Here is a 144179-nt window from a genome sequence, read left to right as displayed (position 1 = left end):
TGCAGCCCTGAAAGGCTAAGTGTGTTGAGGTTAGTACCTGATGGCCAGCTGAAGGCCAGCTGCTATAGCTGCTTCCAGCCCTTCTCAGCAACAAGGTCTTTGTAGTAACTCTACAGATCTTTGTAGTAACTTCCAGAATACTTCCCCTGCAGCTCAAGCAGTCAGTGGGGCATATGACGAGCAAGGAGTGCCCTTTTTTCTGTGCTGCATCAGTGTAGCTTTTACTTGTAGTAGAACTTAAATGCCTTCTTTTCTCTATATTTCTGCCTCAAAGGTAGTGGGTACCAAGAGGTTAAAACACAGTTGTTTGCTACAAAAAGAAGCTCACAAAAAGGAGAACAGGAAGGAAAAAGAAGATACATCTACGACATCCTTTGCTAACAGCTTAGGAGCTCCATGACAAACAAAATAAGGTCATCTGGCTAGCATTTCCTTGAGAAAATAATGGTGTTATTGTTCATTTTTTAGAAACATTACTGCTATGTAAAAAGTGTTAGATTAACACCTTCTGCAAAAATGCTAATGAAGAATGGTCCCATGGAGTGATAACAGAAACTAAAAATATTTGGAGGATGGATGAAGAAGGAAAAACGCTGTCCTTTTCATGCAACATCAACTTCATTAGCAGCACAAGAAAAAGTTGAAGCTGAAGGGTTTTGACATTCCAAATGGTTTCTGGTCTGCACTGGGACAGACTAATAATTGTCCAAAATCACCAGGGACAGGACTGCCACCCCAAAAGGAGCCAAATCCCACCAACTGGGTGTTGATTCTGCCCAGGGCTTTGACCTGTGTTCATAGACAAAATATCCAGTTTTACTAATCTGCATGATGTGGAGGTGAAGCCTCTGTCTTCCTAGTTAGCAGCTCTGAACAAGATGACATCCTTCTCTGGACCCTCCAAGGGCAGAGAACCCACCCACCCCCCACCCCCCACCCCCATTAGAAGAGAATAATAAATAAACATTTCTAGATTCTGAAGATACTTGTGCCAATCTCCATGTAGCTTTTGGCAATGTACTACGTATTTAATCAACTTTAATTTCTTTTTGGGCTTTGAAAGAGTGTTTTGCAAATGTGTACTGTAAGGAAGCAACAGCACCATTGAACTGAAATAATGGAATAGGTTTTAGTAGCAAATTACTCATAATAAAGGTGAGTCTTATGTGTTTGCTGATTCACTCAAAGAATCATTAATTAAAAGGAAAAGTACGAAGGCTGTTAGTGACATTTCATCTGTTACCTCGGTTTTACTGAAGATAGATAGCTAGAATGAGAGATGTCTTGCTGTAAAAGACTTGATCTTCTTCAGTCAAGTAAACCTTCTGTTTTCACACTGTACCTAGAGGTGTTTCACGTGAAACTCATACAAATTTTTCAGGTGTGCTGTTGGGCTCTAAATGAGGTGTCACTTTCCCATTAAACATTAAAAATAATAATAATTAAAAACGTCCTGGGGAGATATTTGTGAATGGTTAAGCAAAGACATCTGCTCAATATGCACCATCAAACAAAAAGGATTACGGGCTGCTGGGGTGTGTCATTCTGAAAAGGGCTAAAAAAAAATAAATCAAAAACACATAAAAATGGCTGTTGGGTTCTATTTGAATTAATAAAACCACATCTCGAAAGTAGCTAGCTGAAAGAGGACAATGAAAAATGAGTGACATCTTTTGCTTTCAGTGGTTCAATACAAGAATTTCCCAGCACAAAGTACGGTTTGATTCTGCTGCTGTGGATGGTGTTGGTTGCATTGTGACTTGCCTAAGTGAGTCAATTTTGCACTTTCCAGCAGTCTCATCTCTGTCATGACCATTAAATGACAATAAGCATTTCACAAAGTAGCAGCCTCATCTTCTAGCTCAAGTTAATTGCTGGTTGAGGAGAGGCAGTGTGCCAGCTCCCAAACAGCCTAATAACCACTTTTTTTTTCCCAAGCTACCTTCAATCTGAAACTAGCTGCACTTCAGAAAATGAGCAAAGGACAACCGAAATGGCTGCTGCTCCTTGACAAACCACCTCACTCTATTTCCTTCCTTGTCCTCCCTTCTCCTGCACAGCAATTCGTGCTCTATGGAAATGGAAAATGTTCCTTCATTACAAAGAGGGAGAAGGAGCCAAAGGCAATTGGCTTTTTTTGTAACACTTCCCGCTGGCAGGATCCCTGCCAGTGTTTCTGAGCAATCACCTCCACCTCTGGGAATTCGGAAGTTTGGTGTTTGTTTGCTATTTGCCAGAAACACTGCTGGTGACTCTGGGCGTTCATTACCTGGTAATGCAATCACTCGACTTTCCTGACAATTTTTTGTTTGTTTGTTTTGAGCATCTCCATTGCTATTAAGCAGTAAATGTGATAAGCAGAGCAGAGAATACATCAGTCTTACCCTCATCAAGGCTAAACACTATGAAAAAAGCCTCCGTTATCACACAAATCCACTTAAATAATTCTGCAGGAACCACCACTGAAATTACTCATGTTCTTCACTGCAGTGGCTTTTTTCTGCTTCATGCTATGGTTGACCCACTGTCGTTTGCAAATAGACATTTAAACATCATTCAACTTCACAAGCAATGCAACACACATCAAACCTTCTTCTACAAGTCTTAGTGGAATTCTGTTTTGTTTTTTAAGACACACTGCTAATGTGAGCTATGCCAGAATTAATGGGGTAATGGCATTCTTCTCCCCATTCTCCGGATGTCTGCATCCCCATGGTCTTCTGCAAGTCCTAACTCTCTCTTTTTTTAAATCAGTAGCTGACAGAATCACAGATAACACAATGTGCATCTTGCTTTTCAGAAAGCCCCTCACCTATCTCTTATGCGCACCAGAATCCAAAAAAGTAACTGTGTACTAACTTGGATATTTGAGATCTATGTACAGAACATAATCACAGCTACTTGGGACCCACCTGTGGCCATCTGTTTTCTTTTCTGTCTTAATTGCTATGTAAAGAGGACAAACACATTTGCTGAACCTCGCAGTTTTCTCTAATTTATGTTGCAGGCTGCTAGAAGTGTAGGTCTGTTTTCTTAGGAAAAAAAAGCCACATACCCTAGCACTACATTAAACATTAATTGCAACATGAGGAAATTATTTACCTGTTTCTTTTTTGTTCAGTGGCGAGAGATTAAAGGCTGAAAGGTGATACTCAGTAATGTACATAGCTAACAAAAGAAATGCTAAAGTCAATGGTAGTACAATGGTAGTAGATCAATTCCTGAACCTTTTAATCTGTTTCAAAGGCTCTGCAGTAACTTCAGCTAACACAGAAAGCTGAAAATGTTATTAATAATGTGAAGTCTTTAAAAAGACACAGTCAAATTCATTAAGCCCACTGACCACTTGCCTAGTGAATTCTGCAGGCAGCATGTTTATTACTTATGGGAGTCCAGTGTTCATTTATTGTTTCTCATGGCAAACAGACTTGAGGAGGAAAAGCTTCAGGACCAGTTCTCAATGCAGCCTTTATGACGTGCTTTTTGTAACAGAGTGCTATGCGTGTTCTGAACAAAGTCGCTTTTATTTCCACATCAAGTGCTGTGACAATTTGAATGGTGCCACAGGCATCAAAATAAAGAGTGCTCTTCTGCATCCTTGTCCCACAAAATGGAAAATGCTAATGCAGGGACTCCCTGAGCCATCCTTTAGCAGGTCTCTAGGACATTGGTCAGCCCAGGCTCCCAGTGAGTCCAGGCTGGCATTGGACTAGCCCATCTGTGTAAGACATGCACTACTTGGGTATGTCTGCATTAGCATCGCCGTTCAGCTTAGGACCATGCTTTTGAAAACAGTTCTCGATACTCCCCATTTGCTCTTCTTGGGTTCACACTGCCTGACCTGGAGCTCTTCTGCAGGAACTGAACTGAAAGACGTGCTTCAGCTACTAATGGGCCCAGAGTCCCTGGGAGCATGCTGCAGCTAGTCTGAACTAAAAACTCCTGAAATGCAGAGTGCAGATATTGAGTCCTCCACACCATTTTCCTCCTAATGTTGACATAGCCTCCATTTACTATTTGTCCTCTGATCTGTTTTGTACCTGAAGTGCTGCAATATGTGCAAAGCAAGCTGAATAATACGTACATTTTATCTATTCTATCTATTTGGATGCATATCTACGCAGAAAGTTACTGTGAAGTGGGATGGTAAACACTACTATATACTAACTCCTTCTGCAGACCACTCCTAGCGGTAGTTTACTCTTTTGTGAAAGTGGAATATTGTCCTGCAATGAGAATTTGAAAGCTGCTTTACAGTACGTTAAGTTTCCCATGCTCATAAGCTTCCACAAGGCTGCAATGCTGGGATTATTAAACATTAATCTGAATCAACTTTCAAAATGGTTTTGTTAAACTGTTTCAAATTTCTGTGTATTGACATTCAGATTTAAAGAGGATGTACTTCTCCTATTGCATTTTCCAAAATAAACTACAATTTAATGAGAAAACTTGAGTTCTGATTAAGAGTCAACATAGGAACTTAGCTTGGTTTAATGATCCATTTAAAAAAATCTGAAACCAGTTAATTTGGATTATTTTTTGAGTACCACAGTGTAGATAAACCCCATAGAGATCATCCTGATATTATTATTCTCTTATTGTCCTGGATTCTCAGCCAAATTTCTTAAGAGACTTCAGACTGCAAAGCCTGTAATACAGCAAATATAATACTTCAGGTGAATGTTGAATTTACACAACAAATCTTGTTAAAGAAGCATTAACCCTTGAGGTTGAAATTTTGCCAGAAGCAGGGTAGGATCAACACTGTTGGATTTTTCCTCATCTGTTTGGCTGCCTGAGCATGTCTTTATTCAGTAAGCATCATTTCATCTCAGAGTCTCAGGTGCCTATGTCTGCTTTGAGAGATGAAACGTGTTTTCAAAATTCCTTGCAGTTTAGGCACTGTATTTCTTCCCATTTTTAGAATGTTTTCTGTCTTGGTATTTTGAGTGGGCAAATCCTGACACTAGCAAAATATCTTTTCAGCCTGAGCCTGGCTGATGAGATTTGTTGTGCCAACATGGAGGCTGACATATGCTGATTTTTACATTCAAACCTTTTGTAGACAAGAAATTTCTGAACGTGTGGCAGAGCCTACAATCAGAACAGCATTGCTGCCTGGATGGGAGGAATGCTGTTATCCACCTGAGATTGGCAGTTTGGTCAGATCCGTACATGGGGACAGTCACAGCATAAATTTTCACCCCCACTGGAAAAAAGTAGTTGAAATATAACTGTACGTTTCATTCTCCAGAGGCTCCTGGTTTGATAGATACTGTTAATAAGTAAGCCTAGGTCTCATTTTCAAATCAAAGAGCCAAGGAGCTAACAGTTACTTGCTTGGTTGGAAGAGCTACACTCCCCTCCGCCCCACCTGCCCTCTGGAGATAAACACAATGAGGAGAAAATAAACACTTTCATACATAATGAGTTTAATGAGATTTCCATTTCAGTGTAGATTTGCATATACTGCCTTAAATCTGAGTTTAGCTTTAATTGGGAAATAGCTTGTGTCCTGTTTGTTACAACTGTGGTCTTGGAACTGGATACAAAAGATTATAGAGACCCAAATTCATCATTGTGACTCTCAGCAAATCTGCAATAACATAACCTGATGTCTAATAAAAGAGGAAATACCAGAGCTGTAACTCACAGCAATATTATTTCCACACAAAAAGGATATAGAGTGATTATGAGCCAATCACCGCGGTAGCTCTATGATGTCTTGTCATTTTCTTAATTTCCTTTGTTTACTTAACTCTTGTGATTTTACAACCCTGAAATACTTTGAAAAATTGTCTTTAATATAAAAAGTACATCCTGCCTGCAGCTGGTTATATAATTCCTATATATAGGTTGCAGAAAGCTCTCCATCCTCCTTCTTTAACAGAACAACATAAATACACAGAAAAAAATATTATATTCATATATGTCTGGCCACTGTTATAACAAATTGTTAATATTTTGCACATGCACATGAGCACTTCACTCACAAATAGCTTGAGGGAAAAACTACTCTGTTTTCTTCACTGCTGTCACTGATACAGTTACATTGTCCCTCCCCACTGCATTGCTATCTGTAGTATAATTTCTCAGCTCCAAGAACTTTGTTCACATCAGGTACCTGGAAAGGAATCGGTTGCAGTCATGCAAACAAAGTTTGAATTAATTATTTCCTGTTTCAAAAATCACTCTTACCTGAAGCAAGCGATGCTTCATTTTCCTTTCTCATTTTTTTCCCATTCTTTTCCCTCTTTATAGCTACAGAAATAATTATCTCCATGACAGGTACCAAAATTTTGCTGTCTGTCTTTCTGTCCCTTCAAAAGCACACTCAGCAATACTTTGTGACAATCTATCAAAATTACTGCAATAATGGTTTTTGACAGTCTTTGCAGGCACTTTCACTTACCATCTCTGGGATTTCTCTCTGCTATTAGAGTTGAGGAGTGGGAGTCAGGCTTCCTGGGGCTTCCTTTTATCTCTGTCACTTATTTTGAGGAGTGAGTTTCTATACCCGTCGACACAGTCTACAACACGCCCCAGGCAGTCAAAATTCACAGTCACCCATCACCTTTCTCTCTCTTTTGGGATTCATCTTTTTACATGAGAATAACACATCAGCTTCAGCTTCTGCTTGATGCTGGTGTTTCTAGGCATGTCCCCTGCAAAGACTTCCAATTTACCCTTTGAGACAGAAGGAGACAATTCAGTTTCCAGATAACACAACCTGGCTGACTGGGCCACCAGGATGAAACTGCAAAACTATTCTGCAGCTTTAGTATGGGTTCTTACTGCCTAAAGCCATGTCCCATTTCTTTGGTCACCAGTGAAGTAATTTAATCATGGTGTCTCAGTTTCTCCATCTGTAAAACAGGAGTACTAATACCTACATAAACCTTAATCCCTGATACTATTTATCACAAAAGAGTCCCAGGAAGGTGAAAATATTTATAGAGTGTTTTTCAACACCCATCTGAAACATTTTATTGACCCCACAAAATCCTTTCTGGATTAGATAATACAAATCCTAAATCAATTCATCATGGCAGTAATAACAACCAAGGTGATAAAATAATCTAGAGAAATCAACAAGCAAGTAGTGTTAGGGATGATCCTACAGTAAATCTAGAGTATGGCAGCCTTTTCCTCTTCATAGCTCTTGAATAACAGTCTATTTTTTTCTCAGTTTTCAGATAACAAACCTTTAAGGATTGCACTACAAACTGCTTTTTCTGCTTTAGGAAAGTAGGTCTCAGTGAGTACTGCAAGCATGTCAGGTGTAAATGGTTTTAAGTTTATAAGTTTAGTTTATTTTCTAAATGGTTATTTAAGACATTTTAAACTAATTAAACAAGTTAAACTGATGTATGACCTGGCTTTGGTGTTTGCCCTGTCACTGTCATTTTAGCTTTTGTGGAACAGAAGCAACGGTAACACTAGAATGGATCAGGAAGAAATAGGCAAACACATCTGTAAAGCATTTAACCATACTTTCTTTGACATAACTGGGACTTGGGGTGATAATTTCATTTGAAGAAAAAGCAACTAGACCAACTAGAAACTGGAAATTTTAAACTGGAAGAATGGTGAGGCTGTACCCATACATTCATGTAAAAAATAGCTCTTCAGAGAAAACCATAGAAATGTCTTTTTAGTTGCAATAGGAAGGCTTGATTGTAAACAAAACCTGATACATTTACCTCAGGCAAGCACTGGAACAGGAGTAAGAATGAACTGTAGCTCTCCCACTCTTCTACAGGCATTGGCATGAAGCAAAGCTGCCATTCTGCATTTTGATTTGTGGCCCAGTATTGCTGCTATGGTCTTCAGAAGGATTGAAAAGGAGTCTACAGCCTCCCTGCTGCAGTTGTGGGTGTTGTGTGAGGAGGCATGGAAAGACACGCATGAGATGACCCGTAAGGAACACAAGCACATAGCAACACAAAGGCAACATCACTGTGTGAAGAAGACTGGAGGTGGAGACTTGGCTTTCAACATCAGTTCTGCCATGAATGTACAGCTATGATCCTGTCCAAACCAGTGAAGTGCTCAATGCCACCTTTTCTCCATCTGTTTGTAAAACTGTATGCGTATTTTTGAGGGTAAGTGGCATGGACCCTATAAATGGCATACTGCTCTTTATCCTGCCCTCTTCACCATCACAGTTACAGAGTCTAGTAGAGAATTTTGTTCAGATGTCTAGGAACTCAGTGGAATTTGGAGAATAAAGACATTGTTAAATACTTTGGACATATTCAGATGTGAAATTACACTTGTGCTGTCTTGTACAGTCATGCTCACTTTTCACTTCTGGGACACCCAACTAACTGCACGCAGAATGGCTTGACCCACTGCAAGCCAAAAGCTAACTTCTGAAGTTCACCTGCACGTGAACAGAATTGGACTCCTAATGTCCAAAGACTTCTCAAATTACTGGTTAGGAATTAGAGGAAGAAATAATAAAGGTATGCTTCAGCATTTTTTTAACTCAGAACATTTTGACAAAACACAAGCTGTATATGGTGAAGCTAAATGGATAAACAGAAGAACACTGGAAAGTAAATGGGTAGAAATCTCATGCCAGCGGAAATATGTCCTGGGCTGTGTGTGCTGCCAGGCAGCAAACAAAATAAAAAAGATCTTGCTGTGAGAGAAAGGCAAGTGGTTTTGGATAGTTCTTTAGTATGGGTGAAAACAAGGTCAGATCCTGAGATGCCTGTCTCACTGCCACAGACTTCAATGGGAGAGCTGAGGCGATGATTCATGGAGAGAATGCAAGAAGGAGTGCCAAGAAGGAGCTGAGAAGGACACACAGAAGGGTGAAGGGGTGGTCCTGTTTGTTCTTTTTTTCCAAAAAGCAAGAAGAGAATATGAAATGAACTTAGAAGGCAATGTATTTAAACTGATGATCTCTTCTTCAATATTACCTTGAAAATCAGATACTTAAGAACAATGAAGTACTCCCTTGAGACCTGATGGACTTTTGTATTAAATGTAAGCAATAACTTGTAGAAGGATGAAATGTCTATGTACATACAAAGAGAACCTCCCTAATGCCTACAGATTGTTCAAACGCAACTAAACGGGGACAGAGAACATCATGCAGCATGAGATGTGCAACCCACTGGCTTCTTTTGCCAAGCTTCTGTAAGTGGGCATCCTCAGGGCTGCTTACAGCAGATAAGGGTTTGCTGTTTTCTCTGAGACGTGCAGAGCTGGCTTCTTGCAGAGGCAAGGGGCTGCCAGAGACTGGCAGTTTTTAATCAAGTTTGATGGTTCCTATATTCTTGCGTCAGATTCACTAACTGAGAAAAGACACTAATAATACAAATACAGTGTTTGCTTTGGTCTTAAGAGGCAAAAACCCTAACAGAAGCCAGTATTAGCCAGAAGGTTCCCCAAGGAGATGGGGCAGAAGAAATACTAAAAGAAATTGGAATGAATGCTACCTTACACAGTAAATAAATCAAAAAGACTGACAAAAATCAGGAGCCAGATACTAAGCACAGAGACATTTTGAAGAAACTGGGTAAGGAGATAGGAGGTACCTCAGGAAACGTATTTCAATCCCTCTCGCAAATAAGTTGCCTAGAACCACTTGATGCAGGGAAGTCCAGGACGGTGTTCTCGTTATTAAAAACACAAAAATTGCAGGCATTATGTTTCCTGTTTGCACGGTGGAGTGGTACACGTGGGCAGACCCTGAACACACACTGGCATCGGAAGGCTCTACGTCTTCCTGAATCCCTGCATGCGGACCACAGGCTTCAGGCAGGGAAACGACTGCCCCTGTCCGTCTGTGCACGCTGCTCCTGGCTCTGCTGGTCCGACAAGTCCCGCACGCCCCACCGGCACCTGGAAGAGGGTCTGTGCACACCCCCCGGCCTGCGCTTTGCGGGGGTCCCGAGGGAAGAAGACAGCTCTCCCGAGGCGTGGAAAGCACTTCGCTGGCGGTGAAGGGCTGCGGGCAGCCCCTCCGCTAGGCAGCCCCGGCACCGTGCGGCGGCTGGCACGGGAGCTTGCCCCGGGAGAGGCGCGCCCCCGGCGGCAGGCGGCGCTCGGAGGGGCGCCGAGTCCACCCCCGGCCAGCGGGGCCCGCCATGGGGCCGAGAGCAGCCGGCGGCGAGGAGGCAGCGCCTGAGGTGAGAGGGGAGCGCGGCGTGCGGGGACCCGCGGCCGTCAGGGACCTCCCCGCGGGCCCTGAGGCGGCGCCGGGCTCGGGGGGGCTCGGCCCGGGGCTTATCGGCGCCCCGCTCGCTCCTGCCGGCCGCCGGCCCCTCCTTCCGCGGCTGAAGGTAACGGGGGGCGTCGGGGGGGGCTCGGCGACGCACGGAGGTGGTGTGCTCTGGCAGGAGACTGCCCCCGAGCCCCAAATCCCGTACTTTTTGCATAGGCAGAGCCCCCGCTGGGTTCCGAGGTCTTAAGATCTGTTAAATACTCGGTCGGGTTGCCACAGCCGCTGGCTAGCGTGTAGAGCCATTATGAATTTCAGTCTGGATCTTAAGCAATTTTTGCTCTGAATATGCATGTCAGTCGTAGTCATGATTTGTTAAACGTCTTAGAAAATGCGAGTGTTGACAAATTCTCGGTAAGAACTGGCTGTACATTGAGAATAATTATGATTATTACTGATTCAGAACCACACTGTACAGTTTTAATGTGCCGTCCCGAAAGCAGGGGTTAAGATTTGTCCCAGTGAAGAAGATTTTTGTCTGTGAGACCCTTGATAACCTTGATCGCTTCTAATGGCATTTTTCCATAAGAGATGAGCTCTCTTTTCCTGGAAGTGTTGGTGCCAGAGTTACTTTTGCACAAAGGAACTTTTTGTCACTTTTTTTCCTGGGGAAGATTGGTCGGGTCCTTAAAAAACGGGAAGCCTTCACGTGAGGGCATATTTTTGGCACAGCCTCCAGCACCAAAGCCGTTTCGGAAGGAGTGGTGTCTTCCAAGTCTGCTTTTCCACCCCTGCTATTTCTGTGGTTCTGAAATGACTTGGGGATGGCATTCAGAGGAGGAATTCAACTTTGTTCAGAGGATTTCAGACCTCTTCTGCTTGCTCCTCTTAAGGCTTCCCTAAAACAAGCAAGTAGAGCATTTAGAAAGAAACCTACGGTTGAATATTCAGCACTTCCCTTCCCTTGAGGGAAAGCTGACAGACATCCCCACTTGTTTTGGATCCCGGAAAGGTTTCTAGCCAAGCAAAAAAGATCAGATTTGATACTGCTAAAGGACAAAATGGGGCAGGGGAAGGGACAGTAGTCATTTTTTATACCTCATTCCCTATGTGGAAGAAGAGGGTTAAAAACGAGCAAATTGTCTCAGATTTTTTCCAGGTCACCATTATTTTGGTTGTTTAATCAGTGTGTCGGTTTCTGTGAAATCTCAAGACTTCTGCCTTTTAGATAATATTAGCAATATTGCCAGATATTTTCATGCAGCGTGTATCTGAGACGAGACTGCACTTGTTAGGAGATTAACAGCACTTGCCCTTGCACCTCTGTTCCTGTGCCTATTAGCAGCAGTGCATTAACTGTCAGTAAATGTCTGTCATCTCTTAGGGCTTAATTATGAAATGGTTTTTAAATGGCATGCAAGGGAAACTTTCAGCTCAGCTTTTAAATGTGATACAGCCCTGTGTATGAGTAACTCTTGTGGTGCCCAGACCTGCTGTCCTTATTAACAGAGCCCTCCTCTGTTTCTGTGGCTTCAGTTCTGAAGCCCTAAAACATATGTTCTACTTTTTTATTTATTTTCTCCTTTAATAGCGCTGTGTTGGTAGAACAGAGAAGTGAACAGATGCATTTTTTTCTGGAACAAGATGCTTAGACAGGATCACAATGGTCATTGCCTGCTTTTTTGCCTTTCCCCTTTCTTTGCTGTTGTGTTTGATTCTCAGAGAAGTAACTTTAAATGCCTGACTATGATTTCAGGACAGTCTGAGATTGCTCCTAGGTAATCCATCCTGCATCAGGCACTGAACCCATTTCTGTCTAGAAACATACAAGCCAGTGCTGGCTTTTTTTTTATATGCTTTGAAAACCCTCTGTAAAAAAAGTCATACTTTTGTAGCACGGGACCTGTCTAATTAGAGAAGCTAGGGCCAGAAAAGCTGGTGGAAACTGGATATATGGTATCTAACCTACACTAACACCATGCACCAGCACTGTTGCTACAGGGTGTGTATCCAGACAGTGAGTAGAATAAGCAGAATAAGTATTGTCTTTTGAAGTCTGAGCACAGCTTTTGTCTTGTTAACTTGCTTGTAGGCAACTCTTTGGTTGCTTATTTTGAGCAACTGGAAGAAGGACGGAATTGGATGTGATCGCCATGTCCTCACATAGTTTGCAAGGCAGAAATATGGGCAGCAGCATCTTGAGATTGAACAGACAATAAAATAAATTTCCGATTTGAGTGTTATTAAGGGAAGAAACAGAAAACAGGAGATAGTGAAAACTCTAAACATTTTCTAAATGTCTATGTGATTGAGGAGGCATTTTCCTGTTTTAAAAATTACATAGGCACTCTAGGACCAGAATTTTTGAGTTTTTGATACGCGTAGGTCTCATTAGGGGATTCAGAAACTTTGTCAGATGTATGTTGGTGACGAGCGTCGAGATTGTTTCTTTTCAATTTTTTTTTGTAGTATTCCAAAAAAATGAAAAAGCCCTGTGTGCTCTGATCAGGTACCTCTTTAAATATACGGTGCGTATTGCATTGCATTGAGTAGTTCATTTGCTCAATTAAGGCATCAGTTCAGAGTTAATATGACTTACACATTTCCCTACTCAGATTAATGTCTTCATCACAGTGAATACTGCACCATTTATATTCAATGGACTTTAATGTTTTGTTTTTGTCAGTCAGGCATTGGTAAGTACTCATTAATTAAACTAGACAACTTTAAGTTACTTCGTCCTTCTTTCCTGGTGAGTTTGTATTCTTGTTCTGTACCACAGCTGAACCTATCTCCTATTTCAGGATGCAGTTTAGCTATGTGGGAAGTCAGACTTTTGCTTCTTTTCCTCTTGTATAATATTGTGGGAAGACTTTTTAGACTTTTTCCCTGGTTCTTTTTTTTTTTTTTTTCCCCAAAGGTACTGAAGTGAATTCAGGTTCTGTGCAATGTGGTTAAATGTTGAGTAGAACCAAGATTTAAAAAAATGTTTTTTGAAGATGCTGGCACTGGTCATATTGTCTGATGTGAGACAAGTGCTCTCTGTCTGTCTGTAGCTTTCCCCTGGCTTGCCAGCAGAATGTGTGGATGCTCCCCTTATTATTCAAGATGAGAGAGGGGCCACAGTCCCTCCACTTTCTCATTATTGTCCTTCTGCCCTTACCAAACCAAAAATCATCTATGATATCATACTAAAAGACAGTGTGCTTTTAGTACTGCTTCCAGTAACTTTATGTGCATGTATTCCATTGAAGAGCAATTTCTGGAGCATTGTTCTAATTAAATATTTACAATCTCTGTATTTTTTTTCACCCTGGAAAAAAAGATGAGGAGTATACAGTCTCTCAACTTCCTAACGTGAACTGACATCTCTGTTACACATTCAGGTTATACCAACAAATTTGCCATATCAGAACCATAATGATGATAAAATTTAAAATACTGAAGTGAAATAGATGTTGAGGTTTGTGGCATGTTTTCCTAGTGACAGAAAACTAAAGGAGGAGCTTAGACTACTATAACTGAATTGAGTCACTTTAACATGTTTCTACTCCTGAGTAGAAAAGGTGCCGAATGATCTCTTTCTCTTTGTCTTTCTTTTGTCTTAACCAAAATTAAAAATAATAAGGATCATTAATACTGGTAACTGTGATGCCAGCTATTGGGAAAAAATATCACTAAGCTGCTGTGCTTACAGGTTATCTACACAAATAATGGTTCTCCATGTTACTTGGTCAACTAGTACCTTTCATTTTCTGAGCAATCTTGGTAGAACTTATAAAGTTTGTTGAAAACAAGGGATCCAACTAAAATGTGTTAAATTGGAGCTCTGCACAGCTGGCAGGAGGTAAATCAATATTAGACAAATGGGAAAGAACACGAATATTTAAAAGGAAAAATATTGTATTGAAGATTTCAGGAATACTAAAGCAATAAGGACTAAACAAAAATAAAGCATTAAAAACGTATCCTTTCAGCATCGCTTCAGAAGGTAAAGAATTACACATGCCAGAGATTATTGAGATTATTATAGTCTTGTTTTTCAGAACTTCACAATTCTCGAAGAAACAAATACTGTTTAGGCTGAGATGCTACCCACAGGAAGCATTTTGAAAGATCAATGGTGTTGGCTTGTTTTGACAATTGAGTTAGAACCATTTGCCTGAGCCTTCTATTGATGATTCTATTAGTAGATTGAATAGATTGATATCAATAGGTCAGGGAATAATTGATCAGCTTTAGGGCTGCCTGGGTTCAGAGTTGTCGTGTGCCAGGATGTCCATGTGTAGTTCTACACTCCCTTTGCTGAACAGGAGCCCCACAAGAACAGCAGTGGGTGTGCTGGTGATACCTTTCTCTGTCTGAGCTGAGTTTCATATCCAGACATTGTCTCCCTTCCCACGTGGAAAGGGGGGCTGACAAATATGTTTGTTGGCTTTGCTTGGTCCACCCAGAATTTGAGCATGGTCCCCTGGAAACATGGGAGAGGAATGATAAATAAATTCAATTTTCTGAGAAGCCAGTCCATTGCCACACTGTGATTTTTTGTCTTTACGTTTCCAGTCAGACACTATTGTAATGAGCTGAAAATGCAGTTTCTAAGGTGTACTGTAAAGCAGGCATTGCGTGTTGGCTGCAAGGCAAATTCCTCACATCTTGTTGTTTTATGTATATTTACCCCACTGTCTGAATTATAAGACATCTGTAATTTTAAAATGTTTAGGAAGAGACTGGACAGATCAAGGAAGGAGGAGAAGAGTCAGATTTAGGATAAACCTCTTCCTCCTCTGTCTGTCCCTTGCCATCACTCAGTCAGATAATGAGCCCTGGTTTCTGTGCCTTACACTGCTGCTGGTTCAAGTAGGTTTGGGATTATTGGGCTGTTACTGGTCTGAGCTGGAAGAACTTCATTCAGATCTAAACTGAAAATTCGGTTACAGCTAAAGTGATGCTGACTTGGGTTAGCAATAATGTAACAACACCAAATTCAGCGTCAACAGCAACAGGAACGTGCCGGTTTAACCATAGAAAGGATGTAGATTAAAGATGTGCATTGTAAACACTGGAAAGGTCAAAAGAATAAGGGACAGACTGAGCTTGAGGAAGATGAGGGTCTTTGAACTTCTCAGAGTGAAGTGCAAGAACGTTAGGTCCTCCCTGCTGAGCAGATTGTGGTGGACAGCAGTAGAAACAGTTGCTTTCCTTCAAATTCAGTGCAGTTTTTTTGAAGTGATAAAGGCAGGAAGCTGGAGATTCTGCAAATCATGATATAAATTCATTCAACAGAAGTCTGAATGAAAGCCAAGTCTCTTTAGTTTAGAGCTTTTCAAATATTATTCCAAGGCTAAAGTCTGTATAGGTTAGGATGCTACTTTATTCTGACCTGCTCGAATTAAATTTTTACATGGCTGTCGAGAATGATTTCTCATTCTTTCTAGACTGCCTTTGATAATGGGATTGATTTAAGGAGGAAATACATTAAAAAGCAGTTATTTCCCAGCAGTTATTAAAAAGCATCCCCAGAAGTTCTAGTTTGTAATTCTGACATCAGAAATTATTCCTTATGGTGGTCACTGTGAAGTGTTTCTGGTTTATGAAGATTTTGATACATTATCAGGATTGATACCATATTTATTTACTTCTCACTTCCTTTTATCTTTTAGTTTTCTCTGTAGTGAATTTGCAGTTATATTTTGATGGCAGAAATTTGCTATGTGTCTCCACAGAAAAGCTACTACCATCACTGTTACTGGACCTTTTGCCATCTTTTCAGGCTGCACAACGTTGTTGATCAGCTGAACTGGTAAATTTGTTTACAAGAAATAGACCTGGTTCTAAGCTAGTTCTAAGCTTACCCCACTGTTCAGAATTATGACTGATCTTAGTGATCTTGCCTGCCACCAGTTGTCAGACCTAAGCAGTCAGTGAAGCCACAAGAAGCTTGTTTGGGATTTCTGTCGATGTGTACATATGCTTACTTTGAATTATATTCAAATCAGTTCATTTTAATGAATTAATTCATAATGAATTAATATGAATTTAATTCGTATTATAATTCATTTATACGATGTCTCTCAATGTCCACAAGTACACATTAAAAACCTTGACCTGGTTATATTTAAATACGGAGACAATTCCTGTGGCAGTAGTCACATTAACATATAAAGCCTTACTTCCAAGTTAAGTTTTATGCATCTCCTCCTACGTGCCATTCAGCTGAACTTGAATTTGTTGAATAAGGGAAAGTTGTGGTTCCACAGCAGTGCATTAGACATGCACCCTTCAGCCTACAAGAAAGCAAGAATAACTCCAGGCATACCAGTTTGAGTTCACGTATAAATGGTTTCCTCTAAGTTCTGTACGTAGGATAATTTTCTTGCTGTGTTCTTCTAATGTTTTTCAAGGTCATTTATTCAGGCTTGCCTTTCAGCTGTATTTTTTACCGTTATTAGATGTCTGTCGTGTCATCAAAAGTGTTTCAGGAAGGACTTTACTGAGTAGGACTGTAGATGGTGAATCTTCCCTTTTGTGTGTCTATTCTTTAATGTAAATGTCACTAAAATATTCTCAGTTTAGTATTAAATTTAGTATTTCACTAAATCTCTTACTCTGAGTTCAACCTCTCTTTGTGGTTTTATGAGGCTTCGTGCTGTGAAGGTTTCATCTGACTGCAGAAGGACTTGAATTTGTTCTGGAGACTGCTGCTAAGGGCTCTGCAATGGAAGCAGTTCCTGACTATATGGCAGGGGAATGTTCTTTTTGGCCGTGCTGATGTAAATCAAAGGAGCCTGTCCAGAATTACTTTGGTATAAATGAGAACACATCCAAGGTCTAGATGCTTGTTATAGTATTTCTTTGTACTTGTACTGTAGTCTACGGTTAAAACCTTCAGAATCATGAATTGATAACATATTGCCATTGGGCTAAACAAGGGTAAAACTTTTGATTTGATTTCTTTTCTAACATTAAAATAAAAATTTGTGAAAAGAGCTTATGTTCAGTGTCTGATCCTGCAAGACTTTTAGTCTTTATTGGTAATTATTCACACAAACATTGCTACTGAATACATAGGTATCCTGACGGACTCCTGAAGGAAGTGGTTTCAAGAGTGGGTCTTTACAGAACATTTAGAAACCTTATATTTATTAAATCTCATGCATTTTAATTACTAGTTCACAGTTCCTATGCTTTGTCATGTTAATAAGTGTGCTGAATCATTTTTAACAACGACTGCATTTCTCTGTAGTCTCTAATAGTCTATGTGGTAGACTGTGACAAATAACACCTGTTCAGATTCTGTAGATGTATGTGCGCATACTTCTCAGAAATGTGCTTTTTAGTTTCATACCAAACAAGCTGCTTATGCAACAACGTATTATTATTCTAAATGATGGTGGTTTTTTTTAAGATTGTCTAGAATAAATTTATTCTCCAAATGAAGGTATCTTCCTTCAGCTTAAGTGAGACGAGACCAGTGTATGCACCCAAGACTCATACATCAATGAACTGGGTTAACTGCGCTACTCATGAAAATATGTTATAAGGGGGTTACCTTGCTGTATGCATTTATCAGCCTGAAAATCCAAAGTCAGATAGGGATTTATCATATATAATGGTGGCAGCTTGATTCTTCTCTTAAGCCTCTGGAGTCAACATTTCCCTGGACTTTTCTTGCCTCCCCTTCTTAGTTGAGAAGATTTTTCAAGGATGACCTAAAAATCAAAGAGTGTTGCTGACATGATTTTATTTCCCCCCCCGCCCCTTTTGCTTCCTTGGCATCCTTTGTTCTGATTATTCATACTTGAATATCCTAGTAATAGGATAGTGTCTATTTGTTCTTCTTTTACTCTGGAAGTATGGCTAACTTGGCTAATTACAACTATAAAGTAAGGTTGCTGCTCATTGTAAAAGGCTAACATAAGCACAAGAAGTGAGATGAAGCGTAGGCTCAATGGTAGCACATGCAGCGGTGAGCTCTGCAGATTAATGCCTGTTTACACTCTGATTTCATCTCTCTGGAAGCAAGAAAGAAGCCAATTACTACCATCCTGGCCATGATGGGGTTAGCAGTAGCTTCGACAAGATAGATTTCATCTTTCTTTCCAGTACTCTTCCATCATCATCACTTAAGAGATCTCTGCAGGATCCTGGCGTCACATGCTGCAGTCATTGCCTTGAACTTTGTCACAAGAGCTATATGAGGCCCATAATGACCTATTTAAAGGATTTTGATAGTACCTTCCTTCTCAATAACCTAGTTATTGCCTGTGTACTTTCCATAGCTTGACCAACCTCAATTGCAGGCAGAACTGTTGAGACAGAGTGCAGATCTCAAAGGAGTTCACAGGAATAGTTTGCAGTCCTGATAGAGAGCAATATTTTCTTAATTATCTTTTTCCATGAATCTTAAGAATCCACAGGAGTTTGTCACTTTATGCCACTCTTGGCATTCTTAAAAGTGGAGCATTGTTGAAAAAAAAAAAAAAAGTAATTGTACTACAGAATAATCCTACACTACAATTTTTAAGTTATTCTATGCATCACTGGAGATTTCAGTGCAAAATAATGAAACAAGGGAAACAGCTGCAGTTATATTAAATAGTATAGAAAGGTATAAAAGAAATCAGACCATTTATTTTCAGAATGTAAATGAAAATGCACTGTCTGGGTTTGCCCTCATAAGAGCAAGATAGCCATTACTGTGCATTATGAGGTTCCTTGAACATTCCAGTGAATATGTTATTTTTGCCACTGATTTCTACCTCTTATTTATATTAATGAAGGCTAGTAGGAGAGGTCTGACTTTGATCCATTTGTTGCTGGTATTTCAGATGGCCATGAAATGTATTAAAATGGACATAATGTAAGCAAAACAATAAGAAGTTAGTGTAAAACTGCACAGACTGGTATTCTGACGCCAAGTGGTACCAGGTCAAAGTAGGATAACAGTATTCAGGCTGTTTATCCACACACCTGGCAGTATATTTAGTCCCCTGCTGTCCTGAACACAAAGAACAAGTTTTGTCCCCATTCACTTAACCATTCAGAGAGTTAACCGATGTCTCAAAGAGCCATCTAAAGTGGCTTTGCAGCCACCAGTTGCATATTCTCTGAAATAAGACATAGGTGCTTACAAGCTAGGGTCTGCAATGCCTAATTTGTAGGCTTCTAAGTCAACTCCTAAACCCAGGACTGTGCCCTGGGTGTTAGCGCCTGTATTAGTGGTGGTATGTAGCTTGCTTCTCATCTAGTGAGAGTGGATGAAAAATAACAAATTAACATGATAAAGAAATGGGTTTCCCAAGTCAAGGTGGTGAGAGGAGTGCTTTCTGTAACCTGGCATGGAGGGCTTGGCAGGAGAGAAGACTTAGGTGAGGTTACGAGAGGGAGTCTTGGCTGGAGCTTCCATTTCAAAAAGGTTTTTTGAGGGTAATAGGTGGTAAGGTTTATTTTACTGTGGAAGGGTGGGAAGCTAGTGTTAGGGTGCATGGGTGGCTAGAGAAGAACGGGAACAAAGCTATAAGGGCTTTCAGTAGTATTGCACGAGACAGTTCTGACTCCATGTGGGTGTTGGTGTTGTAGAGCACTTCAAAGAGTCTGTCTTTACGCAGAAGGTACTGCTCAGCTTTAATGATAGGTAGTGAAGCTGTTGCTTTGTTATAACAAGTGTTAAAGGCAGAGACTTGGGCTGGGCATAGCAGAGGTTTAGCTCTTCTCCCATTGCCTTTCTCTCCTGCTCCCCCGATGCAGTGCAGGGAATCAGAACAACACTATGGGTTTCCTCCACCTCCTCAACCCTGTGTGCTACTCACAAGGAGTCAGAGACAAAAAGACAGTCCTAGCAAAAGACTTCCCCTTCTCCGTATCATCTGCTTTGTGTCCTTGGCTTAATTTGCCATGGACGCTCACATGAGCCCATGTCCCTGTTGCATCACCTAACGCAACATCTGTGGAAAAGATCTATATGCTTCTTTTAAAGGCGCCTAAAGCACTGAAAATGTATTTCAGCACCTTGGGGCAGGGTGAGAAGACACATCCGTCTGCAAGTAGATACCAGTTGTAAAGTACAAAATTTTTAGGAAGTCTTAGTGGACTTGAAGTACAGAGAGCTGATTTCCTCCAGAGAGGATGTGAGTGAAGGAGAGTTAAACAACATCATATGGCATTTTGGCTCCGAAAAGGCACTGTGCAAAATGACACCTCCATATTTAGCAGATTCATTTCCTCCGTGGGAGCAGGACCATGTGCCCTAACTTTCATTTTGTAGAAGACCTAATTCTTTCCTTGACAACTGAATGGTTTTAGTCTGGAAATGGAAATGGTTTTAGTCTGGAAATGGAAAATCTCAAGGTTCTGCTGACTGAAGTTTTTTCCAAAGTGGAAAGACACTATCAGCTTCAAGGCAAATAACATACGTTAGAGGAGAATTTTAGAAGGCAGTATACCAAGATTTTAGGCCAAATCCTTAGAAAACATTTCAAAAGCATTTCAGGAGTAACTGCATACAGAAGAAAGAATTATGAAGAAAAAGTCCATTTACTTTCATAGAATTATAGAATGGTTTGGATTGGAAGGAACTTTTGAAGACATCTAGTTCCAAGCCCCTTGCCATGGATGGGGACGCCTTCCATTAGATCAGGCTGCTCAAAGCCCCATCCAGCCTGGCCTTGAACACTTACAGGGATGAGGCATCCACAACTTTGTTAGTTCATGTTCAGTTTTTCATTCACCAATACCCTCAAGTCCTCCTCAGGGCTGCTCTCAGTCCAGCCTGTATTCGTGCTTGGGATCACCCTGACCCAAGTGCAGGACCTTACACTTGGCCTTGCTGAACTTCACAGGCTAACCTCTCAAACTTGTCAGGGTCCCTCTGAATGTCATCCCTTCCCTCCAGCATATCAACTGCATCACACAGCTTTGTGTCATCCACAAATTTGCTGAGGGTGCATTCAATGCCACTGTCCACATAACCAAAAAAGATGTTAGTGTTGGTCCCAGTACCAGCCCTTGGGGAACATCATTTGTCACTGGTCTCTACCTGGTCATTGAGCTGCTGACTGCAACTCTTTGAGTGCAACCATGCAGCCAATTCCTTATCCACTGAGAGGTCTACGCATCAAATTCGTATCTTTCATCTGCTTCTGAGCTGGACAAAATCAAAGGAAGATCTTTGCGTAACCACAGACACATCTTGGAAACATCTGCAGGCTGATGCTTCAGATAACCTACTTCTTCCTGCTCTGAAATATCTGCAGGGCAGGGAGGGGAAGTACAGGTAGGAGGAAACTGGGACTTAGTAGAAAGAGAAGTTATGTTTGGTGTGACAAGTTGCAGATTTTACTGTCACTTGAAGCTACCTTGAGCTTGGTCTCATGCTCTGTGAGCCACCTTGAAGAAGCCATGGAGTGCTGCCATGAGGTGTTGAGGAAATGATAGATAGTTGCTGATGAAAACTAGAGTGATGTGGTTTGAGTAGACAGAAGGCCAGATAAAAGAAAAATAGCTCAGTGTAACTAACTGAGATGTTGTTTCGTATATACCTGGCTCTTTTGTGTTCAAATCAGCATGAGAAATATTCATTTCCAGATCAAAAATTAGAGCAGGAGATGTGTAGAGTGTTTCCTTAAATTTTGACTTTTCATCATGTTGGTAATCTGGTATACAACTTGGTGGCCTCACCCTCCTAAAGAAAGATATTAAAATAATCTATATCCAACTACGTTAGGGAAAGTAGTCAGATGGTGTGATTTCAGCCAGAGTACTTGGAATCTTATAAAAGCGAGGACTAGAAGGAAAAACTTAGAATTGCTTGTTTATCCATTGACTAAGCAATGAAGGAATAAAATAATATTTTTTCTAGGACAGGCATATGTTTTGTTTTGTTTTTTTGGTTCATATAGTGTGCCTCGGGTATACTTGTAGCCATTGCAGAGTAAATGAAGTAAAACTAGTCAGGGCCAAGCAGAGCTGTGTGCTCAAAATTTGTCATACTCTCTTGTCAAGATTATAAACTGTCCTTATGTCATCCCACACTGGTATTGAATTTCAGCAGACTAAATTCTGAAGATTTTTAGAACTCCAAGGTGTAATCAACTGAGATAAATCTGTGGAGGGAAAAGATGTTGATGGAAGATGAAAAGTGCTGACAGTTTATTAATTTAATAAACTGTAAGCTTAAAGGTTACATATGCCATCTAACAGGAAGAAAGAAGGCTAGTGAAAAGAAAGGAAATTTGATACTTTTCTTTGTCCTAGAAGGTAAAAGATTATATGAGAAAAGGGGGCATATGTAAGGTTAAATATAAGTATCTGCTAAAGATACTTACAGTAAGTTTCAAGCAATAAATTTTGCAGAACTGAACAAAAAGAAATGGGAGGACTTAGAGTAACATTCATTAGAGCATAAGATAACTTACAGGAAAAGGTTCCAAGAACAGAAGGAATACAAAGTCAGTAAAGTAAGTTTGAAATAGTCTCCATGCACTAATCATTCAGGTCTGCTTGTTCTATTTGTGGGAGCTTTTGCACATTCTAAATTTTACAGTACTCTCTAACCAGATTTATTTTCAGTGAATCGCATGTGATTCTTCTCATGCACAAACTGCAAATGATGAATGGGGTATTAAGCAATAATTTATAATATTAAAACTTAGATTTTGTTATTCAATATGCAATATCCTCTAGCATTAATAGCCAAATTTTTGTTGGGCTTCTGTTTTGTTTGTTTACATTCATTCAGATATGAAAAATCTGTATTTGCGCATACAGAGCTGCATTTGAGGAAGCATTTGAATAGCTGCTTAGCTAATTAGCTGATACATCTATGTGGGCATACTTTGTGCATACAAACAAAGAGACAGTGAAAAATGTAACCTTAAATATCACTTACTTTTGTCACTGTTTGGATAATTAAAAAGCTATTAGTCATTGCTTATTTAAAGTGTCAGGAAAATTTTGTTGCCCACGTATTCCCTCTGTGGTAATAGTAGCTCACAAATCCAGTTGTGTCAGAGCACACAGCAACAAGCAAAGAAGAACAGATGACATCAGAGCACAGAGCAGTAAACGAAAAGGCAGAATTAAATTAACTTCTAAAACAAGTACCAAATAAAAGTTTACCATTTGAAAAGCTGATTTAAGCCCTCTTTCAAAAATCAGTTTCAAGGCCTGTGTGGATCAGATCACAATAGCTTAGAAGGTAGGACTTCGGTAAATAAATGACAAATTTTCAAAACCCAGCTTCAGTAATCTGCATTCAGTCAGAGCAACCATAAAGAGCAACCTTTATGGCTTAGATTTGATGGTTACATAGAATTGTAATAATTGTGATGAATGAAGTTCAGTTGTGGAAAACAGTTGCAGGACTATTTTTTAGAACGCATGACCAAATTATATGTGATTTATATATACTAAATGGTATAAACATAATTATGAATGTCTCTTTGGAAGAGAAAATTGATCTGATAATGAGGAGACAGAACTGATGCATGATGAGTTGATACTGTGAGATGTTTATTTGGGGTGAAAGGGTCTGTAAAGAGAGCATAAGTATGTTGCTGTAGTGGAAAATGACTTGGAGAGAGGGTGAAGAAACTGCTGCACCCACAATAAGTTTGCAGATGACACCAAGCTGGGGGGGAAGTGTCGATCTACCAGAGGGTAGGAAGGCCCTGCAGAGGGACCTGGACAGGTTGGATCGATGGGCAGAGGCCAATGGGATGAGGTTCACCATGGCTGAGTGCAAGGTCCTGCACTTTGGTCACAACAACCCCATGTAACACTACAGGCTTGGGGCAGAGTGGCTCAAAATCTGTGCAGAGGAAAAGGATCTCGGGGTGCTGATCGATGCTCACCTGAACATGAGCCAGCAGTGTGCCCAGGTGGCCAAGAAGACCAACAGCATCCTGGCTTGTTATCAGGAATAGTGTGGCCAGCAGGACCAGGGAGGTGATTGTCCCCCTGTACTCCGCTCTGGTGAGGCCGCACCTCAAGTACTGTGTTCAGTTTTGGGCCCCTCACCACATGAAGGACATCAAGGCCCTGGAGCATGTCCAGAGAAGGGCTACAAAACTGGTGAAGGGCCTGGAACACAAGTCCTGTGAGGAGTGGCTGAGGGAACTGGGGTTGTTTAGTCTGGAGGAGTCTCAGGGGAGACCTTATTGCTCCCTACAACTACCCAAAAGAAAGGTGTGGGGAGCTGGGGGTCGGCCTTTTCTCACAGATAACTAGCAATAAGACTAGAGGGAATGGCCTCAAGTTGTGCCAGGGTGAATCAGGGTGCCAGGGTGAATCAGGGTGACCATTAATGAGAATAAGATGGTTGCAGTGCATGGGAACACTATGCTTTCCCACTCTTGACACTAGGCATTGCCACTGTCATTTAGAACATCTGGAGCAGCTAATAAAGTCAACAAAATGTATGATTGATTTTTTTCTCTATTTGAAAAGACATAGGCAGATACCTAAAATAATGCACCTCGAGTACTGTGTTCAGCTTTGGGCCCCTCACTACAAGAAGGACATTAAGGCCCTGGAAAGTGTCCAGAGAAGGACTACAAAGCTGGTGAAGGGCCTGGAACACAAGTCCTATGAGGAGTGGCTGAGGGAACTGGGGTTGTTTAGTCTGGGGAAGAGGAGGCTCAGGGGAGACCTTATTGCTCTCTACAACTACCTGAAAGGAGGTTGTGGGGAGCTGGGGGTCGGCCTCTTCTCGCAGATAACTAGTGATAGGACTAGAGGGAATGGCCTCAAGTTGTGCCAGGCAAGGTTTAGTTTGGAAAGGAGGAGACATTTCTTCTCAGAAAGAGCAATCAGGCATTGGAACGGGTTGCCCAGGGAGGCAGTGGAGTCACCGTCCCTGGCGTGCTCAAGGAAAGGTTGGACGTGGTGCTTAGGGATATGATTTAGTGGGTGACATTGGTGGTAGGGGGATGGTTGGACCAGATTAAGTTTTTTTCCAACCTTAATGATTCTATGATTCTATGATTTTCTAGATTCAGAATTTAAAAAAAAAAAAAAAAAAAAGTAGCGCCATGCCTTTTTATTAGGAAAGTAGCAGAAGTGCGGCTATTAGAAGAACAGACGAAGATGTTTTATTACAAATTAGGAAAAAAGAAGCCCAAGATTTCATTGGGAGGAGGGAGCATTAAACACTGGCAAGGGTGTAAGAGTCAATGTCTAAAAGGGAGGTGCTTGGCAACAATTATGGCACATCCAGGAAAATTTGGCATGAAGACGTCTACAGCATCTATAGGTTTCCTCTCCACTATCCACCTGGGTTGGCTTGGCTGGGGGCAGTGGAGCTTTCACTGTTCCAGTCTTTCCAGGAATTAAAGCCATTTGGGAGTGTGACATTGTGGGGTGGAAAAGAGGATACGTGTTGCCCCTTCCCTTACCTTGTCCTCATCTTATTGCTACTATTTTGCACTCTGTTTCCAGGAAGGCTCCTATGTAGTGATTTCTCATTCTTTGCTTTCCTCTTTTTCATCTCATTCAGTGGAACCTCACTGGATCCAGTAGGTCTGCTGGAGCTGGAGAAGCACTGTTTTTAGTGTGTGCAAATTAACTACAAATCTGAAAATCTTAACAGGTTTTCAAGAGTGAGGACATTCTACGCTGTATGCTGTTCTGTATATCCAGAATTTAAATGAGCCTTCTTAATTAAGATACAAATAAGCAGTCCATGTTGTGAGACTACACGTACAATTAAGGGATCTTTATTAGCTGTGTATTTCTAACATTTGATGACAGTGTGACAACAAGCACAATATATAAGCATTCTGAAATAGCTACCAATTAATGCTTATTTGATATTTGTACATACATTATGAAAAGTAGGTTTTTATTTTTTTATTTTTTTAGCTGTTGTGGACTGGTGAATTCAATGACCCTGACTTTCCTATCGCTGTAACAAAATGCAAGTTGCCTTAAATCAGTGGGAATACAGAGAATACATAAAACAGAGGCAAAAGGTAAAAGCCTGAGATCCTTACACAGGTGTTACAGAAAAGGATATCTAGTTGATTAGTTATATTATTTTTAATGACCAAGCTTTGTTTCCATATAAGTAAAATGAATAGAGAGATTTCTAGGGTTTGAAGGAAACTTGCATTTTTTTTGTTGTGATTCCTGGGGAATGCAGTTCAGGAAGGGTATCTCCTATTTTTAGATGACAACATTTATCCAGCACCAGAAGAGGTGACACCAGCTGACAGTCTTTGACCCTTGCACTGGATTCTCTTTTGCAATATGACTCTTCTTTATGTATATGTGCCTTAGAATGCATGTGTGAGCACTGTCTGAAAGGAAAAACGCAGCCCTTTTGTTACATGAGGACTGTCAAAGTATGTTCTTTCCAAATCCAGGAATAATGTATTCTGTTTCCAGCTTAAATACACATATATTGTCATAAACACACATATATGTATTTCCACCTCCTTCCTGTGACAAGTACCTGTGTATGAGTAGACACTCGATCAAGCTATGCACATTGGAAATTTGAATGCATAGGCTGAGTACAAGCAAAAACAATATCTGCAGAAATTACATTTAACAGAAGAAATAGAAGGGGATATACCCCCTAACAGAAAATTTTGGAACATGTTCTGCTTCAATAAAACAAGAAGGATTTAGTAATAAATATACCAGCCTATTGTGAATCTTATGGAAAACTTCTTCAAGCACAGCACTCAATTTTAATTACAGAATATTTTAGGTTTACGTGCACTACAAAACTGTAGAGATCCATTGATTTTTAATAGTATTTTTGCTGTTTCAGTCAGTATCTTCTCTGAGAGATCACTTGATACTCAGTGCTGACTTCTGAGGTTAGAGTGCCATACTTACAAGAGTTATAAATGTGGAGGATCTTTTGTTACGGAAGTGGAAGTGAAAAGGGAAGGGGAAGGGGAAGGGGAAGGGGAAGGGGAAGGGGAAGGGAAGGGAAGGGAAGGGGAAGGGGAGGGGAGGGGAGGGGAGGGGAGGGGAGGGGAGGGGAGGGGAGGGGAGGGGAGGGGAGGGGAGGGAAGGGAAGGGAAGGGAAGGGAAGGGAAGGGAAGGGAAGGGAAGGGAAGGGAAGGGAAGGGAAGGGAAGGGAAGGGAAGGGAAGGGAAGGGAAGGGAAGGGAAGGGAAGGGAAGGGAAGGGAAGGGAAGGGAAGGGAAGGGAAGGGAAGGGAAGGGAAGGGAAGGGAAGGGAAGGGAAGGGAAGGGAAGGGAAGGGAAGGGAAGGGAAGGGAAGGGAAGGGAAGGGAAGGGAAGGGAAGGGAAGGGAAGGGAAGGGAAGGGAAGGGAAGGGAAGGGAAGGGAAGGGAAGGGAAGGGAAGGGAAGGGAAGGGAAGGGAAGGGAAGGGAAGGGAAGGGAAGGGAAGGGAAGGGAAGGGAAGGGAAAAGAACTATTGGCTGAGGATGCATGGGTTGTCTGGTCTGGAGGAAAGAAGGCCAAGAGGCAACCTCGTAGCTCTCTACAACTTCCTGAGAAGTGGAGAGGTAGGCGCTAGTGCTGCCGCACACATCACATCTACATCACATCTGCCATTCTCAGACATTTCCGGGTGTCTCAGATTGCCCTCTGGGTGGGCACCAGATTCAAGCTTCCTTATTTCCACTGTCCCTTGTTCCTTCCCTGCCCTGTGCTCCTGAGGGCTGAGCTTGGAAACACACAAGTGTTTCATGTCTCAAATCTCATGTCTGTCGTTGCCCTGTCTGTTCAGGGGTATATATCTGTATGTGTGTGTGTGTAATATATAGATGTATGGGGAAAATATATAAGGGGAATGCACCCACACATATTTAAGCTTGTCCTTAGTACCAGTTATGCATTTACTTGGAAACAGTTTTCTTAGGTGATATTGCAGACTAAAGGCCTGGTTCTGAGAGAGGCAGAGAGCTTACTACTATTATATTTTGCTTGGCACTTACTAACTTCCATGTGCAGGGACTCAGTATATGCTTGGATTAGGCTCTAAAATAATGAAGTAGCTGCTTTATACCATATTTGTCTCTATTCAAAGCCTTTTATCCTTCACTTCTCCTCCTTCACAGCATTTCAGGAAATTACATATTTCTTTTTGACTTAATAGTTGTTGTAAGCATAAAACCACCGAGTGATTTTAGTTCGTTATCACAGTTTCTCCAGAACAGTACGATTTACATTTCTTTGTCGACCACAAGAGGTTTAGCTAAGTGATTTCTCTTTCCCATTCTCTTTCTGTAAACCCGTTTGTGTTAGCTCATGTCTTATATTTATTTTACATTTTGCTTAGTTTCTAGATCATGAAGCTATTCTTTACAGCCCCAAAAGATCCATGTAATGACTACAAACGCAGATACTTATATGATGAACCGGACTCATTGTGTGGCACTGATAGGATCTTTTCTACTGATTAGCTCTATCAGGCAAGCATTGCTAGTGATCTCCTCTGTTCCATCCCCTTAAAAGCCTGAGGATTTACCTCCCTAGAAGCCTGTTTCCATAGCCTTTCAATTCCTGTTGATTCAATTGAGGCTAGGGCTTATGGAGTATGATCGTGCACTTCAGCACAGTGTTTATGAGACCAAATGGGGCTGCAAATTCCTGTCAAGATGTAGAATTATTCAGCAGCCTAATATTTATTTCATGTAGTTGTACGGGATTGACTTTGGAGAGCTAATTCTCTTGTAGGGAAGGGGACTGAATAAACTGGAGAGCAGCTACTTGTTCAGAGCTTAAGCTAAACAATTCTGTGTCAGTGTAAGCTACTGAGACTGCTAAATGCATTAAATAAAAGTGTAAAACAAATTACGCAAAAAGAATTATGCACTACAAATCAGATTACATGCTTTCCATTCAAACATCCTCATTAAGTAGCTGTTATCTGCTTATTTACTTATCTTTACTTACATTTGTAGATGCTGATATCCATGTTTACTCTTCACTTGGTGAGAAAGCAAAGGGGATATGAATTTATATTTTATGAAATGTTATATTTATTGAAAATTTTCAGGAGGACAGAGGAAAAAAGGTTTTTTTGTGCACATTTCCTCAATGCCTTCTGTATGAGCAGTAGAAGTGGCTAGCAGGAAAACAATAATAAAATAATGAAGTTTTGTTTGGGAGTAATGCCATAGGATAAGTAAAATAGAGGTAGGTAAATCTGGGGTGTTCTGTTTTATTGCATGATGCAAATATCACAGAACTGTTGAGCATATAAGCACTGTGCCATAGAAACACTTTTACTCAGTACTTTTGCTATGAAGTGAAAGTGCCTTTATAGAGACCAGGCTCTAAATTCCTTAGTGGACAAGGCAGATATTTGCCACTCACAATACAAATTGGAAACTGAGATGGCTTATACCTTCCTTTTTTTGTTATCTGTGAAACTCTGCTTTCCCATTTAGCCAAGCATCAAGCTTCTCTTCCCAAACAAAGCTGGTAATGCAGTGCTCCACCAACAAAAAAAAACCTGTGACCTGATGAGTTAGACCAGCTTATTCGACTGCAGAACACCTTCCAGGGAGCCTTCTTTGGCAGTCAGGAGCATTGGTCTGAGAAAAAGAGGTGCAAAGTTATGCCTACGTGTGGCAGTCTCCAGGTCTTCTGAGAGCATTCTGGAGCTTCTGGCAACAAAGAAAGTTAAAGCAGCCTTCCACTGCTGAAAATGGAATAGTCATACATATCCTCTTAGCTGAAAAAATAAAATGGCTAGCTACTATGCTGGCCTATCAGGTAAAGGTGGAATGAAGAAGGAGCAAGCAACCTGGAGTTGCAAATTGGGAAGAAGGAACTTAGAGAAGCAAATTCCACAACTCTACAGGCCCAGATCACCAACATCTTCATCACCTTTTTCTTTTCCATTGGTAATGAGGTTCCCACAGGTCTGTTGCCCTTTGTACATACAGTTGTGAGCAAAGTCATCAAGGCAGGCACTAGGGTGATCCTGCAATACACGGTATTTATGTCCAGACTTGAAGTGTCAGATATCCAACGTAATCCAGGTGCAGGGTAAATTAGTTTATGTGGTTGTAGTGCTTTTGCTGACGTGAAACCCATTGTGGGTCTGCACAGTACCACTTAATAACCCTACCCCTATGGAGTTTTGTTATATGTAAGTTGCACTGGGAAGTTAGAACCAAGTGAGAATGGTCATCTACTGGGAACTCTAAAGAAGCCCTGGATTCTGTAGAGAAGTCTTACACACCCTCTGAACAAAGCCCTTGGGTTAATTACCTCCTAAATTTCCATTTTAAAATGATGAGATAGTGCAGCTCATGGAGCCTTCCTCACAGAAGAAGGTTGGGTGGTAATGGACTGCAGTAGCTTTAAATTCCTGGTCATCTTTCTGATGGTAATGAGATTTACGATATAGGGGAAGAACAACCTGGAGAAGAAACCCATGAGGATTGGAGTGTGCCAGAGGTACTGGGATTTCTTCCCCTACACCACCCTTCTGAGTCCCCACCTGGAGTACTGCATCCAGCTCTGGGTCCCCCGGCACAAGAAAGACATGGACCTGTTAGAGCAGGTCTGCAGGAGGGCCACAAAAATAATCAGAGGGCTGGAGCACCTCTCCTGTGAAGAAGGGCTGAGAGAGCTGGGGATGTTCAGCCTGGAGAAGAGAAGGCTCCAGGGAGACCTTTTAGCAGCCTTTCAGTACCTAAAAGGGGCTCGTAAGGAAGATGGGAAGAGACTTTTTACAAGGGCGTGTAGTGATGGGAGAAGAGGTAATAGTTTTAAACTGAGAGAGGGTAGATTTAGATTAGATGTTACAAGGAAATTTTTAACTCAGAGGGTGGTGAGGCACTGTCACAGGCTGCCCAGAGAAGCTGTGGATGCCCCATCCCTGGAGGTGTTCAAGGCCAGCTTGGATGGGGCTTTGGGCAACCTGGTCTGGTGGGAGGTGTCCCTGCCCATGGTGGGGGGAGGTGAGCTAGAAAATCTCTAAAGGTTCTTTCCAACCCAAACCATTCTATGACTCTATGATCTGGCAGAGGGATTTATTGTTTGTAGAACTTGGAGAATAATGTGTGCTTTGTGAGTAACATGATGTTCTTTTGCAGCATGAAAATAACTGCTCAGAATCAACCCTCTGTCAGTAGCACTGATGCTGTAAAATGAACTCCATAGCTTTATTTTATCCTGATATTTCTGTGTATCTGCTGGCATTTCGGGTAGAACAATGGTGAACGGTTTGGCAGAAGCAGAAGGTGTTCTGAACACAGGAGTGCTTTCTCATGGAGGGCATCAATTGTACATTTGCTAGCACAATAAAATACCTGCTAAAACAAGTAGTAAATAAATTACTAACCTGAGCATCACCCGAAGGCCTGGATTGTTTTCTTAACGTACTGTTTTCTTACCTACTTTCATTGCCCCAAGAGCTCTCCTTACTCAGTGTTTTTTATAAACCTGTTGGGTCAAAAACCTCTAAAGAGGAGGCACGGTTAGAGCTGAGCTTCTTGTGTTTCTGTCACTGAAGCAGTTCTTTCTAATGTTATGCCAGAATCTGTATTTGCAACCTCTGGTCCACCATTGTTCTCCAGCAAGTCAGTGCAATGTTTTCATCTTTTACACACAATTGTTGAGTCTGTCACCCTACCTCTTGCACCTGTTCCAGGGTTTTTGGAAAGGGCTGTGATTTCTGAAGGGTTCAATGTGATTGTTGAAGATATTGCACGTAATTGGGACAGTCATATTTTACTTGATTTTAAAGCCATCATCTTCACAGTGAAATTCCCTCATTGCCACTGTGTCACTTAGACAAGACCATCAGGAATACAGATATATAGAGAGCAAGGTCTTAAAATTCTATCACCATTGCTCTGCGAGCTGCCTGAAGTAAGAGGAATGAACAAACATGTTTAGTGAATTTAAGGGTTTCTCTGCAGAATGCAACAATGGCAAGTCAGGGCAAGGAGAAGTGGGATGCTGATGAGATGAATTACAGAGATTCCTTGGACTATTTTGGGTCATTTTCATCCTCAGAAATTTTCATCTTCATTTTCAGTAGGTCAAGAGTGTGAGATCTGTTACACCAAACTGCCAAAGTTTCTGCTGTCACCTGATTGAGGAAAAATATCCAAGCCATCTACTGCCATTCCAGCAGCCAAAATCAGCAACGTTTCCACCCAGAAGCTCTGACTTCGTCCTGTCAGCTTTTTTTAAGTAGGTTAATGTTTTTAGTACAAGCACCTGCCTAGGAGGAATTCAGAACAGAAGATGTCATGAAATTGAATGGTGTTTCAAAATGGTCTTTTATGTTTAAAATAATATAAGCACATGAGGGATACTTTCCTAGTTATGTTATTCATTTTCATATTTAATTCAGCAAAAAAAATAATTTTTTAATTTACTTCAAGCTGCTGCAAAATTTCCAGTTCACCACACCTGAAAGCTGCAAAATGTATGTGTCACTCGGTAAAGACTACACAGAATAGAAAGGCTCTGGGATCTTCATCTCCAGACAATGAAGCTTATTAGTTGTGAAAATGGAACATGTATACTGGGCAAGATCTGGAGAGCCTTTTCATTTAAGAACGTGTCTGGCAGACAGGATTCCCTAATTCTGCCCACAGAACAGAGGACAGAGAATGCTCACTGCGTTATGCAGCAGTTAATTGCATTTTTTCCCAGTGTTCAGTATGTGGCACTATGCCTCATTGGAGCTCTACAGTAGAGTTAAAAAACCCTCTCTGTTTAAAGGTCACCTCACAGAACAGTTCTAAAACTGCAGCCTTATTTGTATTGTGCTAAGGTATTTGTCCCTGTGCATATGCACAGAAATGGGAGAAATGGGAGTGAAGTTCAGCCTGGGAAGAAGAGGGGGTGAGGGGAAGGTGTTTTTAATTTTAGTTCTCACTATCCTACTTTGTTATTAATTGGATGTATATTAATCTTCCTTGAGTCAAGTGTGTTTTTCCTGTGACAGTAATTGGTGAGTGATCTCCCTATCCTTATCTCAGTCCATTAGCTTTTCCATTTTAGTTTCTCCCTGCCTCCTTCTGAGGAGGGGGAGTGAGAGGGCATCTCATGGCCAGTCAAGGTTAGCCCACCACAGGTAGATTATCACGGGTTCAGCTGGGAACAGTTACGTGTCATCCCTGTTTTTCCTATGTGGTCTCTGAGCTGATTTGATACCATGATCAAATGGCTGAATTTTAAGATTTCACTGATGTCTTAAAATTTGGAGTATGCTTTCATCAGAAAAGGGAAGTGATGGAGCCTAAGTAGTAAAAAACTGGCAGAACCTACAAAGTTTAGGCAGAAAAGTTTTTCCCTACAGAATTATCTTTTCTTAAAATAAAAACAGATCTTCGTGTCCAAATTGTGTTTTATTTGTTTAGGTCTATTAAACCTTTGTTTGGTTACAAGAAGACAGTATGCTTGTAAAATGTGCTTTCATAATCAGTTCTTGTTTCCAGAACGTCTTAACAAGGTACCAGATATGAACAAAGCCTAGCAATGGCTAAAGTGAACAGACTTCAGATCAAGAGCTATACTTTGGAGTCCGAGGTGGTTAGATTGCACATGGAGTACTGTTTGATCCTGTTAACTACAAATGTGGATCAGTCTCAAGATTTTAAAATTAAAATGTGTTCTGTCTGCACTTGCTTGGTCAGTGACCGAGCCATGCTAACAGGGTACCTTTGATCCTGAGTCCTGGCAGCCACTAGATGATGAAGTTTCTATCCTTCTATGAATCATACATGAGTTTGTTCTAGGAGATTTTAAAATTAATCCTTTTTCTATCCTGTTTAATCAACCATTGTAAGAGACTCAGATATGGTCGTGTACGAATACTGAACTTTGCTACTTATGGTGGTGTTAGTTGCCAATCTGAAATATTTCTTTCCATGCCTTTAGATTGCTGTATTTCAGCATAATTAATCATCAGAATCCAGTTTTTTTAAATATCTACTTCAGTCACGATTATGCATCCACAGCTGGCCTAAGGTATAATGTGAATGGTACTATCAAATGCAAGTGACAGACTGTGTAGTGTGTTAAAACAGCATTGTTTATTCCTCTCACCCAGGAAATTAAACAGATTATCTCATTTCTGTTGCCAAAATTCTGGCAGCATGAAAAAACAAATGAGTTACGGTGTCTTTGCAAGTCATGGAATTATGATTCAGGTGTTCCAGTGGATCTGCATCACTGCAGGAGGGAAAGCAGTTTATAGCTCCTTCTCTAATGCAGATACCAGTATCTTTTATTTCTGATCTATCCTACTGGTTTTTGCGATTCCATTCTTAGCAGTTTCCCACCCAGATGACTAATATACTTGATTTAATACAAAATGTAGCATTTATACTCCTGACTGGAAATACAGAGTTCAGACTGTATGATGCCACTCTCGGCCCAGTTTCACATTCAGATGTTCATGATGATTTGCTGGGGCACTTTTCCTAGTAAAAGGGTGAGTGTACCTCTTCTTATGTATCTTTTTGGGCCATTTACAGGTTTGTATGAATGGTTATTAGATATATGTGTTCAAATAGATTTTTTTTTATCAAGTGCCTGTAGGTTTTAAATGAACATCTAGGCTTTTTTATCTTCTGTATGAAATCCTTTACAGAGAAGATAAAGTGTTTGTATAAAGATGCGTCTTGCTCCTTTCGTTAGATTTAATTAGTTAACACTGGATCTTATGCATTTTCTTTTTTTTTTTCTTGCTGCTAACATTCTTTCTCTCGTGTTTCGTAACTTATTTGTGTATTGACCTGAAGAATATTCCAATTTTCTCTATTTAAAGAGAAGTTTCCCTTTGAATTCAACATTTTAGTTTATCATTAATGTCATTGCATAGAATACATTTTAATTTTAGACTTTTGAGACTGTATACTTCATCCATGTTTGTAGTTAACGGGAACTGTAGGGAAAAACCTTTCTGCCTAATCCTTGTAGGATCTGCCCAAATCTTTTAGGTTCTTCCATTTTTTTACTGCTTAGGATCCATCAGTTCCCTTTACTTAAATACACTTCGAAAGTGCACTCCAAATTTTAAGATGTTTGTCACATCTTCAGGCTTGCTAGCCTGAACAAAATTCTGTAATTCTGGGGAGAATGTAAAAGCAAGCATTAGTTCCTCTCATTTGTCTGTTTTCTAGCATGGCTGTCTTCATCTGCTGTGCAGTTGAAATGTGCAAATAGTTCACAGAATAAAATAAATTCTGTTTAAGGACAGTGAAAGCTTGTGGAAGTGCAGAAAAAGGTTATTTTATGCTATGGAGATATAGATAAGGATCCCATACCTTAAGGTAGCTTGTTGGACCAACTCTCTGATTTCTTAAGAATTTCACAGTGATAATGCTTTCACTGTACAGCTCTGGCAAGTGCAGATAACTCATAATCTGCCTAATGGAGCTATTTGTATAGCTATGGACAGATGTCAGAATAATTAGTGTTGAGTCAAGTTATTTGACTTGTTCATTTTACAAATTGAATTATTTCAGCTAATTGTGCAGCATGGCATAGATGTGGTGAGGGAAGACAAGAAAACTTCCTTTTTTCCTCTACTAAATTAATGAAATTGTTAAAAGAAAATGTACATTCAGGATGTGCCAACAATGTCCAGCTTCACATGCTGAATTTTGCAACTACCATTGCAGTGTGACTCTTCCTGTTTTTGTTTTGTTGTTGTTGTTGTTGCTGGGTTAACTGATGCAGCATCTCCCTGTAGCCCCAGACTACTCTGGAGAAGGCTATTTCAGCTTTTCTGATCCACTGTGAGGAGCCTGTCTTTCTCCGTTAGATGGGGACATCTCAGCTAGGTGCGTAAGGCTGTGCTCCTGCCTCCTGTAACTGATGAAGAAATGAAAAAAAAAAATAAAGGATTGTTCTCAATTTCAACTTCTTAGATTACTGCCTTTTCTAAGTGTGCTTAATAGGTTATTTATAATAAAGTTTATTGATAGTAAATACAAAAATACATAAAATTCAACTCTTTGGAGTTATACAGAAAATATTCTGTGTGAAATTAACCCATCTCCCCTTTGTCCTTTGTGGTATACCCTTTACTAGTTTATAGTAGTTTGTGCTAATTTACATTCTTTTTTTTTTTTTCCCTTTGAGTGTTTTGAGAGTAAAGCCAGCACCATACATAGCAAACAAGTTGTATTTACGTCTTCATGATTTTTGAAATCTAGATTAATTCCAGAACTGCTTATCAATGATGTCTCTACTCCAGAGAGTTTGCAGAAGGGTGCTTTAGGTGCTTCTGGATTAACCAACGTTACTGTCCCACTTTCATTCCTTATGGAACAACACTCTGTGATGTGAAAGTAGGAAAGCAACAGGCAAAATTCAGGCCCCTGTTGTGCTTGGAAGGGTGCAAATATGCAGAAAGATTGTTCTTGCTTAGAAAACTTGAAACAAAAACTTGAAGAAAAGCGTGAGACAAATGCTGTCCATGTCTTTTATAAAGATACTTTAACATAGATTGGAGAGTTGAGGTACAAAGTCTTGGATCTGTATTGCTGTGGTTGATCTCTTTCCAATTTTGTGTCCAAGCTGTAGTCCCTTGTTGACCTCACTGTATATGTCTTGGTTTATAGTTTGGTCTACTTGTATGCATGTAGAATAGTTCCTTTAGCAAGGCAATTTGAATGTAGATATTCAAACACTGCTACCAGAAGTAGTCTAATGCAACCCTTAGAGTTATGAATGCTCTGCCTGCATGGACGAGTATCAGACTGCAAAAATATTTGATGTGGACAAACTCAGAAACTAGTCCCCCAGATCAGGAGAAGTCTGCTTTTTTTGCTAAGATGTGTGTTTTATTGTTTCCGTATCCTCCTAGTCTCAGTTTCTTTTTTTTCTTTTTTTTTTTTTCCATTTGTCTATTGCATCCCACCTGTTCTATATTGTTTAAGCCCCTGGGGCAGGTGCTGTCATCTCATTATCTCTGTCATCTCTTCAGGTTTCCACAGTGTCTGGCAGGGAATCCAGGTTCTACCAAAATGTAGTAAGTGTAAGGGTAACATGGATTTCCTGAACGTTTTCATCCAAAGCGTTAGCTGTAATACCACCACATGTAAGGTCAATTGCATGTGTAAGCTTTACCATTAAAATAGTTGTGTACATAGTAAATTATAAATAATGTCACAGTAAGCTGTGGGCACTGCTTTGGCAGTAGGCAGCAATGTCAAGTTCCAACATGTCTCTGACTGAAAATGGCTGAGTGCTGCAGAATGAATTCACTGACTCAACTCTCTTTGGACTTGAGAGAAAGCATCTTGTGTTCACCCTATTTTATGCTTCATGTCTGCGACTTCAAATTATGACAAAGTAACCTGTGCTCTGTCAAAGTGTGTTTCATTTCACAAGGAAAATTTTAAAACTTTAATTGCTAAAAAGCCTCGTGGCTTCCTTTTGCTGCCATAGTATGAGTATAATAAACCTTCAGAACTTTGTAACTTAAAGCACAAGTTCAAAAGAGCATATTCACAAAATCACAGAGTAGTTGAGGTGGGAAGGGACTTGTGTAGTTCATTGAGTTTAACCCCTACTGCTCAAAGAGGTGTCAGCTAGAGACAGTCTCTCAGCATTGTGTCCAGTTGTGATCTGAATATCTCCAGGAATGGAGAGCCCACAGCCTCTCTCAGCAGCCTGTGTGACCACCCTCACAGTACCAGTTTCTTCTTACATTTAAGAAGAATACCGGAAATGCAAGAATTTCCTATATATTTGTGCCCATTGCCTCTTGTCCTTTCACTGGGGACCACTGAAGAGATCCTGGTTCCATTTTTAGTGCCTGCCATCTCATACACATCGATCAGATCACCCTGAGCCTTCTCTTCTCCAGGCTGAACAGCCACAGCTCTCTTAGTCTTTCCTCATACATTGGATGTTCCAAGCCTTTGATCATCTTTATGGCCTTTTGGTGGACTTTGTCCAGTACATCCACGTCTCATTTGTACTGGGGAGCCCAGAATTGAACGTGGCACCCCAGATGTGTTGCACCAATATCCCACCTCCCTCAACCTGCTGACAGCAATCTTCCTAATGGGCAGTCCTCCAGGACCCCCATTTCCTTTCACGGTTCCTAGCTGATTGGCACCCAGCTTGTACAGATGCACGGGGTTATCCTTTCTTATTCTTTCCCAGGGGAAGGACTTTGCATTTCACATTTGTTGAACTTCTAGAGGTTCCTCTTGGTGCATTTCTCCAGCACGTCCAGGTCCCTCTGAATGTCAGCACAACCATTTGATGTATCAACAGCTCCTCCTGATTTCATATCATCTGCAAACTTGCTGAGTGTGTACTCTGTCCCATCATCCAGTCATTAATGAAAATGTTAAAAAGTATTGGACATCACTATTGACTGCCCTCCAGTTGCACTTTGTGCTATTGATCAGAACCCTTTGGGCTCAGCAGTTTGGACAGTTTTCCGTCCGCCTGACTGCCCATTTAATCTAGTGTGTATTTCCTCAGTGTGTCTGAAGATTCTGCAGGCATCCCTGTCATTGCTAAAGTCAAGATAAAACATCATCCCTGTCATTGCTAAAGTCAAGATAAAAAGAATCCACTGCTCTCCTAGTCCACCAAGCTTGTCAACATCACAGAAGGTTGTCACGTTGGTCAGGCACATTACCCTCTTCATAAATCCCTTCTGATGACTCCTAGTCACCTTCTCGTGATTTCTTCATGTGATTAGAAATGTTTTCCAGGATTATTTATTCCATCGCATTCCTGGGGATCAAGATGAGGCTGACTGGCCTGTAGTTCCCCAGATCCATCTTGCCCTTCTTGAAGACAGGAATAACATCAGCTTTCTTCCAGTCCTCAGGAGTCTCTCCTGACTGAAAGATTGTCAAGGGTGGCCTCAGAATGACATCAATCATCTCGCTTGGTACTTGTGCATGTACACTGTCAGGTCCCATGGACATCTGTATGTCCAGCCTGTTCAGGTGGTTCCTAGCCTGATCCTCCTTCATAAAGGGCAAATTTTCCTTGCTCCATACTTTACCTTTGGTCTATAGAGCTTGGGACTCCTGCAGGCAAGTCTTAGCAGTAAAAACCAAAGCAAAGAAGGCAATAGATACCTTGGGCTTTTCCACTGTTACTAGGTTCCCTGTGCTATTCAGCAGCAGGCCAGCATTTTCTCTCCTCTTCCTTCTGCAAGCTGATGCACGCCTGCTATAGCCCTTCTTGCTGTCCTTCATAACACTCATCAAATTCAATTCTAGGTGGCCTTCAGCTTTCCTAACCATTTTCCTGTATATTCCTCCTGGGTTCCCTGTTCCTCCTTCTGGCCCGCCAGCCCTGACCCCCAAGCTCTTGACAGACTCATTGCCATTCCCAGCCAGAGCCCTGTGCATTCCCCCTGCTCTCTCACATGCAGGACAGCTCTAGCTCCTTGCCATCCCAGTCTGTCATTCAAACTGAAACATTTATACAGCATTTCTTCCACAGCATTTTAAAACGATGAACAACAAATATAGAGCCAAATTCTGTGTCACTGTACAGGGAAGAGAATTACAGGCTCTGTTTTTATAGTCCTTCCCACACCTATGTGTCTGATCAAATGGTAGGAATGTCAAATGGATGATAACGTACCATCATTTCTGGAAGTATTGGCTTTTAAAGTTAATCTTAAATGGGATGCTTTTCAGTAGTCATGTGCATACGTTAAATAACCATGGCATGCAGAAAGTATTTTAAGACCCACATAATTCTGAAATACCCTTTAATATTCAGCAAAGGTCATGGTACATTCCATGCACATAAGATCAGAAACAAACTTTCTAACGCTATTTTACTTCTCAGTATAGATTTCTGATTGGGAGCCCACATTAATGTCTTTTGTTTTTCTGTTTTTCTGTAGGGCAGTTACAGTGACACAACAAGTTTTTTCATGCCATTCCACTGACATCTCAGTCTTGGTCTTGGGCAACCGCTTCACAGAGGTGCCAAGAAGAATGATAATACAACTTTATACACATGCTTATCTTTTAGCTGAGATTTCCAAAACAATTGCTGCCAGCTAATAATGTGTACTGTTATGAATTATGGAATCTAGAGTGTTTGTCTTACAAAGAATGAGGACAAAAAAAATTACTTTAGGAGCTGAACAGTCTAATGTCCAGAATCAGCCTATTAAACCAAAGGCAACAGCATCTGTAACTACTTCTAATATCAGTTTATATTTATCTACTGATGATCCCAAAAAATAAAAATAAAAATGAATAGATACTTCCTTAAGCTTTACATTTAATCAACATAATTTTATATTTACAACATAAAAAGCTAACCATCTGTAAGCCAGAGATTTTGTAATAAAAAATATACTTCCAGATTTTCACATTGAATTAGCTGCTTCTTGGAAGAAGGAAGAAGCAGATATAAGGTTAGATTCAAAATAGTTCTGTGAAATGTATCTGATTCCTTTATGCAGCAACTTGCTACATGAGGGAGAGGAGAAAAGCAAATCCTGGACTTGATGTCAAAACAATGTACATTACTTTTTAAATGTTGACTTGTGTAACAAGCAAGGCATGAAAACAGAAGCACAGTTCCCAGAGTAGCGGCAGTGAATATTTTATCTTACTGACAAAGAGCAACAAGAGAGTAAATTCTTAAGGCATACACTGTGCTTACAATGCACTCTCATTGTGACAGTAATGGTATTTGCAATCCCAGCTGCACTCAGGCCTGTGATATGAAAGCACCTGTTTCTCAGAGTGAATGTTGCTATCATCTACCCTTTACTGGCCCTTAGTCAGAGGAATGAAATTTGGTCTGTTGTTCGTGTTGGCGCATGTAAAGAAATGTCCGAAAAACCTTTTTTGCCCTAAATTAAACTGGAAACATTTTGGCATCATTGGCTCTTCTGAAATTTTCTCAGTGCCAAAAAGTATCTTTTGGTGACTGAGCACCTTTTTTATATGTAAACCAGCCTTTTTCTGACTTCTTACAAATATACAACTTAAATGCCTTTCTAAAATTTTATGTCTGTATCTGAAACATAGAAGCAGGAGTACCACTGCAATTGCCGTAATTCAGTTGGATGTGGTTGGTAGTATTTAGCAGGTGACTCATGGCCTTGAGTAGCAAACGTTCACCACTTCTTTTTTGGAGATTGTTTTGACTAAGTCTAATGAACTCAGAGATAGTGAGTTGATTATGGATAAAGGAATATGCGTCTCTGGGAAGGTGCTCTAATTTTTCTTGGCACCCTTTTCTTCAGTATCCTCTCCAGGCTGAGACATGAGACTCAAAGGGAATTAGAGAATGTTGCTTATAAATTATGGAGTTACAACCTCATGGTTACCATCTTGTTATCAGTAACATTAGACCATCCTTCACACTTCAACTTTTTCTCCTGTCCTTTGTCAGCTTACAAGATTTCTACATTCTCTTCTTAAAATCATTCATCATCACTGCATCCATTCTCTGTCCAAATCTTTCGTGTGGAGTCTCAACACTCACGCCAATTTCTTGTTTCCTACTTTACATTTAAGCAGTTGAGGAAATTTTAGGTGATTCACTAATGTAGTTACACGGTAGCAATTCAAGATATCCTAGTACTGTTTTGGAGAGACAGCCCTGGAGAACTTTGGTGGAGAGCTCTGGAAAAGGTGAGGAAACAACATAACAGGTGAAAAAATATGTTCAAGAGATCTGTGGATGATGGTGTGATAAAGGACATGTAAGCAGAAAGCGCAAACTGAATCCTGGAGTTACCCATAACGCTTGATTGGGTAAGGCAGAGTGCAGCAGCATATTAGCCTACTTAGCTGTCTGAGCAAAACCTCTTGCAGCAAGAATCTTTCACTTCACATTAAAAAGCTGCAAACTTCTCTTTTGTCTTGTAGCCTGACTAGAAAAGGAGGGTAAAATCCGGTTCCCAGCCCCTTGCTTTCTGCCACCCCTTTGAGATCAGTGGGAAAAATCTATCATCTGATTTCACTCTGGTTATTTGTTCAGGAACATTTGTCAGGAAGAGGGCAGAGCAATCACTACCTTATACCTACCTCTATTAAACTGGGATGAGCTGGATTCGGCATTATCCAGAAGTAAGAGCAGCAAGCAGGTCGCCTCCAGCTCTGCTTTGTTCTGAGGTTCAGCCTCCCATTTCAGAAATGCTGCCAGACTGCAGGACATTCTTTCCACCTCTGTTAGTCAAAACCACACCAGAATCTCCCAAGGTTCCTGGAGTGATTTCTCTTCCAGACTGCCACCTCTGACAGCCTCCACTCAGAGGCAGGATGTGCACCTCCCTGCAGGAGATTTCTTTAGATTGTATGGCAGTGACCTAGGCATGACAGCACAGCTTTGCTACTTTTATCTACTGGTAGATATGCCCAGTATAGCTTTTAATGCATTTTGATGGGACAACAGTAGCAAATGAATCTCAGTAGTACACACTTTGTGCTCAAGCACCCAAACTGGCTTGGGTGCTGGCTGCAGACTTGATTCTCAGCTCCAGCATATTCATTGCTATTAGTAGCTAAACTTGGTAAATTTAAAATAGGAGTTACCAGCATTACTGCAATCACATTTCTGATGGTACTGCAGGCATACATTTTATCCTCACACTTCAGGCATTTTTTTAATAGGTATTTTAAATAGATGGGTCAAAATAATCAAAAAACATTTGCAACTAATTTCCTTCCTTACGTTGCTAAAATGTAAATTCCCTTTAATCTAAAAGCCCCAATTCCCCTTCCCTAGACATCTGGGATAGAGCTTGAACCTGTAGAAGAGAAATTGCTGAAAATGTAACACTGTTTTTTTTCCATTCATTCAGTGACTAAACTACAGAAGTATGGACATGGCTTTCAACCTTACTGCAGTTTAAGTTCTTACTCTCCAGTGGGTATAGGGCGAATATGGTTCTAACATAATAGGGGGAAAAGTAATGTCATGGAGAAAAGTTTAATGAGATGAGATTGTTTTTCACCTAGCAAAGTACTCATTTTGTTGTCATTTAAAAATTCTGTTTCACAGACCAACTCTACTATCAAGGACCAGATGCTTTGAGTAGCCTCTACTTCCCTATGAACTCCACACATGTATTAAGAAATGGCATTACTCACTGGAAATGCAGATCCTGCGTTCAGCTCCTACTCCTTCAATAACTTGGAAAGCTTGTGTGAAGTGCAAACCAAGAAAGGACTTTTCTACAAAAAGGCCAAACTTCTGCACCCTGGGGAAGACTTGTGCTGCTTAGCCCGCCTGGATGACCGGACCAGGTTTGTGATCATCAATGTAGGTGGCATTAAATACAAAATCCCGTGGACCACCTTGGAGAACTGCCCCTTGACCAGGCTTGGGAAGCTAAAATCTTGCAACAATTATGATGAGATCATGAACATCTGTGATGACTATGATGTTAGCTGCAATGAATTTTTTTTTGACCGTAATCCTTGTGCCTTCAGGACAATCATGACTTTCCTGACAGCTGGGAAGCTGAGGCTGCTCAGGGAGATGTGTGCTCTTTCTTTTCAAGAGGAACTTGTGTACTGGGGTATAGAAGAGGACCACCTGGAGTGGTGCTGTAAAAAGAGATTGCGACAGAAAGAGGAGGAGGCAGCTGAGGCCAGGCTGTATGAGGGGGAGATGGTATTTAGTGAAACTACGCAATGTGCCTTCCAGGACAATAGCCGATTGAGTTTGTGCATGAGAAAGCTCAGGGATATGGTGGAGAACCCCCACTCAGGGATCCCAGGAAAGATCTTTGCTTGTATTTCAGTCTCTTTCGTTGCCATCACTGCAGTCAGCCTCTGTATCAGCACCATGCCAGATGTCAGAGAAGAAGAAGATCGGGTGAGTGCAGCTTTTCTCAGAGTAAAGTGTGTTTTGTGTTGTCTCCTTGGGGAAGGTGATAGGCAAAGTCACTCTGGCAACCATGCAGGTATTGTATTCGGTATTTATGATGTGGAGAGCTAGCCAGAGTAGAACACAGAAAGCATTATGCATTTAATATTGAGGGAAGACTGGGCCAAGCTTTGTCTTGCCAGCACATCTTTGCCAGTTTACACTAGTCGATAGTTTTATCTAACAGATTTGTTTTCTGTTATCGTGACAAGATGACAAACTAGCTGTTGTGGTTATCAAAATTAGCCTTGCTTGGGAGTTAATTCTTTGAAGAGCATTCAGAGTTAAAAGCTAACAGATCAGTTTTCCTTAGAAGAACTTTAACGTACCCCTTTTAATGAACTCTCAGTAACTCATTGTAAAAAACACATCTAAAAATATTTTAATGTTACAGGTGAGTTAAAGGGCAGGGAAGCTGAGGCAGAGATTTAACTGTAGAAACAGAGTAAATTTCCCAAGAATTTAGTGCTTTGTTTGTGCAGAAGTTCAGATTCCTAGAATTAGCTGTATGTAGGCCAAAGAGAGCTCATGCGAAGACTGATAAAGGAGGACTTTCACAATTGAACTCAATATATGCTGGAATGCAATCTAATGGGTTTGGGGTGGCAACTTTTGGCAGAGTTCGTGGCCTCTTTAGTTTTATTCAGATCATAGAACAAAATCATAGAATCATAGAATCATTAAGGTTGGAAAAGACCTCCAACTTCACCTGGTCCAACCATCACCATACCACCAATGTCACCCACTAAACCATGTCCCTAAGCACCACTTCCAACCACATTAAACACCCCCAGGGACGGGGACTCCACCACCTCCCTGGGCAACCCGTTCCAATGCCTGACTGCTCTTTCTGAGAAGAAATGTCTCCTCGTTTCCAACCTGACCCTTGCGGCACAACTTGAGGCCATTCCCTCTAGTCCTATCACTGGTTATTTGTGAGAAGAGGCCGACCCCCAGCTCCCCACACCTTCCTTTCAGGTCCAAGAAAGATCCTGATTGTCTGGGCTTCTTTTCCAGCCCAGTGATCATTAAGTGTGTTTGTGAACTTGACCTCCCAAGACAGTACTTCATCCAGCCAAAATCTGTCTATTAGTTGAATACTAAGCTCACGTTAAAGCAGATCTCATCTTGTGTGCCATCTCCTAGCTGCTGAATGGCTCGTCCCTCACTGGTCATTAACTGTCAGAAGACATTTAGTGTTTTGTAGTGTTGGAAGTAAAAGCATGCAGATGAAAAATGGGTCCAGCAATTCCACAGAGACTCGTGCTGCATTTGACTGAGTACTTTGTGTGCAGTTAAATCAACCTTTGCTTGTATGCTTAGGTTAGATATCAACTGAGTTGTTTGATTTGAATCATTAAATAGCAGCAGTTCATGCCAAGAAAAAAGAAAAAATATTTCATATGTTGCTTGATGGTTGATTCATTATGACACCTTTGTTTTCAAGGCTTTTTATCACACAAAATTTGAGGATAGTAGCTAAACTGGGTAATAGGTAAAGCTATACTGTCCTAATAATTAAAAAAAAAAATTTCCAAAATGTATGCCTTTTACTCTAATTAAACAACGGCGCTCCAGTATGCTAGAATTTTAAGCATGGGGGGAATATTTTACTGTTGAAAACTGAGATATGTTTTATATTTAGAGGTTCCTTGCTTTAAATGAGAGCTGAACAATTGCTTTCAGAGTAATCTGTTAGAGTTTAGGCTCCTTACATTTTTACCAATGATCAGAACATAAATAGGGACTATTTACTAATAAAATTTCTTGGGAGGAGAAGGGTAATGAAGGGGATAGAGCAAACATATGAGAGAAGCATGGAGTTCTTGGTAAGCTGTGGCCATTAAAAGGAGCACGTTTTCATACAGGCAAGTACAAAATTGTACAATGAAAATGAAGGCAAACTTACTTTTGCAAAAGTGGGGAGTCTCTAAAAAGGATTTAGAGGACAAGCAATGGAATACAAGTTCCTTTTGCAGTATAAAATCAGAAGGGTTAATACAATCCTTGAATTTGCAAGCTTAGGGAGTAGTGATTAGAAGCTGAAAGATAATTTTGTGCCTCTATGCAGCATAGGTGAGAGTGACATTAGAATACTGCAGTCAGTTCTCACATTCACATTTTTAAATGTTGTTTTAAAAAGTGGAAGAGGATGCAAAAAACTATCAATATTAGACACCTGGAGAAAATGCCATACAGTAAGAAACTTGAACATTTCCATTTATTTAGATTATCAAAAGGAACATCAAGGTGACAATTAATCAAACAAGAGTCTTTTATTGGGGGAGGGAAATATATAAACTAAAAGAACTAAATTAAGCAGAGAAAGGATGTGTGGTTAAAAGCTGACTCCTAATAAATTCATATGGGAAACTAGGTGCCAATGTTCAATACCATGGTGATTAATTACTGGGGCAGTATGAAGAGAATTATTGGATTTTGTGTTTTTTGATATTTTGAGTTCTAAGCTCAGTGCCCTGCTGGAAGGTAGCCTTTGGCTAAACACATGCTAATTCGTTCAGAAATAAATTACTGCTTTCAGTTCAAGTTGCAAAGGTGAATGCTTGTGATATAAAGGAGATCAGAGTAAATGATCTGATGTTTTCTTATGCCCTTAAATTCCAAAAGCACAGACCTTCTGCAATAAGCTTTGTTCTGTCCTTTCCACAGAGAAGGACTGTGGACAGACTGGAAGCTGATATTTTGTTTGAGATAAAGGTAATTCTGTAGCAGACAGCACAGGTGAGGTATCACTTCTTACATAGCTTATTTCATGTCATGTTCCTGGCCCACTACTGAGCCAGAGCAGGTCAGCGCTCTGAGGTGTAATTAGTCATGCCAGGAGTCATACACAGTGACTGATTTTGGTCCTGCACAAATGGATGTACATACTTGTGTAGATCTTTTCAGCCTCAGTAAAGCTGGGCAAGGAGTCAGGCATCTGCCCACGTGGAGTGGCTTGTAGGAGCAGAGACCTAAGTTACAGACTCCTTGTGTGTCGTCTGTACATGGCTTGGCAAGGCAAAGCAGCTCCTCAAATAATAGGTGTGGAGAGAAGAGAGCTCATTGAATTCAAAGGCATGTTAATCGTCCTGAGCTGTATCCTTTAGTACCTACTATAAAATTCGTACTCAGGGATAGCTCTTTGGTCTGATTTTACATTCTCCTAACAAGCAGAAATGTGTCTGCATCTCTTCTGGCTAAGGAACAAAAACAAACAGTAAATATTATTTCAAAGACGCGCAGTACTCAGTGTGTACATTTTCCAGGCTGTCTGGCTGGAGTTATTGTTGTTATGATTCTGTGTCAGAGCTGAAGCGGTAGGTACTCTGATTAACAAGCGGTGGTCTTTTCCCTGAGCTGGCATTTTCTAGAAGAGATTTATGTGCCACCTATCTGTCCTGTTATTGCTGCAGGGAAAGAGAGGACCTTATAATGAACTAAGTGTTCTGGAGAGCAGTTTTTCATACCCTGAGCCTTTAATATGATCCGAAGAGACCAGCTGTTACTACCAGTGATGTCTTGCAGAGGTGTAAGTAAATGTGGGATCTTAAAAGCCTTAATTACCAAGTGTATGAGGAAATCATAGAATCATAAAATCACTAAGGTTGGAAAAGACCTCCAAGATCATCTGGTCCAACCATCCCCCTACCACCAATGTCACCCACTAAATCATGTCCCTAAGCACCACGTCCAACCTTTCCTTGAACACGCCAGGGACGGTGACTCCACCACCTCCCTGGGCACCCCCTTCCAACACCTGACTGCTCTTTCTGAGAAGAAATGTCTCCTCCTTTCCAAACTAAACCTTGCCTGGCACAACTTGAGGCCATTCCCTCTAGTCCTATCACTAGTTATCTGCGAGAAGAGGCCGACCCCCAGCTCCCCACAACCCCCTTTCAGGTAGTTGTAGAGAGCCATAAGGTCTCCCCTGAGCCTCCTCTTCTCCAGGCTAAACAACCCCAGTTCCCTCAGCCACTCCTCATAGGACTTGTGTTCCAGGCCCTTCACCAGCTTTGTAGCCCTTCTCTGGACACTTTCCAGGGCCTTAATGTCCTTCTTGTAGTGAGGGGCCCAAAGCTGAACACAGTACTCGAGGTGCATTATTTTAGGTATCTGCCTATGTCTTTTCAAACAGAGAAAAAAATCAATCATACATTTTGTTGACTTTATTAGCTGCTCCAGATGTTCTAAATGACAGTGGCAATGCCTAGTGTCAAGAGTGGGAAAGCATAGTGTTCCCATGCACTGCAACCATCTTATTCTCATTAATGGTCACCCTGATTCATCTCAAGTTTTACTCTTTTTGGAAGTAGTATCAGATTTCAGGTGCTGTACAATTATTAATAAAGCTGGCAGAATCAGATCCTAAACTACTTTTTACTTACCAAACTATGACATGCCTTCTATGATTTTTTTATCATTTAGCTTTTGTTTACTGATTAAATCAAATAAAACCCACCAATCCAGTGATGCACATGCTAACTGCTTCTGAAATTTTCAGGAAAGTGAAGTGGCTTAACCAAGTTGGGAATACATTACAGTAAAAGCTTTAAGAACACAGTAAGAGCTGAACAATCAAAAGACTTTAAGAGATTCATCTGAAAGCCAGGTGGTCATCATACTAGACTCTTCATTTTTCTTCTTGGAGAAAAAAGAAATTTCAACCATTTCTATCTGAAGAAAGCTTCTTTATTTTGTTAGACAATCTTCCTCATCACAAAAAAAATACGGTGAACAAAGAGATTAATATCAGCCATTTTGTCCTGATTCACAAAAGCATTTGTAGGGCTGAGTCCCACTGAGCTCAATCATTTGTAGTGGTATTGTGTAAAAGAAGGAGAAGAAAATCAGATGGTACTTCCTTCTTCACTATGCTTTCTAATGCATTGGGAAAAGCTAGGCTAATTAAAGATGCTCTGATAGGAAGTTACAGTTCAGTAACCTTCAGCTGAAGAACGTTACAACAAAGAGAGAGACTCATAAATAATGAAGTTAATAATAGCTCATAAAGAAGCCTGAAACTATTTAACCTTCTAAGCTTAATTTGCACACTGTGCTTCGACTTTCATGAAGAGTAGATAAATTTTGAATGTGTGTTTTAAACAAAGTTGTGACTAAAGACTTCGGTTTGCAAAGGTACATGACAAACCTAATTTCAGACAAGGTTAAGAGAGTCTTGCATAACAAGTCATCAGGAGAAGCTGTTGATGTATGTATGGGCTGGATGATCAGGCAGTGAGGTGCATTGAAAACTGGTTGAATGGCCAGGCCTAGGCTGGTAATTGGTGGTGCAAAGTTTGGTTGGAGGCCAGTCTGGTCGGGTGTCCTGGTGGACACCAAGTTGAACATAAGCCAACAATGTGCCCATGCTGCATAGAAGGCTAATGGTATCCCGGACTGCATTAGACAAAGTATTGCCAGCAGGTTGAGGCAGGTCAACCTTCGCCTCTACTCAGTGTTGGCGATGTCACCCCTGGAGTACTGTGTCCAGTCCTGGGCTCCACAACAGAGTACAAGAGAGACATGGAGCTACTGGAGAGAGTCCAATGAAGGGCCATAAAAATGATGAAGGAAAGGTAGAGAGAGCTGGGACTGCTCAGTCTAGAGAAGAGAAGGTTCAGAGAGAGTCTTATTATTGATCCCTGAAGGGATGGTACAAAGAGGATGGAGGCAGGCTCTTTTCAGTGATGCCCAGTGACAGGACAAGAGGCAGCGGGCACAAAATGGAACGCAGAAGGCTTTGCCTGAACATAAGGTGACCTTACTGTGCAGGTGACTGAGCACTGGTACAGGTATTCCAGAGACCTAGTGGAGTCTCTCTCCTTAGAGATATTCAGAAGCCATCTGGACATGGTCCTGGGCAATGTGCTGTAGGTGGCCCTGCTTGAGCAAGGGAGTTGGACCAAATGACCTTGACCTAGAGGTCCTTTCCAACCTCGACCATTCAGTGATTCTTTGATTATTAATGTTGATTTCTTTAGGTTTGTAGTCTAAATAGGTCATTAAATGAGGAAGAAATATAAGTATTCAGGGCCTCGGGGTGTCAGAAATGCCAAACATTTTGTTGAATGAATGATAGATACTACCTCATCTCAAAAGTCTTCCAGTTTGAGGTACTTCTAGGTGGGGAAAACTGTCATTTTTACATTAAGTCATTTACTGATTTCAGTGAAAAAGTATTGTAGAGGATTTTAACTCAGCGGCATTTGTGTTGCATAGATAATTTGTTTTCATGAATGAAAGTCTTAATAAAATTGTAGCTTCTGTTTTTCTTTTCTTTATGGAATAAACTGTTATAGGAATTACCACACAGTCAACATAAAACATGTATTTTAAAAAAATCCCATCTGGAATTACAGATAATTATTTATAGCATATAGGCACCAAGGGTGAGGTTTTATAAAAAGAATCTTAAGAAATTGAACTAACTTATTTCCCTAGGGATCATCAGAGAATGCTTTATACCATTTCCACAGCTCTGCTGCTTAAATGCAAAAACAATGAGCTTTGGCAATATCAGCAGTTAAGGCATCTGAACTGTCAGTACATCATACTGATGTACTCGTCTCGCATATTGCTAGGTTGCATTTTGTGTTCACTCTGGGCAGTCCAGGCCACAGCTATCTGGGGGGTAGGGATGGAGGGGACCAAATAACTTGCTAAGATTTGTGACCTGCCTTTTCTACAGCATTGTTGTCAGTGAAGTTCCTGCAGACTCCTAAGATTCATGTTCAGTTTCACTTCCACGTAATACTCACAGCATTGCAGAGCTGTATTTTAACTATAATTGAAGTGTTCCTTTTTTTTTTTTCATCATAAACTTAAGGTACATTTTCTGTTCAGATGGTGCTTACACTAAAATATTAACATAAACACCAAATTATAGGCTTTGAGAGCATCCTTTACCCACAGCTTTAGTCATCAGAAATATGCAAAATGTTTGCATGCTCCATCTATTTCATGTAGTTTGATCTCCTGTTTTGTGTAGTCTGTGTAGGGTAGTAGTTTTGTGTAGTTCAGTTAGATTGTGAATGCTTTTGGACAGAAAGCCTGAATATGTTTGGGGACTTTATCATCACAAATAAAAATTGCATCTATAATGCTGTTCAGATACAAGTGCACATTCCTCATATGTCAGCCTGGGAGCTAGGTTTCTAAATAAGGATTATTTTTTTTATTATTTTCATCAATGAGACCATCTTAGTTCATGCAAGATGCAATCACTGTATGATATCGTTACTATCTCAGACTGAGAAATAGCTGCAAGGTTTCTTGTGGTGCAAGTCTGAGTCATCGTAGTGTAGTATCCCAGCTCCTATCTGACGGTCAGAGAAATTTGCTGTGCATGTTGCCTTTCAGGCAGCTGAAGGTTGACTGAAAGCGGTTGGAAATGACGAGGTTTAAAAAATAAAAGGGATGTTGCTTCTGTGGGTCACACACATACCTTTAAAGTCAAGGAATCAAGGACCTCTCCACAATGTTGAATTATGTGGGTTGTTGTTTTTTTTTTTGAGTTGTGTTCATCTTTTATCTAATTCCCATGAAATCTGCAAATAAAAGACTAACAGCAAAATGTTCTCTGCAAATACGAAGAAGTGGTGATAGTGGTGATAATGTCCTTTGACCACCACAGCACAGGGAACTGTGCTTCGCCTGTGATTCATCTGAATGGTACAGCCCTTAATGTAAAAGAAATATGTGTATTAATCTTTCTTTTGTGGATCTGAATCTAAATCTGTATTGGTTATCTGCAGAGTGTTTCTCTGCACTGTTAGCTGGGGGATGAAGTAAGAATTGGGTAAGATAAAATTCCTGTTGACTTGTTGATAACTTTATGATGTACTCATGAACTCTCTCTGTCTACAAGGTATCTTCTCATGAATAAATAGCAGGCTTAGGTTTTCTTTTAAATATTGTATAAATATACTGCAATATAACATTAGTGATAAATAATTAAACAGCTAAGACTCTTCCATAAAAACATTGGTAATTCTGTCACGTTACCTTATATATGTTCAGTGCAATGTGTCTCACCCAGCAAAATGTACTCATATTTAGTTTCTTTTAAATTTCTGTGGTTCCACTGCTATAAATATCAATACCTACCAGTGGGCTTGTTCGCCAGATCTCCAGGTAAATCATCCAGGGAGTCTTTGAAGCAATCTCATGATAATAGTTGTGTGGTCTCAAGTCATATTTGTAAAATTAATACAGCTACTAAGTATAGCCGGGATTGTAATATTGTCAGGGTACAGCATAGCTTCTTCACCCCAGAGTTTGTGCCATTGCCTTTTGCAAGACAGCTTGTGCTGTATGAGTATGTTTAATATCGTCTTAGTGTTTTGAAAGAGAGGAATCTTTCGTTGATTTGTAATAAAAATAAGGTCTGTGTATTCATCTCAGATCTCGAGGGCATGTTGCTGCCCATCCCAGAGGTTTTGAATAAAAGAAAGCAACCAGATTTTTGATTGGCTACATCTCATAGAAGTAGGCTGAGGTAATGAGCTGACTGGGCTGTGCACTAAAGCATTTAAATTTATACTTACATTTTCATTGCTTAGCATGTCATGACTGAAATGAAGTGTAGAAGTTCTTGAAATTGAGGACTTTTTATAGTGTTCATGGAGACATTTAAATTCAAGACAAATTAAGAGAGGAGTGGTATGCAAATGGGAAAAAAAAAGGTTAAAAATTTTGCAATAGCTTTTTAACAAAGGCTTAAGAAAGGGCTGAAAGAAAACTGTAGGGTTGATAGACTCTAAAAAGATAAGCATAATATTAGTTCCAAGTAAAACTATTAAAAAAACAATTCTAGTCTGTTCAGAAGATGACTCAAACAATATAATTTTATAAGATTATGAAGTTTTCTGGAAAAAAAATATCTTCTAGTGTAGGTACTTATACTTCTGTAAGATATTTAATTCAGTGCCTCATATCCTTCTTTAATTAAAATGCCATTTTTCAAAAACTTACCTCCAATATTAAATGTTTTACAAATTTCTATTAGATTTCAAAGTAGCAGAAAACTAACATGAGAAATCATCACCCAGTGACAGCGTATGTGGAAAGACTTGAAACTGTTTCTGGTTTTGGTTCAGAGCTGCTTAGGTGTTTTGTTGGTGGTTTGGGAGAAAATAAAAAACAAGTGCAAATTAAATTTACACATAGCACAGAAACAACACACTAGTCAGGTGCTAGAAGTACCTGTCACAGTAAACTGAACTGATTTGAATGTGGCCAGATAACTCTATGCTCGTCAGCAGAGACCACAACTTTATAAGTGAGTGTAAGTGAGTATGCCCAGGATGAAAGACTCTTTCAGAAAGTGAGAACGCAACAGAGGATTTGTAGATGCTGGTGAACAATCAGCTGTATGCAATTTCCCGTGTGAGAGTAATTAACAGACAAAGCACGAGGCTTGAGATAGTGTCCAGATCCGGTATCCATTAAGCAGGTAAATTAGCAAAAAAAGTGAAAAGAATTACTTAAAACTTGAAAAATCTGCTTTACAGTGAGATAGTGAAATATTTTTTAATGCGATAAACAGCAGAATAAGAAAATGCTTGTGGACAACAGTGAACAAGTGTCTAGAACCTGAAGGTAGACAAATCCATGCTCTAAATAGGATATATCACAGTGTTGGTAATTAAAATACCTAAAGATACTGGAGTACATCTTATGTAGTTTTTAAATACATTCTGTCAGCCTTTTAAACCTCTCTGGGATGGCAGGATCCTGAACCTCGTCTGTCACTGACTGTATTGGTAGGGTGTCCTACAGAGGCTGGAGCATCTTACAGTCAAGGTTTAGTCTCAGTGCTTAGCTCTGTTCAGACCTGAGCTTGCAGCTTCAAGCCATTCAATACATCCTGAACTGTGCTTGGAACAGAAATTCCAGCACCTTTTTGAAAAGTTCACACACACACACAGAGTTTCTGTGGGCAGAAGCTGTGGATATTTCATCCAAGACCCTAGCTTGCTGCCTGTGTACACAGCAGAACTTCTGCCTGATTCTAAGGTAAGTCACCCAGTTCTGCTCTGCTTCAGCGTCACAGATAAACACCGTTGCCTTGGGCAGAAAGAAGAAATATAGAAGAGTGCAGGGCTCCACAGTGGTCAGATTCATCATGCAAAAAATTCACCCACTTCACAAATTCAGGAATACAGCTTAGGGTGTTTTAGTGCAAGGGCAATGCAGCAGCAGATTGCCAGCTGCGACTGAGCCACTACAGAGCAGGGGAGCAAATCTGCCCAGAGGCAAGACAGGCAAATCCTTCGCTTGTTTTCAGCTAATAGGATAAAGTGACAGAGAGGGTTAAAAAAAGCAGGTTTGGAAAAATACGTAAGAGAAAAAGAATAAGCTTGACTCTGTCCTTCATTCCTCCAAATTGAAAAAACAGACACCCCCAACTTCTATAGCAGGTTGCAGGGTTGCAGGAACCAGTAAAACTAATGTGGGTCAGTAAAATAGAACCAGCAGTGAGTGGGAGGCAGGAGGAGGAGAAAAGCCTATAAAATGGATTGAAAGAAAGGGAAAACTAGGGAAAATAAGCTTTAAAATGCTTTAAAGAATCAGTTGTTCTTTTTAATCCAATTAGCAAGTTACAAAATGTGTGTGTGAGAGTGAGAATAAGAAAGATTCTCTTTTAGTGCTTGAAGCAATCTTGAAAAGAAGAAGAAAAGTATATGATGCTGGGCTTACAAGCTTGAGAAGTGGGCCCACGTGAACCTAATGAGGTTCAACAAGTCCAAAGGCAAGGTGCTGCGCCTGGGCCGGGGCAATCCCAGACATGAGCACAGGCTGGGAGAAGAACTCACTGAGAGCAGCCCTGAGAGAAGGACTTGGGGGTTCTGGTGGATGAGAAACTCGACACGAGCCATCAGTGCACGCTTGCAGCCCAGAAGGCCACCTGCATCCCGGGCTGCATCAACAGGGGTGCCCAGCAGGGCGAGGGAGGTGATTGTGCCCCTCTGCTCTGCCCTTGTGAGGCCCCACGTGAAGTGCTGGGTCCTCCAGCACAAGAAGGATGTGGGGCTGTTAGAGCAGGTCCAGGGGAGGGCCACAAAGATGCTCAGAGGGCTGGTGTACCTCCACCATGAAGAAAGGCTGAGAGAGCTGGGGATGTTCAGCCTGGAGAAGAGAAGGCTGAGGGGTGACCTCAGGGCAGCCTTTCAGTACTTAAAGGGGACTTGTAAAAAAGATGGAGAACAACTCTTTGCTCAAACAGATATTGACAGGATGAGGGGGAACGGTTTTAATCTAAAAGAGGGGGGATTTAGATTAGAGGTTAGGAGGAAATTCTTCACTCAGGAGGTGGTGAGGCACTGGAACAGGTTGCCCAGAGGTTGTGGATGCCTCATCCCTAGAGATGTTCAAGACCAGGTTTGAAGAGGTCCTGAGCAACTCCACCAACCAACTAGTGAGTGGTGTCCCTACCAATGGCAGGGGGTTGGAACTGGTTGATCTTTGAGGTCCCTTCCAACCCAAGCTGTTCTATGATTCTTAGGAAGCTCACAGCTGTAGAAATGGTATATCTGTATAAAGATATAAAAGAAGACCTGAAGGTCTGAAAAGACCTCTAAGATCATGTGGTCCAACCTTTTAAAAATCATCATTCTTTTCTGTGTTACTGTCGGTAATACTGGCAGTGGCACTGATAAACAAATCCTTTGCACTGAGTCCCCTGAGGTTAGGCTGGGCAAGCAATGCCTGGTCCAAGCATGGCAGGCTTTGTGGGAGCCACATTCACACATTGCCCCGGGTGGTTCCCACAGGGAGGATCTGCTGCAGAACAAAGCTGCTAGAAAGAAAGTGATATGGACAGTGGTCTGTGAATTCTTGCTTTGAATGCTGTGGGAGTTCTTGAATTTCAGATATAGTATCTTATTCTCATGGACCTATGTCTTCTTGTGTAGCTGTTAATCTTCAGACAATTTCCAAAGGTCACTGAGAGATTATAAAACTGCCAAAGCAGAGCCCAGATACAGCTAACTGCTGTTTTGACTCAGAATATCTGGTCACAAAAATGATGGCAAACACGTTCTTGAGGTCGTAGGGTTCTAAATGTCATTACTAGCCCGCTTATAGTCTTACATTGTCCTTTAGATTAATAACAATCACAGAATCACAGAACGGTTGTGGTTGGAAGGGACCTCTGAAGGTCGTCTGGTCCAACTCCTTTCTTCAAGCAGGGACACCTAGAGGTTGCTCATGACCATGTCCAGATGGCTTCTGAGGGAAGTGAGGGAAGTTTGGGTTATCCTGTTTGTGCTGAAGAGGACTAAAGAATGATAATTAAGGGTTATGCAATAAAGAATTAAAGAATGAAAAGGATTAAGTCCCATTCTGTGGACTGAGGTGGGGACTAAACATCCAGGCAGTAGATTAAGATTACAGTATTTTCAGCTAGTCCACATAAATCTGTGTGAGAACATTTGACCACACCATTAAACAGTGCTTCTCTTCATCTCCTTGTAATATTTACAGACAGCAACTGTGCCTCTTTTCCGCCTTCATTTGACGATGGCAAACAACTCAAATGCAATTAATTGTCTGTTTTTAAGATAGTTTTTCCATTCCACTAATCATCCAAGTAACCTTGGGTTATTACTTTCTCAACTCATTCCAGTTTGAACCATCCTTCTTGAACATGAATGGTTCTTGAAGAAATCAAATCCTTCACTTACATCTTGCAGTCTGTCAGTGAGCTCCACATACAAATGTTGTTTGTTTCTTCTGAAGTAGCAGTGTAGCCCCTCTCTCCTCGTGTGTAGTGTGATCAGACTGAGAGATAGCAGCAGCTGGCTGCTGGGGCACATACCATTCCCTCAAGTCAGTCACAGAGTCTGAGGAGTTTTTAAGGTCTTAGATGTCTTTACATCCCCCCAGCCTCTCCAGATGAGGTACTGTTCCATTACTGATAGGCATCTGAAGAACAGGGAGGTTGATCGTGTTCTGTTTCATGGATATTTGTGGTCTCTTTTATTCTTTACATGCTTCTTCCTTGCAGTTCTCAGTTTTTGGTTGCTCTCCATAAAGCACAGCCAGATAACACTCATTTCCCCCCAACAAATGCTGTTGCTTTTTGAGATGTGGGTTTTAAAACTAGGTGCAGCTGTGAGGAAAAACTGGTTGAGAAGCAGATGCTTATGAGAGGATGTTTTGTGCACCTGTAGTACTAGTTATCTGCTTTCCATTCTTCCCAGAAATTCCTGTGTTTTCCTCCAATATTCATATATATACACCCAATCTGTGCAGTCAGAGTGCAGCTGTTAAGAGGTTTACAAGATTTTCAGGGAAAAAGGTTAAACAGGTCTCAAGGTTCAACATTTTTAGCTTAGGAACATTTATAGCTGGCGGTTACCATAGTCTGTAGGCATCTCTTGTTCCTGTTGGTGTTCCATGGTTATTTGCAGCTTCACGAGCAGATTAAAAGTTACGGGCTGAAAGGTATTGAAAAGTGGTGATTTGTGGCTGTGTTGTGCTAGAGGTCAAAGGAATTCAGAGAGAGAGCAGGTATAGCTCTTGCCTATCTCCTCTGCTCTTAATAAAGTTCTATGGGGAAAAAAAAAAAAAGGAAAAGGAAAAGAGCTATCTTATATCAGTAATACCGCTGCAGACTGTTAGTGACAGTCCTCCCCAATAAAGGCAAGGCTCTTGTTATCTTTTGTAGCAGCTAGATGAAGCACAAACTGAGCTCTAGCTCCAGATCAAAGTGTCTACAGCAAGAACCAGAGGGTTCTTCTGTGGCCCCTTGGTGGCTTTACAAACAGATAACACTACTTTGAATTCACAGCCAGAGAGCTGTGAGGACAGACTGTGCAGTAGCTGAATCATCTTTGCTCAGGAGCACAAGAAATGCTCGGAGCAGGCTGGCTGCCAGTTCGGACTGACCTCAGTTTTAATGGCAGAGGCACTAAATTGCAGTAACGGAGTCTGTCGGTGGCCGCCAGGAGAGGGGAGCATGCCTGTGCCCGAGGCGGGGGGTTGCTCTGCCATTCCAGCACTCCGGCGGTGGGTCACATAGCAGGAGTCGTACACCCATCCTTGCTGTGAAAATTGACTGGGTACTTTTATCAGAAAATCGCTTTTCATCCCGAAATTGTTTCTCATCAGAAAATGCCAGTGGGAGCAAAATCTTTGTGTCTTCTTTGTGTGTATGCCTGGTAATGCTGCTGGCTTTGCTGGAACTTCTGTCAGGAAGGGATTATTCGTTTCAGGGTGATGCTCGGGACCTTGACCCAGTAAGGCAGGGCAGGCTGGGACAGGGCCAGGTGCAGGTTTCCACCCTCCTGTTTCAGAGCAGCAGCTGGGTCTCTCGCCAGCCAGGCGAGCACACCAATGATTAGGCCGCTGAATAATTGGAAGTGTGTCTGGGGGGAGAGGCGGTGTGGGAAAGGAGTGTCTGTCCTCTAAACCTCTCTGCAGACCTTCAGTGAAACAAGCAGTCCAGCCTCACACCCAAATCTGGCAGGAATGACATAAAGCACCGGGCTGGGGGCTGTCTCGCACTCTGCAGCTATGGACAGCCTTCGTATAAGGACCTTCGTCTGCAGGTCTCTGCGACGCTGATCTCCAGTGCTGAGACCTTCATTACAAAGAATTTTTTATTTAAAGAATAACTTGGTTTGTCATGCACAGAGCAGCATTCGAAAAACAAGACCCAAAATGCTCAAGTGACAAAAGGCAAGTAGAAGAGGATCCAAATAACATTTTAGAGATGTCATGATTTTAAAGCTTATGTAAGGGCTTTTTTATGCAGTTCCTCTCATGGTTTTGTTGTTATTGTTTTCTTACACTACAAACTGGACAGGAAGGGAAATCCTTCTCTATATGGGTAAAGGGGGTGGCATTGAAACTTCTTCCTCGAAAGTACTGTGGAGCTACTGGACATGCAAAAAGGTGTGCAAAACAGCACAAGAGCTGGGATAGTTAAGAGGTGATCTGGCTTTTGGCATCTTCTCATACCAGAGGGGGCAGATGGCATCAAAGCCTGTGAGAATCTAGAGAAAAGTCAAAATTTCTTCTCAGGAAATCAGAGGGAAAATCAGGGGAAATCAGACAAAACAATGATCAAGAAGTCACGTAACAAAGTCTACAATATTTCTGAGGCACAGTCCAGGGAAGTGCCAGTGGAAGGGACCCCACAGGCCAAACCACAACATTTCCGAGAGGCGGCTCAAACTTTTAGGCTATGTAGAGCGGTGAGTACAGTTGGGCTTGAACTCCAGTGACACCAGCTTTTCTTTATGTAATCTTCTCAGTAGTTCTTTTGGCAAAGAAAATCTGTCCCCAGAAGAAAGGTACTGCAGTTGGCTTTTTGACAGCAAATTTCTGTAAATCCTAGTGAAAGAGACTCACTTTAATTTGACTGCACAGAATTATTCACTAAGACATTCCGTCTTTTCTTTTTTTGTGTCCTGAGTTGACATTCGCATGTGTCCCCAAAATCCTGTGTAACTGCAAATGTATTTTTCCTATACCACTGCTTTCTGTAATCAAAAGCTTAAGACATTGTTTATTTAATGGTATGGCTATATACATATTTAAAAAATATATATGTTAGTCTTTTAGTATTAAAAAAGTGTAATGGGAGTATCCTTTGTGATTGCTGTTCATTCTATTTATTTATTTTTTTTGTTTAGACCCCTAAATGACAAGAAGAAATCAAACTGTTGTGAAAGCTAAAAAACTTTTTTTTTTTCCCGTGGCCCATCTTTATAAAACTGGGTATGAAAATGTAACCATAAAAATGTATCAGTTAGATTACCAGACAAAGAAATATGGTTAGTCAGAATGAGAGCTAGCTAAAAGGTACATTTTTTACTTTGAAAAAGTAAAAAGCAATATGTAGTTGTTAATGTACATGTTTATAGCCATGATATAACTTCATCTTTTTATGAGAACATACAGCATTGATACAGATCTGTTTTGGGCAGGACACTATCTGATTCTGTTAGGACTTGTTTTTCCTGTGTTCCAATGGCTGGTTCATTCTTGGTTGCCCTTTTTCCCATTTGTGTGTGTGTGTTTCTGTACTTTTCTATTTGTTTTCTTGAGTGGAAAAAAAAAACTCAAAAACCTAACCACAGTTACAGCATCTGGATGGACTCTTGAATACATAGTTAAAAAATTTAGAATGAGAATATTTGCTGTTTTTTTACAATGCTGTTATTGAGGGGAAAAATCTGCAAGCAAAAGCAGCTGCAGCCAAAAGAAGCAAAGTGCAAAGAGCGTGAAACATGCGTTTGTTTTTTCTGTTTGTGATTTCATCTGAAGATTGTAACAGGTCATGCCGAGATGTAAATGAAACAAGGTCCAGAGAAGAGAAGGACATTTAATTAATGCAAAAAGGCCTGTGGCAGGTTAATTGATACACAGGTCTGCTTTCTAAGACCTGCTCAGACCCTCTTATTCTCAGGACAGCTTTCAGACAGAGCCAGACTTGTTCAGATTGCAATAGGTTAATAACAGTACAGAGAAGGAGTCATACTTTGCTGAAGATAATTATGCATCAGCTAAAAAAGGGGATTGTTTCATCCCATTAAAGTGAGCTCTGTGTATCAGAGCATTATCACTCCACTCTACTAAAAGTAAACATCGCAGCATTCGCAATGTCAGCTGCAGAAAGTGGGAAGAGTGGAGAAAAGCCAGAGCCCCCCATCAGTTCTGGATGGAGTACATTTCGGCTCTTCATTACAGTGAGGGGTAAAGATGCTGGTTTAATTCTGCTGTATTGGATGGCCCAAACTTCAGATACATCCAAGCCTCTCATGCTCAGCTGAGTGCAGCCTGCCAGGCTGCTCCTGCACTTGCTTTTTTGATGTAGTTCTGCAGGAGACTGGAGGCATAAATAGCAAAGCTGTGGATTTGTGAATCTACCCAGGATAAACATGTCACAATGTAAGAGGGCAGATGGAGTCTTACGGAAGACATCTCCGCTGGTATTCCATTAATGAAGAACAATGTTCACTCCTCTTTGCTCCCATACCAAAATTCATATACAGAATTGCTTAGGAATGTTACCTTCTCTTCTGCACCACGTGGGGTGGAATACTAGACAGCAAGTCAACTATTAAATATCTTAACATCTTCATAGGTTTATTCCAAGGCTAAATTTTCCATAGGCTTCACTGACCTTCCTTAAACTTTTAATGGCATGGAAAACACATAAAAATAAAGACCACTTCTTGGCAGATAGGTCTGTTAAAGCAGGCTACATTTTAGTCTCCTTGCATGGTGGTCCAGGTAGTGAGCTACCATTCAGAGAAAGGAAATGTGCACATTGGTGGGTGTTGTTTTTTTTTTTTGTTTTTTTTTTTCCTTCTTGTCATTTCTGCTGCTTCACTTTAGCCATGATTATTCTTCTGTAGGTTTTCTTCAGAAAGTCTCAGTTTGATCCTTTTGTGTAAGTGCAAGGATAGTGTCAAGAGCTGCAAATCACCTGCAACCATTGCCCTTAGGAGTGAGAGCAAGCATATCCTGATAAGCTAGATTTGTGCAGTGGGATGAAAGCTTCTTTGTTTGTTACCTACTGGAAGAACCTCGCAACTTAACTATGACATGAGAGAAACCCCTAAAAACTACGTTTTGTCCCATGTGTTATATCTGTAACAAAAATACTTATGACCATATTAGTGTAGTGAGGCAGATATAAATTCTAGTCTTCATACCTATCAAAATTAGAGAGGAAGTTAAATACAGGCTGAGCTACTACATTAGTAAAACCAGATTCTCTCCTCCCTGTGATATGCTTAAGATCTTGGCAGGGCAGCAATTTCAATGGGACAAGTAATTAATTTTCTTCCCATACCAGAATGACCCCCTGGGAGACAATGGGAGGTGTATCATGCCAATAGGAAGCAGAATTTAAAAACACCTTGAAGTACAAAGCACTGCAGTCTTTTCGTGATGTTTCATACAAGGATCACAAAGGCAGGATCTAAGGATTCCTATCTTAAATGTGAAAAGGGAAAAACACCTCAGCACTTTGGATAATATCTTGGGGTAGCAGGGCTTTTGTGCTCAAAATGTGTATCCAGTTACTCCCCCACGTTTTGGGGAATGCTGTAGTTAGCGGGTGAAGAAAGATCCATTACTTCTTTGCTGTTATGTTTAACAACAAGAATAAAAGAATGTGTAAACACTTAGGGAAGTGATGAAAGTAGGATGTGTCACTGTGCAGTAAAAATTTCCTCAGCTCTGTCTTGCAGAAGACACCCGTGGTGAGCGTGTGGGCAGAAGTTGTTTATAGATGTGCCAGGTTCTCAGATTGACCATTGGTGAAACAGGCCTCACCCAATGACACAGCCTCGCAGCACTTTAATGAGATTTTATCGCTATAATTTAGCATAGGCAAGCAGAATGATGTTTTACGTTCATACCTAATAGCCGGTGTGTTCAGTGGGAATTACATATCCCTCCAGTGTGGATGTATTCCTACACGGTTACAAGAGTTTTCACAAACTCTTCCAAGTCAAACTGATTCACCAAATAAATATACACTTACCATAAATAAATATACACTTCCCTTCCGCTCAAAGCCACCAGTGCATTAACACTTTTATGTGAGCACTTACAGAGAAAACAGCGCTAGCCCTATAATTGTCCACATCAAAATCTATTTAAAGAAGCTGGTTATTATTCAGCTGGAGTTACCAGCAGTGAAGTAGAGGAGAATTGCCACAGTCTTTCTGCTGTTGAATTAACAATCAAAGAACAGTCATCATCACCATTATTGTTTGCTTCTGTTCACATGTTCCAGATGCTTGTTTACAGGCTTTGTAAGGAAAGAAGTAAGGTTCTGTTGATTTTCCACTCATTGAGCCTGGGGCACTTTTTTTCCCAGTGCTTTTCTACCTCAGAAAGCTTGTGGGGTCATCATGGTCATTAGTTGCTATAGGTTAGGTAATTTTAAATGGTCCTTGGAGTTCCTCCTCTTTTTCTTTTAGAAATACCTACATTTATCAGTACTTCCTATGAGCTTTTGGCTATAGGGTTAGTGGGTTAATAAATGCTCACTGGCATTTCAAAAACATTCTATATTCTGTGAATAATAGATTGTAGGTGACTCCAACCACACAACATAAAAAGCTGTGGGTGTTTATGAGCCATTTATAAGCAATTTATCATTTATGAGGAGGGGATGGTGCAATCTTCCATTTATTAAGGTCTGTGAATTGTGTACTAATCCTTTCTGCAGAATGTTAAAGGCTTACTCAGAAATGAGGTGTGAGCCGCTGGCTTTTCAGCAGGGGCTGTCCGACTGGCAGCTGATAACATCACACCAAATTTTTGGCAGCCCTGGGACACTCCAGAACATTGTTAACTTGTCCTGCAGCCAAGCACACAATTAGTTGCTCTGTTTTTCAGTCATTCATTCCAACTGCTCTTAGCACTAATGATTTTACTTTGGTAGCTAGCGATTTGTATCAATGTAACATGCTATTGGTACTTGCCTTCAAGAACTCCTACTTTGTGTTTCTTTGGTTTGCTCTCTGGCTAAATCTTTTTCTTCCCCATTTTTTTTTTGTTTTTTCCTGCTCCTCTTTTCCCCAGGGTGAATGTTCACAGAAGTGCTACAACATCTTTGTGCTGGAGACAGTGTGTGTGGCTTGGTTTTCGTTTGAGTTCCTCCTGCGATCCATCCAGGCAGAGAACAAGTGTGCTTTCCTGAAAACCCCGCTCAACATCATCGACATCCTGGCTATCCTGCCTTTCTATATCTCTCTCATTGTGGATATGGTCTCTACAAAAAACAGCAGCAAGCCTGGCGGAGGAGCAGGGAACAAGTACCTGGAACGAGTGGGCCTGGTGCTGCGCTTCCTGCGGGCTCTGCGCATCCTCTACGTGATGCGATTAGCGCGGCACTCGCTGGGGCTGCAGACCCTAGGGCTCACCGTGCGCCGGTGCACGAGGGAGTTTGGGCTCCTCCTGCTCTTCCTTTGTGTTGCCATGGCCCTCTTCTCGCCACTGGTATATCTGGCTGAGAGCGAACTGGGAGCCAAGCAAGAATTCACGAGCGTGCCCACCAGTTACTGGTGGGCTGTCATCTCCATGACCACTGTTGGCTATGGGGACATGGTGCCTCGTAGCATCCCTGGACAAGTGGTAGCCCTGAGCAGTATCTTGAGTGGTATTTTACTGATGGCCTTCCCGGTCACGTCCATCTTTCATACCTTTTCCCGTTCCTACAGTGAGCTGAAGGAGCAGCAGCAACGAGCAGCAAGCAGGCAGATGCGCCAGCTAGAAGACAGCACCAAGCTCACGGGTGGTGACAGTTCACAGGGGCTCGGTGTTGCATCCCCACTAGATGCTGCCAGGGAAGTGGGTCAGCCAGCGGTGGACCAGGAAGCCAAAAGAAGTTAAAATTCTCAACAGTTAAAGTGAGTTGGCAGCACAAGAAGCTGTAGACATGGTGGATGGGGTCAATTCTGCAATCAGAACCTCCTGAATTGCATAAATTAGGAGCAGACACACACAAGATTTTCCCCAAGGACCAACTTTTGATCTTAAGGGCCTACTGAAAAGCGTCCCTAGAAACTCTACCAAGTTCAGCTCTGCTCCACCACTGTTTGTAGGGCATTTCTTTTCTATTGAGTAACTGGTTTTGGCAACCTCAAGGAGCAGCTGTTGAATGCAGCCAGGCAGGAGGATATAACGAAGCACCAAGAGTCCACACCGGGGTGCCATTTGGTGGGGCAGTGACCGTGCCACCTCCTCCCGTCTCTGCGACACCGTGCGCGACACGCCGAGTGAGGGGTTTCCTCTGGTGTGCTCCGTGCACGGGGAGTTCGTTTTGGCAGCTCCACCGAGGAACACAAATCTCAGACAAGCAAAGGGATGAGGGGGAGAGAAGGGCAGAAATATCTCTTCAGCTTTCCCAGGGGCTTGGTTTTGTCTGTTTTACAAATCAGGCACCGCCAGCTGCCAGCTCCAACGTGTGCTCTAGCTCAGTATGCATTATTTAGTAAATATGCGTATTTACCACAGTAAGCTTTGTATCTTAGCCCCATGACAGAAATATACATAGAAAATCTTCCTGACTATTGTACTGAACGTTGAATTGTTGGTTTTCTTTCTTTTCTAACAGTTGAATATAACAAATACTTTTACAATTCACAACATTTCTCCACTTTCTTTTAATGCTTTCCATCTCCCATGTATCAAAACCATGTTTAACAGATGAATAAACCTCAAATACGTGCTGCCCAGGAAGGGGAAGGTGATGTTATACCAACAGTGACTCCCAGTTCCGCATACTCTTCCTCAGTGACTGCAGTCAGGACCAGTCCAAATTGAGTAAAGTCAATGAGACTCCTCCAGTGGCCTAAGCTGCAGCACAGCATCTGTGATCTACATTAGGAGTAGGCTTTTTTCCCCCTACTAAGAAAAAGACAATGCTGTCATCTAAAAATCATTATTGTTCTGCCTGTTCCTTCTGATTCTCAAAAAAAATGGTCAGTTGAAAGGGAAGATGAGTGTGGTGTCATCTGCATGTTGTTTACTGCTGCTAGTCTCATGAGCTTTCCAGTCCTCTGACGTGTGGTTTTCCAACTTGAGGAGCTGTGTAGCTGGTCTAAGTCAGTGCACTGTGTGCATTTTTAGGTATTCCTCCAAGTGGGATAGTGGGATACTTTAGGAGATAGCAGGGAAGGGGGCACAAATGCCTCTTGTACCTACAGCTCCATTGGTATTAGCAGAGCTGTAGGACCAACCGTGGTGTTGTCCTTCATATTCACCTCCTCCTAGGAAGAGAACGAAATATTAAAGGTGGGTTTGTTGGGGTGTTTTTTGTTTTTTTTGTTTTTTTTTTTGCCTCAGCTTATAGCACCAACCCTACACTAGCAGAGTTCTGTGTTAAGCCATTCCTTATAGGAATGGAGCAAGGGAAAATAAAAGGTTACACTCGATTTTAATAAAAATTGGAAGCTGTGTTGCAGAACAAGTGCCTCTGGTGATGCTTACGATTTGTGTGACATGGGGAAGGTGATGTTTCTCTGTGCTGGCATGAAGGCGTGTGTCATAGTGGTCCAGCCAGGACCCCATGCCCCCAGTTCCCTATGGCCCCTAGAGAAGAGCAGCACGTGTCCTCTCAGTACGGCTGCAGGCTGTGCCTGGTGGAGTCAGCAGACAAGACACATGCACATATGCACACTCATACCAGTGCATGCACAGGCTGTGCAGCAGCCACTGCTTGGCACAGCCATGAATGCATTTTGTAGGGAGGGGAGGGCTCGATGCCCTCTCAACGCCACCTGCTTTGGGAAGGGAGCTTCGTGTGCCAGTTTCTGGGGACAGGAGCGGGGCCGTGGAGGCACGTGGCTACGCCAGGCTCCCAGCGCCAGGTCTGCGGGGCACACTCTGGGCTTTGTGCTTGCGGCCACTGGAGCTGCAGCCCTGGCACTGCTCCCTTGCTGCTGCAGCAGAGGGTGCCTCGGGGAAGCACAGCTGTGCCAGACACCCCCGAGCACTGCTGCGAGATGTGAAGGGAGCACGCTGAGCCCAGGCACTCAGCAGGCTGTGTCTGGGTCTCCGGTCCCCTGGCTGCATTGAGTTACAAACAAACTCAGCACAGCCACGTGCACAGGGCTCTGCCACCAGTCACAGCCTGCCACCACACGGAGCTCGTTTTTGTGTGCCAGGCGGGAAGGGCTAAGGGGTGATGGATGCTACCTGTGCTGACTCAGACTCCTGGCAAACCAATACCAGCGTTAGGTTGCTGTGACTCATTGAGAGATTTTTTTTATTTTTTTTTTAAATCCTGACACAGGAATTTCTTGCATTAAGGCTTATTAAGGTTTGACATTGAGGTTCAGCATTGCGGCTGTGAAGCAAAGTGAAGAACGTGGGTGGGCAAGGCATGGCATGGTGATGGGGGGAGGAACAATGCATTTTATGATGTCTTCGCCTGCATTCAGGTGAAAGCCTTCCGTGACACTTCATGTCCCATGCACATCCCCTGCAGGTCAGAGCTAAATCTCTGGTGTGAATGCAGTGAGCAGCGGCCCTTCAAAGGGTGCAGAACACATCTCCTCAGGGGGGTAGGGCCCATGAACAGTCATCAGTATAAGCTTACTCCTAAAAGCTTACTCGTCTTAAAGCAGACATCCTTGCAGAATGAAGAGCTTCATGCTTGCAGTGCTAGAAATAAGCTTTAATTAATGCCTCTTGTGGTCCTACAGCATGAAAGAACTACACTGAGACAGCTAACTGCAGCTCAGCAGCTCTGTAGCAAAAGTTGACACCCATTATTGCTGCGGTCCATCAAGTTGCTATTGTCCTACAACAGCGAGTTCTTTGTATTTTCAAAAGGCACATAATTAATTCCAGCACACACCGAGTTTTAATAAAGTGACAAAACCCACTCATCATGTTTGTTAGTCGAGGTCTGACTTTTAATAAAGTTTCATTTTATCTATTGAGATGACAGATGAGGAGACAAATATAAACCAGGAGCCTTTTAAACAAATTATTTTTGGAAGCTGTATAAAGTTCTGATGCACACATTGCCAGACATAAAAGATACCCAGAGGACAGTGAGTTCCCCCCAGCATAGCTGTTATTATGAGTGATGCTTATTACTTCTGATCAGTAGCTGGAGAATTGTTGGTTTTGTGCGTGGTTGTTGTTTTCTTTGACATGGCACACGAATGATTTAGGGCCATTTATCACTAACTAGAAAAAATGCTGTACTACTGCCTGCATGCATGCCAGTGCCAGTAGATAGTTATATATACTTCTTGTGAAGCACAATCTAGCACTTCATGGTTGTAGCACATTCTGTTTGCATCAAAGAAAAAGAAATGTCCTCTCTGGCATGGGACTGAGACTCATTGCGTGTTTGAGAGCTCAAAATGTGGTAACAGGCTTGTAAAGGGACAGTGTTAGAGGGAGCGGCACAAAGTCAGACAATTCCTGCTGCTGGTATGGCACAGGTACAGCCATCTTCCACCTCAGAGCAACCTTAATTAAGAAAAATTACAATCATAAAACCATGACAGTCATAACACGCTCCTCAGTGGTCACCCAGACAAAGGTTGCTGTCTCACATCAACAGGGCCAGAACAGGCATAACCTGTGGCAGCCTCACAGCAGTTGCTTCACAGGGGGCAAAATATCCATAGCGCTCACAGCACCTCGCCCCTACTAACTACAGCCTTAAGAGAGTGTGAAGCACTGGAGCAGAAGAGGGAAGAGGCAGATGAAGGGAGTAAAGAAATCCTGTGTGGTTCTGCTGGCCCGTCTGAGGCTGAGCAAAACCCCTCAGTTTCAGCTTAGCACAGGTAGGACAGTACCCATGAGAGTCAAATCCAAGTAAACTGGGACACAGAAGGGGCAGGATGGGGGTCTGGAAGTCACAAGTTGTCCATCGGGGCACTTCCAAATACTGCTTTCTGCTTGGGACCTGGTTACTTTACAAGGCTTTCATATGGAGATGTGTCCACTGTTTCTGTGCGTGCCTCACATTTTGTTCTAGTCCGCTTCTTTTATTCGTTGCTGTTATCACAGGTATTCGGACAGTATGTTTATTTATTGGTATACTGTTGAATTCTTTCTGTTACCAACAGTGAAGAAGGTGAGCACTCCTTGACACAGTGGTTGACCATGAGATGTCACACCTGTTTTCCTCATCTTCTGTGCTGAGGCTGTGAGGAGCATGTCCCTCATGTCCCCCTGCTTGTCCCTCAGCTGTGTCCTGTCTTTGACCTCCTTGTGCAGTTTGCCTGACATGGTTTTGTTTGCTTGCTTTTCTTAAAGCTACATAGTAATCTCTTAGTAATTTGTTTTTACCGTGACCATCACAAGCATACAAGAGAGTAGGTTAAAAAGACGGCGAGTGTAAGTTCGCCCCAGAATGTATGAAAGAGCTGAGGACAGATATCCACAATTCCTGTCATCCTCTATCATGACCTCACGACAAACCACACCTTGTGCTTACCCACCCATCAGGAGGAAAAATACTGCTGATTATTTCTATGGATGATGCTCTGTACAGGATGAACTACAGTAGCATTTAAGAAACACGTATCTTATATCCAAACAAAACACAGCAATGCTGCAGTTTATGTATAACAGGTTTCTTTTATTTAAAAAGCATTACAACTGACAGAAAATAAACTCATGAAATGTGCCATACATTCAGAGAGTTATTTAAAGTAATTGATTTATTATTCTCCGAGGTGATCATTGATACAGATACTTCATGACAACTAAGAACAAAGTTCTGTAACATTTTCTCTGTAAAGTATCTTGCAAGGTGATGTTCAACAGTTCCCAGCCAAGAGTCCTACCTTATTAAATGCCACATATAGAAGATGACTTTAGATGTGTTTTCACTGGCTTCTCTTCCAATATTTGCACCTCTAGTGTGAATGAGACTGCACACTGGTTTGGGTACTGGTGGCAGGCTCAAGAAACTGCCCGGGGAGAGTCCCATAAGGAAAAAACAACAGTTATTTTATCAGTAATACCTGTAGTTTAAAGCCAAAGAGGTGGCCAAAAGTGTGCAGTCCCAGGTGAAGCTGTAACATACAGAAGCATATTTCTTAACAGCCATTTAAATTTATTATCCCCTTTTCATAGATTAGAAAAGACCACCATATACAAAAATCTTATCATTACAAGGTATTAAAAAAATCAGACCATTAAAACACACAGGAAAGTGTTCATTTGCATACAGTAGAAATACAATCCTCATTAAAGCAGCATACCAGAGAAGCCAGTTGTTAAATAAGTCTTCAATTAAAAAAGACAAAAGCCCAGATGTTCATTTAACATAACCAGAACATTGGAAAAAAAAAGAGAGGAACAAAACATTCATAGTCTGCCATGCCGGGTACATTGTCATTGTAAGGTCACTTCAGGCCTAAAAAAGAAGGGTATCGAACAAGGAGCGTGGAGGCAGTGCCCAGGCAGAGCATCTCTGCCCACCCCTCAGAAAGAGCAGCTGTCCTCTGTTCTGGTCTGCTGGATCTGCCTGGGCAGGAGGGACTTTGTGAGGATGCCCCTTACCTCCACCTCCAGCAGTGCCCCACGGAAGGGAAGGATGGCCCAAACCTCTGCTCACAGGTTTGGGGCTCGGCGCTCCGCCACCAACATGGCAGTGCCAAAACCACATGGCACGTGCGGCGTGAGCCCCGATGTCAGCCTGGGCTGCCTGGGGAGTGGCAGAGGCACGGGTCTGCAAAGCAGCACAGACCACGGGGCCAGCCCACTCCCCCCTGTCCTACAAGGGACATTCCCAACCAGGCGTCATGCAACTGCTGCTGTGGCCTGCTGCTGCTTTCCCAACAGAGGAGGGTTTGCCACCAGTGAAGACAGTCCAGACTCAGGTCATGAGATTCCCAAGTAAAATAGGATAGGGAAAGTACCTGATTTACTCACTGAAGTTATTAAACCTCAGACTTGCTCCCGTTGATAACGAAACACAAGCTCTTGTGCTGATCTTGGAGAAAAAAAAAATGATTCTCAGAAATCTATCCTAGCTCTAATGCCTTGCCTGCAGTCACACGGGGCTCATCCCGCAGCAGGGAGGGAGTTTCACAAAGAAGAAAGCAGCACAGGCACAAATGCTCCTGGGGCTCTGCATCTTGCAGTAGTTGTTTCAGCCCAACCACAGTGGTTTCCTTATGGCAACTGGCAGAAGCCCGTGGGCTTGGGCACAGCCCCCTGAGGGTCCCACACCACCTGCAGCTGCTAGACATGTGCAGTGCTCAGAAAGGGCGCAATGACCTATGCTGGCAAGCAGCCAGTACAGACAACATCTGTGTTTATAAATAAACTCTCTGTCCTATCTGTTTTCTCAGTCCCTCTGTCTAACTACAGACTGTTGATTCTCCAAAGAGCTTGGAAGATCTTAAGCAACAAAAAAAAAAGGAAAAATGTGGACTCCTTCCTTTTTGGGTCAGTGCAAGAAACACTCCCGAATACAAACTGGTTCTTGTTTGGCATTAAACAGCGTGAACGTGACTCTCAGCCTCAACAAATCAAGTGGTCAGATGCTAGTCCTATTCCATAGGACACGACTTTGTCTCAAACTTTTTCACTTCTCCCTCTAGGGCAATGAAAGTGGACTCACTTTCAATGGCAATGCACATCTACTGGCTCCTGGGACAGGCATCTTCCAGCCCAGTCCTATCCTGTGCATGGCTGCAGCAGTCAGTCTGTTCCCAAATCCCACTGAGCAAGGCTCTGTTAGAGCCCCTCACGCAATCTCCTGTTCGCTTCTCCTTTTGACTGACCATTTGATTGACTGTGCCTGCTCTACACGTGGCACAGCATTGCCTGTACTCAGCCACCATTCCTCACGCTGACACTTCTGCCTGCTGCACTGATACTGCAGCAGGCGCGTGTTACAGTTCACTCTTCGGCATGCTGACACTTCATACTGTGTATGACTTGCTCACTTTCAGTTGTTCGCCTCTTTGCAGGGCTTCCCTCCCTTTCTGCTTACCCTTCTTCAACAAAAAAGAGAAAGCTCCAACATTTGCTCTTCAATACTTCTTCCTACGTCATGGAGATACTGAATGCTAACATATGCCACAACCTTCCTGCCAATATACAGACTTCATATTATATAAATAGGTAAAAGTCTCAGACAAAATATCCTATCATTTCTGTGGTGTAACATTTTTAAATAGCATTAAAAACACAAAACATCCAGCCCTTGTGATTAATATACAAACCTATGTGAATCAATAAGGCTCATAGGTACATATGCAAAAATAAAGTGTCCCTCCCCCCACCAGGAACCAGTTCTGTACAGCAAAGCCTGAGAACAGAGAGAGCAAGTTATTTTAAATAAAAACCCCAGAGCTGGAAGTGCAACCAGGCTTTCGATCCTTGTTCTCTTATCTGCTTTCAGCTCAGCAATGCAGGAGTATTTACAAGTGGAAGAGGAGGTGCCATGGCTGACCCTGCAGCGCCACTGACCTGCAGCCTGTCCTGCCGAGCGCCTCACAGGGCCTTGGTGCTGGCAGGGTGCGCCGTGTGGGAGGTGGGCTTCTGAGGGTAGGAGCTGTACAAGTAAACCTGCAGCAGGATAGCGATGTCCACAAAGACCTGCAGGAGTCCACAGATGGAGAACTGTAAAGGGGCCTGATTCAAGATAAAGTAAACAGTCTTGAAGGTGTCCCCGCTCGTCCACATCAGCACCATCTTGACACTAAAAGACAGAAAAGAAGGGTAATGGTATTTAATGCAAGGAAGAACTCAGCATGTGATTAGATCAGCTGTACCAGAGGATCCACCTACATCAGCAAGGGTTTATACTCTACAGTGGGTTGAGATTCCTCTCTGCTAGGACACACAGCTTAGCCTAGCCATGAGGTGTGGCGCTGTACTTGGAAATTCTCCACCCCACAACCTCCGGTGCTCTTACCTCAGCAATTACAGCTTCAAATGCCGTGGCTATGAAGGTACATTTTAGACATCCAACATTTTAAAATGCCCAGCTAGGATATTTGACTCAGAAGTGCTCTGTAAACATGACTGACACACGCTGACAGCACTGACCATGAAACAAAGTAATCCAGTGCATGCAAAAAAATCAGTTAATCCCAGCTTCTTCTTGTGTGTACAATTTTGTGCTCACACCATGTCAAGTAACAAGATACACCTGCTCCCTCATGCACGCACACTTTTTTAGCATCTTGTAGAAACACAATAGCATCATGTTATTTTACCATCATGTAGAAACACACGTTTCTGATAGATACAAGAAATCTTTTCTTATTGAAGAAAATAAAAATCTAAAAACCAGAAAGACAGACTGTCCAGTAACAGGGAAAGAGGGGAAATCACGTGTCTGCAGCTGTTTACCAGAAGGCTGAATATCACCAGGGATTTTCATCAAGGACACAGTATAAGAACAATGCCCACCCAGACTTCCTTTTAATTAGCCATCTTTGCTTTTATCTTGCTGTATCACCGAGACACCTCCTGTCCTGCAACCCAGCTCCTGCTCTCCTGCATCAGAAGAAGCTCAGGGGAACAGAAGCAAGTTCTTCAAACTTCACACAAACCAGTTTTCTTCTATGCCTTCAACAAAACATGCACAGCTAGTTCCTGAAGGCTGTTTCTGAGGTTAATGTGCTTTAACCAGAGAATTTACAGAGCAGCTGGATAAGCGGCAGTAGACAAAAGCTTTGTAGTTCTCAGTATGAGCATTGTGCATGATTTGTTGTAATTATGAACAATTATGTTTTGCCAGCACTGACTTCAATTCAGCAAATGCAGTCACGCACACGCAGCAGGTTAGGACAACATTCGTTTCCCAAACATTCGGTCAGGGAGCTAGCACAATTTTTGTTTTGGACACAAGTACACAATGCTGTTTTGCAAGCCAAATGCTGCAGCCTGCTCTCTCCCCAGATGGTGGTCAAGAGCATCAGTTTATATTGACTGAGTGCACTACAGAAACATAAGCTTTTGTAACTCATGTCACCCCACTGACAGCATAAAACAACAAGTCTACAATGTTACAGACCTTCCAAAGAGAGGCTTTGTGTGGAAGTGCAAGGAAGGACATGGGGCTGAGTGAGCAGTCACTCCCCACTCAAGGTAATTCTAAAAATTTAAATAAATAATCAGAGAAGAAGGAAAGCAACTGCTGAACCCACAGCATCATCTGTGCTCAGCGCAAATAGCTTGCGCTACCTGCCTTGCATCCATCCCCAGTCTCAACAGATCGCGTTACGTCCCACTTACAGGAGGTTTACATGTGTAGGGGGTGGTGGAGATTGTGTGGGATTTTAACTGGGGAGAATGGTGAACTGTGAGGGTAAGAAAACTGCCACTTTGCTTGCAGGCAGCCAAGATTCCTCCTCCTCTGATTTTAAGCTTGTCAGTGTTTGCTGGGCAGCTGATCACAATTTAAAAGCGTGGCTGGGGACCGGCACTAGAGGTGCAGTACATGCTAACCTTGTCAGGCCGGACAAACTGTATGTCATCAACATAAAGTTAATTTAGGCATGCCACCAAAGATCTGAATAGGAATTTAACACACGTGGGCTGTTTGTCATATATTCCACATGGAGAAAGCTAGCCAGGTTTTAAAAATGACCCCACAGTGCAGTGAAGACGTGGAGAAAATGCACATTGTCAGGAGGTTTATAGTTTTAACAGTTTCAACACCCAAAGAAGGAATAATCACTGGGTGAAACCTTATGGATACCTGCAGTTCAGCAGTGCCTTAGGAACTGAACTCTAGATACACACTTCTTCTGGTTGTGTCACACATTGTGCTGAGTTCTGTATTAGGCTTACATGGAAAGGGTTTGCTAGCTGAGGGGGCTGCAGGGGGGGCTTCCATGAGAAGAGTCCAGAAGTTGCCCCATGTTAGATGAGAGGCAGCTACAGCTGGCTCCGAAAGGGACCTGCCCCTGGCCAGAGCTGAGGCAATGAGCAATGCTGGCTTCACCTCTTTGAGAGCACGTTTAAGAAAGGCTAAAATATGCTACACAACAGCAGCTGAGAGGAGTGAGAAAATCTGAAGAGAAGCAGCCCTGCAGCCCCCAAGGTCAGTGCAGCAGGAGGGCAGGAGGTGCTCCAGGCACGCAGCAGCAGTTCCCCTGCGGCCTGTGGAGAGGCCCCTGGTGGAGCAGGCTGTCCCCCTGCAGCCCATGGGTCCCACACGGAGCAGATCTCCACGCTGCAGCCCCCCCGTGGAGGAGCCCCCGGTGGAGCAGGTGGATGTGGCCTGGAGGAGGCTGCGGCCCATGGAGAGCCCCCGCAGGAGCAGGCCCCGGGCCGGAGCTGCAGCCCGTGGAGAGGAGCCCACGCAGGAGCAGGGGGTCTGGGGGGAGCTGCCGCCCGTGGGGGACCCGTGCTGGAGCAGTTTGCTCCTGGGGGATGGACCCCGTGGTACGGAGCCGTGTGGGAGCAGGTCTTGAAGAGCTGCTGCCTGTGGGCAGCCCCCGCAGGCTCAGTTCGGGCAGGACGGCATCCCGTGGGAGGGACCCCACGGGGAGCAGGGGCAGAGAGTGACCGTGAGGGAGCGGCAGAGACGAAGCATTAGGGACTGACCGCAGCCACCTGGGGGAGGTAGAAGAGGGTGGATGGGGGGAAGGTGTTTTTGGTTTGGTTATGGTTCTCACTACTCTAGCCTGTTATCAGTAGGCAATAAATTACATTAATTTTCCTTATGCTGAATCTGTTTTGCCCATAATGATTACTGGCGAGCGATCTCACTGTCCTTATCTCAACCCATGAGCTTTTTTCATCCTTTTCTCCCCGTCTTTTTGAGGGGGAGTGAGAGCATGTTGTGGTGGTGCTGAGCTAGCCATCAGTGTTAAATCACCAGAGTTTACTAAAGCAAACTCAGGGTTTTGCTAGAAAGCCACCTGTAAACTCAGCAGCTTGCAGTACCAACTGGGTAACTTGGTACATATTTCACGAGCCTTTGCATGTTCTCGAGTCCCTCTCTTCAGCTGGTATATCAGATGCTCAAGGAAAGCAGCAACATGCCTGAGGTGTTCACTGGGATCTGGCAAAATGCTCTATACATAAGAACATCTCAATTTGTCCTTTTCAAAAATTATTTTAGAAACATCATGGACAGTTTAAAAATCTAACAACAGCAATCAAAAAACATACGTCCTTCCTCTGTTGAATAGCTTGAACGAAACCTGCAAATCACCAAAGGACTATAAGAATACAAAATAAAAACACACAAAATTCTAGGTGTTCCACAAACATTCCGTATTGCAGCTGCACCTAGCTTGCCAGAACCCAGGGTTAACGCAGAACAGTGACGGGAGTGCCAGCTGCTCACTCTCCTCTGCTTCCCTCGAGTAGAGACTTGGTCTGGATGACAGGAGCACGTACAGCACAGATCTGAAGGTGTGTGGGGTAGCCAAAAACAGCTTGGCAAGGAAACAGGGACAAACAAGAAGTGAGAGGAGATGAAAAGCCCTGGAGGAAAGCTGGTAAGGTACCAGAGGCTGGTTGGATGAGAAGGGGAAAAAGAGGCTACAACAGTGCAGGGGATGACAGGAAATGGAAGAGAAGTGCAAACTTGTGGTACAAGTCCTTGGGAAGAATGCAATAGTAATGGTCCTGCCCCCATACTTAGGCTGTGCAGTTGCTTTGTCCTAGCTGCATACACCATTCACAGTAATGCAAAGGTGCGTGCATGATTCTGCACGACCAACTGCGTGGTTATACCATCACTGCTCTCCTATCTCCACCTACTGTTTCACTTCCAGATGCCACGCTGTACAGAAAAGCCAGTTTTTATCTGCAGCTTCTCAATATTGCCCACTTGCTCGGGAAAGGGAAGTTATTCGTGATTTTTTTCTTACTTTTGGAGTAGAAAACAAAGAAAGCAACAAACCCTAGTCAGATCAGCTGCCATCTTACCTGCCTCGGAAGAAAAAAGAGCAGAGTGTCTGTGCAGAAACGTGGTTTTGTTGACCAAATAAATATTTTTTTTCAGTTGGTTGTGGGGAAGGAACAAGAAAAAGAGGAGAGCATACCTGAGCCTTTCTTCCACTGCTCTGCTGTAACTTCCACTTGCTGAATGAAGCTCCAGTCCCTTCCTGTAAGATGTGTGGGGCTCGATTTTAAAAAGCCACCAATATGCCAAAGGGGACAACTCACAAGTCCCTCAGCTTTCTTTCCCTGCAGGATTCTGCATGCCATGTGCAGGATCACAATAACAGCCTGAACTGTTACACAGAGCCACATGATGCAGCAGCGGCTCTAGTGCAGGCTGTCAACAGCGGTAAGCAAGCCTTCTGCCTGGCTCTGCATCTCCAAAACACCATGCACCAGGTGCCACCAGCTGCCAGATCACAGCATCACAGTGCAAGAGGAGCTGCTGCGCTGTTAACGCAGATGAGCTTTGCTGGAAGAGGCAGGCAGGCCCCACTGTCACCACTGCCCAGCACTGGACAGCTCAGCACATGGAAGCTGCACACAGCAGACTTCCCAACCTGTCTCACAAAGTCTAACTTCACACTTGATCTTCCTGACACCTGCAAAGCTGCACAAGTGAGCTCAGCTTTGCTGTTCTGTGCAGCACCAGGTACACAGCAAAGCAGGATTTAGGAGTAAATAAATTCGTATCCCTCCAGTAATAGCGTAGAGCCACACCGGAGAGGCATGGAAGGCAGGAAATGTTCACCTTGTTGATATGAAGGATACAGTCATTAGGAGAGCACAGTGTCCATTCTGCTCTTGGCACAAACGAGTGAGTGGGTTACAGGTGTGTAGAGCCACAGAGCAGTTTGAAGAGGCAGAAAGAAACAAATGGTAGCATTTGGTTCTGTATTAACAGAAATGCCAACTAGAGGGGCAGGAGGAAGGAACTGCACAGAAATAGATGATATAGCCAGAGGCCAAAACAGACGTGAAGCAAAAATAGCGCTTACCAGTAATGTAATATAATGTAAAAGTAGTAAGTACTGCAGTGCCCAATGACAACAAACCTAAAAGCAAGCACCTTCCTTAGATCATCATTTCTGATGACGACTAGGGGTGCGTTGCTAAATTCTATTTTTTAATATGGTAATATAAAAATGCCCTACAGTGCTTCTATTCTGTGCCACTGAGTACATTTCATAAGGACACTGTACCAATATCATTTTCTAAACAAATAAATGGCATGCTGGAAAACAGCATTCATTTTTCTCAAGAAATGAACTTGCCTCATTCAGGTTCCTTGTCCTTTGTGTATTAATTCTGAGGTGACAGCAACTAGAGATAATGTCTGAGTACGTCACTATCTACAGTCAGCCAATGAATCATAATTTTTAAAGAATACTCACCAAATTATTCATGTGTAGAAAGAGTTTGAAAAGTGTATTAAAAAAAAAAAACACGTGTTTCTTCTCTGTGAGTAACTGTACAAAAGTCTGTGTAATTTACACAACAGTGAGACTAGCCAGATATTTAGGCTCAACACCCATCCCGGCCCCATTATCCAGGACTCATTCTGCTGGAATCAAAGCTTTTCAGTTTTTTCATTCCTTCTGCTCAAAACCTGCCTGTCACCATCTCAGATCTTTGATTTTCTGCTGGAGTCTGTTGAGCATACTCTGCTCAACACTAGCCACTTCTTGGTCGTTACACCTTTCTTCTGTCTTCATCTGGAAGAGCAAAATTGCAAAGAAGATCTTGTAGAAAAAACTACACAAGAAGCCTCCTCCCTCCCCTCCCTACTAAACCACTCCGTCTTAAAGACTACTTGCAACCACCTATCGAAATAACTTACAAACTGTGACACATTAGCAGAGCTGCAGAACAGCAGTTTGCAGAACACGGGCTGCTACTTGGCACCAACCTACACAAAAACAGAAACACGGCAGCGCTCGCTTCCTGTTTGCTCTGTAGATTTTCTCACATCAATGTTATGACTGCGTATTTGTATCTTAACACACAAACCCAAAAATACCCTGCACAAAGAGAATCAGACATTAGACAGTGACTTCTGCTGAGAAATTCTGTAGTGGTTTGACCAGACATACCGGCATAAATAGCAACAGGAGGTACGTGTTGCCCTGATGTAATTGCATCCTGCGACTGCCACAAACTTGGTGCCTACTGTGCTCAGACAGTCAATGATCACAAAAATCTTAACAGTTACATTCAATAACAGAGAAATGAATATGATTTATTGATCTTCATATACTTCACAAGTTGTTCTTTTCCTTCTGTCTCAGGCAAGTGGACCTTAAAAAAAGGAGAATTAGCTTAGATTCCTTTCATTGAAGACTTAGTGGAAGGTGACCACAGTTTCTCCAAATCACAGCCAAGAGTTAGACCAAGACACAGGCAATGCTGGATTCAAAGTCTGATTTTTTTAGATTGCCACAATTTCTGGCATTTATTCATATACTGGCAGCTGGCTTCCATATATGTTAAAAAATGCAACAGTTCTTGGGATATAAAAGCAGAATAAAGTCATTTCAGAGCTGACAAGCAAGTATCCCCTTTTGGGGATAAGGTCCACATGAAAATAGCTTTCCAATGCATGTTCTGAACACTGCATTTGCTCTTGGGAAGTGAGGAAGAGGGGACAGAAAGTCTCTCTCTTGCAACCTTTTAAGCCGTTACCTCCCCCAAGCCATTTGCATGGGAATGTTTGGAAGAGAAAGCAGATTCTGTTACAATACCCTGACTCTGGAAAACTTTCAGCTCCCATCTGCAGCTCCAAAATAAGCTACTTAGAGAAGACAACAAGTATCCCAAACACTGCATTTCAATCAGAGGCTGGCCTGCCTTCAACAGTGAAATGCAAAACCGGAAAACATGAAACCCTAATGGCATGGTATTTTTAACACTGTACAAAACAAACAAAAATCAGTAAACAGAGCATTTGTTCCTAACAAAACAAACAAACAAAAGGCTTAACAAAGAAGGAGCTTTCCTGATGCTAAGCTAATCACACAGCATGCCAAAAGTTATTGGCGGGAGTGGGGGGGAGCAGCTTTGGGATCAGATATACAGAGGCTGAAGTTCGAAAATCTGGGAACTAAATGTGTCTCCAGGTCCTTCTGGGTAAGCAAGCATAGATCTTGCGTTTTAAATATTGCACAGCCAGCTAGGAATCCAAGCATGAAACTGTCTACCAGTCCTACATGCCCTGTCTTCAAGAGAGCTCCTTACCTCACTTTTCAACAATCCCTCCAAAGCTGGAGCAGCACTGACAGTCTCCAGAGGGAGCCACTTGTCCAGCCCCACACTGCTAGCAGACTTGAGAAGAATGCAGCAAGAGAGATGCGGCATTTATTCTGGGTCTCTGGAGCTGAGTTGAAGCCTCATCCGTAAGTAATGGATACCACAGAAGGCTAAACACAAGAGCAAACTATGTGAAAGCTCCCGTAACTTGCAAGGACTGTAACACTTCACTTAGGGAAGATGGAATGGAAGATTTCATTCTGGAACACCATGAGGCAGATAAACGCAGAAAGATGTAGTGAATGTTTGTTGGTAGCTTTTTTTTAATACATGCATTTTATTGCAGGCACACAAATAAAAAAAGTGTTATATATAAAAAAAAAAGGTAAGCAGATATTTGTCAGTTATTTCTCCTCATGAACACCTGTTTCCTAAACTCCCAAGAGCAGCAGGACGTCAGGCATTTTGACACTGCTTAGCACACACACTCAGAAGCCAGTGTTTGTCAGAATAGATCTACCAAAGGAGAGTTAAGAGGAAGCTACAAGACATGCAACATGGGGACTGTGGATGGTCCAAGATCACTGCTCTGGCGATTTCAAGCAGCTATGCCTAAAGATTAGTCTGTAAGGATCCCTGACTGGTAATCCTTAACGTCCACAAAGCATTTCTAATGCGTTACAGCCTTTGGCTACAAGATGCTGCAGGAAGAAGGGCAGCAGATCTTAACAGCCTCAAACACCCTCAGTCTGCACAGCAGGTGTTAAAGTAAACCTCTCCTGTGGATCAGAGGAAAGACTTGAACCACATCTCACACCAGTGCCCTCCTTCCAGGAAATGGAGAAATGGACGCTGGCCAGACTGCGAAGCCCAGGTCTGCTCAGACAACTGGCACAAAGATGTATCAGAAAGACTCTGAGTTTCTGCTCCCGATGGGTTTGGAAGTTGCAAGAACTGTCAAGACAGGGAACTGCTTTCCTCAGGTAAAGGGGCTGGGAAACAAACCACACCTTGCACTGCTCACAGTACAGTCTGCAGCACTGTCTGCCACCACCACAGAGCCCAGTAGCATCAGTTTAGTGGAGATGGTCTACAGCACACCTGAATTACAGCATCCTTTAGGATCTCCCTCATGAATTTGTTCTGGAGCATTTGTCCCCTTTACCTCTCTCTCACTCCCCCTCAAGACACTGTAATCAATGGAGCTGTGGGCACAGCTGCTGGCTCATGCTGCTGTTGATGCTCTCACACAGCCCATCTCCAGCAGTTTGGCACAGCCAGCTGAATGAGCACACTTGCCATCCCCAGGGCCGCACACTGCCCGCTGTGGCACCTCAAGGGCCGCCCTGTACCCCCACGTCACATTTCCCAGCAAAGCAAATCAGCCCCCTGCACAGAAGTGCTGCAGCCTGCCTGCTTGCAAGAGGGACACAGCTGCTGCTATCCACAGGGCTGCTGCTAGGAACAGGGGAGCAATGTCTGTGTGTAATGCCCATTAGAGTCTTTCATTTTATACTAGTGTTGGGACACAATCAATTTGAAGAGGGATAAAATCCAAATGCAATCCAAAAGGGACAGACATCCCCTAGGCTAACTTCATCACCAAACTCTTTCCCATCTCCTCCTTCGCCCAGTATGAATCCTGTTTTAGGAAATTCTCTAGCACAGGATTTAGTATCTGAAGGGACAGTTCTTCCACCACTACTGTGAAAGCTTACATGAAAATGCCAGGACGCCTTTCTTGTCATTTGATTCCATTCCCTTATGTTCACATATACCATTTCCAGCCATCCTCCCTGGAACAAATTATAACCCTACCTTTGAGCATCATTGAAACAGCTTTTTTTTGACAGCAAGTTTCATTTCTTTCATCATCCCACTCATGAATGTTACAAGCACTTCTTTCCCTCTTTTAGCTTTTGGGCAGACCATCCAGCACAGCAGACACAGCACTGCCTGCTCTTCTTCTCTTTGTTTTTCCCTCTGTATCTGAGGAGCAGGGACCAGATGCACCATTGCAGGTCAACTTGAAACAGAAAATCCCATCTTCCTGCACCATTCTGCAAAGTCACTTCCCAGCCTAAATTCCACTAACCCATTTTTCCTGCTATTCTACTTCAACTATTTACCACTTAAATCTCTCACTACTGTGTTCACTTTACAAGTCTTCATCACATTCAATATCACCACTCTGGATATTTGCATCCTCACATCTCAATTTACATTTGTCCCAAGCAGAATCTCGTTCTACTTCCATTCCAGTTCCCTTATCTCGCTTGGTCCTACTGCATGGAGGGGGGTAACTCTGTAGCCACGTAAGCAGACAAATCATCCTTCTTATACAACTGGCTGCTGTGAACAATAGCAGAATAATCCAGGTGCTGGAATTTCAAGAATCAAAGCATTTTTCTCTCAAATTTGTTAGGTAGCAAAGGAACAATATATTTTTTAGAAAAGTTTCCTCTCTCAGGTTCCTCTAATAAGACCAACTCTGACCTTATGTGATTTGGCAAGACCTGGCCTTAATTATGCAAAATAACTTGCATGAAACTTCCTCGCCAGCAGAAAACAGTGTGACCAGACTTAATGGAATGCTTTTGTTACAGAAGTACAAAAAATTTTCTCTTGTATTTCAAATTTTCAGGACACAGAAGAAAGCACCAACTGAAGAGAGCATTGCTTAGACACGCAGGCAGTGCTTTATTCCCTTTAATGTGATGAAGCCTTGAACTATTTGTAAAAGATGAATGCTTTTGGTTTGAAGTCATTTTCTTTGAATTTGCTTTTTGAGCTGATAGGATTAGGTGCCAGGGAAGAGAAAAGAGAAAAGAGGTTCAATATGTACAAGAGCTTTAGCAATCCATACCATGCTACAATCAGGATGATGCGTAAGGAAGCTGATACTGCTGCTCATACACTGTCAGAAGTGCTGGAAGGGCGAGGGAAGGAAGGTCTCACACTCCCTCCTGTGTTTTTTTTCAACCCGCCTCTTCCTTCAGTTCCTGAAATTCTTACATGTTGAGTACACAGGGCACAAAGAACCGTCTCTGTGTGACTGCAAGTCTCGAGAGAACAGCTCTGGGGAGATATGCAAGGCAAGAACAGAGGTGAACATGGTGCTGGCCCCAGCACAGCAATCTGCAGGCAACGTGTCCACAGAAAGTCTGTGGACACTGAGGAACAGAACAGGGAAAGGAAAGGACAATGGACCAAGGGCAGAGAAATCACAGGTTTGCTGGAACTGAAAAGAGGAGAGAAGCTGTTTGCTTCCAGGGATTGGAACAAAATGGTTTTCAAACTATCTGTTTACATGCTGAGAGAGGACTCCATGCCATTCTGAGTGCACTAAAGAGAGACCAAGCCTGTTTATTTTCCTGATGTAGTAGCTCTTAGAAGAAGCTAGAAATCTTCTGAGGACTTACACTTGCTTTACCCACTTAACTCTAAAGAAGACAGATTCAGAAAGGGAATCTGATGTTTCTGGTATTCATTAGAACCTCAAATGAAAAGGTGAAGATAGAAGAGGTAAAGAGAGAAGTGCTAAGCCTTCCAAAATCTTGTCCATCTTGTCATGAAAACTCTTTACTGGCTACTCCATGAATTTTTGCAAACCTGGATGTATATACAAAGACCAAAAGCGATAATCCCCAAAGAATATTTTTGATAAAGGTCACTATAAAGGACAATGGTAACCCGCTAATTGGTGCTATAGTAGTGAAAGAAGGAAAGTCAGCAAAGCAAAATGATGAAAGAACTAAAACTTCCCCAGAAAAATCGTATGAATGCTGTTTGGAGCCTCAGAAGCAATGACAATGATTTTAGCAGACACATGGAGAAAACTAAATATCTGACTAGAAAGAAAGAGTATCTAGGAAAAAGAATACTACCACAGAACTACAGCAAATTATAAGAACAGCTTAAAACAACCAGTTTGTAAGTACCCTGACAGACAGTTTTGATTAACTTCATACAACAGGAAAGGCAGTGAAACTACAGAATGGCCTATACAGCATTAAGCTAAACACAAACCACTTTTAAGAAGTGCTGCTGATTTCGCATTTACCCAACATCTTTCTGGCTCACGCTAAAGACCTTGATTTTTCCATTTGCCTCGGTCCCACATCTACCTTTTTATTCCTAATTATTCTCTGGAAAACTGCTTTCTCTTCTGCGCCTACAATTAGAAAGACTCTCTTAAACAATTAACTCTCTTCAGTGCTTTCATTGGTTAAAGTCCCGGATGAGACACAATGCATTACCAACTCAGGTAACCATCACATTTGACAATGTCTACTTTAGAATTTTGATACAGGCATCCTTTATTCCTACACTCCTATTCTTTTTGATTTTGCTTGCATCCATGCAAGTTCTGGCAATGAGAAACAAGAGCTGGGATAAAAACTAACAAACAAACCACAATACTGCCACTGACTGCATTCTCCTCTCTTCATTTTCCTTCTTTTCAGCACTTTTTAAATCCTTTTCCAGTTTATTTCTCTTCCTCCTTTACTGAACTTCCCCAAAGAACCACAGATATTAACAAAATTGCTGTAACAGATGTTGATTGCATCTAACATCTCTTTTCAATGGAACTAAATTTATTTATTAGTTAAGAAGCTAATGTATAGTTCGTGCCTTAGTGGAAACATCCACAACTCTTGCCAGTTCTCTCTAATGTAGGGTTTATGTTTCCTTTTAAACACCAGAACTCCAAAGATAAGAACTCGCTTGAGTTGTTTTACCTACTTGCTGTTCAAAAATTCCCTCAACCTAACTCAGCAGTACCATTTTTAGAGCACTTGCCCAATATGCTTAAATGCAAAATCTCACTAGTGTAGGTGACCAGATACTGGTTAGCCATTCCTAAATAAAGCCTTCTACATGTGTTTATCATGGCACCTGACTCACCTAATGCAAGCAGAAAAGTCTAGCAGCTTTCCTTAACCTTAATGGAATTTGGATAAAGTGAGGACTTGTCTTTGGGACAACCCAAAGAAAAGACTTCCTCAGAAGCCAAAAGCTTTCCTTAAATATGATGTAGAGCTGCACGTGTCATAAAGGAAAAAGCTATAGAGCAGTACTGAGTAAAAGCAGCCTACAACAAAATTTTATCTCCCTAATAAATATCAACTTGTATTTTTTTTAAACTTGCTAATCACAGTGACCTACATCGCACCATTATCTGATTGAACGCCATACCGAGTTTTTCCTCGTTCAGCCTTTTCAGGTCAGCCTTCTCAAGACAGATTGATATGAACAGAACAGCAGGCTAATCGATTGTGCCAGCTGTCTCTGTGTGTCAAAGGTTTGAGCCTTCTACTCAGTGTTGGCCAAACTTGGCAGAAGATGTGCAGAAAGGTGGTTCCTCTCAGGCAGACTGAAAACTGGCAAGAAGAGGGAGACCTGGGGAACAGAGGACCACCACAGCCCTTCCCTGGTTCTGTGCCTGTAACCCTGCAGCCACACACGTGGCCCTGAGCCAGGCACAGCACTTTTGCTGTGCTGCCTCTTGCTTTGGGTGCAGCTGGGTTAGTTGACAGGCAAAGATGGTCACTGCCAAGTGATTTTGATGAGCTTTTGTGAAAAACCTTCAATGATGGTCAATTATTGTCCCAGACAAGGCAGGACAGTGGACAGGAATGCAAAAAAAGAAAAAAAGAAAAAGAAAAAGGCTGCCCTGAAGCAAACCCACCCCCTGTGCAGTACCAGGGTTAACACATCCCTACGTAGGACAGCACATCTACAGCTTTTTCATAGCATACAAAGAGGCACAACCTCCACACTCCTCCTTCGGTACAGGCAGGTCTAATGGGATTATGAAGGGTGCATAACAACACCAGTGCCTGCATGTGCCTGAGCCTCCACAGAGATGAGATTCTTCCCACCAAAAAGCACACGACTCCAACTGCAGAAGTTCTGCAAAAGCTGCTTTCCCCATAAGGATAGGATTCTCTCAGTGAACTGATCGGGAGGTCCCTACCTTTGTGTGCAGCAGTGCTAGATCTACAACGTCCTCCTCCGGTGCCTCACACTGAACACGGCCTTTTCTCTAAAATGCAGCATATTAGAAGGGGAAAGCAACTATAAGTCAAGTATCTCAGGAGAGGGGACACAAAGATAAAAAAGCGGGGAAATTCTTGTCTGTATGGCTTTTGTCCCAAAGCAAAAGCATTGAGTAATACCAGGAGCATCTGATCGCAACTGTAGCAGAGTTGGCATCTCTGCCTCTATTTTGTTGGTTTACACTTAGGAAAGTAATTGTTTGCTGAAGTAGAAAAGGACTCAACATATCAGCTGCTCTGTCCTATTCTACCCTAATTCAGTGACAGATGCATGTTGCTGTTTTCCTCAGCCAAGCCATGAGGACGTTCAAGGAACCCCTTCTCATACCCCAGTAAATTTTGTGATGCACATCAGGGACACGGGCTCCACTTGCGCAACGCAGGTGACAAAATTGCTGTGGTTTAAAAAGTTATCACCTCTAACCAAGACATAATTGTCCAGAAGGTCACTAAATAGACTAAACAGAGCAGCTAAATTCTCATCGCCCTCCCCATTAAGTTTAAAGCCACAAAGATACTTGAAACTCATGTATTTTACTTTGCCACTGAGGACTGCTACGAGAATACCTGGCAGCCAGCCATTATGGCCCAACTGACAGGCAAAGGCTCACCAGCTCAATTGCTTTTGACGGTGTAAACATCCACATGCACACTATTTCTGCATGGACTGGTAAATAAATCCCTGCGGGCATCAGCAAGTTCATAAATTCAGCCCTATGAGTAGCCTGACTGGACTGCTGCATGCTCAGTTCTGTCCTTCCAGAACTGGTGTATCTTCTCTGACATGCTTTTAGACAGAGAAGCAGGCACAGGAAGGGAAGTTCAGAAGAAAAATTTCTAACAGCTCCTTCAAGAGGTGTTAAAACTCTAGCAGAAGGCATTCTAACAGTAGGAAGAGCCTGGTAATGCTTACCATTAAGACAACTCAGTATTGCATACTGCTAGAAAGTATAAGTGGTTCTGGCAACATACATAAAACTACAGTATAACCCGAGAAAAGAAAGATGAACATCTGCATTGGCACGAACATAAGTACGTGTACAATAAGTGGTAAACGGTCTCATCAGTACCCAGGCCCATCAGTGTCCGATGTCATGCAAAGTACTGCTTTGGGAGTAGAACCCAGGGGAAACCCATTGGCACAGCTGATAAGGAGGGTGGCTACCTTTGGACCTAGTTCTGTTTGATGGCAAGGGAATGAGAGCTTTTATGCTGTTTTCTCTTGACTAAACACAGCACTCTTCTCTGAAGCAGTTTTAGATGAGAATTCTGCAAATCTTTGCTTAATGCTTTACATGGAAACACAAAGATTTTTTTTCCTCCTTTTACGAAATAGCATATACAGGAGACTGGAAAACTAAAGCTCAGATCTCCAGAGAGGAACTAAGGAAAAGCAAAACACTACCTGGCAGCAGCTATTATAATATGGCATTATGTCATTACAACTCATAGATAAAAAACATACAAGGAAAAATCAAACCAGCGCATAAACAAGGTCTAGCAGGTAAATTGTCTTCTGGATATCATGGGTACAGACAATTCCAAGGCATTGTGTGCATGCAAAATAATCAAATGTTTTGGAAGAAAATCCTGACTCTGTGCCAAATGAACTCCCATTCAAAAAATGCCTTGAGCATCAAAGCAGATTTCTAAACATTCCCTCAAAAACATTTCAAGCTGGAAAAGAACTTAAGTAGCTAACACAAGTGTTTTCAAGCCAAACAAGCAAGGGAAACAATATCAACACACAAAGGACATAATTACTTTGAGCTGAGAGAGGTGAGGGGTGGTTGTGTGTTGTGACCAAAGTAAAAATTAGGCTAGCAAGCTTAAAATCAATGAAAGAGAAAGTATTTCAAAACAGTGAAGGAGAAGTCAATCACAAATGACCAAAGCACTTAGTGAATTGAATTTGCTGCTGAACTGTTTCTACAGACCTGTCCACTGATGCACCACAGTGAATCTTTCCTCTCTTAAAGGTTTTACAAGTTGCCTTTGCAATTTGGAAACCTTCGTGTTAACACTGACATATCCAATAAACAGTATGAAACAATAATCTAGTTTAATGCCTCAACAGTGGGCACAAGATGAAAATTTTCCGTCCCACACTTGTTTACGTGACTGTAAAATTCTCTTGTTTGAGCTTTTTCAAATATCAGTATTTTTAAATACACTAATCATTTATTACGTAAAAGTGATAAATAAATTTGTGAGAAATAGTGATGAGCAAATATGTGAGTTACTCTTGACAGTCACAAGCTGCAGACTCAAAATACTTTCTCTTTAGTCCATTCCTAATCAGAAGCGTGGCACAGCTTGAGTTGAACTACAATATGTTGCTAATGGCAAAAGCAGTAGTTTTACACATTTATTTTAATAAAACACATTCCACCTTTGAACTGCCCAGCTGGACTTGAACAACGGGTCCGACCTCAGCGGTGTAAATGAGGTCTCACTGCCTTCAGCAGTGCAGCACCAGCTTGTGCTGACAGAGGACCTACTCCAACAACTGCTGTATTTTCAAGCAAAATTTAAAAAGATGACGTCGTCCCACACAGAAAGTATTATACCCACACAATACAAAAGTTTGCCTACACACACATGCACACACTTACTTGTTTTATTTAAGACAAACACCATACCTCATTCCTTCTGTAGACCTATTCTGGTAGTTACGGTAGAGCTGGGGAACACCTAACATAGCCTCGGTGAACACTGCAAGGAAGCCCAGTGTTTCCACGAACAGAGATGAGTCAAGCCAGAGGTAAGTGATGTAACCGGTGACGCCAGTGAAGGTCAGGACACACTGCACGTAGTCTGTAAACTTGCTCCAATGCCAAAAATAGTTCAAGTCAAAATCTGCAACAGAACAGGAATTGAGAACCGATAAGCACAAGCAAGACACTGTCAGCCTTTGGGGATGGGGAGAAGCAGAAATAAGAGGAAAGGGATTTAAAAATAAATAAATAAATAGATAAATACATTAAAAATCAACACATATATATAAATAGAAAAAATAAAATGAAAAATAAAAAATAGAAAACTTGATTTGCAAAACATTTTTTGGTGGGGGTGTTCAATAAGGAAACAATAAAACAAAGATTTGCAAAAGCTTTATTTTTAATTTAAATATTACTTCACAAAAATTATTTTTTTTTAAGACAAACCTTTGACCTTCAGGTATGAAACAAACTCTGGAGATGAATCTGACAGAGTTGGCATAGGAAGTGCTCCACATAAAAAACTTCACAATACCAAACATGGGTCCCAAGCACATCAATGCAAGCGTGCTTTCATTTAGTACCATTATCTTTAGCTTCAAATTGCCTGAATCCAGGCTGATAGAAGGTCACTCGAAGCCCACAGCTCTGTACCTTGGTGTGGTACTGCTGCCTGCAGCAAAGGGCAAGCTGCGATGCACAGGCAGTACAGGTTTACTGAGGAAGATGCAAAACTGTGAAGAGAATCCAACCCGGAACAAGACCTCCCACAGACATCACCATTTTCCTCTCCAAGGGCAAAATGTACTTTTTCACATTTGTACTTTGCCAGCACAAGTGAGTGTAGGGTTTACATTCATTTTTACACCTATGAGAACACTATGCCACGAAACACAATGCTCTCTCTCAAGAAAAAATAAGACAAAGAACAAACCGAGTGTGATATTTGCTTACACGAACAATGTACCACTGGAAGATACACATTTATTTTATTGATGAATAATAAAATATACAAACCCATAGTCACTGACAGTATAGAAAAACAACAGCTTAATTTCCAATAATAAAAATTCTGAAATAACTGTTCATTTGCAGCTGCTGTTCGTGTCTTGCTTTCTAAGAGCACTTTAAGTTAAAAAAGCTGTTAGCCTGGTGGACGCTCTTTATTAACTAGTCTCCCTTTTTTAGTACTCGGCAAAACCATGCCTCAAGACAACTACTGCACCCAGTTAAATCCTTTCTTTGCTATACAAAGAAAAAGGCAAAACCAGCCAGAAGCCATACCCAACCTGTAGCATAACGCATTTTTGTACGTCAGCCATCACCTGCGTGAACTACACTACATTAAATAATCATTACATTACACTGGCAGAGCCACTGTCAATGTAACGTTGACCTTCAGTATTTTATGGCAGTGGCTCCTCAGCCTCAGAGTTCACTTGCAGGGACATAAGACTAAATAAAAGGTAGTGCTAGTGCTGGCACAGCCAACCCAGCATGCGAACATCACGCACGCACTTCTGGAGCTCTGTGAAGGCTTTTGTGGAGGTGAAGGAAGAACAAAACAGAAAGCAGAAGAAAAAGGACATCACAAGACAGCCATAACCACCAAGGCAGGAAATACATTATTCATTTTACTTTACCACATTAAGCACAGCATAGCCAGCTGGTCAAAAGAGGTGATTGTCCCACTGTATTTAGTGGTGGCGTGGCCTCGCCTTGAATACTGTGTACAGTTCTGGGCTCCGCAATGTGAAGTGAACGTTAAGGTACTTGAAAGCATCCAGAGGATGGCAACAAAGCTGGTAAAAGGGCTGGAAGGCATGTCTCGTGAGGAGAGGCTGAGGACATTTGGTTTCTAGAGTTTGGAGAAAAGGAGGCTGAGAGGCAAACACATTGCTCTTTACCACTTCCCGAGGAGGGGCAGTGGAGAGGGAGGTGCCCATCTCCTCCCCCTGGTAATCAATGAAAGCACACGTGGGAATGGCACACAGCTATGCCAGGGGAGGTTCAGCCTGGACATTAGGAAAAATTTCTTTATCATGAGAGTGGTTAAACTCTGGAACAGGTTTCCCTGCGTGGCGGTTGATGCCCCATGCCTGTCAGTGTTCAAAAGATGTTTGGACAATGTCCTCATTAATATGGCTTAACTTTTGGCTAGCCCTGAAGCCGCCAGGCAGTTGGAATCAATAAACACTGTAAGCCCCTTCCAGCTGAACTATTCCATCCTACGCTATCCTTATTCTAACGCTAATTAGCAAGAGGGAGAACAGAGTAAAATCACTCTAATTTTCCCACTATGCACTCAGCTTCTTGAGCAATACCAAGCAAATGGCCTGACCCAACAAGAGACCTGACACTATGCAACTGTTAAAATAGCAAGAGACTCTCTGGGACAGAGGCATTTGGGCTTACAATGGGGACAGAATAACGAGCAGCAGAAGAAAGTGTACAGAGAGGAAATCTGGCAAGGCTATGGATCGTTTTAAAAAGCAACCTCCATTCTAGAAGAGGAGAGCTACTAATGGCTTTGGATTAAGACATAATAGCTACTTTTACCAGATTATTTCTTTAAACCCTGGTTCTGAGATGTTCTCTAAGAGACTTCAGTTGTTTTTTTTGTTTGTTTGTTTTTTTTACGGACAACTCAAGCACTGGCTTTCATCCCTTAAAGAGGCAATCGTTTTATTATAATTCAGACCTCTTACATTCAAACACATTGGGTGGAAAACCTGCGTGCACGGGTCATTCAACTTTATACAGTGTTCAACAGATAACTGACTCAGACCACCACCAGAAAATTAGTAACCAGTGGCAGCCACAGACAAGAGCACATGGGCCACACTCCTCCAGCCCTAGAAGAGGTCCTCTTGGCTCTCAAGCTGGCCATATAGTTATTACACCTCGAATCATGGACTCAACAGCTTCGTTTGGATCTTGCTTGCACAGCATCAGGACCCTTGGCCCCTCACTTACTAAACCCTCACAGAGCTGCCACAGTTGCTCTGCATACATTGTGTTTTTCCTCCTGCATTCTCCACATGCTCAAAGACCCTTTTTAAGATAACCATCACTGTACACCAGATTTTTACTTCCCTAAATCCATTGTCATAACAGAAATGAACAAAGCAAATCTCCAGGGAGGTGCGGAAGGTTCAGAACTTCGTGAAACAAAAGAAGTCAATGTTCATACAGCTACCGTGAGGCCAGCTACAAGATCCATGGCCTCGTGCAAGCACTTGAACACGATTACCTCCTACTTTGTCAGCTGTTCATGTGCCTTTTCAGTATTGCTACACTGAAGTTCATTTCCATTCACGTAAATACATCTCCGAACCCAGTATTAGGCAGACAGGAAATCCGGTAATGGCAGTAATTTAGCCATCATCCTTTATCTGAAAACGTTAAGTATTATTTCTATTATAATAACACACACAGATGAGAAAACCGTTGTGTAAAACAGGACTTCAGCTGAAGCAATTAATTACTAAACAAGGAAAGAGACTGAGATTCTTTTGTTTCATCTTTTGCCCAAAACTATCATGCGATATAGTGTCCATTTTGCTGTATTAAGTTATGAGCAAATTCTAGTTTCTGAAATTTATGAGTAAATTTCTAGTTTATAACCAAGGTTATAAATTATTTTTGAAAATACTTACATCTGAAGAAAATCACGAATGATAAAGAAAATACTGGCACTTCTGCCCCCCTGCAAACACCACCCTTTTTCTTTAAAAGGATGAAACAGGAAATTCCACTGCAGCACAATTTATTTCCATCAAGCATCTCTAAATCTGTCCTAGTTAAGCCCAGATGCATACCTTTTTATTCCCTGAAATAGGAAAGCGCGGTTTGCAGTGTTCACTCCTCTCACTAGCTCCCCCTCCTCCTCTTTATGTTTGAAAATCCTATTGATGCTGAGGGGAAAGGCAGCTGCAGAAAAGTCTACATAGGTTGAGGGCGAAGAAAGATGAGATTAAAATACTCCTTTGAGAGGCATATTACAGGTTAGATATGAAAAATGTTAACCAGGCAGATACACTACTGCGAATAGCCGTGGTTGGCATTAGTCAAGATAGGCCATTTAGATGTACTTCCCATCTCGTTCATTCTCAACAGCTCCCCAGTCAGCAGGCAGGTTTCTCCAATCCCCCATTCTGAAATTCCTGAGTATTGGGCACCCAAGAAATAACTGGGGTTACAAGAGCTGGAAGGCTTCGCATGACTCTTCCTAGGTGATCCATAACCAATTCTCTCATACTCATCAGCAATGCATCCAGCTAGACACTTCTTTTCTTTCAGCAAGAAGAAAGGAAGCAGCGTAAGAGACATACAGTGAGTTCTGGTATGTTTAGGATTTTTTTCTTCATTTTTTTGAGAAAGTGATGGAAACCTGCAACATGCTGTGTGAAGCCAGAATTTCTTTTACACTTTCTGGGACTGAAGAGGTACTTGCTATGTTTCACTCAGGGTACAAGAGAAGAAATGAGAGTTTAGCACCAAGAACTTCTGGCTCTGATCCAAACACCTCTTGTTTAGAAAAAAAAAATTAAGGAATCCTTCATCTTGCACAGATGAAGATGCTACTATCAACACCCTCTGTATCGCCATTCCTTCAGGCTTGTGACCTAGGAATTTCTGCGTCTGTTTACTCTTAAGTATCTGACAGCCCTGCTACCACAGTACGCAAGCGTCTCCCTGTATCTATCTTACAACGTTCCTGTCCTACAGATTCTTGCTATCTGGCCTTCACACTTGGTAGTAAACACTGTCTCTGCTTCTTCTCTAGCACTTCTAGGATGGAAGCAAAATAATCCAGAAAGTCCTAAACCTTCTGAAAATATCAACCCAGCCTATACAAAACAAATTTTTGTCATTTAATGAAATCCATTTTTGATATCTTTTGAAGGCGCATACTTGGCTTATTTTTCTTTGCCTCATTTTATGTGTTGTCATCAGCTTTTATAGTCTCTTATACTAGCTCTCTGCTTTGTCACATCAAATTCATTTCTTCCCCACTATCAGGTTGTCACCCACTCTTCTTCCTCCTTCTCAACAAAACTATACAGGAGTGGGGTGACATCTACGTCATTTTTTTCCAGCACTGTCCCCACCTCAGAGTTTTACACTCATATTCCATACAGTTCCTCAGCACAGCTCTAAGCATCAGCAATTGTTCTGTTGTCCTCCTCCAGTTTCTCTAAGGTCCACTCTACCACCTCACCAAAGGAAATTAATAATTGCAAGGTTAGAAAACACATTAGTTACTTAAAAACAACAACAATAACAAACACGCAAATGAACTGGTATATATTAAAAAGTCGCACAACCCACACTCTATTTTGTAACACCCCACCTTTCCCATTATTTTGCTCTTTTCCTGATTTTATGGCCTTTGGCTTAAGGGAAACCTTTGAATACCACTTAGCACAGTGGTCTTTACCAGAGATAATTAGCAGTAACAGCTTTATTGACTATTCTGTGAACCTTAAGGAACAGCAATTTAAAAGTTACATTTAGTCTGAAAATTTCACCCCCTGCTGCTAACAATACATAAGACAACTAAGAATGAAAACCCAAACCAAAATACTCTTTCCCTGGGCACCTCCTGGGCAGCTGACAGACAGCCTTTGCTGTGCTAACAGTGTAATTTGCTTTGTACACAAGCTTAAGTTTATGGGAGGCTCACACTAAAAAGAAGAAAAAGCATTCTAGAGAAAAATGCAGTTATATAAGCCCACAAAATTAAATTTAAAAAAACAAGTCCCTGAAACTACATTTAACTCATCTTCAGCATTTTATGCTGTTTTTACAAAAAGATGCAAAATTGTTTACATCACTTATGGTGCTCAACAACCAGCCTCTGTTTAAATTTGCATGTGTGTTTTTATATATACACATACATACACTTGCACACACATACATACATCTATATTCCTCATGGCAGTACTGCTAATTTTATAAGCATTGAAGAGAAAGCAAAATTATGAAGCAAGCAGAGGAGAAGAAAGACTTTTTGTTTTAATACAGATGGCAGATGTTTTCAAGGCAATCTTGCAGAGGGTATTCTTGCAACACCCTACCAAGTTACCTTGTGAAGCATATGCATCCAAACTCTCTTTTCCCCCCAATTCCAGCTGAGGGAAAACGCCAAGTCTGTACTCCTACAGCAGGTCAGTCCGATCAGAAGAAAAAAGAGAGACCCAGTACCACAGATACATACCAACATTGCTACTAGGGCAAGGCACTTAAATTTACCCTAGATATACCAAAATGAATAAGAAAAATAGGACTGCATTTCCTCTGTGAAGACTGGCCTTCTCAGTAACATTAACACAGAAATTATCTACCATGATACTGCTACTTTGGCCTGTGCAGAGCAGAAAAAGGCTCTCTCTTTCTACTCCAATGCACTGACCATTCTTCTTACTCACTGTCTCTATGAGATCATCTCAACTGCTGGAAAAAGCAGCTATTATCTGACCTACAAGATGACTGATGAAGGAGAACAGCTTAATAATTAGGCAGATAATGGAGCTAGGAAAGCCACTGAAATGTGGTAGCTGTGACCCAAAGGAATTAGCGCTATGGAAAACAAACCATGCATTTGAAAGCTGGAGTGAAAGCAGCATGAACAGCTTTATAAACCACATGAGACAGAGCTAGCGTGGACTTCAGGAGGAGCATCTCTCAAGGAGCAGCAAGGGAAGAAGAGGAATGGCAAGCCCAGGGAGCAACCCAGAAGAAGGAATTTTGGTAACTACAGGAGGCAAACATCCCCGATCCTGCTCACCTCCTGCCAAGAGCATCACAAATCCCAAAGTACCACAGAATCACAGTAAGTCAAACTAAACAAACAAATCCCCAACCCTTTGCCCACAAGGACAGCCCTGAAGTCAGGCCTTCACTCCAAATGACACTAATGATGGAGGCAGCAGATTAGAGCTAAATTCTTCTTTTGGCTAGATGCTACGCTAACTATAGAAATCAGCTTCTTTTTTAATCAGCTAGCTACACAGGGATGATGCGGATGTCACAGCAAGAACGTATAGCACCAAGTTACTATTTTTACAATCATTTCAACAGCATTTTACACTGTCCTCAGCATGGTTTTTCTAAGTGATCACCCACAGCCCTATCTGGCAGTACACAAAGGTCCCCAGACAAAAGACTTCTTTCTAAGAGGCAATCAGTTAGGTACTGCAGAGCAGGCTGCCTTGGCTCCAAGTTCTTGCAGCTGGAGTTATTAACTCTATTGGAAACAGTTTAATTTATTTTGAATAGTACCAAAGCTAATTTAGTGTCTAATTAGCAAAGTCTAATTCTCAAAACATATTAAGCCTACTATAGTGAGTCTAATTCTCAAAAGATATCAAGCCTACTACAGTGCTAGAAACAATGTGTACTCGTCATAGTCCATTTCAAGACTACAATTAGACTTACAGGGATGAATAAAAATTCTTCTAAATATTACAAAACAAGCTGTTCATTAGCCTAGATGCAGGCTGTCTCAGGTACCACAGTGCCAGAGATTACAATGCCAGGTTGCACATATATAACATATATATATATATAACATATAACATATATAACAGCAAGTTACCCCCAGAAACTCTGGAAGTGACTGTCAGACAGCAACACACCCCCCTTTTGAACTGTATGTCTCTGGGGAAAACACTAAATAGCCACCTACTTGCATAAAGAGAAATGATCTCTCTCTCTTTTAATTAATCCTGAGCTGACGTACCTGAGGCCCTATTTCCTCTGTTGTGAAGACACTGCAGAAAGAAAGCATTTGTGTGATTTTATTTTTATTTTTTTCAGAAACTGAAGTCAGGCATGCATTTGCAAGCGTGTATACAACACAAAGCTAAACAGTCTTCCTAAATATATAAACTCCTCTCTTCATTTAGGATCTTTTTTTGAAAGTTTAGTCCTTGTTTCCTAGGTAACCCACCACCAGGGAAGATGAATTCTAACCCCCAAACTGGCCCTACTAATTTAGTACCCAAACAAAGTAATGCATTGTGCAGCTGCCTCCTTTGCTAACGTATGTCATGTGGCCTGCGAAACATCTCCTGGCAATTGCCTAAATTAACCTCAGAATGACCCATTTTCGGTATCAGTAGTTTAACACCTCAGAATCCTCAGATGCACGTACGAAGTTGTAGAAAGCTTTCGGATCTTTTTTTTTTTTTTTCACGTGCTTCTCTCCTTCTGCCCAGTCTCTGACTCACGTATAACAACATGAGACATGCTCTTTAATAATCAGACCTGCATTACAAAGATGCTAGTACCTCAAAGTGACTGCACAATCTACTCCGTTTCATAGGGTATCCTTTTAAATATCAATTGCAGATAAGAACAAAAGGGGAGGGTGGTGACCAAGATTTCTGTTTTGAAAAAATAAACTGACATTGCTTGATTTTTGCTGTATACCGGAACAAAAGACTTTGAAAGCCTGTGTGAAGAGGAAGAGAAGCAAACATACAGATGGGATTTGGGAAATAGATTCAAATTTTTACCCTCTCTGGTTTGAAATAAGGACCTTCAGCACAGGTTTTCTACATCCTAAGGGACCACCCAGTCACTAGACCTATTCAGGTCAGAAAGCATCTTGTCTCAGCATAAATCCTACCCTTTACAGATGAGCAACTGCGATCAAACAAATTCCTTGAAATCATTTATGCGTGTGTTTGTGAACGTGTGATCATCCACCAGTGACAACCTTTATCCCCAACAATCAATTCACAAATTTCTGGCCAGCACTAGCAGAAAAATCTCAAATATAATTTCTCATTTGCTAGTATAAACATCAGGTAAGCATACCAGCACTTTTAGTACTAACGATGGAACATCATCCATTTTGAAAAAAAATGCTTTTCAGGTAGATGAAGTTGGAAATAATTTTATTCTCCATATGATTTTTTAAGGAAAGGAAAAAAAGGGCCTTCTGGCAGCAGTAAGTTTTCCAGAACCTACATAGCCTGCAGTGTTCTCTTACAACCTTTAAACCAAAACTTATTCTATTTACCACATGTCTGCAGAGATCTACATTACTGTATGCGGTGACCAAACAGGAGAAATTTCCATACAAATGACTTCATTACATTAGCAGGAGGAATTTACAGGGAGGGAGACCCATACAGAGTTTCACTTGAGTGCCTGCAGACTGCTTTACTGATTACAGCACTTGTAACTGGAGGAGCCAAGTGAAACAGAGCTACCCTGAAACAGAATTTCCCCTTCAACTTCCCAGCTGTTTAGTTTGACCACAGATAAATCCCTGCTTTGACAGGAGCAGTGATTGTTAAGCAAGATGCATTTTTGAATACCACAGGGTTTCTGAACGCCTCGTGTCTACAGTTTAATGTTCCATTAGTCAAGGTGTCTTCAAGATTTGGAAAGAAAGGTAGCAGTAGTAGATTTAAGATGAGTTTGGTTGCAATGCAGGTAATGCACTCACAAACTGTTCACATTTCCAAGCAGAAGTTTAAGCCCCTCTCATCCCCCTCAAGCTACAATAGGACAACTGTTTAGTTTCCTGAAGCAGCTAGGTCTTATTGAAGATGAAGAATGTGGACTTTTTTTTAAATTAAATTTTTTAAAAAAAAGCTTGCATCATCAGCCAGATCTGTTCTTTATTTGGTTCAAAATGTAATCCCAGGAGCAGTTTTCTCAGTACCACTGCGAGAGCAAAAAAGTGGGGGCGAGGAGGTTGGGATGAGCAGGAGGGGGAGTGAGTATCAGGAGGGGAGGAGGAGGATCAGGACTATCTTAGGCAGGCATTGCTGCCAAACGGTTTGGCAACCAGCCACTGCTGGAGGCAAAAGCCTTTGGCTGTTATGCCCCATTATAAATATAATTAGTTTTTAAAATGACAACAACAAAAAAACCAAAGCAAACAGAAGACAGTACGCTGTCAGTGTCTACCAGCTAGATGACTCTGTCACCACAGGTTACAGTCCTTGTTCTCCTGACCAAGCGATGCAGTAATTTGCCTTCCTTTGCCACGTCCTTTACGCATCCCTTACTCAGGAGTGCAGGGGATGCAGAAATGACAGCTGATGAACCATAAATAATTAACTGCTGAACAACAGTCTTACCCACAAGTTCCTCGTTAAATTTCTGTGTGCAGTGGCTGTCAAAGGCTGTTCTTTGACAGCCACTGCACACAGAAATTTAACAAGGAACTCGTAGATAAAGATTATCTTAAGTCATTTTGATATTAAGTTTGCTGTTTTCCCTCAGTGCACAGTTACATGTTCTACTACATCCTACTCCCAACAGGGAGTGAGAAGTAAGGCATAAGAGAATAAATAGTGTCTCTGAAGACAAAGTAAGGAATTTAAAGCAAATTAAGTTTTCTGAAATAACTGCTTTGATTTTTTACAAGCCAAAGGGTGAAAAGACTAAAGAAAGCGCAGCAATGTAAAAATTCAGAGTAGGCGAGGAGTCATTCCCAGTTTTGGTGGTTTGTATAAATGGACCAAAAAAAAAAGTGTGAAAGAAAGTAGAGATTTTCCAAAAACAGCAACAGTTTTTGTTTTTGTTTTCCAAAGGCAATAAAAATTGGAGATAAGGAGAAAATCCTTTTTCTTCAAGTTTTAAAAGTGGGGTAGGTGGGGGCTGTAGGTGTAAATAAGTAAGTAACACACAGAGGGAGGGAAACCCACAAAAGCTAGTGTATATAAAAACAAAGCAGTCTTTCTAGTTTAGAAACAGCTACATTGGTCCTGATTCTGATGGGGGGAAAAAAATCCTAAAACTCATAAATCTTCATTGAAGACAGAGATATTTTGAATATTTAAAATGTTTAATCGCCAAAGCTCTCATCAGGCTTTTGAGCTGCAATAAGTAATAGTAAAAAAGACAGCTTTAAGCAGCTATTAAAAATAAAAAATGTTTCCCTGAAATAATCAGGATCTGTCTTCATTTCTCTAGTTCCTATGCCTCCAAGGAATCCATTCAGGTTGAACAAGACACCCCCCCCCCCCTTTTTTTTTAATCTACAGTGCAAGTAAAAATAAATCTGTCAGAACTGAATTCTGGGTTTTGGATTTTTCCCCTACCCATGGGAAGGAACATAGGATCCTGATGCAATATGTGTAATGCATACTGATCACAGAGCAGAGCAAAGAGAAATTAGGGCACATAATAAATGCATATGAAAGGAGACATGAAGAACTTCAGGATTACTGGTGGTATGCTTTCCTCCACAAGGAGTAAAACATGCTTATTACCAGCCATCAAAGCATTTGAATGGAGACTGCATATGCTCTGACTCTCACCATAAATTCATGATTTGCAGAAAAAAAGCTACCTTATCTGTTACTGATTCAAGAGGATACAGGAAGCACCTTCTCACCAACTGCTAGGTTACATTCTTTCTTCCCCAACCTCACTCAGCATTGTCATCTTCTCACACAGCCAGAGTGTATATAATCGTTCCAGTAACAAGATAAAATGAAATTTTAAAGTTTATAACATTTACTCTGAAGAACAGAACTATCTAAAAATTAAAAATATGATTACAAACATTAACTGAGGCCTGTGATTACCAATTTATTATATTACTTAAATCACTGTGCATCTACTGCATAGCTTTAAAGAGTCAAATACTAAATCTAAATAATTACCAACTATTTCACTGGAACCAGACCTCAGAAAGCTTTGTTTGCTTCTGCAAGAACAATTATTTTTTTAAGATTTTTCCATAAAAATACCTTATTTATTCAAATAATGGGGAACGATGGTTGGGAACTGAATGAACACATGCTTCCCTCTCTGTCTTTGAAGAATGACTGAGAGTTAAAAGAATGAGGTAAGAAAAAAGATGGGCAAATGAATTTTACTGAAAATTTATCAAAAAATAGATTTTAAAAAAATACAATCTTTTTTTAAAAAAGTATGTTCCCACAAAATAAACATGCAATATACTGTAGCTTATTTACAATTTTTTTAATTTAAATAAGTTATTCTGCAGTTCAATTGAAATCAGTTTTTAAACAAAAACTGTTTGACATAAGTTGCAAGTAAAAGCAATCTAATGCATGAACATCTAATGTATTTCTAACATGATAAAAAAAATGTAATTTGTCACAGCACAGGCAAAAACTTGTGTTTATTTCATTATGCAAGAGATGGGCAAGTTCTTCTTTCCAGACACATCACAGTGCTATTAATTTGTATGTCTCAACTTTAACGTTCATTTTAACTTTTTTTTTTTTAAACATGCCTCTTAAAAATACTCATTGCTACATGTCTAAACCATTTGTCCTAACATCTGCTGCAATTATCTCTTCTAAAATCATTTGTTTAGGGTGCATGTAACAATAAAATGTATCATGCCAGGAGGGAGGGAAGGGAGATGATAATGTACTGCATTTCTTCAGAAGTTGACTGTCATGGTGAGACAGAGTACAGGCATAGGAAGAAGATATTTCTTCTAAATTCACTACATTCAGAAGAAATAGATTTCTTACATTATCCAAAGTACGACAAACCAAGAGTTTAGCTATCAGCTTCTACGTGTCAGCCAAGTCTGTGCTACTGCAGCGTTCCCATCAAACAGCCATTGCGCTGAACACCTAGCTCTATGCTGTTTTCCTTAACGATGCCTATCTCCCCAGCATTCGGGAACAGAGCCTAGGAATAATTCCTAAACAAGTTTCTTCTTGCCAGCATTTGTAAGTTGCTCTTCGGACAACCTGTTAATTTTTGCCAGCATCAAAAGTGACAATTTGGTACTTGTACCAGAGGGGTGCTTGTTTGCCTTTTGCTCTTCAGTATGCCTTGGGCCTGCAGGTTCATAAAAAATAACACAAAAAATAAACATTAATAAAGACAACTGTGAACTCATTGTCTTAAAAGAATAATTAGTTAGCAAAACTCAGTAACAGAGAGGGGGGAGTTTTATGCAATGCAATGCTGATCCTCAGTACCACAGAGCACAGTCAGTATTCATCTCACCAAACCTGAGCGATCTAGATAAAGTCTAATCCACTGCTTAGTTTTCTGGTTTCAGACCTCAGGCATAAAATGGAATTTCCTGCATCTTCTCACAAAAGCTTACAGCCCAGGGATACCGGCTAACTGGAGTGTACCAAAGATTTTGCTTCTTTCTTACTTGAAAAATCTACCTAGGGCTTGTAAATCCTTTTCTAGTAAATGTATCTTTGGGAAATCACTGTTTGTAAAGTGGGAGTGCGTAGGGCGTGAAGGTGGGAATCTTTCAGTAAAATAAAGTTATCCCTAATCGTTTTCATTCAAGTATAGTCAGTGTAGTGCATTACAAGTTAAAAACATGACACTTGGGTTTAAATAGAAAAGGTCATTTTTTCTTTTTCCCCCCCGTGAAACAGCAACAATGCTGCAGTGATACATGCCTTTCAATATCCAGCATAAGGAAATGCCGTATTAACACCTTTATTTATATATAAGACCTTCTGAAAAGCAGTCTTAGTAAATGTGTTCCCTATTTCTAGCTTAGCAGAAACTACTAATTTTACATTCCCAGCGCACTTTAAATGACAGAAGGTTAATAAAACGTAAAGGACACAAAATGCAGTGGAAAAAATAAATCAGGCTGACTGCAACAATATGGATGGTCCTTTACCATCAGCTCCACATACAGCTCAGTTCATAAAGTGCATTATGCCAGCTCTGACATCCGACTGTCACATGAGCCCCCTGTAACATCACTGCAGTTGGGACCAAGTGAGAGCTGCCACCTAGCTCAGCACTTCTAAGTACCAGACTTTGGGTCACCTCCTTGACCATTGCTCCCACTCCATATACTGCAGGGGGTAGGGTTATCTCGGCGGACTTATTTCCAACAGACTAAGACAAATTGTAAATGGAAGTAGGAGTCCTGAGCATGTATCAAATGAGCAGCTTTCCAGAGTGACAGCATGTCTGCCTTTCATATCGAGTCTATTTACAAGAATCATCAGCAGAAATTGAGTGCAAGCCATCCCCCCATCTCTTGTACAGGACAGAACTGTTGATGAATTGACCCTGTTGAGGTGTTGAACTGCTGATTCTAAATCACTTATATAAATGCAAAGACAACGTTCTTTAGAAATACATGAAATCTATATAATATAGATGTGCCAGGATCTATAACAAGATCCTAAAAGTGTGCTGCAGCCAGATTTTTTTGCCTAGCAAGCTGTCTAGCCAATCCATTATGTCTGAACAAAGTTGGGTAACAACACTTCTTTAAGCGTACTTCTTGTCATCCTGTGTTACAAACCACTGAAAAAACAGTGCTACCAACATATCTGTACTAAGAACTAAAAGTACTTCAACTTGGAAGATTTTTTGGAAGTCTGCAGGGAGATTAGTGTCCGTCAACTTGGCCATCATATAGAAAACCCTGGTTTCTTCTCACCCGGCTGCTCTGCTTAGAACTGAAAGACATGAGACAGGCAGCAAAGCAAGATATCACGAAAGCTAGACAACTAATTCTCTTGGATTTAAACTTACATTCTGCTTTCTTGCATTAATATAGCTGTGCTTTGATGCACTTTCATTGGCAAGGTCTGCCCTCTACAGTTCCTGAACCCTACTAACAGGGTTGTGTGTGTGAAGCATTACCCACAGATGATGAAGGTATGAGTTTGGAAGCACTTATGCCAATGGATTTATACATGTCATGGGATCCCGATGGCAAGCATCTAAGGATGTGAAAGTGAAAGGCTTATATCTTTGCAAGGATGTTTTCAGTCACCTCTGGAAGTTCATGGTGATTGGGATGGGTTCTCAATGACAGGAAAAAGGAAAAGGAGAAAAAGAAAAAATAAAATAAAAATCACACCCATCTACAATGAAGAGTATCTGTGGAACCAACATGCCAGTCACCCTAACCTTATCGCTAGGAGGATTATGGAAGAAATATGGAAGAAAATGATTCCTCCAATCCATTTCAAAGCACAGGAAGGACAAAAAGGCAACTAGTAACAGACAGCACAGATTTACAAAGGGCAAACTGCATTAGAACTATGTGATTACCTTGTGTTAGGAGATGACTGACTTTAAGGGAAAGAAGAGAGGATTGGATATTGTTTTTATTGCCTTTAGCAAAGCAGTTGACAGTCTCCTACAATACGCTTATTAGCAAGATATCAACTGGTAAGTGGACACTAAAGAGTGCAGAAAATTGTCTTGAGTCACCAGGCTCTAGGAATTTTTCCTCTCAATGGAAAAACATACAATTGATGATCGGTTACAAGGCAACCTACTAAACAATCAATACTAGGGCCAATACTCCCTAATGTTTTATTAGCAACCTGGATAAGAAGTTCATGAATGATACCAAGTTATGGAGAGCGTTTGATAGACTGGTATTCAAAGGGATAGAGATACGAGCTGACAGGAATACCACGAAGTTCAGTGCAGCTGCACACCTGGGGAGTGATAACAAATGCCACAGTACGGCTATAGGGGGCTGCCTTACTAGAGAGGAGGCTTGTGGAAAAGTGGAGGGGAGCCTGGCAAACTGAACATGCGTCAGTGGTATGCCCTTGTGGCAAAGGCAGCCAATTGCATACTGAACTATACAGTTGAGTAAGTGTGCGGCCAGCAGGTGGAAGGAAGTGTTTATTCCTCTCTATTCAACACCCTCGAGCCCCTGTTTGGAATACTGTGTTCAGTTTTGTGCCCCCAGGTGCAAGACAGACATCGCTGTACTGGAATGAGCTCAGAAGTGGGTCACCAAGATGACTAACGGGCTAAGGTACATGGCATACATGAAGAGACTAAGAGAACTGATTTTTTTCAGCCTCCAGAAGACAAGGCTTATTGCTGCCTACCACTATTTAATGACAGATTACAGAGAAGACAGAGGCAGGCTCTTCTTAGAGGCACATGGTGACAGGAGGTTGAAGACATGCGTTGCAACAGGGAAAATTCCAGTTAGATGGAAGAAAAACTTCCATCACAACAAGGACAGTCACACCGGCACAGGTGCCAGAAAGGTTGTGGAATCTCCATCTGTGGACACACTCAGCACTCACCTGGACAAAAGTGAGCAACCTCATCACATTGGACCAGCTTCAAGCAGGGAGCTGTATCAGATAACCACAGAGGTTCCTTCCACGTCAAATTATTCCATGACCCTTGTTTAAAGAACAAGTCTAACCATTCTGATTTAGATGTGATCAAGCATGTAAAGGCATGTGACACGCTCAAGACGTAAGCACCTGGAAAAGCTTCTCACATCTCTCTATCAACTGAAGCAGGAGCTTTGCTGCACAGATGTTCCCTAATCTGCAGGATCAGCAGACGAACGGATTGCATTTGAACATTTAGATGTTTCATTTTGAAACTGTAAGCTTAAATCAATTAGTCCGGAACTCACCCTGAAAGAAGATTTTTCAAAATCTGTTTATTCACTATTTCTACAGGTAGCACAACAGGCCTGAAAGCAGGATCAGTCCCTCACAGGTTCCAGGTGAGTGGCTCTGCTCAAGTCTGGGAAACCCGAGAGCACCCTCATGTGGCTGGATGCTGCTATGAGCTTTTTTTCCTCCAGTTAAAATACATACAGCAAAGCAAAATTTAAACTTTATTCACAGGTTTAACTCCCCAGCCATACAAAATGAAATGCCGAAGCAGTATCTTAGGTCTCCAGCACAGACCCATAACTGGGTAGAGAAATTATTTTCTAGATATCTATTTGTTCAACTGCAACATAACTAAGAAGTAACCAAAACTATATACTTTAAATAAGATTCTATAGTTTTCAACATAAGAATTTTTTTATATCAAGTTCAAAATTGCCACTTTATCCTTAGACTCTCCATTTCTGATTTTTATTTTCAATGTCTTCTGAAAAGGATTAAATACTACTGCAGAGAAAGAAGGGGGGAGTAACTGTTCCCACCACACACAGAACCACAACCAAACTGCCGATGCAGCTGGATGTCGTTCCACCAGGCAAAGCAGATCTGTATTCCTCAACAGCTAAAAGTCTATTTTAAGGAAAAGGAAAAAAAAAAAAAAAAAAAGGCATCCTAGTTTCACACAGAGACACTGTTACAAACCCCTCTCCGAGACTCCCTTCCTAAAAGACCAAAAAAAGCACTTTAACATGAGTCTAACAAGGGAATGTGTACTCCTGGCAAGAAGGTATTTAACTCCCCTCCTATTTGCAGTTATGCAGGGACAGAGGCTGTGACAGCTGCATGCCAGCAACAACTGTGTTTTTGTTATGTATTTAATTGCCCCACAGTTGTAAAGGGAATTCAGTAACTACAAACTATGGTGTGAAAGACATACTTTCAGTGAAACCAATGCAAAGCCCACGTAACTAGCAAAGAGAAACTGTGCCTCTCCACCGTCTGTGGCTCTGCTCAGGCTAGCGAGGCCTGGACAGAGAAGCGCGCTGTAAGCACCCGCAGACAACCACATCGCACATCTGCTTGTCTGCCAGCGGGATGCTCCTGTTCGACCCAGACAAATTGAATATTACGACCAGAGGGAGCCAGAGAGCTGACTGAAAAAAGCTTACAGCCTTTACGGCGCACGCGACGTATCAGCTGCGTCCCAGAGCGTGCCAACTCTCAATTTATCACGAGCCAACCAATCCCCTGAGTAAAGTTAAGGGACAAAAGAAGAGGTGAACACCTAAGTTATTTACAGGGCTGTCACGATGACTGTGTAGTGGTTTAACTCAGCAGGGAGCTCAGCACCACACAGCCAGTCGTTCCCCCCTGACGTGGGATGGGCGAGAGAATGGAAAAATGGTAAAACTCATGGGTTGAAATAAAGACAGTTTAAAAGGAAGTGGAAGGGAAAATTATTATTATTATTATTATGATCAAATAATATACAAAGCAATTGACGTACAGCGCAATTGCTCACCACCTGCTGATTGATGCCCAGCCAGTCCCCAAACAGCAGCCAACCTGCTCCCTGGCCAACCCCCCCAGTTTTACTTTTCAGCATGACATCGGGTATTACGGAGTATCCCTTTGGCCAACGTGGGTCAGCGGTCCTGGCTGTGTCCCCTCCCAGCTCCTTCTGCACCCACCCCCAGCCTCCTCGCGGGCAGGGCAGCATGAGAAGCTGAAAAATCCCTGTCTGAGTCTAAGCACTGCTTCCTGTAAGCAACTGAAAACATCCGTGTGTTATTTGCATTATTCTCATCCTAAATTCAAAACACAGCACCATACCAGCTACTGGGAACAAAATTAATTTTATCCCAGATGAAACCAGGACACTGCGGAAACGGCAGAGAGTAGCAGATGACTGTGCCTACTTCATTAACATTGCTCTTTTGTCTTCATCACTACGCAGGTTCTAATTCTGAACTTACCTGCACAGACATTTTACATTTTTCACCCAAAGAAAATAAGTCATTTTAAATATTAATGCAACAGGCAGATCATCTGCATTTTAGTTATCTTATTACTGTTGCTTTAAAACTTATTGTTACTTGGATAACTTTCTGTTTGGGCAAAAAGCAAGGTTCAGGGTTCAACAGCACAGAAAGTTTTAAAACCAGCTTCACATAAGGGAGGAAAACTCTTGTCATCTACTGGAAGCGTCCTTCAAAGCGTTTAAATATTTACTTGGAAAATCAAACAAATCACATTCACTTTGGGACTCGTCTGCCATGTCAATGAGACCCTTTGAAACAGTTTCAAACAATACATCTTTGGAGCAATGTCTTGTTTAGTGTTTTGCTACTCCTGTGACAACCTCTAACTCTTATTTTACTGCATTTCAGTGAAACAGATTAAGACATTTATCCACAAACCAGATGATTTTAGAGGACCCTTCCATCTCAAATCATTCAACGATTCTATGATTTGTTCTAAAGCACCTCATCAAGAAAAAATAAATAAATCGTGTCCTTAACTTTCACAGTAAATTCTCAGATTAATGCTTCAACATCTACAATAATAGTTTTCATGGATAGCCAAAAAGAATAGGCAGAATGTTTACTACATAACAAGAAAAAGAAAGTAATACAATGATCTCTGGAGTCTAAAAGCATATTGAAGAATATTTTCAGAAAACCAAAATAAACAGGGAAAAGGAAGAAGCCAATCTCTCCTCCTTGAACAAAATTTTCCTTAAAACTCATTAAAAGACATTGTGAGAATGTCCTCATACCACTTGAGAATACAGCAAATACTCCCCTTAACTACTCTGAGTGAGCTTTCCAAAGCTGTAGCAAACAGCACCTCAGGACATAGCTCACTCAGTTTAATAACCCTCTGCCAGTCAAAGTATGACTTATGCTGTGATGTAAAGCACTGTATAGCCCACTTGCACAGCCGCTTGGGCTTACTTTTGCATGTATACTATACACAAACACCTCAAAACATTTCTTACTTTGTTTGCACCAGTAAGAATTATGCCATTTGAACAGAGAACAGACTTGCCAACCTATCATTAAACCTCTGAGCATGAGACTACTCTTTTCCTTAGTGATAATGTGATTCATCTCATTATTTTGCTAAGCAGTTCCAAAATGACCTTCAGTCACCATTTATTAACCAAATGTTTCAGATTTAAATCAGTTAGACTAAGATTAAAGTTGGTTTTTTTTTCCTACAAATGTCAACCTTTTTAAGCACTTGAATCACCAAGCAATAATTTTTAACAAAAAAAAAAAAAGAATAAAAGGTCACATTAAGTTACTTTTTTCTGTTTAATTTTAACCACATGAAGCATTTTGAAATAACCCACTCAATTGTATCTAAGAGCAGAGGCAGCTGATTCTAGCTCTGCCACTGTAAATAAAACATTTCTGAGTATCAGTAAAAGACAACAGGAAGATAGGTGCAAAAACGATAGAATTGTTTAAAGTTTACATTCCATTGGTTAGTGTTGCAAGCTAGTGAAAACCACCACAAACTAGAAAACAGCAAAATAAAACAGTTTCATAAGAAGTCCAGAAAAAATGTTTTGAAAGCACAAACAGAAAAGGCACTTTGCAAAATACTGCCATCAAACCAGTTTAAGATGCATTTTGCCCCTAAATCTGAAAGGAGAGGTCCAGAAGATTAATGAAAGAGTCTATTTAACCCTTACAGGTTTCGTCTTACAGTTTCAAGACAGTACTCAGGTTAATGCTTCTCTTTGTGTTTCTCAAAGCTTGCTCAAGTTTAATTAACTGTTGATATAGAAGTAGAGACTCTTTTGCACCAGGAATACTTTTCTTTACCCTGTATATCTTTAATTGATCCCTTATTAGCTTGAGAATTGCAACAGAGAATAACTAGTATCAGTGCGAGATTCTACATCAATTCATTTTAAACCAATATAAAAGTTGACTTTGGGCAGCTTTTGTGTCTGTGGCTGGTCCAACTACCTTAACATGATACCCCCAACTAGTTTTAAAAAAATAAATAAAGACCACCATGGCTTGACAAAAACTGTCTCCCTAGCTACTGAGAGCTGAAAACACTACAAGGCTAGCTTGCACCTAATATTTCCTCTTAGGCAAATTAAAAGAACGTAGATTCCAATTCTGAAACTGAAAACAATTGGAAGCTCTCAGTTTAGAGTGTTACTAATTACCAAGAAACAATCTTGAGGCTACTCTATAAGAGAGGAACAAGTCAAGGAAAAAAAAAATAAGTCGCAAAGATGCAGGCATTTTGCTGAACATCAGATGTGGGAAATTTCTCATCTAGCATTCTGAACAATGCTGAAAGATACTCTTGTATTTTCCATTGTTTCCTCCAGAGGCAGGGCTAGAAGAGGAGGAATATGACTATGAAGATATGGATCCCTGTATCACACAGTATTTTGCTTTTCTACCTTAGGGAAGGAAAAAGAGAAAGGTATTATTGAAACACACAATGGAGTGAATTCAACTGCCTTCAAAACTGATTTCTGAAGCAGAACTGTAAGCATGTTTTCCGCTATGTAGGTTAAGAGTGAGGAAGGGAAAATTAAAACGAAACCATGCACCAGGCTTTAGTATGTCACAAAAACGTAATGCAAACATTTAATATAGAAGTGATCATGCAAGTGTTTTTAAAAATGGTTACAAAAAATGGCAAAGCATGAAATAGGTAGTTGAAAAGGCAACTTCATGCAGAGTGAGTTTGGACAGTACATACCCAGATAGGATCTCTTGGGAGGTGCTTTAATTTCTTCATCCTTACTATCTGCAGCTACATAAAAAAAAAAGTTGAGGGGGGAAAAAAAGGAAGGAAAGACAAAATAGACTTGTATGATTAAATGAAACAGTGGGTCTTTTAGTTCAAGTTTAGTCAGTTAGTATATTTTGCTTATAAAAAATAAAAGACAAAACAAAATGTGACAGAAATTTTAGTCTCCATGCTTTCTCTAATGCTCCCACCCAGTGATACTAAGATAGGGTCGAGCAGCAGGAAGGCCCAGAACGGTCTCAGTGAACATCCCCAACAGCAATTTGCTCAGGGGGAGAAAATTAAGACTTAAAAACAGTGGAACAAAAAGCTTAACTCTCACTTCATATATTTCTCACAATCAGAGAAAACAAGTTGTTAGCCCAAAAACATTGAATATATACACACGTATATAATCAGTTAATACAGTACAGTTGCATTACCTCCTGGAAAAATGCTGCTCTAAAATGGTTTCAAAAAGCCTCAGCTCAAGCTACTCATATCAACAAGGACAAAGTAGACCCCATCTGCAATCATTCTGCATACTAAAATTTTTAATTCTCCTTTTCCTGCCAGTTGAAAACCATGTATTGTGCAAGAGTGCTTTCCAGTGACACAATCAGAGCTCCTCAAGAGATCAAGATGCTATAATAAGATACAAGTTATAAAGCAGGTTAAGAAAATAAGCAGCCTGAAGGAAGATAAAACTGGACAAATGACCAGACAAAATCATCTTTGCATAAGACCAGACAACCACAAGTTCTACTTAAGGAGCCTTCACTATCCTGTAAGAAAAAGAGATGTCTAAGAACCTGTTTTTAACAAAAGTTGCCCACTGGTTTTCAGCAGAGTTCATATACTCAGGGTGCTTGACATCTGGCACAGTGCCTTAGGCATAACTGCAACTGAATCTTTGTCGAGAAGAGGGTAAAGGTTTATATTGGGGAAGAAAAGGAAGACCCTTAGTAGAGTGTCACTCCAAGCATATAAAGTCTCTGTCCTGGCCTGTCAACATTTCCAAGAGTGACTAGATGCTTTTAGCAGTCTGTATTTGTGAGCAACTTGCTTCAGCCTCCTGAAAAGGCCTTGATTCTGGAGTTGAGACATGAGTTAGGCACGTGGATTTTGTTTTTCAGTATGTAGCTCTCTAGCATGGTAGCATCATTATGACCCAGAAATAATACAGCATTTTGAACAAAACCAACTTTAACAAAATAAACCAGCACTGAACCTTGAGCCTTTCCGTACTGAGTCAACAAGACAGCATAAATACAGCTGGACAGACACCAATTTAAACACCAGCAATGAATAAGGGAAACTGTTACCACAACATTGGTGCCTGGAAATCTACATGTAAAACACTCAAGTTTGAATTAAAATGGTGTTGAATAAAGGATAAAAGACGGTAAGCTATTATTCATGCCTGTTGACTTCATCTGAGGACTTCTTCACATAAACACTACCTTTCATAGGTAGTAGTCACAGGCAGAAGAGAAAACTGCCCTATCATTACAGGGTTTAAAATAAAGTTTTGGTTGTTCTCTTGATGCTTTTTTTTTTATTTTCTTTCAATCCAGAACAGTTAAAAACAGGCTATACAGTCAAGTGTAAAAAAGTAATACAACAATTGGACATATAAAGAGGGCTTATTCTCTTTCCAATCAGTACGTGCAGTTTAAGGCTAAATTTACATATCCAGAACAAAAAGACAGAGAAGACAGCAGCAGCACAAGACGCGCTCTGCCACTTTCAACTTGCTTTCTCTTTGCAGGACTATTATTAAGTGACCTTACCGTGAGAATAATGAAAACAAAAAAAAAAGGAAAAGGAAAAGGTAACTCCCACATAGTTCAAGATACACTGATAAAAATATACTAATGTGACTAGGGAGGAAACACAGCATTTGCTAGTAATACAAGAAAGCAGTAAGAACAACTTCACTTTCTAAATATTTTGGATTATTTTGTAGAAACATTCAGAGGGAGGATAGAAATTAAAGAAGAAAAAGATTAAAATTGAAGACCAGCCATATGAGGGATTATAAATTACACTATCATACAGAAATCTTGCACCTTCCACTCAGGATTCTGAAATGTTCACGAAAAACACTGACTTCAAACCTAGCTTCCCACTAACCTGGTAAACTATGAGGAAAGAAAGTAAGTACACAGATTTATCAGCTTGTCTGAATCACCATAAAACTTAAGATAAGATTAGAAGTAGGATTAGAAATGCAGATCTCACTCGACATGCTTGAAATACAAACCCTCTTCTGCCTCACTTGAAAGGAGTTTAGTATGCAATTAAATGTTTATTCTGAGACATCCCATTACAGCTCGCAGAGTGTCAATGTCCTTAGTGTGTCTGTTTTGTCCGGCCTGATGACATTTGAGATTGATTTTTAAGTAAGTGATGAAAAATTATCACACATAAGAAAAGGATTTTAACTGGTCTCAAAGTTCGTGGGAGGATGCAAGTATTCCAACAAAAAGAAATGATTAAGGTCCACAAGTAAAAATCAATCTCTCTAGCTAGTAAAACACGTAACAAGCTGAGTTTCAGGAAAAAGGATCAAATGACACAGCACAACCTTGAGGAGTTTCCATTACCTGGTATAAAAAAATGTATGTCTTTCAGGAAGAGATGTTTAAAGAAGGCTATATACTAAACTGAATAGCCTCCCTTTTTGTCCAAAGGTTACTGAGGGAGCCTGCAAGAGCATGCATAAACATGCACAAGGATAATTTCACCTCATAAAGTGCAAACAGAGAAACCTTTCTGCCAGTTCATGAAATGCAAGCATTGAGAGGCAGAAAGCATACATATCCCTCCTAAATACTCCCCGGATTTAATTGCTGCTAAATATGGATGAAACTAAGTTTTTAAAACATTCATCCTGCCAGACTAACAATACTAGAGGACACGTTGGCTTTTGTTCAGGAGCTGCAGTGCAGCCCCCCTTCCACATGAATTTACTTAACTGAACAGTTTCACACTACACTCCACAGTGAGCAGGGATGGAAGTAGTTTCCTCAGCTATGAGATATATTACCCTACTGCACAGGCAGTATCCACTGCCTTCCAATGAAGGCCATGAATATCTGGAACTAAATCAAACCCTCGATTTTTAGGGAGTGAAGGAAGAGAACAGATGGAGAGAATAAATCATGCATCCATACTGGTAAAACAACTGCCAAAAAGCTGGTAGTATTAATTCTGATCTTGTTGGTAATAAGCTGTGAAATAAAATTTTGTAAGTCAAAGTCACTCTAGATAAAAAACAAAAACTATCCCTTTCGTGTCATTATCCGGGGGAGGGGAGAAAAACAAAGACATTCTGCAGAGCAAGAATATTTGATTACATAAAGGATAATACTCTGGTCCCAGCTGGAAGTATCAATGCCTAAAAATTAAATAAACAACTATATAAAAATATACGTGAAAGTTCCTGTAACTCCCACATTAAAAAAAGGAAAAGGTATACAAAAAGACAGTTCTGCATCTAAGACATGACAACACCTCCTGTTTTGATAGCCAATAATTTATTAAGCAGAAAATAAACTCTGTGCAAAAGCAAGTGTTGGCAACTGCAAAATAAGATCTCAGATAATAGTATATGATCAGGATCTAACTCCCACCTAAGAACACAGTAGAGAATATACTAGAAGAAAATTTCTTATGCAGGACAAGATCTTAAAAAATATCCAGGCTAGCATAACTGCATGACAGCCAGCTCTGTATCCTAGGGCATGACGTGAAACATTAAGAACTCCTACTTCCAGACTGAACCAAGACCCGTTTAAAATAAAGCTAAAACGTTAAACATTCATCTGGAAGGAAGTGGTTTCAAAAAAAAAAAAAAAAGTTCAAGTAGCACTACACTGATTCATCACGAAAGGAGACTGGGTTGCAATTCAGGCAGAACTTTTGTCCAAAACAAGTGCAATACACTTTCAAAAAGGTTCATTCTGCAACAACTAGTTCCTGTCACTAACCTGCAAAAGAGCGGCGTTTTATGTTTAGGTCGTTGGACACACGAACTTCAGTGCACAGTTTCAGCATCAGTAACATAGTAATGATCATGATAATGCTTTGCCACAAAAGAGGGGATTCAAAACGCCTTCCAAACCTAAAAAACAAAAACAAAAAACAAAAAGGAAAGGAAAATATATAAAACATCTCAAAGATCACAAATGTTGCATTCAGTTACTTTCATTCTTTCACCCTAAGCACCTGAAAAAGGAAACCCTAAACTACCCTTACTGAAACAGGTGTGAAAGGCCAGGAAGAAAAAGTCACTAGCTAAATCTAGATGCCCATATAGCAGGCTCAGAGTCACAATCCCCTTACAGGAGTAACAAGGTTGTTGGATAAAACATCCTCCCTGTGGACTGATCCTAGTAATTGTGAAACTAGAAGCTTAAGTTTTTGCTTCTCAAACCAGCAGCAAACCTATTATATTGAAAGGACAAGCAGATTCAACAGCAGTTGAAACAGCACAGAGACCGGAGAGTTACGCTGCACTAAGATCAGCTACATGTTCTCTCCATGTATATAGCCCATTGATTTCACAAGGACGTATTTCACAAGGACATCCGTGCAAAACTTATCTCTCTCAATTTTTTATTGTTGAGGACATTTGTCCTATAAAAAAATACCCACAGCTATTAGCTTAGTAGGATTAACATAACTTCCTCCTATAGAAAAAGGAAAAAAACATAAGCATCATGCTCTGTTTGCCTCCAGATATCTGAGCAGCAGGTCAGCAAAAAACACCAACTCACTCATCAGGTTATATCTAATTTGGACCAAGGTTTGGGAAAGGAAGAAGTCTAAAAGGTACTAGAACTGAACATTCACACTTTGTCCTCTCTTGCCCTCTCCGCTTTCCCCCCAGCCGCACATTCAATTTCCATTTGCTCACAGATGATGTGTGGTGGGGCCTACTGAGCTTTCCTGAACGTAACACAAAAAGAAAAATTTGGATCGTGGCCAGTCTCCGCTGAAAGGCTTTCTCTTCTATGCTTGCATAAGGTTCTGCCACATGAAAACAAGACCCTTCAGTGAAGGCTCATGACTCCAAGTTTCTCTTCCTGCATTGTTTGATGGACGTTCGGCAATCCTCACCAGGCATGCTCCTTAAATGGATTAGGGGTAAAAGGTGGAAGCTTTTCACATGCAACCCTCAAAGGGTATTAGATTAACAACAGGAAGGCTACACAACACACGGAGCTGCTTCTCTCTGCTCAGCTCTGAGGACGGAGATGCTGAGAATGGTGAAGACACATCGCTGTACTCCCCAGCTCCTTCAGCCTGCACCATGTTACACGGGCCTTCCAAGATCCCTGACAGCAGTTACTAACGCCTTTCTCCAAGCACATCATGCTGCCAGAGAACTCAGCTACACTGCCATCTGCAACCATGTCCGCCTCTGGACGGTGCCTGCTCTATGGTAAAATATCATTTCTTATGCCTGGGCTAGTTCAGTGGCAGAGCTCTGTTGGTAAAAAAAAAAGTTAGGTTCATCATCACACTCTCTTACATGATACTGAATTTACGCTACAACCATTCCAACAGAGATTTTTTTTTTCTTGTTATGAACCAACTGATAAGGGACAGGAGACCAGCTTCCTTGGAAATCTTCCTGTACGGAGCAGCCAACCAGCCCACACCAAGGAAAATGACTAAGTATTCCCTGCCTAATGGCACAGCCAGAAAACTACAACGCCTTGAGCCTCCACACCATCGTCAAAGACGCCACTGGAAGAGTAACAGTGACGTATACTTCACTAGTATATAGAAGTCCGACCCTTCCTTCTACCATCAGTGGATTTGTGGTGGGCCACAGCAGCCAGTATCTTAACACATTTGGAGGACCTCACGAGGAAGGAAGTAAAGAACACAACTGATACGTATAACTGCAAGCACAGAGTGCTCTGGCTTTCACTGCGCTGGGAACAAATGTAAGGTAGAAGGAACAAAAGTTGGCCCAGACTATGTCCCATGCCCATGATACCAAAGCTCATGCAGCCTCTGTTGCTGACTGTGGCCAAGGTCCCCTGAACCACTGGAATTTACTGCTGCTGTATTTGTCTCCTATTCAGGGAATGAGGAAAAACTGGCTAAAACTTAGTTAAAATTCACACACAGTTAAAACTTTTTACGCCAAGCTTAGAAAAACCCTCTCCAATTACAAATACACTTGCATTTAAAATCATAAGGTATTTAAGAGGGGCCGAGCTAGCAGTGCAATGAGCTAGAAACTATTCTGATGGTAAATCCAGCACAGGTTGCTGCAAGGTTATTTTCTCCCTGCTGATGAGACTACCGGTGATTCAGTAATGGCTGTGTGACAAATGCATGGCTTAGAGTACAAACATCCACCCACTACAAACACACATAAGCAAGGCCACCTGCTGTCTCGTTGTAACAATTTGCCATCACTACAGCCTTAACGTAAATGAGACTGGAAGTATTACTGCAGATCATCTCTAACAATTAAAAAAGCACATCAAAACCCTCAACACACAAGAACTGTTCTGTAAGCCAGAACTGTGAAGATTCTTATTAAAAACACACACACACCACTCCAAGCTGCTTGCTCTACTTCACACTGATATTAAGATCTGCCAAGGCAAGATTCCTCAAACCAGCTTGACCCAGGAGCACTACAAGATGCAAGCACTGCTGGGAGAGCAACCTGTCCCCGTGTTCTGTTTGCTCAGGATGCTTTCCTTTCTGTCCAGCAGATGTTATTCTTGCCTTTGTCAAGGCAGAAGCTGGGAGGGGAGGAACACTGAAGTAGACTAAGAGAGAAAGATGGAGAGCCTTAGGATACTAGAAGAGGTTCATAGAAAAGAACACCTTTGAAGCCTTGGGGATGACATCATTATTCTGCATTTTCACCCTACGACTACAGCGTTACGTGACGATGCAATCAACCATGACATTTGCAATACTCAAAGACCTCATACTTCAAATGTTGGATTACGTAGAGACAAAGTTTTTCACTGTAAAAATACTGTTAACAACAAGAAGACCTAGTACTAGTTATGTGTGCAAAATAAAGAAGAGGGTAGGGTCTTACATTTCATTAGTATTTCAACAGCCTTAAAATAATTAATGCGTGGTCAGGTGATGAAGACAAGAGGAGGAGACATTCAGGCCACAGCAGAAACTAACTAGTCATTGGGAAAACTACGTAATTCCATCAGTATGCCTCAATCCTACTGCAACAATCCTGTTAATGAAGTCCTGTGAAAAAGAAGCCCAAAATACATTAAACAGTATCTCTTTTCCTAAAACATCTCTCAAAAAGAAATTGACTGCTGTTGGTGCAGCCAGATCACCACCATCCCGACCGCGTTGTTTCCTCCTATGCTCACGGCCACCATTCCAGCTTCCAGCTGCTATCCCCAGCAGTGCCCAGCCTGGGGCAAGGCTTTCTCTTTGTGCTGTGCCCCTACACAGGGCCATCACAGCACTGCCGTAGCTCACAAAGGCAGTTCTACTCACCACGATAGTAGAAACCACCAAGCAACCAAAGCTACCACAGGCTTCACCACCCTGGATCAACTTTTCCAACTCTTTGGGAAGTTAAAAGATTCTAAGCAAGATGGAAAGCGTGCAGGACACTGCATGCCACCACCTGGGCCACAGGAAATAGCCCAAGGTAGCAGCATGACAGCTATCTTAAAAGACAGCCCACACAATCACAGAAGGTAATCAGCAAGAAGCTCAAGAAAGAAACTTGTTTAAAAACAGGATTTCCTTATGTGAGCTCCTCCTTGACATGTAAACTTCCAGGACATTACAGAGCACCCAAAACAAGCTTCCCACTTGGGCATACAAAATCCTACTTTACCTTTACTCTCTGTACAGAACAGCAGTGCATTTTGTACTTGGCATTTAAAAGGAGGAGGAGGAATTGCATAGCACTTTTGCTCTCAGCAGCTGAGCAAGACTCCACTAGCAGACCACAGGTAAAGCAATCTCTCAAAGTTACATTTACAGCATCATCTCACCCTCCCCGTATGGATAAAGCTACCAGTATTCGTTTTAGTAACAGAAGTCTTAAAAGTTTCCCCTTCCCACAGTACATCCTGCAGACCCCACTGGCCTACTATCTGAAGTCAAAGCAACACCCGACATCAGAACCTGATCCACAAGTGGCACTGTAGGTGCTGCAGCAAAATAAACATGTAGGAGCCTACCCCATCCAAAAGCAAGTCCAACACCTTCCTACAGATCACCTCCAGCTGCATACGTGTCTCAGTAAGCCTGTTAGTAACAGGAAGCTGATTCTACAGACTCCAGCAGAGAGCTCTCAATTCTACTGGCACTAGCTTTCAGAACCGAGTTTGTTTCAGATGAACTGATGTGGAACGGGAAGGGGGGGACACCTTTGCTCAAAAGTAAAAAATTCGGTAGTTTCCGCCTTTTCCCTTGCTGTCAGAACTTGTTTCCAGAGTTTGCCTTAAGGCAACACTTTTGCAATAACAACTCAAAAATTGGAAGGTTTTGTGTTACTTTCTGTTGTTTGGATTTCTCTGACGTTACTGCATGAGGCTTAGGCCACTGGCCAACAGAATTGCATCTCAAAACTCACGGAAAGAAGATCATCTTCCTTAAAAAAATATACAAGTTATGTTATACTACTACATGAAGCATTTTATTGACTGCACAACCGAAAAAAGTCCAAAGCCCTCTGGAAACAGCAGGAAGCTCTTGGAAACAGCAGGAAGCTTTTGGCTGAACTTTCCCAAGATACAACTAAAATGCCTACTGCTGACTTCTAGGGAATCTGTAGTTCTTTTTCCTCCAGCTATTTATTTATTCTGGTTTTAATAATATAAGAAACGGTAATCTATTTCATTATAAGCTCTGTTTCAAACACAAGAAGGGGGCAATGAAGGCAGGGAGAGAGAACTCTCGCAAATTCTTCTGCATGCTCCACTCCCAACTGATTACACAACTCTTCACCTTCTTATTCCTGTTCTCGATCACAGGAATTCAAAGCTAGTCAGCTGGCAAACTGAAGGGCAGACGAACCAAGCAGGCACGTTCATCTTTGTCACCACCGTGTTCAAGTGCCACAGTGAGCTCTGAAGCTGGCAGCCAGCCCTCAACTTCAGAACAGAATAAGACAACTTCACCAGATCATTGACCACCCCAAGCTCAAGCACCAGTAAAAGTGCGTATCCCTTGGATATTTTACCAACCGATCCAGAACAAGAAATCAGAGCTAACTCTAGCAAGTACAGTAAGAATCAGCTAACAAAAATGGTAACTGAAGTGCTTTATCAAAAATATAGAGGAAAATAAATTGACAGCAGACTTTTTGGAGCTTGTCATAGGTTTTTATGTGTAGCAGAACTAGGAAGGCAGTGAGTTTTGTACTGCCTCTTCATCTTTATCCACAGCGCAGACCTTCTCCAAGCCAACCAGCCCCGAAGCTGAACTGAGTGGAGAGTCAGAAATGATGATCTACGTGGTCTGAAGAAGACAGATAGGAGAAGCAGCACTGACTGACAAAGGCAGAGGACAAGAGCAAAGAAGCAGCTGATACTGACAATCAATTGCAACAAGCAGCTACCCTGGCGACCCAAAGTAAGCACTGATTTGAAGCATTATATAACTGTGTAACAATAGATTATTATTATGAAAACAAAACTAACTTTATAATGTCTAGCCACAGCACAAAATCTACTTTTCACATTAGCAAATGGAGACCCCACTGTGTGATGCTGTGGGCACAGACTGTCTATTTTTGATTTTTTTTTTAATCCTCTTTAAAAGGGACAAAGACTTAACAGGCTGCCAAGACATTAGACCAAAAGTTTGCAAGCCCAAACTTCTACTTTCTTTTTCCTAAATGAAAGCCATGTATGCATAAACAAAGTGAAACGGACTCATGCACACTGCTATCCGTGTGTGGTTTTCATTTTTGCAGGCCAGTCCTCTCCCACTGCTTTTCCATGAAGGTCTGGCATAAAGCTCACTACTGGAACAGACAAGGCCAAACACACCAAAGTGAAAGCAGAACTCTCTTTCTAAAGATGAAGTTTTGAGATGCTCTGAAACAGAGAAGCATGAAAAGTGGTTTAGTAGATAACGTGTTACCGTCATCACCAGCAAACGTACACTCTTCTCTTTGAACAAGCCACAAAACTAATGGTTTAGGTGGGAGGAAGATGAGGAGAAGAAGCAGCCTACTAAGTCCTCTGACTTTAAAAATTGCTTACCATTAGAAACAGTGTAATCAGAGGAGAAGAAATTGAAAAGAGATAACTGGAATCAGGATTATCTTTGCTCTCAGAAGTGCTTTGTTCATTAGCTACCATCACAGTGCTACCACTCCACCTACAAAAATATGCCAAGAACTGGAAATAAATACTCTATTTGGAGAGGAGGTCAAACTCCATGACAACATCAGAGGGAGAGGAGTAGAGTTCTAGGAACGTGTGGAATCTGCCCATTCACAAATAGGAAATGAGGGAATTGTCCCAGAGCTTAAGTGAACAGGCAGAGTAGAGCCAGAGGGGAGAGGTGGGACTGGATGCCTGGACATCTGTTATGACTGACACAGATACAGAAAGACCAGCACACAGAAGAATGAAAACACATAGTAAACATGGCATAAAAGGCAGGAACTGTCTGTTCCTGTTGTGTATGGATCGAAAAAATGTGACATTCAGCTCTGTGACCCTTGTATTTAAGAAAAATATATGAAATTAAGGAAAATCTGAAAGTAACAACAGAAACAATCAGCAAATTAGAGAAACGTCTTTGAAGTCAAAAAATAAACAAACAGCCATGCTAAGAAATAATTAGAGCCTGCAAAGCAACACAATTAGAACCTGAGAGTTTTTAAAGACTACCATTTTAAGTACTTATTTTTGGATCAGGGTGGAGGGGAAGTCAGGAAGGATGAATCTGGCACATACATGGTAACAAAGTAATGAAGAGAAACTAAAAACAATTGCAAGTAACAGCCAAATGTCACTGAAGATTTCAAAAGAGAGACCTGTGTTAAGGTCTGGATTGATTTGCTAAAAAGAAAGAGGATTAGTCTTATCAACTGGTACTTTGAAAGTCAGATTGGGGAAAATTATATGCAAAACAAAATAAACAGCTCTGTTCAAGCACAAGAATGGATCAAATTATTCAATAAATTTAAAATCAAATATACCAAAACCTTCTAATTCCCTCCAATGACATATATGATTAAAATAATTCTGACGCTTATGTCACATTACCTAGAGTGCTGCATCCCAGATAAGGTACATAATATCATCAGCTATAGATGACGTTAAGCAATTAACAGAAAAATCGTTTTGCCAAGTTGCTCTGTAGGTGCATTTAAAACATGTTCCAATAAATCTGAGGCTCTCGCTCTATCTTACTTTAACCAACCATATGGCCAACGACAATATCCACCCTCAATACTGTATTTGTGACTTACTGGTGTTTATTGTGGACTAGTAGGGATGCCTAATCTTTACAAGAAGAGAAACTAAATTTTGTCTCTCCGTGAACACTGAGTTATCGTTATGCAAGTCTTCTTTCCTGTCTTTTAGCTAAACAGAAATAGAAAGAAACACTTCATTATAAGCATAGATAGAAATGTTTCTGCAGGCTCATGCCTACAGTATAACCCTGTGGAAGTGGCTGTTTCACAAGCCAGCAGCATCCCTTACGCTCCTGCTGTAGCCATGCCAGATATGTCTACGTATATGTATGAAGCCATTCAGTGTCACTGACGAGCTCTGAGATGACCAGAGCGCACACAGAACTACTATGCGTCAAGGAGTAATACTATCATATAGCTTAAATACACGCAGCAAAAAATAAAAAAAATAAAAAATAATCATAAAAAAAATAAATCACATAACCAATGTAACTGCATTTTCTCTCTTTTCAAATGCTGACAAAGCTTTAAAGGTTAGTATCAAAAAAATTTTTCACTACTCACAGTATTTATTCCTGTGCACAACTCTTAATGAGATACACTTAAAATCAACTCAAAATAAGATTTTTCAGTTCTTCCGTACTCCATATCTCATTTAACAGATGCACTCTCTTGGGTTACCTAGGAACTGCCAGCATCTCCATTCAGCTGTAAATCATTTGTATATTTCAGCTTCCTCAGTAAAACAAAACAAAAAAAATCTTTAATTTCTCCCCTCCTGTCAGCTCCTCTACTCTCCTTTTGCTTTTTCCAACATGTATTCCATACACTTCTCTTGCAAATGCTTTCTCCCCAAGAAAACAGAGTTCCAACGCAACAAGTAGCTCTGATCTAGTGATGATTCCTCAGTTCAACTGCTAGCTATGGTCTCAGAGGGTCCACTGTTTTCCCTGCTCTAGTGTAATACTGATTTTGCTGAAGAAGAATCCAGAAAGCTGCATATACTTAAGAAAGTAGCGAAGCTTTAAAAAGAAACTGGAAACCAACAGAAGGAAGTAGCTTGTTATCTATCAGTCCTTTGCAGACTACGAAGCACTATTTTAAGTCAAAATATTCTTAGAATAACTGTTCTTGGTTGCAGTCATTTCCCAGACTTCCTCATCATTGGTTTGTCAAATATGTTACCAATGCTGCAGCACCTACATTATTAGAAGTAACAAGGAATGTAAGTTAATAAAATTTATTCACGGAAATCACGCACGCCCTAATAAAACATTCTTTGTTCAACAGCACAAGATCAAACTATGAAAAAAAAACGTGCCTTTAAATATTGAAAAGTATGTTGGAAACAGGAAGAATGTGCTTTGAAAAACAGCCCACCATTTTCCTGCTTATCAAATTACGATGCTTTCATCTGTGGAGCTCCGGAAGTGAACCTCCTCTGAAGCCAGCTGGCATCTCAGGAAAATGCAGGAACATCTGGCAAGCGTCCCAGCAACTTTAATACCTACTAGATGTTAAAACAAGCGCGCAGGACTGGGGCCTTCACTCAAAGAACAGAGCTGGGGGGGAAAGGGAAAGATAAAAGAGCAAGAGAAAAGGTCTGACTTAAAATAAACCATTTTTATTTACCAATGAGTCAAAAAATGTTGTGTTCGGAACACCAGAAGACTAGTGATCAGATCTGGCAAGGGCAACACGCAGCATTCCTGTGCCCAGTTCGTTTCACTCGGCGCAGATTCAGCCACTAAGGGCAAAACAGTTTTTTGATGTTGAAGACAGGGGAAGAGAAGTACATAAATGGTATTATTTCCTCGAATATTCTAAATCAGAGCTCGGAAGCCAGAATACGAGCGCGAAGGCTTAAGAGCGTGGAGACCCACGCCCGTGCGTGCAAAACCCACTCACCAGAAGAGTATCCGCAGGATGTTTGCCACCAGCAACACCAGGCAGACGTAGGTGGAGAAGCCCTCGGCGTTCTGCGTCCGCCTGATGTCCCTGTACTGCGGGATGTAGGGCACCACGCCGCCGAACACCATGGCCCCCGCGGCGCCCCACGCCACCAGCTGCCGCACGGGCACCAGCAGCCACTCCAGGCCGTCCGTCTCCATGGCGGGGGCGGGCAGGCGGGCCGGGCCGCCGCCGGGGCGCCGTCGCTTTCAGCCACGCGCCTCGCCGGGATGCGGCGCCGCCGCCACCGCGGCCTCCCTCGGGCAGCCGGGACCTGGCGGGGGGGGGGGGGGGGGGGAGACGGGAGGCGTGAGCGCAGCACCGAGGACGGGCGAAGGGGAGCGGGGCCGCCTGCCCGCCCCGCGCCCCTCCGACCGCAGCCCCGCCAGACCGGTTCTCGGGCGGGGCCTCCCCCGCCCCTCCCGCACGCCGCAACCGCCCCCGGCCGGCGGCTCCCCCCCGGCTCACGCCCGCCCGACGCCGCCGGCCCCGACCTGCTCGCCGCGCTGCGGCCCCCGCCATGCCCCCTCCGCTCCCGGCACCGGGCCGCGAGCCGGCGGCAGCGGCGGGGCCCCGGCGAGCCCCGTGACGCCGCGGGGACCGGCAGCGCCTCCGCCAATGGGCGGCGAGGCCGCCCCGCCGCCCGTGCGCGCGCGGCCGCCGGGGCTGCGGCCGCCGTGAGGGGAGGCCGGGCCTGAGGGAGGGCTGCCCGCCGGTGCCCTGGGAGGGCAGCTGTTGTTAACGTAAATAGCGGTGTTTTGAGGAAACCCCGCGAAATCGTTTTGAGGAAATACGTATTGTGAAGCAACGGTTCATCCCTATAGAAGAAGCCGCACAGGCTGGCTCCAGTGCTCCATATTAGCTCCCAGAATAAATCCCGGGCGTTTTAAAGTCATTTAGGTTCGTTTAAGATGAAAACGTAAGGGTAAAAATAATAAATCATCAACACGTTGCTGCTTGAGCGTAGCTCAGATCTGGTCACTTAAAAAGGTCCTCGTTGTTCAGGAATTAATCTAGTCACGTAAGCTAAAATGATTACCGATGCCAGGCTGGGTAACAGGTGCAATGACAGGTTGGCTTCAACTCCTCAAGCTGCTCGGCCACACAACAGCTTGTGCCAGCACAGGGGGGCACTGCTCAGGTGTCAGAATAAGCAGCTGAACATCCTCTGGCAGCAGTGCCAACCTAAGGTGCTCCCTGGCTAAGCACAACATACAGCCTGGCACACGGAGTATCCCACCACAACAGTCCCAGCAAGGCTCTGACAGGAGAGTCCTGCGGAGAAAATCTACAGCTTGGGAGATAACAGCTGGTTTTAAACATTGCCTCACCGAGGAAAAGTTCAGCAGCCTACAGGCCTGGGTTCAGCCAGATGAAGGTGTTCAGCCTCATAAGGGTTTACATCAAACTACTTTTCTATTTGTCCAATAGTTAGTAGCTTTGAGGGAGCTCAGAAGGACCACTGCCGTGGTGTAAAAGCAGAGCCTACCATGGAAACAGTACTGCTACACTGCCAGAAATCAATCCGAGTGAACTGCAGACAAAAAGAGGTGTATTTAGTTTTCCCTATGGACTGGCAAAGTTCCCCCTTCAGAATATACATCTCTAACTATCTGTATCTTTCATTTGGTAGAACTGTATTACCCAGTCAGAAAACAACAGCAGACAGGACGCTTCACACCAGGTCTTTGAAGACTAATATTAATCTTCTATGATAACATGCTGTAAGAGGATTGAAATTGAGTATGTGAGCAACTTTAGTCACCTAGGTACAAACTAGCTCCCAGCAGTTAGTATTTTGGTAACAGCACGGTACCTAAACTTCTAATGGTAACTTGAACTTTGATTTATTCCAACTAAGAAATCTGACAGAGATGGTACCTATCCAGAATTGTCCTGTCTTTGGATAGAGTTTACGCAAGATGAAGGTGTTGAATAGACATGGGATGTTTTCAAATGGATTTTAACATTGGAGAGGTAGAAAATTCTTATATAAGGTTTTGCTTTTTGCTTTGTAAATAGGTCTACTGAATTAGGAGAGTTAGAAGAGGCTTGTTTCTACAATTGGATCCATGTACCCATATTATCAGCAGAAGGATGCTAGGGCCTTCAGGGACACTTGGGAGACAAGAATCAACCATCCATGTTCAACCAGTTTCCAGACTGAAGCCTTGGCAACTTCTCTGCAGTTTGGGGTTGTTTGTTTATTTGTTTTCTGTGGGGAGGGGGTGCTTCACAGGTCATCATTGCAGTAGCAAAAGTAGCAGATTGTTGCAAGTCTTCTACCTGGTCTGTCGTTCTGACAATTCTTTTTAAAAGATGAGTATTGAAATTATTTTATAATCTACATTAGACAAATGATGTTACACTGAAGCAAACATAGGAAGTCCCTGCAAGACAGACTAAAGACACAGTGCAGATAAGGTCCAAGCCTTGAATGCATTGCACAATAAATGCTGTCATAAGGGTTATGTGAATTCCTGCAGTAGCCAAAATTCCCTTCAGTTATCGCATTTTATCTCATCCTATAAATAGAGTCACAGTGAGATTAAAAGGAAATATTCACTGTACTGTTCATAAAACCAGTAAATGAGTACATTGAAATTGACCATTCCTACCAAGATATATTATCACTAAATCAGCTGTCCTCTTCACTTCACACTTGATTTTCTGAAGCAACCCTGTTGCAGCTGGTGGCAGAAGCTGCCTCCTGGACCATTTGAAGCACAGGTGAGTCCCTGTTTTTGCAACTGATAGAAAGAATCAAACTAACATTAATGGGAGAGGCTGTTTTATTGCTGATCTTCACCACCTTTTCTTCCTCCTTCTGCACTGTTCTTTGTAAACTGACCAAAATCTCCACAGACCAGTGAGTATAAATGTGGGTGCAACACCCACTGGTTTGACAAGGAATTTCCTCTCCATTTTTAGGGCAGACCTACAAAACATGTGTCTGGCATACAAGCCCATCTCCCTCTCACTCCGCATAGTGGTGGCATGCTCCACTTTGCTGTGTCGCTGCGTCCCTTGACTGCAGAATCACCTCAGCCAGCTCCTGGTGGCAGAGCAGCCAGCAGGCAGCCCCCACTTGGCACTGGTGACCACTCCACTTGTGTGGCCTTGCCTTTATCTAACAGTGCGGGAAGGAGTTGTCACGTAAACAACTTTTATGAATGGAGTTGTTCACTTGTAAGAGAATTATTTAATAGCTCGAAGGACCAAAAAGAAGGAACTTCTCTCTATGGACAGGAACTGCACAGCATCCCTTGGGAACATCCATCCAGGGTCCATCTGATGCTGCATGAACATATAGTGCCCAGCATTTGAAGGGGCACTAGATTTACTTCCTATTCCTCTTCTTATTCTGTCTTATAAAAACAGCTGTTTTATTAAGCCATTTGTTGTCATCAGGCCTTCATTACTGAGATGCAAAAAGAGCCCTGTACTGTCTCTCTCTCCCTCACTTCACTCCCCAGTGCAAAACACTTACTAATTACTGGACCACTGCATTCAGCAAGGGGCTTTTGATACTGAGGAAAGAGACATTGTGGTGGGCTGACCCCAGGCAGCAGAAAAGACCCTACAGAGCTGCTCACTCCAACAGGATGGGGGAAAGAATCAAAAGGGCACAAGCAAGAAAAAAAAAACTAATGGGTTGAGATAAAGACAGTTTAGTACATGAAGAAAAACAAGCGATGCAATGGCAACCACTCACCACCTCCCACCAGCAGAACTATTCCATCTTTTGCCCAGATTCCAACCTCTTCAGCACAGGCCTTTTCATCAAATTTTGTACTCTTTCCATCATACCCCTGCCCACACCCTTACCACATTTAATCTCTGCATATAAAACATACATTCTGCGGTGGCCATGAGGCACCTAAACAAAGACAGGCAAGGCTATGGGATTTGAGCAGGGGGCCTTCCCACGTGAAGCTGGATCACCATTCCTATGCTGCAAAAGCTGCTTTGCCTCACCAGTGTGGTGGGACACAGGCAGATCCTTACCTGTCACACGTTTTTTTTCTTCAGCTGGAAAGCTCCATCTGGCACCTACAACATCCAAGCATAAAAAGCAAGACTGCAGGGTGATTTGAATGTAAACTCCAGATCTGGTGCCAGGTGTGCCACTGGTGGGCCACAGGGACAGACTTTGTTCCCTTTTCCACTGTGGATTTGTCGTCCGGTCCCCTCCTGCAGCAGTTCAGGACAGGAATTGCACAACAAATGCTCCTCTACCATCACTGCTCAAGGACAGTAGGAACAAGGTTGGAGCAGAAAACAGCACAAGTAGCATCTTTTGCCACCCATGCCTGAGAAAGAGAGCTTGAGATTTCTGGATTACAGCATAATAGTTTGGTCAACAGCAGCTAGACAGGTGATTTCACACAGCTATGAGTTATACAAAACTCTTCTCACAGCCAAAGGACACTACCACTCCAGTCTCCATAGCCGAAGCATCTGCAGGTGGGCGTTCTGCTCCTCCTACAAACGCACATTTATCCCCAGTGCAGAATACTTAGCGAGAAAACTATACCCTATTTTCTCTTACAGTTACTTGGTGATACATGACACCCTACTTCCCACAATGAACTTCTCATAAAGAATATCTTTAACCCTGACTGTTTTCTTTCTGGAGAAATTTGTAGAAAGGGGCTGACTGAACAAGCTTCACGTTTAGGGGATTCATAAGCAGCAGAAACAAAAAGCAACAACCTCGCTGAAGGCAAAACGTGTCAATCAGGAATCAGGTTTCCTGACCACTGGAATTACCCCTTTCTCCTCAGAGACACAGAACTTGAGATTTGAAACATGCACAAACACCCAGGTTTTTAATCTTCACCTCAAATGACTCACCTTTCAAAGAAGTGTTAGACCTGCCAGACACTGCTGACCTCAACTCCTCTTCTCCATGCCTGAAGCATTTACATTTCACTCACCACACCTTTTCATACTTTAAAATAACAATAACGTTACTTCTCCTGATGTTACCAGATGAAAGAAAACTGATGCCTTCACCAGTGAGTATTCCAGTGGAACAAGTTTCCAGTGAACTAGATTATGCCGAGTCAAGAGAAATAAACATTCACAGCTTGCAAGAAACACCAGCTACATTTAGGATTTCAACATACAAAATCTGATTACCTAGCAATGACAGATGCTTTTTCTGCACATTATATCCTTCCGAACAATGACTGCAAACTGTGATGTAAGAGAGACTTCCTAAGAGACAGGGAAAGACCAAGCAAAGCACGACGCAAACACCCAACTGTCCAGTTTGGTAGCAGAAATAGCACATCTGTGGTGCAAGAACTAGCTTGTACCTAGACCACTTCTCTTCAGAATAAAATTTTAACAATTGCTCGTGCCTGTGCCACCCTCCCAATAAAAAATGCAAAACCCCCAAAAGCTGCAGCGTGATTTGCATACCGCCTTCTGATCTACAGTATGACAAGCTGCTACCACACCATGGTGTCCCAGGAATGCTTGCCTTCCTGTCTCCTTCTAAGATTAAATTTCCTGATCTCTTTCTTACCAAACACATGTTTGGGTTGTTTTTTGTTGTTTTGTTGTTGTTGGGAAGCTCTCTCTCCATCACCATCACTGCTCCAAAGCAGCCTTGAGCCAGACATGCTCCAAGTACACGACTGAAGGATTCCTGACCCCTGTTATACGAAATCTCATTTGTTAGCAAAGAGGAAAGGGAAGGGTCTTCACATAACACCTGAAAAACAAGAATAATGCTTTTCTACAAAACAATTCCTCTCTCTCCCCACAATGCGGGCTTTTACAGCATGGTGTCTTATAGTAATGGCATTGACAGAATGTAGAACTGTAAATGCTTAAAAATATTTTTACTTCCTATCTTGCTGCCCTGACATCTCCTTCCAGAATGAGAGGGACTGGAATTTCCCTAGAAAAGAGGAAGAAGTATGCTCTGGCTATCATAAAAGCACAGTTTGAAGAGTTCATAGTACAGGCCTACAATTCTGAAATAGAATGTAAGAAGATGGCTCCCCACTTTCTAGGTCAACCCATTTTTATTTTTATTTCATGCGCTTCATACCAAGGACATTTTTAAATTGAAAGAGACTAAAGTCCAAGACTTTTTCTGAAAGAAAGTAACATAGAGCCTATTTTGGATGGGAATTGAATTTACATTGTCAAATCTCTTCCTCTCTCTGGCCCCCTCAAGATCTGTTTCTGTATTCATTACCGACATCAACTTCCCTTTTAATAAATGAATTGTTCTTTACTTATTGGAGTAAGTACTCATAAATACTAGTAGCACTGGCTATTTATGGGTTCTCATCTAAACCTATGCCTTTGAAACCAATAAAAAAAAAAAAAACATTTTTGCTCAGGTTCTATTAGCCCATGAATGCACTCCTAACATGGACAACTCTTTAAAATACAGTTCATTTATATTCCTGGATTTCAGACCCTGGAAATGAATGTAACAGCTCAGCTCTGAAAAATTAAGCCCTGTAAGGAGGGAGAGAACAGTGGACAGCAGGGCCAAGCTGAGAATGCTATTTTAAGTATATTCTTTGCTAAGCAAAACTGTCTTCTGTTTGTCCCCTCTATTCTTAGGTTTGCTGAACTTTGGAACTTTTCCACAACCATTTTTTGGATTTACAAACACTTTTATTTCTACTCCATAAAAACAGCTTTGTACTAGCCATACACAACTACATGTTTCAGAGTCATAGAATATCCTGAATTGGAAGGGACCCTCAAGGATCATCGAGTCCAACTACTGGCTCCACAGAGGGCCGACCACCATATGTCGGAGAGCACTGTCTAAACACTTCTTGAACTCCGGCAGGCTCAGTGCCATGACCGCTGCCCTGGGGAGCCTGTCCCAGTGCCCGACCACCCTCTGGGTGCAGAACCTTTCCCTAACCCCCAGCCTGACCCTCCCCTGTCCCAGCTCCATGCCGTTCCCTCGGGTCCTGTCGCTGTCCCCAGAGAGCAGAGCTCAGCGCCTGCCCCTCCGCTCCCCTCGTGAGGGAGCTGCAGGCCGCCATGAGGCCTCCCCTCAGCCTGCTCTGCTCTGGGCTGAACAAACCCAGGGACCTCAGCCGCTCCTCATACTTCATGCCCTCTAGACCCTTCACCATCTTGGTAGCCTTCCTCTGGATGCTAATAGTTTTATGTCCTTATATTGTGGTGTTTTTAACTGCACACAGTACTCAAAGGTGAGCACTGTGAGAACACCAGCGCAGAGCAAGACAATCACTTCCCTCGGCCAGCTAGTAATGCTATGCTTGATGCACCCCAGGATATGTTTGGCACTTTTAGCTGCCAGGGCACACTGTTAAACTAACTATTAAATTTATTTATGGAAGCCGTAAAACAAAACCGGGGGGGGGGGGGGGGGGGGTAGGGGGGAGGCAGGGAAAAGCATGATGAATATTTCCTTTATTCTCCAGTCTCCTTCACACTTTAAATTGCCCTTCTTCCATTGCTGTACTGGCTGAATATCTTGTGGCTTTTGTTCTTGTTGTTGTTGTTTGTTTGTTTTTTGTCATGACCCCACTTACCTGCCTCACCAACAACGAGAACTAGTCGGAGTCTCACCTAGCCATTGCTAAAATGCTGCACTACACAGGTTTAGTGCAATTCTCACAAGCTTGTTGTTCGTATGATGAATCCTCCGTATTTCCAGATGTTTCTGTACATCTGCAAGCTCTTCACCACAAACAGAACTTTATTCAAGATAGCTTGACCCAAGGAGCCAGAATCTTTTCAACTGCCTCAAGGGGAAAATGCAGCTGCATAAGAGGGAAGCTTACGTAGCTGTTCTGGCAAGTGGGAAAACCAGCAAGACTATTGTTGTTATCTGGAGTAAGAATGCAAAAACAGTACAGCTCTACTATCTACTCTCAAGGGAAAGGAGATCTAGCAGCAACTAATAAACATGTAAGAAGCAAAAATTGTTTCTTATTATTTATGCAACAGAATGAAAAAGCTATGTGGATGCAGCGAGTTGCTACGTACAAATGCAAAGTGTATCAACATAGATTTATTTTTCAAATTGTTTTATCTGGAAGACTTCTAGAGCAGTGTGATGCTGCTAGATTACTCAAACTCTGAAAAACTTGCTTGATTTTTCTTTCTACAACAGGAAAGGCAAAGAGAAGAATCTGCAAGAATAGGAAGATAAGGATGTACAGAGGAGATGCCATGATTATGGGAAGCAGGTAGCAAAGGGGAGATTTGTTTTGATGCCAGAACCTCACCACAGAGATTACCACTCCCTCCTAAATCAGGTAGGATAACGTCAAAAGGAAAAACAATTATGTTTATTAAGAAAGATACCAACTGGTAGGCTTACAAAAAATAATCCTTCCAGCATTTGAGGTTACTAGCTCAGCAGAGAGAATTATTATGGAGGAAAGCACTGTTACGTATTTGGCACACCTGTGAAAAACAGACTAAGGAAAGCTATTGCCCAACAGTAATATTCTAATTATACAGGCACTGTAAATTGAAAACCTCTTCATTTGCATCAGGCAACAGTTACAGCACCTGGAATACTCTACATACAGTAAGACACGTTTGCAACAGATAGACCGGGAGGTTTTTGTGCTGCAAAATTGAAAACCATGGATGACCTACGTGCTAGCTGGGCTGCTAGGAGGCAGCACGCAATTCTTGTCAATGCCTTTGGTCCTGTCTGTTTAGATGTTCTGGTGCAACAGGCTTCAAAGAGCACAGGTATTTGGGCCACTCTGTATTATAAAACTAATTACAAGGAAAAAGGAAACAAACTTAAAAAAAAAAAAAAAAGAGCTCCGGCCTTATTAATTGACAAAATTCTTTCTTCATTTAAATGATTACTTCTGTCCTGTGAAACTGTAAGATCCCTGAAGATCAAACCCCAATATCCTTAATATCCTTATTTTTTGCCTTGCACAACTACTTTGGGGAAAAAGAAAAAAAAAAAAGAAAAAGAAAAAAAAAGGAATACCACAGGTAGATAAAATTTAATGATTCTTTAACCAAAAATAGTTGTTTTGTGAGGACATTTATGAGACCATTTTTTCTAGCCTTGCCATACCTCTCAAGTTTTACAGTGTTGAAAGAGCTGAAGAATCACCAGCTCCATCCCTAATGCCTTACAAATAAGCGAACAGAAAGTCGAGCTACTACTAACTTTGTAGTAGTAGCTACCAGCATTTACTCGATCGTCCTCTCAAAACCATCGACTCCAACCGTGAGCTCAGACAAACGTGAGGCCAGGCTGAAAGCCAGCCGGGGAAGACCATAATCCCGCTGTCAGGTCGGAGCAAGCAACGCCAGCGATTTGTCAGGAGATGAGAAACAAACAAAACCTGCTTCCTGCTTCCCACAGCTGCCTGAGAGACACCGACGCGGCCCGGCCCGGCCCCGGCGCGGCGCTCACCTGCGCGGGGAGGCGGGCAGCGGGGCGCGGCGCGGCACCGCGAGCGATGGCGGCCGCCGAGCCGCCGGGCGCGGGGGACCTCCCGCAGCTGGTGAGCTCGGGGCTCGCTCCGGCAGGGAGGCCCTGCGGCCGGCGGAGGGGGGCGGCTTGGGACAGAGGGGGTCGGGGCGCCCACGGTTCGGGGCCGCCCCGCGGAACGCCGGGCCGGGCTGGGTTCCCCCCGGTCAGGCGCCTGCCTCGTACTGGGGCGGCCTCAGCGGGCACCCCCCGCCTGCAGCGGAGCGGCTGCCCTGGAGGAATAGGATGGAAGAAGGCAAAAAGCCCACGGGGCGCGAGGCTTTCCCTTCGGGGAGCCGGGGAGGTACGGGGTTTGCGCCTGGGGAGGCCGGCAGTACGAGGGAGGGAGCGAGAGCCGCGGCTGTGCGAGGGCTGACCCCCGCCGCGCCTCCCTCCTGTCCGGGGCCTTTGGCGGGACCGTCCTGCTTTTTATCTCATCGTTTCTTTTTTTCCTAGGCGGAGAGTCTGCTGTGTCAGCTGCAGGAGAATTTTCAAGCTCTGACTGAAAAGATAACGCTGAGAAATATCCTCTTTTTAATCTGGGTTACTAGTTCTGTGAGCCAAGTTTCGTAACTTCTGGAGGTGTAGTTCCTCCACAGGGTTAGGTTTGCTTTCCCTTCCCTTCTGCGGGTTACCAAATAGATGTAAGGAGTGTTGTTGTTGTTTTCTTTTCTTTTTAAAATCAGGATGTGCTTTTTTTTTTTCAGAACATCAAGATATGATTGATGTTGTTAGACACCTGTGATAAAAAGACAGCTGAACTGTACCCTATTTCTTTTTTACCTTTCCTAAGAAGGAAATCCTAAAAAAGGCTTTCCTAAAAGCCAGATCAGTCCCAGTGAGCTAGTCTCTGTACATCAATTCTAGCTTTCAAGTAAAGTACAGGACAAATTATGTGCAACTATTCTGAAGGTACATTGTAAAAAGAGCCATCTTCAAAAATGCATTTAAATTAGTGTATCATTGCATGTCGGTGGGTTAGAAACAACTCTGTTAGGCTCCTGAGTTTGGGAAGGTAAGCACAGATAGAGAAAAAAGGCATGAAGGGTCACTGAGCTTTCTCATTAGATGTGGTTAACAAGATCTCTCTCTGCTTTCTGAAACTACAGACTCACCACATTTTACTCTTCTGAAACTCCCCCCTTTCAGGAAGTTGCATCTTTAGTGTAAGAGAAGAAAAATAAATGTTTAGCAGCAGTTATATTTTGATTATTTATGTTGACCATATGGCGTTACCTAAAATAGTTCCTTGGACAGAAAACAATCTTTTACTCAGAAGATACTCCAGTTCACTCATAGGCAGACAGGAAAGCATTTGAAAACATTTATAATTTCAATGCCTCCCTGTTTCAAGAGAAAGTAGGATTGTCTTGTTATAAAACAATCTTGTGCTACGCCTGTGAGCTTCACCTTGCATTAATGTTGAACACGAGTAAGGAAAAGGCTGAGGCATCTGGAAGAAAGCTCCGTATTTTTCTCATAGAAGAAAAAATACAATCATAGCATTCATATTTCTTAGTTATCTTTAACTTGTTACTGGAAGAAATGGGCGAGCGCATCGATGACCTTGAGAAGCACGTTGCTGACCTAATGACAGAGGCTGGGATAGAGAATACCGATGAAGAGTCAAGAGTAAAGAAACTTTACTTTTCCTGTATTATATGTATTTCTACTCAGTTTTGAAGTCTGGGCAGCACCTAGCATGAAAGTAGTGTTTATGTATTTACTATACCTGCAGTTACTTGGATTTTAATATATACCGAGAATTTATTTAAAATATTTAAAGTTACCTTGGATTTGTTTTTCCCCAAGAGCCAAAAAATGCTACCACTTTTGCAGAAGAACCCAAGCTGTAGCATGCTGTGCAAACTAATCCAAAATATGTAAACTGAGGCTGTATATTTGTAAGAAAATGTGCGTGGCTTAAAGCACTCCTGTCCACTATTCCAGTCTCTCAAGTATGCTAACAGATGTGGCTGAGGATTCTCTGTGGTATAAATTTATGTACATCTCTTTTAAACCTGCTACAGCTTCCCAGCGTGACTCAGAGCACACCTCATAAACACCTTGCCCAGAACAGAGCAATGATTTATTCTTTGCAGCAGTGAAATGTGAGGTGGAAGTTAACAAGGACAACTTAGGTATTGTTGTCAAATACCCAGTAGTATGAGTAGGTGGGCTGCATGATAGATTTTATATTGCTGTCTGTTACAAATGATCCCCCCAGATGTATGACTTAGCTGGTGTTCTTTGGTATTTAGCTCAGCATTGTTTTAGAGTGCCGTACGTGCTGATGTTGCCTTCTTCCTGTTGTTGCAGGCTTTACTGATTTAAACCGACTGAGATCGCTTACGCAGTGAAAGACAGAAATGTCTGTAAATATGTTGATTTTGGTGTCTATTTATCCTGCCTTTTTCCTGGTGATAAGCTGTGAAATTATTTTTACGAATATGGAAAGAGTCTCATGAAGATGTATTTAACTGTATATTTAACTGTATAGAGATCTTATTTTATGCTGAATCATTCATGAATAATTAAACCGCTAACCTACTTATTCACTGTTTCTTTGCAGCACTGAAATGAGGATGTGATCAAGAAAGATAATGGGAGAACAGCACTGCAGTGAATGTGTCATTGCTTGCAATCAGTCACAAAAAGTATCAGTGAAAACTAATACACTTGCACCATGCCATGGTAGAAGCTGGGTTTATTCATCCAAACTCTAATTCCTGTAATGAGGAATGAACCACATTTCAGGGGAGGCAAAAACAATATTATGATAGAAAACTATCCTATACAGCAAGCTTACCAGTCACAAGCCTTTTCAATGTAGAAAGTGTATTTCATTTTATATTAATATTAAAATTTTCATCATATTTCTTTGTTGCATTTTTAAGTGTTCTCAGAATAACAAGCTCCTTCGATAACAATGCTTTTCCACTTGCGTGTGCCATTTTGAGGCTCAAATTCTTCACATTAGAAAATGAACCCAACTGTACCAAAGCTGCCATCCACTAGACTAGTTTGTTGAAATGGTTTATAATCTGAGTACCAAAATATTTATGGCCTAACCGTATTACAATGTCTTGCTAAAATCACATGGATTGAGATCACACTGTAGATCAGCCTTGCTACCACTGGGAAGACAAAGTATAAAAACTCTACCTCTATGGATAAGCCTGTAAGCAACTGGCAATACAGAATATGCAACCAAGTCATTAATGAATTGTGTGTGCTTAGACAGTAACAGAGTAAGTTTTCTATTTAGGTTCATGGAAGCAACTCTAAGAATAACTAGACTTAATCCCATTCTTTAACATTGTGTACTAAGCTAGTTGGATAAAACCTTTGAAATAGTTTGAATAGTATTTACTTTTCTGTCAAGAATGGACAGCAGAAGTAGAAATTCTGTTTTTTTTTTCATTTTGTGACAAACTGGATTCAAAATACGCATACCTCATTTCTTGCAGTCTGGCTTGCTTTTCATTAATTCTCTAAATATTCATGTATCAGTTTAAAAAAACAAACAAACACCAATAACAAAAAGCAAATAACAAACCACCAGTGACTCTGCTACTGTGAAACAGAAGTTACCAGAAACATGTATGGAAACTTCAAAAGCCATACCACAGTGGAATCCAATCCAGGTTTCATGAGTATATGAACACTTCGCTCTACCGTTAAGACAAATTCAGCTCTAGAGAAAGCACAGTTCATCCTTTCTTCAAGCATCAACTATGCAACCAGCTCCAGAACTGAAATTAGCCTTTGGAACAGAATCTACTATGACGTACTTCAAATGACTAGCATACATAATCACCATGAAAATGAAATTCCACCATCACAACTTTATTAAGTTGATTGAGGGGTGGGGGATCACTGAAGATGTTTTTATTTAGCTTTGTTAAATATTAACAAATGCACCTTAGTATATTCCCTTTTGTTACTGGATACAAAAGACCAAGACACTATGCAAGAAAATCCACAAAAAAGTGACAAGCCTTTATCTTTAAGATTATGATTTTGCATCCAATTACATTTGTTTTCATTCTCAACTTTAAAGAACATTAAGGCAAATCAGTGGACCTCGTTTTATTCTACTTAAAAACTATACTATAATTTTCTCAGGTATTTATGTAACAAAAGCAAGCAAAGACAGTTGAAATGTTTTTCTACAAACAGGCTTTTTGTGTACGAAAATGCATCATACTAAAAGGTCAACACAGAGTAAATGTCAAAAAAAAATACAGCTACAGTATTACTGCAGTCAGACAGTTCCAGGATTTGTCTTCTACCTTTTCAAAACAAAATTCAAAGCTTTTAAATAATTCAAATATGCTCAAAGTTGAACGATTTGTGAGGTTGTTTTCTTCCGTTTTTTTTCTGTTTGTTTTAAATAGACATATATATAGTACGCACATACACAATAATAAATTTCAGTAGATGCAGGGCTAAAAGAAAAGGCTGCCCCAAAGACGTGTCAGTATCTGTATTTAGTGGAATAATCTTTTGGTGATACCACCAAGCCTCGACCTTTTCGGGCTCCTCTATAAACAGTTTCTATAATGTCAATCATCTCTTGCTTGTCTTCCATTGCCCAGTTGATCTTGTTGTTATTACCTGTACCTAAATCAATCATGATGTGTTTGTTCCTTTACAGGGAGAGAAGAAACCGAACAGGTTAACAGAGTTACAATTCAAAAAGAAACTTTATCTATCCCCCTAAGAATGCTTTGTAGGTTTCAAAAGAAGCCTTATAACAATGAGGTTATAATAAGTGTCAAAGAAAAAGTATCCGCTCCTGTCACCCTCAAACTGACGTTTTATTGCCTATTCCTAAAGCTAGAACAAAGACTGCAAACATGCTCCCACAACAAGAATGCTACTCAATACAATTCTTCTTCAGCATATTCCTCATTATTTGTATTTCCTTCCCACTACTATCTAACGCAAGAATCCCACACTTACCAGTAGTATGTTTTATACCAAAGTAGGTGTCATAGCTCGAAAAATTTTAGTACTTTGGCTATATCTTTAGAGCAAGCTTGACAAGGTTGACTCCTGTATTACTGCAGCATTCTATAGTTTTTTTTTTTTTTAGAGTTACAACTATACCCAAAGCATAATAAAAACAGTTTTCACTATCACTAATTTGTGCTTTATCATCAAAATACTGTTACTATGCTAACTGGAAAACAAGTCATTTGCCTATTCAATCGTATAATACTAGAATGGTTTGGGTTGGAAAGGACCTTAAAGATCACCTAGTTCAACCCCTCCCCCCCGCGACAGGCAGGGACACCTTCCACTGGAGCAGGTTGCCCAAAGCCCCATCCAACCTGGCCTTGAACACTTCCAGGGATGGGGCATCCACAACTCGTCTGGGCAAGCTGTTCCAATCCCTCACTACCCTCCCAGTAAAAATTTCTTCCTACGTCTAATGTAAATCTACGTTTCAGCTTAAAGCAATTACCCCTTTTCCTACGAGTATACTCTCTGAAAAAGAGTTTATTCTTTTCTAGACCAACGTAAACATAAGCATCAGTATGCTGATATGCATTTGGAAATGATCTATAGTTCTACTGAGACACCGTACTAAAGACACATTCACAGTTGAGTTATATTCTAAAACCATCATGTACCTGAAGAAAAACATGACTGTACAGGGATCGTACAACTCATACATCTTGTTGAAGTCTGGTACTTCAGTGATATCCACAAGATAAATAACAGCAAAGTTTTTTACCTAAACAAAAGAAACAGGAAATACAAAAGCAATATATATTAACAAGCCTTTGATTAATTGTATTAGTGATTAAAAGACCTAGGCTTTCATAATTGCAACGTTTATTTTTACAAAATACTAAGTCAGGAAATCACAGTAAACAGTCTTGTCATTCTTTCTAACCACACAAGGACCAATTACATGGAAAATACCCTTAGATACAGCCAATATGTTAATTTCACATCCAGTTTCAAATGGAAAGAGACTATGCTAAATGAACATCCAGAGAAACAAGCCTTTGTATACTGCTGCGACCTTAGAGTGACACGCACAGCTCTAAATAAGTAACTACTTAAAAAAAATAAAAATGCTGACACATTTTACCCATTTTACACGTTTACACATTTTACCTCTGTTGTCAGCTGCTTACACACTTCAGAAAATTAATCATCTAAAATGTCTTGGTGCCTACCTCCAAGCTTTTTTTCTCCTCTAAACTATCTAATTTAACTAGGCTCATTATAAATGAAAATAAACCCGATAATTCAGTAATAAAAACTAATGTTTTTGACAGTTGTAAAGCTGAAAACAGGAGATTGAAATTTTAATTGATAATGAAAAAATACCCTGATGAGAAGCTGTTCTCTAGGCAATTCTGGTTAAGATAGGTTTTCATTTTCCAGAATTTCTAGATTCTTCCCATTTACTTGCACAGTGAATGTCTTAATTCCTGACAGAAAACTGTCATGTTTTTGTTTTCTATACAGAGCATGTTTGACCATAAGGAAGCCTTAGGCCTTAGTTTCTAAACTTAGTTTATACACGTGAAGGTACAGCAGAAGTTAATACATACACATAAATTAAAATACATGACTGCAGGCATCTAGATTACACAGACCTTTAAGGTATATAATTAAATTTTCATGCACTGTTCCATGGATGCACGCTACCTCCATCCTTAGATACAAACACTACCTTCATCCTTCCCATTTGACTATGCAACGCCTGAAGTATAACTGGTCTAAGATTTGTGACAATCTTACTGCTTCAAAGTGCTTTTTACTTGCTACCTTTGCTATCTAGCATCTGGAAGCGCTATGGTAAGTGTAATTTCTGGTTGATGTAAAGATGTTTTATTTTAGCCCAGAAAACAGACTGCATGAGAAAAATCTTATTCATGGTGTATCCTGTACTTACACATCCTAGCAAACACCTCAATTGAGAAAGTGTGGAGATGCTCATTCACAAAAAAAAACAGCAGCACATAGTAAATAAATTTTGACAGACTTCAAAACAGTTTCTGCATTATAAAAAAAAACTTATTTTCATCTTTAAAGCGTGATTATTATCTTCAAAAATATTTTGAAAATAAGTAGCGAAAAGAAGTCAAATCTCTTCTGGGTTGAAGCACCATTTAAATAGTTTTTATTGTGCTATGATGGAGCCATTTATAATCTTAGATTATTGGTATAATCTAATGAAACCATTCCATTTTAAAAATGTTCCAAACCAGTCAAAAGGTAAAGCCTTAAAAACCCAAGTTACCCATAATATCATACTCAGATTAAACATCCTCTGAATTGATTACTCATTCTCATTTCAATTTTGCATGAAATATTTCTAAGAAAATTAAGAGAATGTTCAAAATGAACAATTTTATTGAGAATTGACTGAAGTTAATCTCTGGTTATCCTTAGGAGGCAAAAGACGGGCTTAAAGAAGCAACTTGAAGAGCCTATTTTAATTTTCTCCTATTATTTCTCTTTCCATCCTACTAATATTACTAGCATCAGCAATACAGCTTTACTGTGTGCAGAAATTTCTGCAACAACACAAGAATTTGGTAATTCTTACAAGCTAAACAATCTTTGGACAATTATTTTTAATTTGGAGACAAGAAAATGGTTTTAAGTTAAACCAAGTATTACTACAAGTCTTAAACTAAGATTTTACTTCCAAGAACTTTGTACTTCACATAGTACTAGAACAACAAAACTTTTAAAGTTAGTTTTATATTATGTACATTTGATTTAGTCAAGCTGCTGCAGAACCAGAAATACTTGTCACTATTAATGAGCTGCAGCAGCATAAGATTTTAGAAAAGAGAACCAGAATTAAAGAGTGTATTATCTTATTTTCTGAAACTCGGATACTTTAAAATTATTAAATAAAAATCACTCAAGTGGACTGTTTCATCTGAATCACCTTTGCACAGCATATACGCAAGTTACCAACATAATCCAAGTATCTCAGACATTAACTGAATCTTCCTTCTCTCCTACATGGAAATAAAAGAAAAAAGGCTATTCACTTTAAAGAAGTGGAACTGATGACACACAGTGGTTTGCTCAAAACCTTTTATCATGTCTAAAGCAGACCTCAAAGCTAGATAGAAGACATTTTAATTCAGAGATTTAAAAATTCTATTTTTCCCTGCTGTTTCTTAATTTCAGATCTGATGACTAGAATCAAGCAGCACAATGAAGAGATACTATTTTACAGCATTTACCCCTCTGAAACCACTTAGCTTCCAATTGCCTTGAAAAAGGATGCGTTTTGTTCTGTACCTGGGCACTGGCTGCCAAATTTACCCATGACATCGGCCTTGCCACAGATCCCTACAACATATGGAACATAAGGTTGGCATTCAGGTCTAAGAATGGAATAGATAAAGAGGTAGGTAAGAGGCTAAAAATGGAAATGGTGATGCAGAAGCACCACAGTGGCCATAACATCTACTGTTCAGTGGCATGCCAGACTGAGCAGGCTTGTCACTGAGAGGCATTTTATTTCAACACTATTTAGAGACAAGCCCTACAGAACTACTCAAATGTCTCCACACAGTACTGACCAGTTTTACAGCCTGAAGGAGTGCTTACTATCTCAGCCACTGTATTGGAACAAAAACAGTAGTACAGAGCACCTGAGCTATAGTCCCACAGAGCCAGCTTTATTTTCTAAGGCTTGTTAGCCTAGGCTTTTTAAGCAAAAGCAATTCAAGTCTCTCTGGATTCAAGCTGGCACGGAAGCAGGAGTTCATCTATACTTGAGCTATTAAGTATATGGAGACTTACTCCTTATATCTTAATTTCTCCCCATCCATCGCAACATGAATCCTTGTTCCAGAGAGCTGTCAGCTCAAAACTACATCCCTTTGCTATCATTTCAAGGCAGCAGTTGCTTAGAAATTCCTTCTTAAGTTTTAACTACAGATACGATACGGGGACATCAGAGCAAGAATTAAAACGCAACTCTGAGGAAGCAAACCACACTGCAAAAACAGTTAAAGTTGTAACAATTCAGACTCCACTAAGGTACCGAATTTAAACAAAAAAAATGCTGTACAATGTGCAAAAATCTTGTGGTGTTTTAGAAGTTGAACACATAACAACCCAAGTTTATTGTGAAAGTACTTAACCTCATAACACACACGGGGATATAGTAAGTTTGCTTCTTTCTGAAGAAAAAAAAACTCCACTGGATCTACCTTCTTTCAAACAGTACCACTTTCTCAACACCTGAAGATAAAAACCCATTTTCAACAGAAAAACAAGAGAGAGGACTTGTAGGTGTATTTATTTATGACATCCTTTATCCATCTTTCAATTCAAAACTTTGTCTGACAAGACTATTGTAGCTGCTCTCCCTGGGGACAGGAGAGAATAGGGGATAAAAAGCCAGACAGCAACACAGATACAAAATTTTATCAAAACTTATTTTCATAGATTGAGCTTTAATTTTGGTTTTGTTTTGATTTTTTCCCCTTAATTACAGTAGTTTCACGTATTAATCTACATTATTCAACAAATATACACAGAAACTAAAGTACATTACTCCTTCACCATAGTTACAGGCCAGTATTTTAATACTTCACAGAACTGTATCTGTTTCAGTGGACTACTATTAAATCTTTAAATGGAATGCCTCAAGACTATAAAGCAGAGGAATATATAGGACACTTAACATCAGATATAGCTGAACTTAATATACAGATTCTGTAGATCCTGTCTCATACTTAGCTGGTAAATAAAAGATGCAAACACGGGAAAAATCATAGGCCAGATAAAATAAATATCATTTCTCCTGCAAAATTTCATTATCATTCCAATAAATTTAATGCAACATCAGATTGCCACAGCATGACCGAAGACTAGGATGAATTGCAAGGATCACATTAACTTTCTTTGCGTTTCTGGTGGAGGTAAAGCCATCTTTTGTTTTAATTTCAACTCCCTTGAAGAAGTAAGAAGAAATTTCTCTTCACTTAAGGCCCAAAATGCATACAGCAAATACCTAAAGAAATCTGAGTCAAGAACTAATATTGTATCTTCCTAACAAGTTTCTAGACACTATTTTTCATGTTTAGATGTCCTATGGACAAAGAAATCACTGGGAAAAAAAAAAAGAGGAACTATGAATAGCTTTTGCAACAATTGATTTAAGTTGAAGAACCCTAGCAGACTTGCACCACTGAACTGAAAGAGGCTGTAAACACCGTTAAGTAGAAACTTGAAGGTTTGCGTTGTCGTTAGACAATTTTCTCATTCCAACTATGCTGTAAATTTAGGTGTTAAATTTATATGGTAGAAGAGAAAGACATTATACTACTAAATGTAATGCATAGAGCTAACAATTTTGAAAAACATAGGCATAAGTAAATGGATTAGCTTTGCTCAACTTTAACGATAAACACCAGTAACTATAATGCCAATGCTTTGGGTTTTATTTTTTCCTCCTCTCCTTCCCTTCTCCACCCCCCCAGTTTTCCTCTAACTTTAACAGAAAGGCAGAGGTACAACTAATGTTTGTGCAAAAGCCACAGCTGTTCACACTTCTGATTATGGTTAAGTAAACGCAAAACATTTGAACAATCCTCCCTAATTCAACGCTCACCCAATACAACCTATTCAGTGAAGTGACCTGGCTTCAAACCAGGGTAGGATTGTATATTATTTTAAAGAACAGGTAATAAAGAAATTTAGCAGCCAAAGCAAATCATTGCAAGGAATGGGCTTTTGCAATTTTGAGCCTTCTCTTAAAAAAAACAAGGAGTTCCAGGGGAATTTGGTGAAACTCAGGTTCTTAGATTTTTGTTTTGGCTGGGTTTCAACCAAAACATCAATCATCTTAAAATTATTTGTTTTGAAACTCATTGAAATCTTGCCTCTTTTTCATGTTTAACACTGAAAAAAAAGTTACAGGTTAACTATACGTGGAATACATTTCAAGGAAAATAATCTGCTTTGTATTTTCATATGGTGTTCTGGTTTCTTTTCCCTAAAGGATTCAAAGAAACAAACAAAAAAGTAAAAACCAACATAACAGCCCACCTGATTTCATATTTTAAAGTATAGATAATATTACTGCTACCCCCAAATGTAAAAAAAAAAAAAAAAGTAAAATATGGCTGTGTTTTCTTCAAATATAACATGTAATTACAGCATCTTAACATTCTGTGTTATTCTCTGTACAAACACCTGTGCAATTGAACATTTACTCACTCTTTAAAACAGCAGAGATCCGAATATGGCTTGTAAGCAAGAGGATGAGGAAGGATCTCCCCCTTTAATCTGCCAATTCTGCAGAGGGAGATTTTTAAATAACAAGTTACATTGTTCTTTCATCCCCCAATCACCCCTAACTGCCAAAATGTCTGCCAAATTGCCAAGCATCCTGCCAAAAATAAGTAATAAAAATACTCTCAGACACTCCCACCACATTAAACACAAAAAGACTAAGTTAAACTATGTCACTATGTCACAACTCCTTACTGTATTCTGTCATGTCTTAACATTTCACTACAGACATAGATACTTAACGTAGGGATTTGAGACAGAAGTACATTTATTTAACAACACCATTAGAATAGAAAGGAAAATGCCACAAGAAGATCTATGTATAAGTTATGGAGTACACATAATTTGACATGAAAATAGCTGACTCCTTTTCCTACCCGAGTTCAATTGTAACCAATTCCAATTCAGATTTCTTGCTTTCTTTCTGTGTGATTCAGGTACACAAGAGCTCTCAGTTTTCTACACCTATCACCGTGCAAAACCTTTACTAAATACATGATCAGCTCTGATTTGCCTTTTAAAGCATGTAAACACAGTCTAACTTTTCTTCAA

The 144179-nt window shown here is 41.4% G+C and overlaps 4 protein-coding genes across 9 annotated transcripts in view; 2 read left to right on the top strand and 2 right to left on the bottom strand.

Annotated features, from left to right (window-relative positions):
* The first annotated feature begins 43110 nt into the window (after positions 1 to 43110).
* On the top strand, positions 43111 to 68892 carry KCNG2 (potassium voltage-gated channel modifier subfamily G member 2). The gene is made up of 2 exons (XM_048075847.2): positions 43111 to 43923; positions 63535 to 68892. Exons 1-2 carry the CDS (start codon positions 43180 to 43182, stop codon positions 64342 to 64344), a joined length of 1554 nt encoding a protein of 517 aa, XP_047931804.2. The 5' UTR covers positions 43111 to 43179; the 3' UTR covers positions 64345 to 68892.
* A 148-nt stretch (positions 68893 to 69040) lies between these two features.
* On the bottom strand, positions 69041 to 123505 carry SLC66A2 (solute carrier family 66 member 2). 2 transcript variants are annotated; one of them, XM_066992036.1, is made up of 6 exons: positions 123352 to 123505; positions 122816 to 123131; positions 113493 to 113626; positions 109468 to 109521; positions 88304 to 88520; positions 69041 to 72142 (listed from the first exon to the last, which is right to left on the bottom strand). In XM_066992036.1, exons 2-6 carry the CDS (start codon positions 123016 to 123018, stop codon positions 71935 to 71937), a joined length of 816 nt encoding a protein of 271 aa, XP_066848137.1. In that variant the 5' UTR covers positions 123019 to 123131; positions 123352 to 123505; the 3' UTR covers positions 69041 to 71934. The 2 variants fall into 2 exon arrangements, with proteins under 2 accessions (XP_066848137.1, XP_066848138.1); XM_066992037.1 differs by lacking the exon at positions 109468 to 109521.
* An 8149-nt stretch (positions 123506 to 131654) lies between these two features.
* On the top strand, positions 131655 to 135202 carry HSBP1L1 (heat shock factor binding protein 1 like 1). Of its 4 annotated transcripts, XM_066992038.1 has the most exons (4): positions 131655 to 132360; positions 132783 to 132849; positions 133864 to 133980; positions 134899 to 135202. In XM_066992038.1, the coding sequence occupies exons 1-4, from the start codon at positions 132181 to 132183 to the stop codon at positions 134907 to 134909; spliced, it is 375 nt and encodes a 124-aa protein (XP_066848139.1). In that variant the 5' UTR covers positions 131655 to 132180; the 3' UTR covers positions 134910 to 135202. The 4 variants fall into 4 exon arrangements, 1 of the variants encoding a protein (XP_066848139.1); XR_010829267.1 differs by lacking the exons at positions 131655 to 132360; positions 133864 to 133980; positions 134899 to 135202 and adding an exon at positions 132495 to 132630 and having other exon boundaries at positions 132783 to 132903; XR_010829266.1 differs by lacking the exons at positions 131655 to 132360; positions 132783 to 132849 and having other exon boundaries at positions 132995 to 133958.
* Positions 135203 to 136159: 957 nt separating this feature from the next.
* Positions 136160 to 144179, bottom strand: part of TXNL4A (thioredoxin like 4A) — a 9125-nt gene continuing 1105 nt past the window's right edge. Inside the window, exons 2-4 of one of the 2 annotated variants that reach the window (XM_013184754.3) lie at positions 143553 to 143630; positions 137969 to 138072; positions 136160 to 136978 (exon numbers count right to left, since the gene is read on the bottom strand). In XM_013184754.3, the coding sequence (XP_013040208.1) occupies positions 136807 to 136978; positions 137969 to 138012 (216 nt within the window). In that variant the 5' untranslated portion in view covers positions 138013 to 138072; positions 143553 to 143630 and the 3' untranslated portion in view covers positions 136160 to 136806. The remainder of the gene's footprint in view (positions 136979 to 137968; positions 138073 to 143552; positions 143631 to 144179) is intronic. The other variant, XM_048075857.2, reaches the window with a different exon arrangement.

The sequence above is a fragment of the Anser cygnoides genome, chromosome 2 (genome assembly GCF_040182565.1).
Source record: "Anser cygnoides isolate HZ-2024a breed goose chromosome 2, Taihu_goose_T2T_genome, whole genome shotgun sequence".
Classification (NCBI taxonomy): domain Eukaryota; kingdom Metazoa; phylum Chordata; class Aves; order Anseriformes; family Anatidae; genus Anser; species Anser cygnoides.
This window is presented reverse-complemented; position numbering and strand designations above follow the sequence as displayed.

Bases quoted from the DNA above. Each gene is read 5' to 3' on its own strand.
- KCNG2 (XM_048075847.2), top strand. From the start codon at position 43,180: ATGGCATTACTCACTGGAAATGCAGATCCTGCGTTCAGCTCCTACTCC. The intron at 43,924-63,534 runs GTGAGTGCAGCT...TCTTTTCCCCAG, and splicing joins TCAGAGAAGAAGAAGATCGG to GGTGAATGTTCACAGAAGTG.
- SLC66A2 (XM_066992036.1), bottom strand. From the start codon at position 123,018: ATGGAGACGGACGGCCTGGAGTGGCTGCTGGTGCCCGTGCGGCAGCTG. The intron at 113,627-122,815 runs GTGAGTGGGTTT...TTTGTTTTTTAG, and splicing joins ATCCTGCGGATACTCTTCTG to GTTTGGAAGGCGTTTTGAAT. The intron at 72,143-88,303 runs GTATGGTGTTTG...TCTGTCTTTTAG, and splicing joins AGGTCTACAGAAGGAATGAG to TGTCAAGATGGTGCTGATGT.
- HSBP1L1 (XM_066992038.1), top strand. From the start codon at position 132,181: ATGAGAAACAAACAAAACCTGCTTCCTGCTTCCCACAGCTGCCTGAGA. The intron at 132,361-132,782 runs GTGAGCTCGGGG...TTTTTTTCCTAG, and splicing joins CGGGGGACCTCCCGCAGCTG to GCGGAGAGTCTGCTGTGTCA. The intron at 132,850-133,863 runs ATATCCTCTTTT...TTAACTTGTTAC, and splicing joins TGAAAAGATAACGCTGAGAA to TGGAAGAAATGGGCGAGCGC.